This window comes from Crocodylus siamensis, chromosome 2, assembly GCF_052110815.1.
Source record: "Crocodylus siamensis isolate JL-2025a chromosome 2, ASM5211081v1, whole genome shotgun sequence".
Lineage (NCBI taxonomy): Eukaryota > Metazoa > Chordata > Crocodylia > Crocodylidae > Crocodylus > Crocodylus siamensis.
Genome location: NC_143396.1, coordinates 19546247 through 19690425, shown reverse-complemented (window position 1 = coordinate 19690425; position 144179 = coordinate 19546247). Strand labels below are relative to the sequence as shown.

The 144179-nt window shown below is 45.7% G+C and overlaps 2 protein-coding genes and 1 long non-coding RNA gene across 23 annotated transcripts in view; 1 reads left to right on the top strand and 2 right to left on the bottom strand.

Annotated features, from left to right (window-relative positions):
• Positions 1-311, bottom strand: part of ADD1 (adducin 1) — a 117673-nt gene extending 117362 nt beyond the window's left edge. For 17 of the 18 annotated variants that reach the window (XM_090035448.1, XM_090035460.1, XM_090035455.1 and 14 more), the window contains exon 1: positions 150-311. The gene's annotated coding sequence lies outside the window, so the exon portion shown is untranslated. The remainder of the gene's footprint in view (positions 1-149) is intronic. The other variant, XM_090035449.1, reaches the window with a different exon arrangement.
• A 23351-nt stretch (positions 312-23662) lies between these two features.
• SH3BP2 (SH3 domain binding protein 2) lies at positions 23663-135704 on the bottom strand. Of its 4 annotated transcripts, none has more exons than XM_090035446.1 (14): positions 135681-135704; positions 59391-59447; positions 38009-38148; positions 36799-36901; positions 34356-34473; positions 33750-33820; positions 33249-33337; positions 32082-32150; positions 30842-31505; positions 29191-29296; positions 28256-28311; positions 26992-27073; positions 26644-26703; positions 23663-26179 (listed from the first exon to the last, which is right to left on the bottom strand). In XM_090035446.1, the coding sequence occupies exons 3-14, from the start codon at positions 38142-38144 to the stop codon at positions 26042-26044; spliced, it is 1692 nt and encodes a 563-aa protein (XP_089891572.1). In that variant the 5' UTR covers positions 38145-38148; positions 59391-59447; positions 135681-135704; the 3' UTR covers positions 23663-26041. The 4 variants fall into 4 exon arrangements, with proteins under 4 accessions (XP_089891572.1, XP_089891571.1, XP_089891573.1 ...); XM_090035445.1 differs by lacking the exon at positions 135681-135704 and adding an exon at positions 78681-78758; XM_090035447.1 differs by lacking the exons at positions 59391-59447; positions 135681-135704 and adding an exon at positions 78681-78760.
• On the top strand, positions 85611-105124 carry LOC149870034 (uncharacterized). The gene is made up of 4 exons (XR_016440417.1): positions 85611-85826; positions 89156-89299; positions 92777-93002; positions 105035-105124. It is a non-coding gene; the product is annotated as an uncharacterized LOC149870034 (long non-coding RNA).
• Positions 135705-144179: the final 8475 nt, after the last annotated feature.

Here is a 144179-nt window from a genome sequence, read left to right as displayed (position 1 = left end):
TCCCCCCTCGGCCCCCCAGATTTCCCACCCTCCTCCTCGCCTCAGCGCCGCCGAGGGCACAACGACGACCTTGTTCTAGAAACCGCCCCCCTCCCTCGCCCGGCCCCCCGGAGCCGGCCTGAGGGAAGACCCGCCCGCGCAGCGCTCACCGCGGCAGCGAGAAAGCGGCTGCAACCCGGGCGCTGGTGCTGGTGCTGGTGCAGGGCCGCTGCAGTGTCCCCGGCCGTGCGCGTCGCTCCCCACCGCTGCCCCCGCCCCGCCGCGGCGGCCCTCCCCTGCAGGGTGCGGCTTCCACAGGCCGCAGCCCAACAAGCGCGCCGCCCATTGGAGGGCGCAGGCCTCGCCACTACGGCGGGCGCGTATTGGCTGCGGGCGGAAGGGGCGGGGCCGGCTGGAGGGGGGAGACTTCACCCCGTAGTGCCTCCCGCAGTTGCAGGCTGGGCTTGTTGGGGTGGGGAAACGTGGGCAGCCTGGGCAGGGGCCGTAGCCTTCGACTCGGCTTCCTCGGGGTGGGAGCAGCAGACCTGGTCCTTTGTCCGCCTGCGTCCTCGGATCAACACCCGCTCGTGCCGAGCCCAGCCCCTTTCTGCATCTCCCCACGTGACCCGTGTATTGCCAACTGCATTCGAAGCCGATTTGGTACCAAATCCCCATATTTCGACTCGCCAATTCAATGGGCAAATAATAATAGACAGCCCTTCCGAGCACTGAATGTCAGGTCTAGGTTCCCAATTAAAATGCCAAATCATCACAGAAAATCAGGGCTGGGAAGGGACTCCGGGTCTTGACCAGAGGCTCCCAAGGTTTTTCTTTGGTGCATCCCCCATTCTAGATTGACCAGCTCCCTACCAGCATATGTGTTATACTTGAACCCCTAAAATGCCAATGATTATAATGAACATTAAATCCACCATTACACAGTTTCTCCTGCACACCCACCAGAGACGTCTTGCCTATCCCAGACTTAAAAGCCTCAGTCAGTAATAACTTATCATATTCATTTGTCATCAGGTGAACTCTGCAATATGTAGTTGGTAATTAATATCCATGTCTTAGCAGGCAATCATAGAGATGCCCCCAAGAGCTTTTCCCTGGTCAGGGTATCACCAATCCCCTGCCAGGTAAGAAAGGTTGCGGAAACATAAATTTGAGGCTAAAAGGCTTGGGCAAGCCTGGGCAAGATGGACCTATGGTCTGACCCAGTCAGTGGCAATTCCTACATTCTTATAAAGCAATGGCCATTGAAAAGGAGCATTTCACATCCTGGAGCAAGATGCTGCTAAGGGTAGGTATGCACGGAGGAACCCTGCCACCTGTCCAACTGTGGTCATAAATTAAGGTGGAAGACAGATAGTTTTAGTTTTTACCAGCAGTTTTTAGTGATTTGACTATGTGCTGCAAGGTCTGTACAATGCAAACAACCTAGGCTGAAAGTCTGCCTAGTTGCAAAAAAGGAGCCACCAAGAACTGAGAATTGAGTAGATGCTGCAACCCTACAACAGAAAACAAAATTACTTCAGTTATCCAAATAATGCTCAACACTTCAGCAGAAGTTCTAGGTATCAGACAGCTTCCTTCTAGCTGCTTTCAGGTTGTGTTAGCAGGTGCTCAGCACTCAAGAGGATCAGCCATCTGTCTTCCACCTTTCCTTCATTCATGTCACCACTTGTCAACAACTCCCCCTCTTGGTCCTGGGTACCTTATTTAACTGTAAAAGGAGAAAGACAATAAAAACTCTGCTCCCCCACTTCTTATTCAGTCAGAGATACCAATTTAAGTTTGCAGGTATTTTGCCTGAATAAGGAATGCTGGAAAAGGCCTTTTATGCTTTAAAATCTATATATTTCTTGCTCCTACAATGCTCCTGTCCAGTTCTAAGCAGTGTTGGCATGCCTATGCTGTAGTAATGCTCCATGCTGAGGAGGGAAGTACGTTGCTTTCTAAAGTGCTGATTTATTGCAGTAGCAGAGAAGCCTCCCTTCAGCTGCAGTCATGCACATTCAAACCAGAGTGGAAAATCACAGATTGCAGGGAGGCCATAGAAGCAACAACTTCCAGTGTCCCAAATAATGGAATATTTTTCCTTTCCAATTGCCAGAAATAGGTCAAAAACCAATATCTGCCTCCTTCACTAATGGAAAAGCTATCTCTGGAGACAGCTGCTTGCTATTTAAACTGTTCTCCCTATCTCAAATTTGCAGTTGTGTGTAGATGCCAGACCCAACAGCCAGCAGCATAACTTACATTTTGTCTACTCCCCTGCTCAGGAAAAGGACTCCCATCAAGCCTCCTCATTTAAATCCCTTCTCCCAATTAATTTCTCCCACCATACCCAACCAAGCCATACATTCAGCATCTTCTACCTTTATTTTTCTTATTTTTAGATAAATGCAAGAAACAAAAATCCTAGGACACAGCCCTCGAGTCAGATGACAATGCACAGGCTGACCAGAGGTTTTACAGCAAAAAAGATTACTTATTCCTCTTGTTGCCTCCTTCCCCCCTCCCTCCCCATATCGGAAGAGCACCAGATACACACTGTAACATGACACAGTAGTGATAACATTATATAATACACTGTCATGGCACAAGGTAACCTGCATCTCTAACCTTTCCTCTTAGTTTCTCTTCAAACTCACCCCACCCTGATGATGGTCTGAGGCCTAAAACCTCAGAGAGAGGTAATTCTACTATTCCCCCTTGTCACTGGGTTCCTTACTACACTCTGTGCCAACTGTTAGCACTTAGGAAGATGGCAGGCAGTGTCCTCAAACTTACCATCAGGAGCTATAACCAAAGTATGACTAGTAAATGAAAAAAAAGAGCAGTAGCAGCCATGTGAGTGAAGGGAAAAGGGCTTTAAGTACAAACAATCTACATTCATGTCTAACCAAAGAGCTTATTCAGGGGTGGGCAAGATGCAGCCCATAAGGCCATTCTATCTGGCTCGTGGGGCCTCTACAAAATTTAGAAAATTAATATTAATCTGCCCTGGGCTTCCTGTCATGTGGCCCTCAATGGCTTGCCAAAACTCAGTAAGCAGCCTTCTGCCCAAAATAATTACCTGTCCCTGGCTTATATGGTCCTGAGGCTACCGGTACACCCCCACTTCTGTGAATTGAGGCCCAATCTGCTTCCCTACAGCCCTTATTTCTTCTCCATAGTAGCTGAGTTTTTCTATCTACTCTGAATTTCTTCATTTGGTTACAAGGTTGGGAAGTATCTCAGGTAGATCTAGACAACCACATGCTTTGGGTAGGGTCTCAAGTGAACTTCAGAAGGAAATGGTACCTGCCCTTTCCATTTAAGTTTCAGTGCATGAGACAATCTGAAGCTATTACCCCCTTTCCTGAAGATGTGACTCCCAGTGATTATATAAGCAAATATAGTAGCAAGCAAACAAGCAGACATATACTCAATAAATTGCAGCCACCTCCGATATCTTTTATAGATGCTTCATAGTACTAGAAAATGCAGTATGTCTGTGTTATAAAATAATAAAGCAGTGTCCCCAACTAAGGACTTCAGTACTGTTGAGCTGGTAAAGGAGTGACACTTGCATCATGCTGGGGTTTATTTAAAGGTACCAACCAGCCTGCACCTTAGTTTATACACAAAGTAGACCAAAGTAGTGATGTTCACCTTTTCAATGGATAGGAAATCAGTATGATCATTTCATACAGTTTCTACCTCACTCTTCTTTCACTCATCTTGTCAGACTCTGGAGCACTGTTTCTCAACCTGCTTGAACAAGGCACCCCTCCATAACATTTGTGAATTGAGTAGCACTCCATTTTATAAACTAATTTACAGATTACCAGCAATCTGGGTTTTTCATTTCCCATGAAAAACTGTGGCAAAATGCAGACTTTCTCCTTTAAAGGAAAAAAACCAGGAAACCTTGGGTCTCCCCTTGCAGACTAGCAGAGTTTCAGCCTGCAAGCAGCAGCATATCAGCACTGCTCAGCATCACAAAGCAATAGGGGGACAGCCAGCGCTGGACCCATGTTTTAGTGAGTGAAGGTGGAAGCTCTGATTTTCCATGATAAACAAAACAAAATGAAGTGCCAAAAATATAGAAGTGTTCATAATTAATTATTATAACAATTGACGCACTGGTAGACATCCAAATTGCTTTAAAATTGTAAATATATCAATAAAACATTGTGTTCAACTGAGAGATAGAGCGAGCACGAAAGCACACTTTTCTTTTAAATCATGGAAAAACATGAATTTGGGGATTAAAAAAAAGATAATTTTGGATTTTTTTTTTTTAACAGGAAAAAACAGAATCCCTGAAGATTACAATGCACACTTCCTTGGAGGGGTCTGGCAGTGGGGATGGAGGATTGTACAGGCAAAGACAAGCTTGAGCCTGCATTTATCTGCTCGTCTCCTAACACCTCACTTATTTCCTCACACCATCCTTTATAGTTCTGGTGGCACACCCGGGTGCCCTGATATCTTGGTTGAGAACCACTTCTCTCAGGTTACTTTTTAGATCTGTTTATCAAAAATAAAAACCAGAATGGTGCCTTGTGTCCAAGGGACCTGGGCAGTTTGCATGGCCAGACTGCCATCTTTCTCTCCCAGTCTCTCCAGGCCCTCCACCCTCTGGGGCCATCAGTCTCTTAGACATTTGTGGATGCAATACAGTTCCATGCTGTGGTTGCTGCTGGCCTTTTAGGCAGCAATTCTGAAGGTGGTCTCTGGTATGCCAGACTAACAGGTTTTCCACAATAACTCTGACAGATTTTCCACAGAACTTAAATGGAAAGAGCCACCCCTGCACACTTTGCTGTAAATTTGCAAAGAGAATATTCTCCTTGCAGGTAATACTTCTGCATGATCTGGGTCAGGACTTTAGATATCTAAGGCTCAGAGGTGGGTGAAAACCACTGATAAACGTATAGCACAATGAACATCTAGGCTAGTGATTTTCAACCCGTATGATGCAAGATCCTTTTAAGTATGGTGCAGTGTACACACCTAACAGTATGAATATTGTGTAGCAAACACCTACACCTATATGATTTGCAATAGAAACCCAGAGATTTCAAATAAAAATCATCAAAAACATTGACCTACTGTGGACCAGGCACTTTAAATGGTAATTGTAACTTAATGAAGTGTGCTGTATAGTATTGCCAAACTTGTTCTAAATAGGTTTATATTGTAGTATGAACGTAGATGGAAAGTTCTTACTCTGCATTTCTGGATCTGAGTTGCATCCGCCTCTGCACATTTGCCCATCACACCTTGATGGAAAAGGAAAGGGAAGCTGGTTGTTGGCAACAAGATAACAAGGACTGCAAACTCTTCCCACAGATGGATCCTCTTCACAGGGCTCCAACCTCCCCTATGCCCTGTCCTTGCCACCCCATATGGTAAAACTAGGATCTTCTACATCCTGGCCTCTAAGTAACACTTAGAGCCAGTGCTGGCTGTCTGGCTGCATGCACTTCTGGGCTTTCCACTTTTTCCTCAATCACTATTTCAGTTTATTATTCAAGTGCAACTCTCCTGGTTGATGCCTTAGCATTTCCCGGGGCCAACTGAGAGAAAGTTTCTCCTGGACTTCCCAAGTCAGATCCCAAAAACTTACCCCGAGTATGGGGCTGAAACCCAGGTCTAAGGATCAACACTCCTTATGATCAACCATCTTCCATCAGCTGGCTGGAATCTCAATCCCAATGTCTCTTCAGCCTGACATATTTCTCTGACAGGCCTCAGTCATCAAGTCTCATTGTTCCATGGTCCCAACTCCCCTCTGCAAAGCCTCTCTATGTGCCTCTGCATGAGTCTGTACTACTCCTGCCTAGGAGATAGTGCTCTCAAATCCCTCTCTGGGAAAAAATGGGCCTCTACCCTCTTATTTTTAAACTGGCTGGCTCTGGTGAGGGCCAATCACCTGTGACTCCTTTCTCCTGTGACCACTTGCAGCTGGAGGATAATCAGAGCCTGGAGCTCTAATCACTTCTGATGATTCACCCTGACCACCTATCAGAGCAGGGGCCACAGACATGAGCCAGGCTGGATGGGGGCTCAACCAGCTCCAGGGAACTCGCTTGTCTTCAAGAAAGGGTCTCACTCCCCACTGCATAAGTCTCCCAGTGTGGAGGATGGGACAGGACTTTAGTACAGTTCCCTGCCCTGGGAAGTAGTGAGCTTGGTTAATCACCAGGATCCTGAGCATAACAGGGGCTGAGAAATGGCTCCCAGTTTCATGTAGTTAGAAGCGTGCCTAGAGTTCAATTGCTAAGCTTTACCTGGTCCCAGATGAATTCCAGCTTTCCATAGGAAGTGGTTACCCCTAGAAAATGTAATGATGTATGAAAGATTTTTTTCCCTAGAAATTTAAAACAAAGTCTCACGGCCCTTTCCATCTCTGGGAAGCTTTTTTTGTGAAGGTTAATTTCATGCAGAAAACATGTTTAGCTTTCCTGTCATCAAGTTGGAACCTGTCTCTAGGTCTTGTGTTATCTCACTCCATGTGCATACACACACAAACATCTGGTACTTATCTGACCTGAAAAAGACAATAAAAAAATGAAAACAGTAGGTGGGAAAAGGCAGAGCAGTTAAATTAGACTGATTAGGTGATGCTGCCAGACTTTCATCTGGTCTGTTAGCTGATAGATCACTTTGGCTTTAACCTTGAAAAATATTGACTTTGTGCCTGCAGTAAAAGACACAGGAAAAGCAGTAAACAATGCAATGAGATTAAACATAAAATCTAAAATAGTAGATCAAACTGAGCAATCAAAGTGAAACCCACCAGCCTTTGGGGGATAGTTGCCCCAGTACCTCTTTTCAACCTGTTAAAACAACTGTCTCTACAAAACCCTTTTCAAAATTCAAGTGAAACTTTGAATTTTCTAGTTGTTCTGTTGTGTTACCTCTCAGCTCCATGTTCTTGGGGAACCCTGGCGCAGGACACGGCCCCCAGCAAGAACTGGATTACAAAAGACAATGAAGATGCAGTGGGAGACGCACCTAAAGCCCCCCAGATAAGGGAGCAACTGCCCTAGGTCTCATTGGCATCCAAGATGGAACCAGATGATGGAGAACAGAAAGCCCAAAGCAAAGACCGCAGTGAATTCTGGGATCAGAGAAGCAGGGGAGCACTGCATGATGGGGAATCAGTTCTCCAAATGCTAGTTAACCCATATTTACACATACCCAGCTCAGCATTTATCAGACCAATTCAAATCTGGATTTACAAAGGACTTTCCACCCCCAACACACCTCATCTACCCAGAACTAAGCAGAAGTACAGTTTACTAGGCATCTTGGGCCGTGCATTCCCCAGTCTCATTATGGGAAGCCTATTTAAACTTGATTGACTAAAACTCAGTTGCCAGGTTAGGGAATGGTGAGGCAAGAGATCGAGTCAGAGCGGGTATGGGCAACATTTGAACAATGGTTAAGAGTTCATCCCAGCATCCAGCCCATTGGAGCCCTGACCACAAATGCGGTCATACTTTTCCCAGGATGACTGGTGGAAGTCCTCCACACAAAGTTTATGAACAGTTCAATAGTTCCTTTAAGTCTGTTAAAAGACTATAGTAAGATCTGGAAATGTCATGCTAAGATGAGGCTTATTCACAACAGGTCAAAATACAAAACCCTGACGCTGCAAGCTATCTATTGTTTCTGAAGAAACAATGAGGTATCCCATCCAGTATATCTGCTATCCATAAGGATTTCAAGCTGACTCCTAAGTGTCTGGTTACTCCTTAAAAACTTAGGTTTTTCCTGGTTGTTAATCAGTTTCTTGAAATGTTCCAAACCAGATAACCCCTTGTCAATAGAAAAGACAATTATTTACACTATTAAAAGAATGCTTTGAAGAGGCTGAACTGAGGGTATAAAAATCTGTAAAAAAGCAGCAAAGTGGAGGAGGAGGAAGCAGATTCACGAGGAGGAATCTGACACCATCCACTGTTGTTCCCGAGAGGCTGGAAGAAACAAATCATCTCCCTTCAAGGATTGCGCTAAGAACATTACCTGTCAGCATTGCAACCCGAGTGCCTTGGACTGGTGAGATTCCACTTCTCACTCTTTCTCTCTTCTCTCTAGGCATAGATTTCTGAATCTGAACTGTATTAGTTAAGCTCGAGCTAAGTTTCCCCAAATACTTAATGACACCAGGGTAATATTGTAATTGTTTGTGTTTGTTTTCCTTTGCATGTCTATTACTACTAGTACCATGACATATTTCATATATTTAGCAACTGGTAGTAACTGGGTGTGTTTCCTTCTCTACTTTCCTTCCCCACTTGCTCTGCAGCAATGCTTCTTTTACCTAAGCTAAAGATCCCTGTGAAGCCCAGAAATACTGGGGGTCTGCTCATCAAGAGGCTACCCCTACTAGGACAGTTAGGACAAAAGATTGGGACATGCTGAGTTTGAAACACATAAGGAGATAAGCTTGTACAGGCTGATTGACCCAGTTTGGCTCAGATGTGCCCTAATGAACTGAATGCTAGCCCATGAGGGTGTCAGCTAGACACCCAGCTTGATTCAGAGGTATTCTGTTTACCTGCATGCTTGTCTGACTGCAGTTTATTGTTGCTCTGATGAACTGCTTCTTGGCATATGAGGGTGTCAGCCTGGACATGCTGATCAACCCAGCTGGGGTAGGCATGTCATGTTAATCTGTGTGTTTGGGTGTATGACTGATTGAAACTGAGTCCTGCAAAGTAGCTCCATTGGGGGTGAGGACTTGCAGGAGGGAGATATACAGCTCCATACAGAAACACAAGTAACACAAGCAGCACATTGATAGAATTACAAAGACCCTAGAAACAGATCCCTAATAAATGAGCACACCTCAAAGTGATGGGCAAATCTGGTAGCAGTTGTCAGCCTTTAAAATCCTCTAAACATCTTGCACCTGGCAGGTTTATGGTGCAGTTCTCTAAATGAATGGCCTCTATGGTACCTGTGGTGTTTCTAGACATTTTTTATTAAGCGTCCTGATAAAGGATCTTTCTTATTCTTTCTTAAACTTTTATCCCATTTAAATTTAAAATAAATGTTTCAGCCTTCCTCCATAATTAGACTTTCCCCCTGTTGGTAGTAGGCTCATTACTGTGGCTGTCAGCTTTTGCTGAAATGTGTCATAAAATGGTAATGGTAACTTGGGGCACCTCTGCCCTAAAAACAGCTGTTCAAAGCACTGTTTATTCCCTTCAAATTTTAAACATGCTCAGATTTAACAAGTCATTCATTGTCAGTTTTGGAAAGCTAAAGATGCAGTATCTCTCTTGCTTTGTATTGTACAGACAAGCTACCATATTTCTTTGCATACAATGCACCACAGAACTGAACACACACCTAGATTTTGAACAGCAATGCAGGAAAAAGAAGATTTGGCTAAAGTTATGGCTGCTTAGAATGGGCAGAGCCTAATTTTCAGCTGACTTGCCCTCTCTTTTCTGCATAGCCAAAGCTGAAAGAGGAGGGGAGAGACCAGGAGCAGCTAGCAGACAGCAAAATTGCTCTGAGAAAGTGGAACATCAAAACCAGTATAAGGGGTATAGGTTGCAGGACTGTGTTGGTCTAAGGACATAGGCAGATGAGGGTAAATTGGGTAAATCCAATATCTCTTATTAGACCAACTCAAATAGTTGGAAAAATTCTTAGCAAGCTTTCAGCCACAAACACCCTTCGTCAGGCTAAGAAAGCGTTGCGCCCAAAAGCTGGCTAAGAAAGACCAGCATAAAGAAGAGGTGATAATTTAACCCTTTGACCCCAGTATTATTTCCTGCCATGGCGGGGGGTTGGACTAGATGATCTACTCAGGTCCCTTCCGACCCTAGAAACTATGAAACTATGAAAACTATGAAACTAAATATTAAAGAAAGGAACACTGCCAATAGCAAACTTCTAAAAAATTCTTTACAGCCCAATCAGAACTGAAAAAAGAATGAAACGGATGTCCATAAATCCAAATCTAGGAAGCAGCTCAAATAATCAGGAGATGTACAAAATAAAGTAATGAGAAGACTGAAAAATGGCCAAAGGAAATTACAAGCTAAAGGGGTGAAAAATACCTGCTAAACATCATTCAGGGAAAGCTCTGACAACACCAAACATAGCATAAGTCATGTTGTGTTTAGGATGTGTTAGCTGTACTTAAAACATAAGCATCCATGTATTTGAGCAGTAAAACACATGCTAAGTACAGCTGTATCATAGCAAAGTTACAACTTTTCAGGGGAGTAGTATCTTCAGATTGTGCTAAGTAATGCTTGTTGAACTGTTGTTGGACTGATCTATGGACATAATGCGAGTTCAAAACTCTTGTGTGGTGCTGGGACCAGCAATTGGCTGACTGTTGGTCCCAGCCCCAGCACTGCACTGGAGCCAATTCAGAACTGCCAGTGGCAGAGACCCACCTCACTCCACAGATCCAGCAGCCCAGGTGCACCTCCAGCAACAGGAACGCACCCTCTCCCAGGGTCAGCGCTCCACGCCTCGCCACACGCCTCTCCTCTGCCTACTGCCAGTGGCGGAGACCCAGCTTGCCCCAGCCTGCCAGGGCAGAGACTCCTGAGCTGGGGAGTGCTGGAGTAGTCACACAGCGTGGAAGCCATGGGGGACTGTGGGCATGTGGGTTGCATGTCCTCATGGGCAGACACATGAGCTACAACACCCAGTGCCTAAGTCGGTGCCTGGGGGTAGAGGCACAGCAAGCTCCAGCCCTGTCTAGAGCAGGCTGAGATCATTATTAAGCATTAACAGGCAACTGCTCAGAACACATTCTAGCTTTTAATATGGTGCAGTAAGACTTACTACAATCTCAGATAAAACACATGCTAAGTGTCCCATGTGACAAGGCCCATGAAATTGTTAAAATCCCTTAAGTATCCTAAGTATACCAAGTCAGGGGTCAGCAACCTTTTAGCTAATGGTAGTCTAAGTTAATGCACCTCAGTTTCCCTCCCACCACTGAATGCTGCCGTCAACTGCCACCAATTCCCTCACCACCAAATTGCTATTGCCAGCCCTGCTATGTGGGCCAGATTCTGCCTGTGGACCATAGCTGCTGACTCCTGAAAATGATTACACTGTGCTTAGCAACCATTGCAAAGGCAAGCCAGTAAAATTCAGCAAATTAGGTCTCAATCCTTTGATCAGTGCCCTCTTTACCTTTGCATGGAGTCCCAGGAAGTTCTGCATGGATATGGGGATCCACCCAGAACAGAACCAATTCTATTACAAGTTCTTTCCAGAGAGGATCAATGTGAAGTAGATGGCAGAAGAGAAACTGTAACCTGGAGCAAAAAAAGAATTAACCAAGCACTTTAAAGAATTATACAAATGAAAAAGGAATGGTTATGTGACTTTCTGAAAGCATGCAGCTCTCTAATCTTATTGGCTTATTTTGTCGCACTCAATTATATCCAACCCAGTGCCTAATTCTATAGTTACATATTACTGCAATTATCTTATTTTAAACAGTAAGGGCATGTCCAGATGAGCACACACATTGGGTCTGCAGTGCTGCAGACCCATCGCTGTGCTGCAAACCACATCTGCAAACCACAAGTGCTGCACTTCTAAGTATTCACTGCGCTAATTTGCAGCATGGTGTGGGGTGGGGTCTTGACACCAGGAGATCACCCAAAACTGGAGCCTGGACAGTTAGAGCTATGCTCCAACTGCCAGCCAGGCTCTTCACCTGGATCACCCAGGACCCCAGGTAAAGCTGCTGGGGCCAGCCCAGGTGCTGACCTCAGCCTCCCCTAACCCACCCGCAACTTGCTATGCGCCAGAGCACGTGTGCACAGGCGTTTCCAGGGGGCAAGTAGCAGAGACACAACTATGTGCTGCTGTTATTTGTTCCTGGGGAAAACACAAGCGTGCACTCATCTGGACGTGCCCCAAGAGTATATATAGAAGCAAAGTTATACATGGAAACATTTATTTGCAATACCTCCATTACTGATGAAGCCCATTAAGGAATGAAACAGTCATAGGAAGCAGCTACCCAAGCTCATAACAAAAAGTAATTATTAATTGTTAAAAGAAGAGGATAGAAGTGATAGACCACAATGGCAAGTTTAATGTTTAAGCCAGAGTCAGGAGAACCAGAGTATGCCAGACTTCTGATGCATTCAACTCACTGAAATCGCAATGTTTCAGCATCCCCAGCTATAAAATGGATGCAATTGTTACTCACTGCCAGTTGATATTGATTGATGTTGAGCGTTAAGGATCAATTTCTCTAAGAAATTTTCACAAGGTCATGTAGCAAAGGTTTCTCTTTGCACAATCACCCAGCCTTTTGTTGGCTGCATTTGGAAATGGTTCTACCACTTAACCAGCAGAGGTCACTACATTCAGCACATCTGCCTCAGAGGCTCAAGGAACCTGAGAAAGCAGGAGGCAGCAGAGACCACATGCGTTCTTCCAGTCCTGTCCAAGCCTGTAGGTGAACTTGAACTCACCTGTTTAAGTTATACAGCTATGAATAACCAAGGATAAAGTACTTCATATAGCACTTCTGTAGCAAAGGAATGGTGTACAGTGCCTCTGCTGTCAAAACCAAAAATTAAAAATCTACCTGAAAATATTTGTTAAAGATATTAAACGTCCTTCCAATTACAGCTTCCTTACAACAGTGTTTGAGACTAGGAGCGAATACAGTCTTGGATTACAATGCAAAAGATTTATAGTTTCAGCACACAAACTGCTTAATCATGCTGATCAGCAATGTTACCTTCTACGTGTCTGTATCCACGTACCTCCAGTCTTTAAATTTTGAACACATTGGACAAGGAGAAACCTGTTACAGAGCCCTGTTCAGTGCCTAGCACAAGAATGCCTGGGTCCACAAGTGGGCTCATCTTATGGCCGAGACAGTATATAATAATAAAATCAAATGTTCTTTCCTTCTTTCAGTACCCTATCCTGTCTTAACTACTGACAGCTGTGACTGAAATTAGCTTTGCTTTATAAGCTTCATCTTCCAAAAATTGCCAACTTTCCCTAACAGGGCCCATTTCCCTGGAACGTTATATCCAAGCTGCCTTACTCCAGGCTGGATTCTTCTTCAGAGAAATCAGAAAAGGAGTTTTAAAGTTGCAGTGTTTCTAGTGTCTTATCATCACTGGCTTTCTGAAGCATACGAGACTTCTGGCTCAGATCTACCTCATTTACTTGTTCCACAAACCTTCATTTTTATTTCATTGCCCTTGCTGAGCAGCAGCTTTTGTTTTTTGTGGGAAAGTTACAAAGATAAAGAGCCTGTGATCTGATGTATATCTTGGACTAAGAGAGGGAGGGAGCGATTCATAGAATCATAGTGATATAAAAATCGTGGTTCGTTTCTCGGGAGGAGGAAAAAAACCTTCACAGACACACTCTATTAGCAACACAAAAGATATATATTTGCAAATAGGGTCAGAGGGAGAAGACAAAAGATCAAATCCCTCTGCCCCCGAGCACAATCATTAGCAGGCTTTTATCCCCCCTCTCCTGACCACGTGTGTAGAAGGAGGAATTTTTACAACTCATTTCCGGTTCATACAAACATATATGTAAACATGTCGCTTCATACATCCCATGTGCATTATAATTAACTACTTAAGTATGCGGGGCAGGTAGGCTTAATATGCATTAGGCTATCACGCGTGCGTGGATGGAACCCAAGGTTACTCAAGGTTCAACCTGAAGGCAAAAATGGCATTTGCTCTTATCTTAGCCTTAGGAATGTGGGGTCATGAAAGAAAGTGTGATTTAGTGTAACAAAGAGATAGTAAATTTGCAGGACAGAGAGGGAGTGATACCTTAGTACAAAGGGCTTTTGGTGGTTTTTCCCATCAATTTCCAACCCCCCCCTTCCCTCTCCCATTAAGGAGACAAGGAGGGGTAGCAGCTGTGTTTTTTTTTTTCCTAAATCTGCTATTGATAATGCATTTTTAATAATATTTCTAACAATATCCCCCCTCGAGATGCTTTCTGATCTTTACTTCATTCGGGCATATCAAGATAATTACGAGGAATTTTTCTGAGGACCATGACCTTTGCAGCAGTCTGTGCTTTTAGAGGGACTGCTGCAACCTGCATTCCTTCCACTGTGGTGGTTATCAATCTAGTGAGACAAGGAATAAGGCAAGGGATAAAAATCAAACCAGTTAGAGCACACAAAAGCACAAACCCTACCTTTTTCCACCAGGGTCCTCCAAATAATTGAAACCACCAGTCCTTATTCCATGTGGTTTCCCACGTTTGTATTGGTACATGGGCTATTTTTCTAATCTCTTTGGCAATCTCTAAGACTGCTTTCCCGTTGTCATCTATTTGGAGGCAACAGTTAGAAAGGTTGAGCTTTCCGCAGACTCCGCCTTCCTCTGCAAGTAAATAGTCTAAGGCCATCCGATTTTGGTATATGGCTGCTCTCATCTGAGAACTTTGTTGGGCCAATAACTCGAGAGCAGTGGCGGTCTGGTTAGTAATTACTTCCAAGACTGCCTGCAACCGGATGATTCTATTCAGCATATATATTGGTGTCCGGTATCCCCAACTCCCATCATTAGCCCATGTAGCTGGTCCATAATACTCAATAATCCTCTGAGGGGGCCACTCATCCTTCTTCCACTTTTGGGAGCTACCCTGTGTCAAACTTACATCAATACTTCTCTTGGCCCTTTTCCAATCATCATACAAAGAGACTCCTAGCTTATTTCCAACCTCAGACGGTAACAAAAAGAAAGCTGGTACAATTACTCCCATATAGCAAGTTCCCGTCCACCCCTGTGGTAGTATTGTATAGGCCCGTCGTCCGCAAATCCAATAGTATCCTCTTAAGGCCCTATTTTCTCTATTGGTGGCATTTGGAGGGGCCCAACCATAGGGCATCTCGGGAAACCCCAAGCCTCCTTCTGGACCCAAAGGACCAGCAACTGCGTGGCCTCCTTTCATGGAACATTCCCATAGCCCATCCTGGTTCTTGTCTGTACAATCTGTCCGATCATCACTTTGATTTGTGGCACTCCAATATTTATTAAACCACACAATTGTTCCATTGGGATGCTGCCACACTAGCCGATTATACCCTGGGCTATTAGGATAATAAAGCCGTTCTAATCTTGTAAGGTTCATCCATCTTACTTTTAAAGTCCATATGCAATGGCTGTGTCCCAACCTTTTTCCTGTACCATTATTACTGATGCAATACTCTCCTAACGCCACTTGGGAAAGTTCCCAACTGTGGTTCTCATCCCATTTTTGACTAGTACTTTTAACATCTGCCTTACTACTTACTAGCCATTTCGGGGCCAAAGGAAAAGCCCTCCAAGGCCACTGGCCTCTGGCCTCCCGAAGCCCCCCACAGGCCCAGCAGTTGGTAAGATTAAAAGTACCTGCAATTCTTTCCATCATATCAACATACAAATTTGTCCCTGGGGGAGCAATTTGGGAAAGCGAGGGTGTGAGCCAGCGGTTAAGGCTGCTCAATTCTGCTTCTTTCATTATGCAGATAACAACAAGGCACATTAAGATTCCCACCATATTTTCCCTTTTACTTTCTTGTCTAATTTTCTGAGCTTTGATTAAGCCGTCTCAGGCGCACTTGGAGATCACCAGTAGGTTCACAGCTCCACTTGCTGGCTTCTTGTTCCGAAGACGACTCAGCTTCCGGAGTGAGTTCGTCTTGGGAGTTGTTGTCCTCTGACGCTTGTGGATGTCGTTTCACACGGGTATGGTGTATCCAACGATCATGGCCAGTAATCTTTACAGCGGTGTGGGTTGTTAGAAGTACCTGGAAAGGGCCACTCCACCTCTCAGTCAAAGGCTCCTTTTTCCACCGCTGCACCAAGACCCAGTCTCCCGGGGAGAAGTCATGTACCGGTACATCTAAAGGCAGACGCTGAAAGGAGGCTGCATACCTGTGAAGAGAAAACAAGACAGACTGCAAGGCAATAACATATGTATGAAGTTCACTATTACCTAATTCAAAAGTTATATTCTCTCGCATCCCAGGAGGTAAGACTCGAGGCGGCTTGCCAAACATAATTTCATATGGGGTCAATTTGAGGCCCCGTCGGGGAGTGTTTCGAATACAAGTAAGAGCTAGCGGCAATGCTTGAGGCCACTTAAGGCGTGTTTCAATACAGATTTTGGTGAGCAAAGTCTTTAAAGTTCTATTCATACGTTCCACTTGTCCTGAACTCTGTGGTCTCCATGGTGTGTGTAGTTTCCAAGTAACCTTGAGAGCTTGTGCGACTTCTTGAACCACTCTTCCCACAAAGTGTTGTCCTTGATCCGACTCGATGGACTCAGGCAGGGAATACCGGGGAATGATCTCCACTGCACATCCTGTTCGTCTTTTTCCATCGATGACAGAGCTGGAGCCGTCCACAAAGTATTCAACATCTGGGTCTTCAATTGGGTCCTCAGCAAGATCAGGTCGCACCTGCGTGGTCTGATTCAGGACCTCAAGGCAGTCATGCGTCGGTTGCCCTGGCTCTGGCAGCAAGGTTGCAGGGTTTAAGGCTGTAGTATGTTTGAAAGTAAGTCCTGGATTAGAGAGCAAAAATATCTCATACCGTGATTGTCTGGAGGGGTTAAGAAATTTCCCTCCCTCAGTCCCTAGGATCTGGGGAACTCCATGAGGAGTGAGTATTTCCATATCCGCACCCATGACTATCTTCTGGGCTTCTTCAACAACCACTGCTGTGGCTGCCACAGCCCGAAGACAGGCTGGCCACCCGAGTGCAACTGGATCTAGAACCTTTGAATAATATCCCACGGGTCTCCAGGTCGGGCCCGATGGCTGTGTCAGCACCCCTGATGCAACCCCTCGATTCTCATGAACATACAGTCGATATGGCTTTTTACTGTTTGGGATGGCTAAGGCTGGGGGCTGGGTTAATGCTGCCTTCAGCAGATCAAAAGCATGCTGCATTTCTTTATTCCATTTCCATTTAGTGAGACTCTCCTTAGTCAGGGAGTCATACAGTGGTCTAGCCTTCCCACCGTAATCTGGTATCCATAGTCGACAGAACCCAGTTAGCCCTAGGAATGCTCGCAGCTCCTTGGGTGACTTAGGTGGGGTTAGACCTTGAATCGCCTGTATGCGATCCGCACTCAGGGCTCTGACTCCTTTTGAGAGCTTATATCCCAAAAATGTGACTTCAGGCTGACATATTTGGGCTTTTTCTCTAGAGACTTTATATCCTTTTTTTCCCAGAGTGTTTAGGAGTGACCTGGTGGCTTCCTTGCAGAGCTGCAAGTTTGGGCTTGCAACTAGCAGGTCATCCACATACTGGAGGAGAGTCACTGCGGGGTGTGATCCCTTCCATTCCCCCAAGTCCTTCTGAAGGGCAAGTCCGAAAATATGGGGGGCTGCTATAAATCCTTGTGGAAGAACTGTCCACATGAGTTGGGCTTTATGGAAAGTATCTGGATCCTCCCATTCAAAAGCAAACAATTTTTGACTCTCTCGGTGAAGAGGAATAGAGAAGAAAGCATCTTTCAAATCTAGCACTGAAAATATTTCAGCTTCCCCCGGTACTTGTGTCAAAATCGTGTGAGGGTTCGGGACTACAGGATGGTCTGAAAGGACCTTCTTATTTACTGCCCGTAAGTCTTGGACCAGTCTGTATGAGACCCCATCTGCCTTTGGCACTCCAAGAATGGGGGTGTTATAGGGTGAAGACCCTTCCACTAGCCATCCGTACCTCTTGTATTTCTCTATTAACGGCTTGAGTCCAGCTCTGGCCGCTCGGCTGAGTGGGTACTGCTTTACCCGAACGGGCCCCTCCCCATCCTTGAGTACGATCCTTACCGGGGAGACGAACTTAGCTCGCGCAGGGGTTCCATCAGCCCATACTGAGGGGTCTACTCCGGTCATGTGATCTTCTGGACTTACTGCAGGGCGTCGGTCCTCCAGGAGAGCCATCTGATAGTTCGAGCTCTGCTTGACAGGTAGCTGGACCACCATCTGATCGTCTCTGAAAAAGATTTCAGCTTGCAATTTTGTGAGTAAGTCCCGCCCAAGGAGTGCAACCAGGCAACTTGGAGAATACACAAAGGAGTGCTCGAGCAAATGGTCTCCCACCTTGGTGAGGAGTGGTTTACAAACAGGGAGTCGAGTTTGCATTCCCTCAATCCCTTCTACAAGTACATGCTGTTCACTAGTTCCTGCACAGGGGTTTTTTTCTGGAATCATTGAAAATGTAGCCCCAGTATCCACCAAGGCTTCAAAGTTTTTGCCACCAACCCTAATAGTTACCATGGGATCTTCTCGGGCTCCAACCCGAAGGGTAGTGGTCTTAGATCCCTGTCCCCTTCATTCTGAATCCTTACCCTTGTCTTCTGCCCGCATGAGGTGACCTCTCGGTTCCCCCTCTCTCTTCTCCTTCAACTTCGGGCATTCCCTCTTCCAGTGTCCTTTCTCCTTGCAATAAGCACAAACATCTGCTCCCACTCTTTCTCCCTTCCTCTTCTGTATCCCAGCCTTTCCAGGGTTCCCTCCAGTTATAGCAGCTGCTAGTGCTGCCATCTGTCGCTGAGCCTTTTTATCCTCCTTGCGCTCCTGCACTTGCTCACGATTCCCATACACCTTATATGCAATTTCCACCAGCTCTGAAATCGGTTTCCCAGCACCTCCCTCAGTTTTCTGTAACTTCTTACGGATATCAGCAGCAGATTGACCAATAAACATAAGATTTACCATGCGCTGGTTATCTGGGACTTCTGGATCCAGATCCGAAAACCTGCGAAACGCCTCATACAGCCTCCCAAGGAAAGCTGAGGGATCCTCCTCTCTTCCCTGTCTCACCTCATGCAATTTAGACAGATTGGTAATCCGAGGCACTGCCTTTCCCATTGCTTCCACTATAATTCCCAAATACCGTGCACTCAGCTCTCTGCCCTCTGCAGTATGATTGTCCCATCTCGGCTCTTCTACAGGGTAGGTATCACGCAGAGTACGACCAGCAGCACCCTCTGACTCAACTCTGGCTGCCGCAATACGCTCTGCTGTACCTAACACTAATCTCCTCTCCTCCGGGGTTAGGAGGGTCTGGAGCATCATCTGGACATCAGCCCAAGTGGGTCGATGAGTCTGCCCAATAGATCGAAACAAATCCCTCATCTTTTCAGGGTCTTCACGAAAAGAGGGGCTCTGATTTTTCCAGTTAAATAAATCTGAAGTGCTAAATGGGGTGTAGACAAAAGTTGCAGTGCCTCCTTCCCCAATAACCTCTCGCATCGGACAGTTCAACACCGGCTGTGACTCTACAGGCTTGCGCAAATAATAACCCTTATTTCCTGATTCAGATGAGGCACTTGGCTGAGGCTCACGCTCTACCTCATTAGGTATGCATTGGTACGTCGGTGGTGGTCTCTCTGAGGGAGGGGGCGGTGGTGCAGAAGGACTGGATGCCGAGGAGGCGTCTGACTCATCTTCGCTACCCGACAGGGCAACCGGAGCACGGGTCCGGTACTCAGCCAATTCAGAATTCCCCCCCTCATTAGACTCAGGAAGTACAGGCGGCCCCCCCCGAGCCTTTTTCTTAACAAGCATCACATGAGACTTTGCTAAGTAATTCTTAATCCAAGGTGGCTGATTTTGAACCACCCACAACCAACAATCAATATAAGGAAACTGATTCCAATACCCATTTTGCATAACAATTTCATGGATAGCTATCACTTCTTTTAGCACAAAGGATCCTTTCGGGGTCCAGTGGACCCCAAATGTTGGCCACTCGAGTTGACAAAACTTAGTTAAATCACCTTTTTTCATTTTTATTCCATAATCGGCCGGCCTTGCAAATTTATTAAAATAACGTAATAAGACTTTTAGAGGGGTATCAATATTGTTTTCTACACGAGAGCTATTCGTACCCATTTGCCCACAAAAATGCGCCCAATGCACACCAAATACCAAAAAGATCTCAACAACAGATGATTTACAATGAGAGCTAAGCCTAGAATTTCTCAGCAAACTTACACATCCTTTGTTTTAGATCCGTACACCAGATTGGGCAAAGGGAATTCGTATACTCACTCAGATACCCCAGAGATCTCGATCCAAATTCCAAAGTGTGTCTGCCTCTCCAGAAACTCAGAATTTACATAGGATACTTCCTTTAACTTCCCGGATATTTGGACTTAAACCTCAAATACCAGGGTGAGTCCAAAGTCGGCTCGGTGTGCACAAATCCCTGGTACCGGAGGTGCTCCGTCACTGAATTCCGGGGTAGTCCTCGAGAAGCCCCATGTTGGGCGCCAATTTTGATATAAAAATCGTGGTTCGTTTCTCGGGAGGAGGAAAAAAACCTTCACAGACACACTCTATTAGCAACACAAAAGATATATATTTGCAAATAGGGTCAGAGGGAGAAGACAAAAGATCAAATCCCTCTGCCCCCGAGCACAATCATTAGCAGGCTTTTATCCCCCCTCTCCTGACCACGTGTGTAGAAGGAGGAATTTTTACAACTCATTTCCGGTTCATACAAACATATATGTAAACATGTCGCTTCATACATCCCATGTGCATTATAATTAACTACTTAAGTATGCGGGGCGGGTAGGCTTAATATGCATTAGGCTATCACGCATGCGTGGATGGAACCCAAGGTTACTCAAGGTTCAACCTGAAGGCAAAAATGGCATTTGCTCTTATCTTAGCCTTAGGAATGTGGGGTCATGAAAGAAAGTGTGATTTAGTGTAACAAAGAGATAGTAAATTTGCAGGACAGAGAGGGAGTGATACCTTAGTACAAAGGGCTTTTGGTGGTTTTTCCCATCAATTTCCAACCCCCCCCTCCCTCTCCCATTAAGGAGACAAGGAGGGGTAGCAGCTGTGTTTTTTTTTTTTCCTAAATCTGCTATTGATAATGCATTTTTAATAATATTTCTAACAATAGAAAGATAGGACCAGAAGGGACCCCAGAAGTCAAAGTCCAACTTCCACCCAAGGCTATTCAAATCATCCTAGACAAGCATTTGTCTGACCTGTGTGGCAGCTGAAAAGCATGTCTGTGCAATAAAAATGCTTGCTGAAGGCTCTGTTAAGATTAGACCAAGTGTTTTTCTGTATTTGTTTAGATATTAAGCCATATGTTGTTGCTAAAAGCCTAATTATAGTTTAAGATGTAGTGAGGCCTTGCATAAAGTGAGGCCTAGAAAATTTAGCAAAGCCTAGAAGTAGTAAGGCACTATGGCGCAGTTAAAATTACCTTATCAAAGGAATGCAAGGCTTGTATTGCTATTGGTCAGTCTATGGACAGTTGAAGAAAAAGGAATCTGAGTGGTCATACGTTACCAGTGTCCGTCAAAAGCTATAAATTAGCTGAAAGATCTAGAAACCATTCAGAAGGAAGATGAAGCTCTGTGAAAAGGATTAGGTAGCTGTTGCTTGGATCAATGGGCCTGAGGACCTCAAGGAGCCCAAGAACTGTATTCTAGGGTCCTTCCCGGCACCCCTCCACCAGCGTTGTTCGGGGACACTTGACCTCGCTGAACTTTGTGCAGAAAGAAGCTTGCTATGTATCGGGCATCAGAGGGACTGCCAATAAGTTGCCGACACAAATTACTTTTGTCTGTCATCGTTTGTCTTGTTACTACGTGTAGTTGTGGGTTTTTTTAAGTCAACAAATCTTTCTTACTTTTCTACCCCCGACCACACCTCTCAATCTAAACCCTCCGCAGGTGGCTAGGACAACCTGTTCTTAAAAACAGGTCATATGGCATCTGGTGAAGAGGCTTTATTCCGCCACTTGCCCTGGCACGGAGCAAGTGGCAGCAGCGACAGTGTTTGGGGGGGGGCAGACCTTGCTATGGTGCCCTGGGAGTCGAGGGGGGAATAACCCCACTCCCTGGCCCCTACCTAAAAGGGCACAGCTGGCCAGAGTCTGGCCCCACCTGTACTCAGCTGCTGGAGCAGTGAGGGGGGAGCAACCATGACGGGACAGCAAGCCTGCCAGTTTCCCCAAGCGTGAGCCCCTTCCTGACAGGGGCGGTGGGGGTCGGGGAGGCGGCATGCTGTGTGGCAAGGAAAGCTGTACAGAGGATGGCAGTGCTGGCGGAGGTTCTGGCCCTCTCCAAGCCCTGGTGCTACCATGCAGTCTGCCACTGCTCTGCCCACCCCACAGCACAGTGCCCCCCACCCCCCTGAGAAAGGGCTCATGCTCCCCAACACTACGATGGGGGCTGCTGCCCCTATCAAGAGCCTTGCCCCCTTGCTGCTGCAGCCGTCAGGCAGGGGTGCAGCTAGACACCGGCCGGCAGGGCCCCGGGACAGGGGTTACCCCTGCACCCTCTGGCATCCAGGGTTTTATTCTACTGCTTGCCTCAAGCAGGGAGTGAGCAGTGGCGGTCGGGGTGGGTAGACCTAGCTGCAGTCCCTGGCGGACAGTGGAGAAAATAACCCCTTTCCCTGCCCACTCTCCCTCAGGAGCCATGGTGACCTGCTGCTGCATCACTGAGGGGTGAGGGCTCAACAGACCCAGCTTGGGTCCCTTCCAGTGGGACGGGGGGGTGGGTGGGAATTAAACCTCTCTGTTGCCAGTTCAGCCAAGGCTACTGCCCAGGCTGCCCCCCCCCTCCCAACTTCCCTGCAGCTAAAGGCGCGCTGTAGTACCCCCCCGGCTCCTGGCCTGAACAGCTACAGGCATGTGTCGGCATTTCCTCAGTCCACAAGGAATATCAGTGCTGTTAAAGAAAACAACAACCAAAGACGTTCAACCTAGGCAGGTTAGACTAACCTGCAAAGATGGAATCAATTCAGGCTCTTTCTGAATGTCTGTCCCTAGCCAAAGAGAAGGTTTTAAGTGAAGGTAAACTGGGGCAAGACCGCTCTCAACTTGGTTTTTGAACTCAGGTTCTCACTCCTTTTCTCTCATTTTGTGGATACAGACTGGCTTGTTGGCTGTCTCTGCTCTTTGGAAATCTTTAAACATAGAAAGGTTCCTTGGTACTTACAAGTAGGCAAGCACATCACCCCTGTGCAAATCCACTGGTTTAGAGTCCTTGCTGGAAGGTATATTTCTTCTAACTCCTGTGCCCACCAGCCTTTTTTTTGAAAAAGGTTAAAGTTGTACCCAAGTGACACGAGTGTTTTCTCTTAGTTCTGCATGCAAAAAGAAAACTTCTAACAAGTGGGGATGGCCAGGACTGACACACAGTTACTGGTACATTGTAACTGATGGCAGCACCAAGTACTGAGTGACAAGTTCTAGGCAAAGTCTTACCTGCCCAGGATCACCTTGCTTTAGAGAGATACTCCCAGATAGAGATTCCATTCAAACAAACCACCAGCCTCCTGGGAAATGCAGAATGGGCTACATAATAGGACTCTAGCCAGGACACAAAGAACTTATCCATCCCAGTTCCATTATATTCTTGGAGTCCTGGGTCTTATTTACAGTAAGGCTACTCCATGTTCAGTGATATTCTTTTTTTATTTATGGATTCATCTCCATAAATAAAATTATGCAGGTGCATAATTCATATTTGTTTGCTGAAATGGTAAGCTTCTGAAAGAGCTTCCCATGAACACCACTATTCCTCAATGGTGTTGAAAAAAATAAATCAGAATTCTAGGAGCACGTGCATTTAAACGTAGCCCAACAAGACGACAAGGTCTTCCTTTTAAGTATATTACAGGTCAGTGATAATGCACAGGTTTCATAGGAACTGGCCTTAAAATTTATTCACCTCATAGACATACATGTTCAAAGGTTTATCACAAGGAAATTAAGGGATAGAAAAATGAATATTTACGTATTTGCAAATCTCATACTATACACAAAGACAGTGTTATGTTTTATTATATTTGATTACATGTTACTTTTCTAGTTTAAGGGATTTAGATTAATAATATTCATTATAAGGGCCTAAACAAAATGCTACCAAAATTATATATTTGAACTCACGGCTCCCTGCAACACAGCAAGTCTGTAAGTGTGAGTGAATGGCCTTTTATGGCAACATCATATTTTTCCACAGGGGGCAAAATTAATTTGATTAACCTCTGAAGGGGGAAAAATCTAAGTGATATCTGGGCAATCCTCTCTCTTCTAAGGTTGGCTCTCTGCACTCACCATAGAACCGCTCTGACTAGTTTTTACAGGCACTTGATTGGTTGAATGTTCACAGTCAGAGAAGAAAATCCAGAGAATACCCACACAGGAAAAGAAAAGCTTTTAGCCAATTAAAATCACAATCCAATGCTTGTAGCACTGTGGTTTTCCAAGGTAGTGTTAGCTTACATTTATAAACACACTTTAAGGGTAAGCAGAGATAAATATAAATTACAGATAAGTCAGTTCAAAAGCATCAAAGCAGCAATCTGAAGCTAGGAATTGTGGCTCCAAACATCTCTCTCAAGGAGAATTCACCAGAGGCAATACCTCTGGTAAATTAAAAAACCAAACCAAACCATATTTAATTCATTTTTTATAAACAGAAGACTCGCACATTGTAACCATCTTGTTCAATGCATATAATTTAAATAAGCAAAAGTTAGTGTCAGAGATTAAAGCCGGTGTGCAGAAAGTCAACAAAAAGAAAGACCGTTCCCCAATCTCAAGAAGAAAGGCCATTCCCCAATCTGGAATCAGAAGCCTCGCCATATAAAGCTGGATTAGTTCCATTTCAGGTTCAGAAAGATTAAACTTGTTTCCAAGGGCATAATTACAGAACTTTTGATATCTGTGAAATGCAGGACATTTAATAACGTGCACTAGAAAAAGTTAGTGATGTTAAAGTGATTCTATTAACACCTTGGCTGTAAGACTCTTCTACACAAACTTGGCAAGAAGAACTATAAGCACCTTGTATTGATAGGGATTTTTTAAATTCCACATTTTGTTCTTAGTCAACCAAAAATGAATTCATATATAAACCAGTGAGAGACACATGATCCCAAAGTTATTGGATGCCAAACCAAGTAGCCAATTAAAAAAAAAAATGGCAGAGAATAAATTTCAGATTCCCAGAAGGTGCAATGAGAACAATGCATTTTACACGTACAGAATTTGAGACATTGACAATTTAGTCCAAGCGTTTTAATAAGATGTTATAAATTATTTATTAGTGATTCAAATATTAGGCCCATCTTTCTTGTTCCTTCCTTCTGTAGGGGCCTTCTGAGGAGAATCTGGGGTACGCTCCAGAGTTTTCTCCACTTCAGCTCTCATGTTCTTTTTCTCCTTTCCCATACACTCAGGAAGAGAAAAAAAGTGGCACCACTCTCCCTGCTGAGAACTAGTTAACAGAGCTTTCCTTAGAGTAAAATCAATACTATTCCACAACTGTCCTGAGTGGCTAACACTGAGCATCATAGAGAACTGAGATGAGATCCAAGATGAGCAGTCCCCTGGGGAGGCACTTGTGGTACAGCCTGGAAGTCAGATACAGTGATCAGAGGATGTTTTTTTTGCAAGGTCTGACTTAGAAAGGGCCACCTCTGATTTCCTCTGGCCACACAGAATCCAATTTTTGCCAGAAATACTCTAGTTATTTATTTACAAATTAATGATAAATTACTACAAAACCTCAGTCAAGCACCAATATTGACTCAAAGCGTGAATGTCAGTCAGACAGTTAGTATTCCTGAGCACAAGTAGCTTGTGCTTTACTTTCAGAAGTTCCTTATTCCTATTGGTTTTGTTCACAACACTGCTTTGGCCATGTCCGTCCTCCAGCTTCACATCCACATGCCCGGGACAGTAGTAGCAGCAGTTCTACAAAAGGCACGAATCTTGCAAACACTTCTCACAGCACAGCCAAACTGCCCTTCTTTGGAGAAAGGCCCAACAAAGTCCAGTGATCAGGATTGGAAAATTTTACCAAAGAGATCATTAGATGAAGTCTGTATGCAATCCATACTCCGTGGGACAGGTGGTTGAAACAAACTCAGTCTCCATGTGTGCAAAGAATGAACCCAGTCAAGCCCAACAGCGTGGCTACTCTGTTCACTTTATAGGCTCGTAGGAACTACCATTCCTCTAAGAGCCCATCTTTCCACAGTGCCTTTTACCTCAGTCAGTGAATTATACAGGGTGCGTCACCTTGGTCCAGAGTAGCCATAAGGACATCCGAGAGTGAGGCTGTCATGGCTGGGTAAGACATGGGTGGAGTAGTACTCAATCAAACTTCCAAGGTTCAGAAACATGCTGTCTGAGTCCAGGTAAAACTTTGTATCCTGTTAAAGGGAAGCAAACATTTCTGTAATCTCTGACACGTAGAAATGCTACTATTTCCAAGGGCAAAACACCCACCCATCCTCAGAACTATGAAGTACTTTCAAACAAACCACAACTTAGTACATTCTTATATGCAACAACATACATGAATGACCAACCCCGACTAAACTCAGAGATCCAAAAACCCACTGGCCTCAGTTTTACTGATTTTCAGATTTGGATCAGAATATTACAGGTGGTTCCTCATCTTCATAATTCATTAACTGGAAAGCCCAAATCAAAAGTATTTAGGCTCTGGATCCAGATTTGTTTTTTGTTTTTTTTTTTTTAAGTTCAGGCTTTTCTACATTTCCAGGGTGAGGGAACTGGGGTTTAGACCATCTTATTTATATATCTAGGAATAAACACCAGAGAGAATCTTCCTATATATATATATATATATATATATAGCATTGATACCAACCTTTTCAAAGATTCTGTAGTTCCTCACTTTCTCTGTAGACTCATCCCATACAACCAATACCTTGAGAAACAATAATGTGTGTTATATTTAAAATTTAAGCAAAGAAAACATTATCTTACTGTTCCATTTATTAGTAAGTTGGAGAAAATCAGTTACATTTCCTCAACTGGCCAAGTATCTTAGCTCCTCAGAGTTCTGCAAGCAGGTTAGAACAGCTGCTGCTTATATATTTACTTTTGTTTAAAAAAGGCATTTTCAGGTTGCTAAAACCTTTAGCCATCTTCCACTTTAATTGCAATAATTCAGCAATTGAAATTTCATTAACCTGAGGATTCTCCTATGAGTTACCTTTCCAGGCTTGGTAGATGAATTCCGAATACAATATAATCCATTTTGGGGCTGTCCTCTTGGGCTGGTGGTTTTGAACAGCCTAAAATAACAGGGTAACAATAAATATCCATTCTATTTCAAATCTCTTACAAATATTTTCTTACAAATAAGTGTGATATGTTAGTCTTCATTGCAGCAATTATTGTGATTGCCTAGAACTGGTTAAAGAGGGGGTAGGAAATCAGAAGAATCAATAAAATAACCTCTGGTAATGGACATGTAATAGAACCTCATTATTCTAACAAGTTCCCTTAGAATCCTTGAACAGTTAACATATTGGGATGTAATAGTATTATAGAGACATTATTCAGAAAGCTGAAAAACAAGAAAAATCTCTGATCTCTCTCTGTCTTGCTGTACGGCCTTGAAAACATCAAAAATTCTGTCTCCATTTCCCAGTCTGCATCTCCCAACCTGTCATGGGTGCTGTAAGGAACATTCACAAATATCTGACCGTAATTGAGGACTTAAAGACCGAATTCAGTAGTCATATAGGTGCTGACTGGTAGAAAATTGTAGGTTTTTGTTACAAAACATTGAAGCAAGTTATCTGCAAGTCAAATCACCTATTATTCCTCTCCCACTTGTAATTAAAACTGCGAACTTCTCCGAACACGGAACATTGCCCCACAAGAGAGATTCAAAGTCAGTAAGTGGATACTACTGAAAATAAATCACAAGTGCAGTTTCTTAAAAATGTTCCCTACAGGTTGGACTTCGCAGAACCAAGAAATATAATTCAGCTTTTACTCACTAGCAGCAGTCTCTCCAAAGATCACCCGCAGAATTAGGGTGATGTCTATTATTTGGACTTCTGTCTGTTGGGGTCTAACACCATCAAAATCATGTGAGATGGTCATTTGGCAATGGCAAGTGGGGGGCTGTGGTTCAAACAGTGACCTAAATATTAAAAAGCTCTCTAGCTTCTACTAGATATCTACCACGTCTAGCAGCCTGGCAAGGCACCTCTGATAGCCCAATTATTCTACATAGGTCAATTTGTTATTGAATAGTTTTTATAGTAGAACATAATTAGCTTTCTTGAAGGTAACAGTTTTCAGTTTAAAAGAACTGTTGTATTATCTATAACTAGTGAAAAGTGACTTTTAGTAGAAATCTCAACCTTATTTGCTCATCTTCTCCCTCACTAAATGAACTCCCTGGACTGTAGGTTCTGTTTACTGAGCATTAGTAACATTTCTAAACAAACAGTTAAATTTACCTTTCAACATCAGTGGATTCAGAAGTATTAACAAATACTGAATTAGGCAGCTCAACCTGTTAAGAAAAAATGGGGTAAAAAATAAAAAGCATAAGTGTGTGTAAAGAAAGAAAAACTAAAATTATCTACATTTCTCAAAAAACCCAAAAGACTGGATTATCTGCATCTGCAGGTTTTGTTTTTTTTCATTTTGCCATACTCCAGCTACAGTTCTCAAACTCACACCAACATTTTACAAGTACAAGAAGGCAACAGATTTGTTACTGCATCTTTTAAGGGAGGGGAAAGAAAGCCACGAAGTGAGGTGAAAAACACTTCTGCAACATTTCTTAGGCTATCAGAGAGGCTCACAGTGTGATTTTAGTGATATAAGTTCTGTTATCCACAACCCAGAATCCGACACATGTAGAAATTATAAAATGTAATATAATAGGTGATGGGATGTTTTATCATATCAGGTGAAAGCATGACAATTCCAGGAACCATGCTTTGAGAAAGAGACCCTGCCCCCTCTCCCCCATCAAATGTTGTTAAAGTTGGCTTGATGAAGTGCAATGAACCATGGATGTGCCAATGCAGGAGAAAAGGTGGAGGAAGTGGCAAGGAGACTGGCAGGCGGTGAAGAGTGCACAGGCTAGATCTGTCCAGTTTCTTAGAAGATGATGATGTATAAAGAAATCTACTTGAATAAAATGGAGCAAGAAAAAGGGGCTCTTTGCTAGTGAGTCAACCTGTTGCAGCTAGCCAGCCAGCATGGAATAGCTAGTCTAGGTGTAAGATTGCACTGTCTCTCTCAAATCCAGCCACTGCAGAAACAGTACACTTAGGCAAAGCCATCCACTTTCTTATCAGAGATCTGGCTCGAGGCTAAAATATACAACTCCACAAACAGAAGAAAATGTTCTCTTCGGGAATGACCGTCTACTTGAACTTACTTTTTCATAGTCTTCATCAGAATCTTCAGAGTGGTTTTGCTTTGAAGATATGGCTGGTTTTTCAAATGAGAAGCTACGGAAACTTTGTCCATCTGGTGGTGATCTCCTAGTAGAAACAGATCAAAAACTGAAGGATTTTTCTACAGGAAAGTCATAAAGAGGGCAACAGAAATAGATCCCAAATACTAATTTCAGTAGTAACCTATTTGTCCTTTAACAAATCTTGATTATTCGCTCCTCAGAGCTGTTGAGCAACGTGATGGATGGATTTCATCTCCCCAAGCACCATTGTGTGTCTTACAAAGAAGGTCCTTGTGTTGAAGTATACATTCCATGACTCAGAGCCTAAAGCTTACCTTAAATTCTTAAATGAAACCTAAGGCTCTATTGTGTCTTCAAAGACAGCCCAAACAGATGCACACAATTTTATTTTAGGTGGCCTAGTTCTTATTCTTTAAAACATTTCCAATAACCATAGTTTCTTGCAAAGTTTTAAAATACTGGACAATTCACATTATAAGCAAAATTACTGATTCTTAACAGATGCATTCATCCCCTGAAGACATTAGAAAAATATTGTAAAACTGCCAGCCATGTTGTTTAGTGAAGTAATGTTTAAATCATGATCCATGTCTACACAAAAGTGATTTTTATCTGCTTCATATGCACACTCCCAGATTAACATAAACTGAGAAACTAAGAGTTGCTTAACACAGCAAAAAACCGTAACTCGAAGGAGAGCAGAAATAACAGATGACTTGGATGCTACGAACCAGTTGTCAGACATTATTCAGGATTATAGGAAAGTAGGGCTGGAAGGATTTCAAGGGGTAATCTAGTTCAGCCCCCTGCTCAGGGCAGGATTATCTTTGACTAAAACATCCTAGTCAAACATCTGTCCAATTCAAAGGTACCCAACCTTTCAGCCTTATGGACCAGTTAAGTGGCATGGGGTCAGTCTGCAGGTGAGATCCCACAGAGTGTTGGCATGTGGGGTCAGTCCATGGCTGTGATCCCACACACCCGGATCCAGCTGCAGAGCAACCTGCATGCCTGCCGGCATGATTTAGCATGCAGGAACACGTTATTTGGCCTACAAGACTCCCTGTAGGTTCAGAAATTTGGCAGCAAGGTAGCAGCAATTAATGCTGCCACTGGTCTCCTACTACCAAATTTCTGGACCTGTGGAATGGATCTGGCCTGCAGACTGGCAGCTAAGCACCACTCAATAGTCTAACTTTCTCTTGAAAATTTCCAAGGATGGACATTCCACAATGTCTCTAGGTATCCTGGTCCAATGCTTAATCAGTTTCTCAGTCAGAAAGTTCCTTCTAATCACTAATCTAAATTTCTTCTGCTGCATCTTGGAAGCCTTTGCTCCTAGTCCTGTCCCCTACAGCCACAAAGAAAAAGTCTCTCTCTAAACTCTTTAGAAATCACACTTCAGGTACATGAAGACTATTTTCTAACCTCTCCCTCAGTCTTCTAGGTCTTTCAACCTTTCCTCATAAGGCAAGTGTCCCAGGCCTCTAATCATTTTTGTCACTCTTTCTAATTTGCCCATATCTTTCTTCAAATACAGGGCCCAAAACTGAACACAGTACTCCAGGTGAGGTAGGAAACATGCAGTAGGAAACTGGACAATACTTACTGTAACTGAGGAAGCACAGCCTTCTCTGGTTTAGGTTTGATTCCAGGTATGGGTGGCGGATGGCTGGGCACAGGCAGCTGGTGGCCAAATAGGGACGGAGGGTGGCCAGGCAGAGGTGGTGGATGGCTGGGTAAAGGCGGCTTAGGCAGCACTTGTGGCACAAACAGTCCAGGCTTGCCAAGTTCTTTGGGCACTTTGATCTCAACTGGCTTCTCAGACAAATGCGCTATTTTGGGTTTGTTGCCTGGCAATGGAGGCGGGGTCCATTGGGAAAGGCTTAAATTTTTTAGTTTCTCACATCCTTCTGGACTGGCAAAAACATGGCCAATAGACAGAGGTTCTGGTGATGGTGAGCAGCTGTCTTTGTTGAAGGCACCCTTTTTGAAATGAGGTATGGGGGGAAGAGGAGGTGGCACATCGCTCATCCTCCTGTTTGATGGCTGCATCTTAAGATTAGGTTCAGCTCTGCAGTGCAGCTGGGATTCCCTCATGTGCAAGAATTCCTCAGATTTTATATCGGGCAAGCTTCTTTTAGGTGGAGGAGGAGGAAGTTGGGGCCCAGTGGATTTGCTCGGAAAAGAGCGTGTCCTTGATTCTGCGTAAGCAGCTTTTCTGATGTGAGGAACTGGTGGTGGCGGGTAGGCTGGTGGGAGGACCATGTTATCTAGTGAAGAAAAGCCCCGCAACACAGAAAATTAAACTGAATGAAATCAATGAGATTTTTTTCCCCCCCTCAGTTAAGTAGAAATTTCCTGTAAGGTATTTCTAGGGCATAAATCTTCATCTGTTATGTCACTGCTACCAACTCTGAACTGTCACACCCAATTCTGGACTTTATCAGTGCTGAATCTTACAGTGTTTACTCAGACAAGTCACACTTAATGCTACCAAGAGCTCTGCCGTTGTTAAAACAGAAGGAATGGACTCTATGTAAAAGCCAGGACTATGGTTAAAGGAACCCATTTTTTTGAGAGATCTACAGAGAAAGAGACTTTGCACCTTGTGGATCATGACTAACCACCACGTTTCTTTGAGGATTTAAAACATCCTCCGTTGCTACTAATTTTAATAGGAAATTAACTGCGAATTATAAATCAACGCATTATGACGCCAGTTCTTCTTACTTGTTCATTACTTTATTTGCCTACAGGGCTCTTTGTGCCGTCAAGTTGAAATACCTGTCTATAGATATTTCTCTCACGGATGTCACCTTTATTCAAGATCTTTGAATATCACTTACCATCTGGTTTCAATGAGTCTGGAGTATCTGGTTGCAAGTAAGATTCTTCATCCTCTTCCTGGTCATAGTCTGCAAGTAAAAATAAGTATGTTAAATACTAAGCAGCGCTCATGGGGACCAAGTCACAGCAACACGCATTTGGTGCTTCCTGTTAAAAAAAGGAAATATTTTTTTATTATGAACCTGGGTTAGGAAGGCAGAAGCTCACTCTCTCTCCTTAATCTAGCTAGCTCACAGAAGTACCACACATCCCTTCCAGTCCCTTGAATGAAAGAAAGCAAAAAAGAATAAAATGCCAAAACTGGCGTCAAAATGAATCCCGAGGATCCTGGTAATGTTGGATTGAAAGCGTTGTTTTCTAACATTTTTTGGCCAGGTAATCAGCCACTGACATGTGTAAGATATCCCAAGCAGCCCACAGGATTTCAATAGGTCTACCTTTTTAATGTGAACCAACTACAGCAAAGGCAGCCATGGACCTTGGGGACTACACAGAAGGCAGGGAAGTTTCAAAAGTCTCCATGTGTCATTTTCAAGTCCAAGTCCCACTGAATTCCACACAGAGGCACTATTAAAAACATTTCCCTCTCTTTACTGTAGCTGGTGTACAGGACCCTAAGAATAACTTGTTCCTTTCTTAGCTGTGAGAAGATAACACCAAAAGTCATTACATTGTTATTTAAAGATTTTCAGAACAAACATTTAAGCAATTAAAGCTTTATGTAAATAAAGAGACTTGATACGATAGTCAAATATAATAGAGATCATTAGCATTCCTGTGCCACAAAGGGAGACAAGCCTCAAATGTTTGTCACCCAACCTTTTGCTAGATTGATTGACCAGGCATAAACAAATGACTAAGTATGAGCCTAATCCTAAAGTATTCAGTACATTTCTGAGCTTCTTCAGCTGCTGCCACTTTCACAAAGGGTTTACAGTGCTGGCCTCATATGCATTCCCTAGTCTACATTTACTGGAGCCAACCACACATCGTGATAGCAGGCGTTAATACATTACTGCTGCAAACATGGCCAAATGATTCTTATGCTACGTGAGCTTTCTGCTACAAATCTAGAGTGCCATGGGAAGAGGGAGAAATCAAAAAGTTTCACTTATTGACAGGGAAAGGGATAGAGGAGGGGCACTTATACAAGATTAAATCCTTACCTTCATTTTCTGTGGAATGATGGGAGTATTTGATATCAACAGGACGTTCGACTGAGCCATAGAAACTGTCTGCATCAGAACCAGAATCGCTATAAAATGAAAAGCGAATAAGTATCAGCTGAGTATGCACCAGTGCCTTATGGGTATTCTACAATGAGAGATACAGGTTAGTAGCACTTAAGCAACTGCTGGGGTAGACCCCTGAAAGGAGCCAAGAAAAAAAATAACCATATTCATTTTCCAATTAAAAAATGAAATAAATTGTTTTACACTTAAAAATTCTTGTGAAGTTGATATTTTAAATCCTCTTCACAAAGGATTATTTTTTGTGTGATGTCCCGAGTCAGCTGTTGCTGGCAATCACTACACCTGTTATTATTTGCTGCTAAACAATGAGTTTTATTTTAACAGCTGCAAACCCAGCCTCCCCCCCACAAGCAACCTTATCAAGGGCAAACGTAAGAATGAGCAAAGTAATGGTATGATTAAACAGATGCATACCTGAAATCTACTACTGTTTCCTTCTTCTCATGATAATGATCTATTTCCCTCCTCAGTGAGAGCATCCAGCTCTGAAAAAGTAACACACACAAAAATCAGCTGCCTTCTGCAAGGTTAGAGGTGCCAGCAGTTGTGGGTCTGCAGCATACCAGTACTTACCCGCCTGCCTCAAGGGGATGCTGTGAAGTTTTACCCGTTAATGTGCTTTGAACAAAGGTCTATAATACAGTCTCAAAATACCTCTAATTACGGAACTTAATGTAACATCCTCTCAAATACCTATTTAAAAGCTAGGTCACTTATGTTATACATGGGGCAGAAATTCCATACAGTGACGCTATTGTTTATGAAAGTTTTTACAGAATTTATCTCTTGACCGCCCCTAAAGACATCCAGGACATTTAGAACAGCAGTTCTAGCTATTCTCTGAATTAGGTGCCAATACCTGGATAAGCACAATCATGAGAATGGGCTTCTCTGAAAATCATGGCCCACAAGAGCTAAGCACCCAAACCTCTTTGCTGTTGGAGTATCTCATTCTCTTCAGATCCTTTAAAAATTGCAAATTAATTCCCCCATTCCTCATCTCCTCTAACAGGAATTTACCTTTCTTTCCTCTTCAGAGGAGGCAGAAAATAACCAGGTTCTGTGCTTCTTGCTAATGTGAACCAACTTGAAAGGGAACACATTGCTTGATGTTGTCTCCTCAGCTGCCCGCATAACCCTGGGCACCAGAAAGCAGGGTAAAAAACTGAGTCAATGAAGTTAGCTTTATTAGGCAGGTAAAAAGACGCGTACTGTTCAAATGGCCTTTTGGCCAAGTTTGCCCAAAGTAAAAATAAGTCAAATACACAGGAATGTTTATACCAGGAAAACAGGAAAGGGTAGAGCCCACAGAGAGGCCCTTCACTAACCAAATCACACAAAGCATGGCCCTGTCAGTGGGTAAACATGTTGCCTTAAACATGTTTATTATAGCATTTTACCAAAGTAAGTTATTGCTTCAGCTTCATAGCATGAAGGTATCTGTGCAGCCATGCTCCTCATTTCAGGAGTCCACACTAATAGACAACATGGAACAATCTCAACGGCTTTTCCATGAACAGAAAGGGGCAACCAAAGTTAACATCACCCTTTGTTTTGCTTCTTCACTTACTTCAGTGGGCAACCATGCTTTTAAAGCAATGCACCTACTGCAGCTTGATGCATATAATCCAGTCTTTCAGCAACTGGGTTAAATTCAGTTGCTGTCCTTCCTCTCCCTTCCAGGTATATCCTCACTCTCAAGTGAGAGAGACCCCTAAGGAAATTATTTACAGATTTACAATACAGGAGTTTGGGAGTTAAAAAACAACAGATTGGAGCTTTAAGTGGTAAGACTTTTTTCCAGAGTATCCAAAGTTGCTTATTCAGCATAAGCCACAGGGAACTTTGATTAGGGTTTCCCCCTCTCCCTTTTTTAAATGCCAGTTTCCTTCTCCAGGAACGACTCACTTGGTAGAAACCTTTAGGCACAGTGGATTTTGAACCTTGGAGACAGACTGCCAGAAATGCCTGGCTCTCTATGCTGGCACCTAACCAAGCTGAACATTTCTGATGCTCCACAAACAAATAGCTGCTGCTGAGGGGACTGTGGGATACCGAAAGTCTAGCCATAGATCTTTCTTGAGTCCCCATCTTAATTCTGATCTCTAAGCTATAGCTGGATGAGAGTCTGCATAATCGCCAATTCAAGTGGCAAAAGCAGGATGTCATTGTCTCATTTCATGGCATGAGGAAGTTTATGTAGGAAATACCCAAGATCTGTCAGCACTGGTGTTTGTAATGAGTAATTCAGCAGACAGCACTCTTTCTTCTGAGTCACTACTAAACCCAACGCCCCTTGTACTCTTATACCTGAGGAAACCAAAAGATCCACTGGGGCCTGGGGCCTGTTTTCAGTCATCAGCATTGAAATGACAGTTGTGCACACATTTTCTTAGGTTCTAAATTCTTGTGCGGCACTAGCCACAACTTGACACTAATTCCCCATTAGGGCTTTTGTGGATCACCATAATACAAATGTATAAATCAATAAAAAACCCCAGCAGATGCAATAAATAAGGGTATTAAATCACTTCCAAATTTCAAGTTAGGTAACTTAATTCTGCTTACATAAATTCTGTCTCTCAAGAGAGCAGGGATGAGTTTTTCTACTTCTGCCCTTCAAGTCATCTGCAAACGCTATGCTCTGTTAAGCTGTCACATTACCTTGGGCAAAACCATCTCCCATAGATAAATCTATTAGAAAAGGAGTGCATTTCAGATTCTCTATCTATGAGATCTTTCGCCGGTAGCTACTAGAGCACTATTTGTCTAAATCAACCAACTTATCTAGAAGTTGTAAACATGTGTTATGCAATGCATTTAGCAATTAAAATCCAACAGTACTGGATAACTTGAAAAAAAACAAAAACAAAAAAAACTAGCGCCAATAAAAGATTTATTGTCACCAATTTAAAAAGCAAACATTTAAACTGTTTTGTTTAGTGCCTTCTTGAAAGTAAAAAAACCCACAAGATCCAGCACTATTGCTACAAACATTTATGGAGACTATGCATTTATAAAAGCATGTGACAAAATCATTTATTCATATAATATACTGTTAACAATTTCCAGCTTTCAATAAACACTTGGGTGCCTATCTTGGTGGGATCATTTGATCCTCGCTAACTTCCCACCCGTTGGGCAGAGGGCTGGACCCAATGATCTTGTGAGGTTCCTTCCACCCCTCATATCTATTAAATCTATGAAAGACAACCCCAAAATTCCTTTGTAAACTGCTTTATCACCTTCAGAGTCCTATCCAAGGTAAGAGAAGCGACTAGATAGCAGGATCTTTAGTGAAATGCAACTGACTGTTTAATATCTCTGAGGTAAGGCATAACTGAGAAACTCTGAACATCCATATTTAGTTTTCTCCAAGTTAAAGTTGACTTAGATTGAAGTAAAAACTTTGGTTCCACTGCTAAATGAAAGGAATCTGTGTCAAGCAAACATTGCTACTCACCTGTTGTACCCATTTAGAGAGAAAGCACCCTGTGGAGATGCAGATGTGCTGCTCTTAAAGTAGTAAATACATCCCTCATGGATAATCACAAACCTCAGTGGCCCTTAAAAGGAAAGAGAGGAAAAGTCAATTGGTTATTAAGTACTTTAATGACAAATCTGGTCAGAACCTCTTAACTCAGGCTGTTAAAACTGACTTCAAGTAGTCGAGTGATAGCTGACTAACAAGCCATATGGCATCACAGTCATTTTGTGTCTACAGTTCAGTAGGGTGTCAGGCCTCTTAAATGAAGACAGCATTCTTCTGAGAAAAGCAAGAGGCAATATAGAGGATGCAAGACTTTGCTAGTGAGGAAAGCACCAGTAGGAGACTGCAATACAAAAACACATCTGAAGCAGAAAGCGATGTCAACACCAGCTTTTCCTTGGAAAAAAATCCACCCTCTAGACACTGCCTAAATTACAAGATGTTGGCACCAACTCCAAAAATTAAAATACACTTCCTGCTTTAACTGAAGCATTTTCAGAACTGACAATAAAACTCATCCATTTAATAGTTTAAAGAACAAATTTGAGCATTCATCCCCTCCTTGTCTGAAAGAATGTCATTCTTTCTGTTGCAATCAAATTATGTTTCTATGGGAAACATGAAGTGAAAAGAATGTAAATAAAAGTCACAGCCATTACTTTCTTTATTTAAAGCTTTGCTCCAAAAGCAATTCCTGTTATTAACCATACCCTATTCTTTAGGATGAGAATGTCCATGTTACAGACAGTGGTAAGAGGCCTGGGTTGGGGAAAGGTATAGTTTCAGTATAGAACGACAGATTTGATACATTCCAATCTAAACAGGTAGATAGTTATGGCTCCCTTCTGAAAAGAAAGGCGGAAAAGGTTGACATAAATGGGGAGAGATCATAGATACATTTTTTTCAATGTTCTTTTCGGAAGTTTTGACAAAAGAACCGAATTAGTGGAAAGAAAAAAGTGTGCCTACTGCTCCCACCATGTGGTTTAATCTTTTGAAGCAACCCCTCCCACACAAATTGATGTATTTAAATATTATTTCAGTAAAATGAAGTCCACTACAGACAATCCAAAGGAAAAAAGGGTGTTATTATATACTCATTTAACTAAATGCCTAATATATATCACAGCCCACAAGCACAACCAACGAGTTTTAGCCCCATTAATATCCACTCCAAACTTACATTTCATAATTGGCAGCTGCGTGCCTCCTTTCTTGTGTAGGTATCCAGACTTGGAAACCCCTCCAGGCATTGTCAGTAGATTCTGGGCTCCAATCGCCTTCATTGGGACTGGCCAATACTGTTCTTCTGAGGCCATTATTCTGCAGTTTAGAAAGAAAAGAAATAGTTTGTTCTGTGTAGCTTGCTTTAAGGAAGCAGTCTGGAAAACATGTTTAAGGAAATAACTAATATGATCTACCAGCCACAAATAAGTACCCATCTCACAGATTCCAGGAAGCTTGCAGTGCATTAAAACAAATAATGCAAAAAGTCCCAGTTTATTTTTCTCTGTGTCATGTAAGTGACAGCGAGTTGCCAGAAATTAAAGTAACTAACTTTATATTATGGCAACAGGCATCATAAAAGCATGTACATAACCCTTCCCCAACCATATATTTTTATAAAATTTACCACCAAATCAACTACATAAAATGACAATAGCATGCCACCTTAACGGTATGATTCTTTGCACCAAAGAAGGGTTAAAATCCGCCCCCATAGAGAAAAATGACATTGTGACTGAAGTATGTCTTCCTCCTTTCCCACTTATCACAGTCAGTTGTGCTGTTATGAACGGGAATGTGCTTATGTAGCACTGTTTTCAGCGGCAAGCACCATGGTAAGGATATGCTCAAACATGGGTTCATTCCCTTTTGATACTTACACGTTGATGATTGATGCCAAGCAGCACCAGGTACCTTAGCAATTATAGCTATTTCTACTCTCTCATTTAATGCATTTTACAAGCTACACTGAATATTAGGATTTAAAGGACTAATTTTATCAGTCTGGTATGTCACAAAGAGACCCTTCTTTCTTCAAATACCAATAAGAGGCATTAAAGGCAAGGTTAAAGCCCGTAATTATGCTGTTCAAAGAAAATTCCTCCATGAACTGAACAAAAACTCTGACAGTCACATACAATGCTCTATTATGCTCAGGTCACTACTGAGGACCTCTGCTGGCAAGAGCAGGACTAATCATTCCTCCGTACTGAAGCCTACAGACAGGAACAACATTGCTCTAGAACAGGAGTGGGCAATTATTTGGGCCCAAGGGACACGTAGGGAGTTTAGATGAGCTGGTGAGCCGAGCCAACACTCCCTTCCTCACTGTGCAACAACTCACCAAGACACTGTATGGGACTCTGAGTGGGCGAGGAGCAGTGTTTGGGAGTGAGCCAGGCATCATCAACTCCCAGCATGCCCTGCCCGGTGGGGAAGCAAAGAGGGCGAGTGCATGCGTGTCAGGGGAAGAGAGGCTGCCTGGGAGCCAGCCGGGGGTGAGGGGAGGAAGTGAGAGAGGAGGCAGAGGGTGCATGCAGCAGAGCTTGCCTGCTCAGCAGCTGTCCCTGCAGCACCCCACATGGGGCTGAGCCCCGCGGGGGGGAACAGGGGCCATGCTCCTGCCCACACCTGCTGGTGCCAACCACTGTGCAGCTTCTGGTGGGGCTGTTCCCAGTGCAGCTGCAGGTAGCCAAGCTCGCGCGGTCACTGGGAGGCAGTGGAAGCAGAGCAGCACCCAGCCGGCTGCAGCCACCTCAGGAACAGCTCCACCAGGAGCTCGGTGAGCTGCCTGGGGTTGTCCTGCTCTCCTTGCCTCCAGCTTCAGCTGATGCTCCTGTCCCTGCTGTGCCGTGCTGTTCCAGGTGGGAAGCTTCAGCTGGGTGGCCCTTGACCAGTGCAAGGAGTTTTGGCTCCAGATCCCAGCTGCCCCCCCTGCTCTGCCTGGCCACAGGTGGCCACTCATTGCACTGCCTGGGTGAAGCAGGGGGGATCTGGAGCCAGAGCTCCACATGCTGGGCAGGAGCTGCCCGGCTGAAGCTTCCCGCCTGCCCGCAGCAGTGCAGCACAGCAGTGATGGGGCAGGAGGCCAGGGGAGCAGAGCAGCTTCTGGTGGGGCTGTTCCTAGCGTGGCTGCAGTCAGTTGGAGTTGCTCTGTTCCCCTTGCCTTCAGCAGCAGCTCCTCCTCCTGCTCCTGGACCAGTGCTCCAGGCAGGTTGGGGGCAGCAATGCTTCAGCTGGGTGGCTCCCACTGGAGGTGAGAGCAGCGGAGCAGCATCCAGCTGGCTACAGTCATACTCGCAATAGTCCCACCAGAAGCTGTGCGCTGGCTGGATCCAGAACACTACAGGGGCAGCTGTGGGCCAGATCCAGGCTGTGGGCTGTATTTTGCTGACCCCTGCTCTAGAAGAAGAGAAAAGGAACCAAAATGTATATTCTCACATTTGCCACCCTCTTCCCCCCCAAAAAATACCAGTATAGATAGTTTATAAATACTGGAGTCCAAGAACCTGCTACACACAAGGCACCCATGTCATTTCCCTAAGACATTAGATTCCTTCAGCCTATGGTGACTCAAAACTTCCCTTATGAAAAGAGCAAGTAGCAGAGTTTTTCTCAATGACTCATTGCTGTAGTATAGTATATATTCACAGGAGATACAATAGGAAAACACAGAATAAGTTCCTTTCCATACTGGTTTCCTGATCAAACCAAGCCATTAAATGTGCTTTCCATGCCTGTTACATAAAATCCTAATTGATAAGTTAGTGAAATTTTACTCTTTCATGACTGTTTTAATTTCTTTCTGATGAGAATTCTGCATTCATGCATATTTTAGTTGTCTAGTGTTACTTGCCCATGGAGGCTAGATAAATCAACCAAAATTTTAGGCCTTTTTTTTTTTTGTTTTTGGTTAGGAAGGGAAGATAAAATAGGGGAAGTGGGTACAATATTTTTAACACTCAAACCAAATACAACAAAAAAGGTTAACCTATTCTGACTCTGTAACCTGCGCTAAGTTCCACCAGTACAGAGGGGGTTTCTCTGGTGTTTCCCATTCACTGAAATAGTTCTTTGGCACATAAATGTATCCTCTCCTGCTCCAGCTATAAAACCCTCTCTTCTCACCCAACTGATCTGGATGGCTCACAAGCAAATTTGGCCACCTCACTCATACAGGAGGCTCTAATAAAACCAGTGTATAACCAGAACACAGATACAAACTTTAAATTTTACCAAGTTTCTTAGTTTTGATTTGCAAGAATAACTTAAGTTACATGGCTTTGCTTTCCATACTGCAGAAGCTAAAAGATGGATCTGCAGGAAATAGCATACACTATTCAATTGGCAGCAGACATCTGTGATAACACTGCAAATATTTCGACATTCTGGGAGTTAGTTCCTTTAAAATTAATGATGGTAAAAGGAATTAGTGGACAGAACTTTTCTTTTAAAAACCCCGCAAAACCCCACACATTTCCTTATTCACAATCAAACAGATTAAATGTCTTGACATCTGCTTAGGTTAGAAAAGGCTACAATCTGAGTTATACAAGAGTAATTCAAGAGTAAACCCACAGGACTTCAGTGAAGTCTCATGAGTACAACTGATCAGACTTCACATACATTTCCAGGTCAGCTGCCTGAGAATTTTTTTTTCCTATTACTATTCCTAATACAGCAGATCCAACAGGAAGACAGCACATTAGATCCTCACTTTTCATGGATACTATCAAAAAAAAGTTCTGAAAGCAGGGTCTTTATTATTGCCAACACCACAGATGAGAACAGCAGCTTGACTTCCAAATACCAGCTAAATCAGCAGTGCAAGCAGTAGGCAGTCTCTGTAAAAACTGAAAGTGTAAGTGCACTTGTTTTAAGATCACTGAAAACAGACAGGTCTCCTCCACCTTGTGGATTTTATATATTGTCCCACTTCCAAGAAATGCTTGAGTCTACACACCAAGGCAAAAAACCGTGACCAGGTTCTGATCTTACTCTCCCTCCAATAAAGCCAACACAACTATTCAACCAAACCAGTTCAAATCTGTAACACAACAGAAGTTCAGTGCACATGCAGTGCTTTCAAAATGGCTGAAATTAGTTTAAGATAAACTTGGGTGGATTTAAGAAGATTTAACTGATTTAGGTTAAATCAGTTGACTGACCTCTGTCTCAGATTCCCTCCAGATTCAAGTTAACTCACAGCCCGCAGCATCTAAGGATGCTTTGCAGCTCTGCAAACCCCGCTTGCAGGCTAGTCTTGGTCCATGCTGTTCGCTCCAGCTGATCAGGGAGGCATGCTCTAGTGCCCCTCAGCTTCTGGGCTGGGCCACTGCAGGCACATAGCTGCATTTCCAGAATCAAAAGTGAATGTCTGTTCACTTGCTTATCAATTCAATTTATGCATTTTATACTAATCTGTGAAGATTGAATCAATTTAGCCTCAGAGACTTTTTGACTGTCTGTACTTTCGCCTGAACCAGGACTAGAACATGACCACTTGCAGAGGCTACTTCACTATAAGATACAAAAAGAATTTCCTTCAGCTCACCCTACCAATTTCTCACAGAAACAACAAGCTTCTCCCCCCCAGCCTTGAAATAAAACGATATATTTATAACTTAAATCTAGTTGTTCTCACCAAGGACAAAAAACCATCCACAACAGAAAGTGGCAACTAAAGATATTCATCCTGACAGTACAGGACGAGAGCTTCCAAACACACCTGAGACCTTGTTCCTTGCTCCCTTCTTCCAATGAAGTCCCTGTGACAATGCCATGTAAAATAAGAAGATTATGCTGAGCCTTGGTAGTATAGTGGGGAGAAAGATAAGAACAGCATTTACAGGATTTTATTCAGCATTCAGAAGTTCACTTTAAAAGAGCATAGTATGACCTCCAGGGCCTAAGCCAACTCTATCTATGGCAAAGGGCACAACACATTTGGAAAGCTCCTTTATTTGAAAGGCTAGAAATCAGAAAGTGAGTTTGCAACATTCTTCAAGAAATTAACCAAGCATTGGTGCATTGGGTAGGCCCCAGTCTATAGTACTCATCATTTGATCATGACTATAATCATAATGAGTTACTGGGGACAACAGTATTGCAACAGTGTGTCTGCATCAAAAGCTTGTCAAAACCATAACAGCAAACAGCTGAAGAAGGATAAATGCCATTGACATCATGTTGGCCTCTTGGTTACTGACTAGGGTGAGATTTCTTCAATCCTGTTATAATGGCCTTTAGTTACTGAACAAATATGCACAGGGTTGTAAATTTCTGCAGCTGGTATGGCACTCAAATCAATGACCTAAATCCCATCTAGAAAACAAAACCCATTTTTATCCCTTCCTCTGTTATTCTCTAAAATTCAAAGTATAGGCACACAGCAGCTGAATTCAATCAAGGGCAGGCAGATTTACACAGTGGGGAAAAAAATCCAAAATACAACACTGCCCTTGAATAAAATTTGGAACATATTGCAGAAAAACAAAATGATCACTTCTGGCCTTAAAACTCTATTATGTTGCAAAGATATTTGCTCTAAATTAAAAACATATGTAAACTGATTAGCAGCTTAATGCCTTGCAGAATGAAGTCTTAAGTGCCCCGATTTCCTGCTGAAATCTGCTGGAAGAGAGGGCACTTGGCACCACGTATGGGCTGTTTAATATCTCTCAGAATTTAGGCATAACACAAGTTTCTCTTATCACTCAGTCTTCGGCAACCAAATGATTTATTGTGATAGCTTATCCCTGGAGGAAAAAAAATGTTATCCATAACAGAGTATTACCCACTGCTCTCTCTGAAAGACCACTTATGGATATGAGAAAGTATTATGGGAAAGGAGACCTGCAACTGGAAAACAAGTACAAACAAACTTGCCAAGAACACGATTCTTGCTTTTTCTTTCACGGAGCGTCACAATGCCTGCTGACCCTCCCCTGTGCCGCACACACTTCTTATTTTTTAAACAAAGTCTATTGGATCCAATTTTTTCTTAATCCAAATAAGAAACTCAAAGACAAAGGAGGATTCTTTACAGGACATAGCATCCAGTTAATCTACTCCTTCTTGTAGTTAGGAGGAAAAGAAGAGCCAAAACACGCCATGAGTATACACTAACCTGATGACAAGGTCTGGCCGACACATATTTTTTCTCCTGAATGTTGCACCAAATGAATGTTTCCTTTGTACCAAATGTGCCATTAGCAACTTAGGGTTTCTCTTAGGTAAAAAATAATCATCCTTCTGCTTCTTGCCTGCATGTGCATCTAAAGGTTCAGTATCTGCGGTGGCTGCTGCTGTAGCTTGAGGTCTCATACACAGAAAAGAAAAAGAAACCCAGCCTTAACTGCTTTTGCTTCCACACCATGCAGTGTGGTCAAATGAGACATCTCAGCAATGACTTGCTTCCGTTTTTGCTTCCTGTTTCCTCTGGGGTCAGTGGGCAGTGTTATCTTTGTCACAGATTTCCTAATTTCCCATAGAAGGTAGCAAACTGAAAGTTAAGTCACAACCTGTGTCTAGCAGCCCAAATAGGAGAGACTATTTCATTACAATGGCTGTTTTGATTCTTTTAATCATCCACTTTTCCCATGGAAAAAAAAATGGGATTATGTTTTGTATTTGGTATGCTTGAGCGCTAACTCTACTTGAGGACCTGCTTGGGGCTTATGCTTCAGATGCTGCTAGTTTAACTGCTTCAGTAGAAATGGCTACACACATTTATTGTTTTTATAAAAGCAACTCAAGGCTGCCCTTCTATCTCAGGGGAAGAGTTTAAAAACAGAATCTTAGAAAAAACAGGGCTGAGGGGGCTGCAAGAGGTCACCTAGTCCAACCCTCGGATCACAGAAGCACCACCCATACTTAACTTCCCCGCCCCCCCCCAGACAGCTATTTAACCAAAACTCAGAAACTTCCTGAAAACAAACAGCCATCATTGAAAACCCCTTGCAGTCAAGGATGATTGTTTTCCATGACTGTCTCATCTGTGGATCTGAAGATGGCTGACAAGGTCAATCTGGGAGCACCAGACTCTGTTGCAGGCTCAGGAACACGTTTCTGTGCGAGATGGGCAACTCTGGGTTCTTGATTTGGTCTACGACATGCTGTTTCTGCCACTCCTGCTGTCATGAGGTTTCAAAGTACTGAGATCATTGCAGCAGACTCTTCCCTCCACCTGGGGCAGGCCTGGGCGACAGTTTTCCACGAGTTTATGTTGCATTTTTTTTTTCAAGTTGGCCTTGAGAACAACCTTGAAGTGCTTTCTCTGCCCTCCTCTTGGGGGCCTTGACTGAGTTGGGAGAATAAAATTTGCTTTGGGAATCTGGAGTCACTCATCCAGATGATATGGTTGACTTGGCAAAGCTGATGTTGGATGATCATCGCCTTGAAGCTTGGGGTGTTTGCTTGCAAGAGGATGCTAATGTTGGCATGTCTGTATTCCTACTCAGGTCGGGCAATCTTCTGCAGAAAGCATTGATGGTACTTCCCCAGTTGCTTGAGATATCTCCTATACACTGTCCATGTCTCGGCTCTGTACAGTAAGGTGGGAATTGCAACTGCTTGATAAACCATGAGCTTGGTTTTGGATCTGATGTCACAATCTTTGAAAACCTGTTTACTCAGGCATCCAAAGGCTGCACTTGCAGATTTGAGGTGATGCTCTATTTCTTTATCCATGTCAGCCTTCTGCGACAGATGGCTTCTGAAGTATGGGAATGTTCAACGGTCTCCAGAGTCTCACTGTGAATTTGAATGATTAGAGCTGGGGACTACTCATTAATAGTTTGTTGATGGAGGACTATAGTCTTCTGAATGTTAAGCATCAGTCCTATTTTCTTGTAAGCCTCAGTAAAGATGTCAACGATTGCCTGAAGGTCTGCTTCTGAGTAAATACATGTGACAGCATCATTAGCATACCGGAGCATGATTACCGAGGTCGGGGTGGTTTTGGTTTTGGCTCAGAGTCAGCTGAGATTAAACAGTTTACCATCTATTTGGTGGTTTAGGTCCACTCTGACTGGAAGTTTGCTGGTGGTCAGATGTAGCATCACGGTGAGGCATATCAAAAAGAGTGTTGGAGCAATGACGCAGCTTTTCTTAACTCCTGTCTTAACCTCAAAGGGATCTGCGATAGATCCATTACTGAGAACTACAGCTTGCATACTGTTACGGAGCAGGCAAAGAATGGTAATGAATTCTGACGGGCACCTGTACTTCAGAAGGATTCTTCACAGTGCTTCTCGGTTGACAGTCAAAGGCTTTGGTGAGGTCAAAGAAGGCCATGTAGAGAAGGGGCTGCAAGAGGCCATCTAGTCTAACCCTCAACTAGCAGAAGCACCATCCCTACTTAAGCCCCCCAGCCCCCCACAGATAACTGGTTAACCAAAACTCAACAATTTTCTGAAAATAAATAGCCAGCCAGTGCACCCTGCATTTGTGCAGGATGCTGGACTAAATAACCTCATCTCCCTTCTAACCCCTGTGATTCTAATCACTTAAACTGATTCTGAAACTTCTGGGGCTGGACTCAATGATCCTCCGGGGTCCCTTCCAGCCCAAATGTCTATGAAATCTTATCACCTACAGTAAGAAAATTTTGCTCAACCCTATACAAAACTGAAAACTTCTCCCAGGAATGGGCAATGTAAAGTCAAAATTCAGTATGCTAAGGACTACCAAATGAGAATGATAAATATCATTTTTCCATTACCATGATGTACCTTCATCCAGGGCCCCTAAATTAGAAAAGATACAAAATAACTCACACCCCCTGATGTTGATGGGAATTAACCAGACAGTATTAGGGAATGCCACAAGATGGAAAAAAGCAAGGTTTACTTGGTGATATCTTTTATGGATGAACTTTGTAGTTGGGAAGAGATGTGGACAAGCTTTTCCTGGCCCATCACAGTCACAACACCATTCTGATCTTACTATAGGATAAAGAGAACAGTTAAGACACAACTTGAGAGAAATATTTAGTACATTTCACATTAGTAGAGAAAATGGAATTTTACACGGATGGAAAAACCACGTACAGTTTTCTTCACTTATTCTGTTGGATCAGGTACAAATAGATCACAAAACAGGAGCGAAGAACCTTCATGCACAACCATGACAGATAAGGGAGAAGTGCGCAAAAAGGTCAGGCATAGGGATTTAAAAGACTATAAGCAGCTCTTTGGCAACAAAAGAGGCTATGGTCATATTACTGCACTGAACATATCTCACTCCACCTAGACTCAACAGAATATCCAGGTCATATTCTGAACTATGCTGGAAGGCACAAAAAGGTACCTTCATATATGTGGTACAACTGTTCTGGCATTCAGGGTTTCTGGCTATCTTAAGAAACCCCCCCCCCCCACAAAAAACAAACTATACAATAGCTGCCTTGTGGCTCAATTCACCAACATTTTCCTTCCTGGCATATACCCTAAGCTTCCAACCAAAGAGATCTCTATGCATCCACCTCACGTCAGCAGCTGTCATTGCGGATAGTCAGAACACGGAAATGGGAACCCAACCAAACACGGGAAAATGGACAGAGAGAACATATTTATGGTACGTGTTTATCATGGTAAAGTTATCTGCTTCAGAAAAAAAAAAGATACAAGTATGTGGATTTTTATGCTATCCATCTGCCAAGCAACAATTATCTAATACAAGTGGACCATAAAAGAAAAGCAACATGGAAATATGTCTACTCAGAAATGAAGAGACAACATGGAACTTAGTTCTGTTCTCCTTCTGAGCAAAACGGTAACTTTGAGGAAGGTCACCAAAACTTTTGTGATCATGGCTTGGACTGCAAGATGGGCTTTCATGTATTTCATTGTATTACTCTACATGTTTCTGATATGATTATATACTGTATTAACAAAAAAAAAACTAACACAGGCACTGGGGAGGAGGTGGGGGAAGCAGAGATTGTGCTAGGTAGAAACACATTTCTCAACTTCTCCTTGCCAGGAAGAAGAAGTGGTGAGTGACAGCGAGCCCTGCACACCTGTTCACAACAGAGGCTGACAAAATGTAAGGTGCAGTAAAAGATGGATTAAATGCTTCAGCACTTCTCTGTTAAAAACATTAACAAGCCATCACACTGGGTGATAAGTAAGCAGTCCCATTCCTCAGGTTCCTGATCTGCGAAATGGAAGCCATTATTTCAAAGCTGCAGCTGAAGTAAGTTGTACAGTTCCCCACAGGATTCGCAAATTAAGTTACTTGCTCTAAGCACTATACCTAGTAGGCCTGTGCGAAGCAGCAAGCATTTGCTTCAGATTCAGCCCATTCGGAGGGATAGTGATTCAATTTGGTGATTCGAATAACTGTCCTGATTCAATTCAGCCAATTTGGATTTGGAGATCTGGCCACACACTATAATGGGGAATCACTAAAATACCTAAAATACCTATAACTTTGTCCTTTTTTTTTTTTTTTTTGCAGATTCAGATGAAAACAGAAGGGATGGTAGCCCCTTCTGAGGGCGTGAAGCCTGCCAAGTTTCAAGGAGATAGGTGCAGGGGTTTCTGTGAAAGTGCATCTCAAACTGTTGAAAGCAAAACTCATATCACTTGTGTGTGTTAAGGCAGAGTGGGATGAATGCAGCAGGGATGGTAGCCCCTTATGTGGGCGTAAGGCCTGTCAGGTTTCGGGCGGAGTGGTGCAGGGGTTTCTGTGAAAGTGCACCTCAAGGTTCTGAAAGCAAATATAAAAAGTAAATAGGTGCAGAGTGTGAACTCTGTGAACAAGGAGCTTGGGGAATCCCAGCAGTGGGAGGTTTACCTTCAGGAACACCAGTGCCTCCATCAAACCAGGATCCAAGGAAGTGCGGTGGGGTATCACAGCATCCCCAGCAATGCTGAACACCCTCTCGCTTGGAACACTGGTCGGTGGACAGAACAGGGCAGCCGTGGCCAGATCCTGCCACACCTGGATGCAGGTTGCCCCATAGGCCAAGAGGTTGCAGTGCAGCAGCTCCATGTCCTCAGAAAGATTGGTAGCCACCGAAGCCTCTGTGCTGCCTGCCTTACGGTGGGGTCTGGTGCCTCTGGACCCCAACACTGAAGCCATGCCCCTAGCCCACATTGGCAGTGGCTGTGGTGGAGGAGATTGGCTTGTGACTGGAGTAATACTAGTATTACTAGCACAGGAAAGTGGATCCCCCTCTTCCACATTCCCCCGCCTCTGCCCTTCTGCCTCCCCGCCTCTGTTCACCAGCACCTCCACCCAGTGATCAAGGGTTTTGCGTTTTGCTAATGCAGACGCTTCCCTTCACCCTCGGATCACACATGACTGTCACCACCTGGGCTGTACTGGACTGCAACAGATGCAACCATTTTTTGATGCCCTCCTTCAGCTGCTTCACCAGTGCCTGCACCTCTGGCGACTGTTCCTGGCTGGGGCAAGCTGCTTCGATCCCCTGGAACTTTTCCATTTCATTCTCAAGCTCCTTCACTACGGGGATCACCTGGCTAAGGAGGGCATCGCCAGCGCTGAGGCTCTCGGTGGCTTCAAGGAACAGCTTGAGAACTACCAAGATCTGGGAGAGGGTATCCCACTCCATTTTGCTGATCCCAATCTCCCTGACCACACCATTTCATAGATGGCCTTCTGTTGCTCAACCAGCCTTTCCAGCATCAGGTGCATGGAGTTCCACCAAGCCTCCACATCCTGCATGTTTTTGTGCTGTGGGATGTTCAGCTCCGCCCATTTGTCCCACAGCATCTTGCCCCCTTGATGCTCCAGTAGAAGTAGCCTGCCGCCTTCCTGCATTTTGAAATCAGCTGGCTGGTAGCAACAGTGCAGTCACTGGGAGCCCTGTCCCCCTCCAAGGTGTCCCTGACTACAAGGTAGAATTTGTGTGCGACACAGCAGAGGCCAAAGTTGGCATCACAGACTACCATGCCCATATTGGCCCTGTTGTCGGTGACTATGAACCCGTGGGTGAGCTCGTTCTGCCCAACGAGCCACTCCTGCACCACGTGGGTCATGGCTATCACGATCTTCTTTGCTGTGTGGGACCCATCCATCACCTCGGCTTGAAGGAGAGCCCACCGACGCCCTGACTGATTGCACCAGTGCTCGTAAGGGAGAGTAGGTGTGATTTCCACCACAGCTGCTCCAGATGTCTGAGGTGAAGTGCAAGGCTACCTGCAGACCTGCCTTGCACAGCTCCTCCCTCAAGTACTCCCTGTATTCCTTATTCAGGGAGGCACCACCACCCTGCTAAAGGTGGTGCATGCAGGCACTTGGTATGATGGGGCCATGAGTGCCATGAGCCGCTGAACCCTGGACACTCAAAGAAGGGCTGGCCATCCAGAGCAAGCATCTCTGGGTGACCTCGCTCACCTTCAGAACGTACCCCGCTTTGTCTCCACCTTTCTCCCACCACTCCAGGGTGGCCGGCCTCTGCTTCTTGGGGATGGGGGCTTTGGAGCGAGGGGGACTTCTTTCTGGGCATACTCCCACTAGTGCCAGGCTGAGGAGGATCAAGGACAAAGGGGTGCTGCCTCCTGAGATGCAGCAGCATCACTGTAGTGGCGAAGTGTTTCACGTTCTTGCCCCGGCTGATCTGCCTTCGGCAGTGCTGGCAGGTAGGATACCTGGGATCATCTGCCACCTCAAAGTGATCCCATACTATACTACCCACCTGCTGCTGGGTTGAGGGTGGGGATCCTGCCTTATCCCCCTCCTCACCAGGCAGAGGCACAACACCAGGAGGAGCTGAGCCACCTGCCCCCACAACCTCCTCCGAAGTGCCTTTCAGAGAAGATGACCTGCTTCTAGGGGAACTCTGAGCGGTGTAGAGCACAAACCTGGATTTCTGCTCCTTCCCCAGCATTTTCTTTGCTATGGCCATCAGCTCCTCTGCTTCCAGATCCAGCTCCTCTTCTCTGGCAAGGGAAGGCTCATGCTGGGAACTGAAATTGGGGTGGAGAATGTCATGCTGCTGCTGGTTAGTGGTGGTGGTGCAGGTGCAGGCACTGCTACCACTTCCTTGCTTCCACTAGCAGCAAAGGACTCATCACTGCCAAGAAAGAGGGTGAGTGCATGTGTGGGGCAGGGGGGAATTTGCAGCTCTCCTTCTGCCCCCTATCCTTCCCCTGCCAGAAGACCTGGCATCTGCCTTTCCAGCACACTTCATAATGTTTGGTGTGCTGCAAAGTGTGTGTGTAATATATGTTGTGCTTTCCTGCACAGTGATGACACACTGTCAGGGAAAACAGAGTTTTTTGTGGGGGAAAGAATCAAGACAGACTAACAAGAACAAATTAGAGGATTCTGGGGGAAGAATAAGTTGAAAGGAATGGATAGGGATAACAACAGGGATTGTAGGCAAGGGTAGAGTAGGAAAGTTTTGGATACAACTTACAAGAAGAGAGACCAGATAGCAAGAGACTAGATAGCAAGCCAAACCCTTTAGAGGCTGCTGCTCCAAGAGGAGACACAGCTCACAAAAGGCACAGATCGCTTCAGACACAGCTGTATATGTTGTTTCTGCATCCCTCCTCCAGAGCACTGCGATTGGAAGGGAACTCGGAGAAAGATCACAGTCACTGGACGGCTACTGAAGACAATATCAGAGCAGTTCCCCCCCACCCCTTTCCATACATGGAAGATCACCCCATACCCCTCCCTCTTCTCAGTTTCTGTTTCCTGCGAGCCTTCCAAATCGATTCGGAGGCTTCCGATTTGATTTGGACCTTTTAATGGGCCTTCCAATTTGATTCAGAGTTCGAGATTCAGCCACTGAATCGGGATGAATCTCCTCCAAATCGAATCGGCTACTGAAGCTTTGCACAGCTCTAATACCTAGGCCTTATTTCACAATATCAGCCAGATCCCATCTTAAACAAGATGATGGAGTTAAAGACAATCTCTGCTTCTACAACAGCTAACTAAGAATGGCTTTAAGTGACCTCTTTCAAGGTCAAACGGTCACAAACTCCTCCAAGATCATTTCAGGCTGGACATAAGAAAGAACATCTTTACTGTCCGAGCCCCCAGGGCCAGGAACAGACTGCCGCTGGAGGTGGTGCGAGCACCTACTCTGGATTCCTTTAAGAGTCAATCAGACATTTATCTTGCTGGGATCCTGTGACCCCAGCTAACTTCCTGCCCCTGGGGCAGGGGGCTAGACTCAATTTTTCAAGGTCCTTTCCAGCCTTAATGTCTATGAAATCTTTCCTAGCAGTCCCTTCTATCGCTAGCTGGTCAACAACACCATGCTCCATTAAAAGTACCCTCTCCCTGCTGGCCAACATCCAGGAAACCCAAACCTGCCCTTGCATTTTCTACATTATATCAAAAAAGCAAAGCAGACATGTCCCCCATCTTTTTGGCTAACACTTCCCTTCAATTTACTCTCCCTGCTTTTACAACTGAACACTTTGCTCTTTGGTCCACCCCTTCTTCCTTTAAGCCCCTTCTCACCAATCCAAAATGCATTTGCTTACAGAGGTGTAGGTTGCAGCCATGTTGGTCTAAGGACATAGAGTGACAAGGTTCTTTGGGTGAATCTGATATCTATCTGAGTTTAATAAAAGATATCAGATTCACCCAAAGAAATGTGTTTGCTTACAGAGTGAACTTACTGAAACAAAAGCTTTTTAGTTGGTGACGGAAATCATGGTTTTGAAATCACCCTTTTCATTTGCCTTTCACTTATTTTACAAAGTTAGGTGCACATTCACTGGCTGATATAAAAAGTTTAAAGCATGTAGGTTTCCAGCTAAATAGAGCCTTTACAGATTTTTGCTACATCAGTGGGCACAGGAACACTAAATACATTTGTCTGAGCAATTAAATATTTTTCTTAATTGTACATTTTACATTTCAGAGGCATTAATTTCTCCTTTCAAGATGTTACAATATGGTAAATGCTTTATTGCTAGCCTGAGAGATATGCAACTCTTTGGTCATGATTTATATCAAGGAGCTGCCAATCACTTGCACCCAGCCGCACAACCAATGGGTCCCCCCATGGGACTGAGCTCTTATATGACCTACTGTGCCCTATTTTCAAACTTGAGCTTGAAAGTGAGATGCCTCCTGAAAGCGAAATCAGCACAAGTTAAGAGATTACAAGAACTTTAGGCCATAACATATGTTGCATTAAATTCAGATTTCATTTTAAAATATGTATTTAAGAGAAAATAAATTATGAAATTAAAAAAAAAGAAATTGGTGTTTATCAACTCTACTACCTCAGCTCTTAGAACTATTTTCCTTTCCATTTCTCTGCAGACCTCTACCTCTTTTCTGCCTTGAAGTGCACAACAATAAAAAGGACTTCTCTTTCCCCATGGGTGATTTCCAATTTTGTCAACATGCTTGCTGGGAAACAGAAAGGCAGCAAAAAACAGAAACAAAGCTGTGGGGGAGGAGGCAGAATTAAAAACTAGATAAAACATATACACAGTTCCTGATTGTGGAGAAGATTCAGCTTGAAACGTATGCAGCTTCCTAGCGCCGAATCCTGCATCAGAATCCTTTTACTTTAAGCACCATAAATGGAAAAGTTGGTATGTTAAACTTTTTGAAATACATTAATCAGGTATGAATCGTTCCTTATGACTTTGGGCCTGTGTCAGTGGCTTAGGGAAGTGGATGGGGAATAATTTTACATAGCATCTTCTCAGAAAACAGTGAGATTCTCCCCTCATGAAAAAGTCTGCCAGGGGCCCTGCATACCACCAAAATTCACTTCTTTCAGCACAGTACTCAAGTGGCATTTTACTGACTTTGCACAGAGATAAATTTCACCCTAAAAATAACTAAAATTTTATTTCCTTAAAACAGGCAGAACATCACAAGCCAAGTGACATGTGAATTTCTTGCCACTAGGAATAAGACGAGATTAAGCTAGCCAACCATATCTTTCATTAAGTACTCTTCCGGAGCTTTCACTCTCTACATGCTTTTACATGTTCTCCAGTCAAAACAGCAGTCCTTTCTTCAGGGGTGGAAAAGGGCAATAAAATATATCCCCTAGCATTGAGCTTCTGTCCCCACTAGCATTTGTTCACTACTCCAGCTGTAGTATAGTGCTGAATGCACGCTGCTGTGTGCGCGCTTCCTCTTGCTGACCAATGTACAAGAAACTCTGTAAGAGTGGTCCAAGAGCAGCCCACACAGCCCAGAGAGAGGCCACACACACAGAACAAAGCATGAAGAAATGAAAATAATGTTTTAAAGAAACTGCATTTCTCCAGGCCACAAGAAAAATGTCAGCTACTTGCATGAATGTGATGTAGCATACCTTATACAACTGCGTGAAATACTTCTGCTAGCACGTCATGACTGAAGGTAACTCTGCCATGCAAGCAATAGGCTGGATTCCCTTTGGCTGTAACTCTCAGAAGGGACTGGCTCATTAAAGCACAATCTTACAAAAACCTCAGTGAGATATCTGAAACTACCACAACACTAGAATTTCTGAGTCAAAACTCCCATCTTCTGCCAAGGCTCCTTCACAGTATCTGATGAAGTAAGCCACTACTTAGGAACGCTTATGCATTTCTGATGCAGTTAGTCTGTAAGGTACAAATCTACCCTACCTTCTGCTTAAGTCTGGACCAACTTCATAGTTGGGATAATAAAGGATATCACCCATAAAAAAATAAAATAAAATAAAATCTGTGTCCATCTCTTAAAACTACTATGGTTATACAACTACAAATTCTTATGTTAATATTTCTGGTACGATGGTTTTTTCAGTTAAGCATATGACACCTTGGAGGGAGTTAAGCTAAGCTAAATCAGAATAAATCAGCCTTATTCTAGTACAAGAGCATCCACACTGAGAACCCAGGCAGTTCTCGAAGTCTAGCTAACTACTCTGATACAACTATATTAGTCCTTAAAGGTACAGATATTTTGGAAGGTTTGCTTTTCAGCCACCAGTGGTCAGAGGGGAGGTAATGCTGGGAAAGGCAAATAGAAAAACCCACAAGGATAAAGGGTAATGAGATAAGAATCTGTAGTCCCCATTTAGACTCCAGGCAACTCTGACCTATACTCTGCCAGTCTTCTGGGCATGGGGAAACCTGCTCTGAGTTTATGGTACAAGTGGATATTCATTCTATCTGGCAGCAGGGGGAGTATTTCATTGTGTTCTGGTTAAAAGGCCAAGTGATCCTTCAGAAGTTAGAACAAAAATCCCTAAGTGACATGAATATTCCTCTACCTAAAAGATATTTCATTTAGGTGCAAGACCTTAAAGAATTTATGGCTGGCTTATTAAACTAGAGGTGTTTAAATTAGGGCAAGGGAAGTTCTTACCCCAAACAGCTTAGCTCTTTAGCTTAGAACAGGGGTGTCAACTCACCCATGCCAGATCTGGTACATGGGGGCTCCTCGGTGGGCCAGATCCATGAGGCCCGATGGTGGCAGTGGGGCAAGTGGCCATGGGTCAGGCAGCCATTTTTGCCATGGCAATGGCAGCACAAGTAGTGTTGGGCTAAGCAGCCATGAAGTAAACAGGAGCTTTGCTCCCTCCCCACTCTGCTGCTGACTGCCACATCCCCTGGGGTCCTGGATTCTGCTAAAGGTCCTGCCAATTGCTAGCTATGTCTCTAAATCCCCTGGCCCACCAGTGGCTCAGTGGGCTGGATGCAGCAGCTCTATGAGCTGCATGTTTGACACTCCTGGCTTAGAACATCATCTTTTTAAAAACTTTAAGATGCACTGGGCAAGCCAGATGCTCTCCTTCCCTGATACCTTAAGCTGGCACAAAGAGGACCCAGCTTTTGCCCTTGCCCCTATCTATCACTCACTGGAAACATGACTGTAAATTGTAGGTAGTGGCTAAGGATAGTGTAAGATAATGTAAATACAATCAGCAAACAAAGGCACATTTAAATCTAGGTAGGTGAGTGGAAGTTCAGTTTCAAATCTTCAAAGCCTTCACAGCCTGCAGGCAGCTGCCAAGGGAGTTTCCTCTAATACACGCAAGCAAAGACACATGGGAGTTTCCTCCCACAGTGCTTTCTTGGCAGTACCTCATACACGTAAGTGAAACAATCTAACCACTGGCCTGGTCTGCCTGTAATTAGAAGCTGAGGACAGCACAAATTATATCCAGGAACTGATCGTAGACCATAGGTCAGTTTAGATGTGAGCACATAATTTAGCCCTCAAGTGAAGAGGCTGGTGAACTGTCAGATGATTTGAGATTTTCTGTTTACGTAAAGTGAATTGATCAATTTGGAAATAAACTACAAGTTTAAAAGCAACAGAAAGGAGGAAAACAGCAAACTAGCTTTTTCTGGCTTTCAGACTGTTATATTAACTAACTTTTTTGTATAAGTTTGCAACACATGGAAAAAAATTAGGAGTGCCTTTTTGCTTCCTAATGACTGTTTCTGAATCTCCATATTATAAAGGGAAATGGTAGTTTCTTCATTTTACCAACACATCACCGAATCATCCTCCTGTATTGCATCTTAATGATTAAGCCAGGGTAGATGTACACCTTATAGACTAACTAAATCAGAAGGATCTCTCATAAGCTTTTGTGAGTCCAAGCTCATTTCATTAGATGCTGCAAAAGGACCTGTACAGAGCGGCACACCAAATGTAGAAAGCAATTTGAATACAGAAGACTGGGAGGGAAGGAGGGGGGCGAAGGGGAGAGGAGGCAGTGCTGGGAGAGGCAAACAGATAATAAACCCATAGGGTGAAAGTGCAATGGGATAAGAATCTGTAGTTCCCATTTAGACCACACTTAACGGAACCTAGCCTGTGAATTTCTTGTTTTGCAGTTTCCCATTCAAGTTTGTTTTCAAAGTTTTGCTCTTTAAGAAAAGCTACCCAGAGGTCAGCAATAGCATGTTCAGGGAAGTCAAAAGCACTCTGCCACAAAGTTGCACGCCTTTCTGGAGCTGACGTCAGATTGATGCCAATTCATTCTTACATGCAGGGATGGCCCCATCTGTCCAACTGATGGCATAAATAATACTGGTAGAGTTGCAGGTGAATGAACCTCAGATGTTATAATCCATGTTATTTGGTCCAATGATGACATGGCCTGTATTTGGGCAGGGGGAACGACACAGACACAGCTAGCATCTGGGTCCATTGCAGAGCCTGGTCACTCAGTAAGAATGGAAAGCAGCTGTTGCTTGAGAGATGCTATTTGAGGGGCCTACCTGTAAACCAGAACAGGTTTGTCCCCCGTGACTACCTTGAGATGGATGTCCAGCTCCAGAAGGGGCAGGAGGTTATTAATAGGGATCCAGGGTTTGTGTTTAAAAATCGCAAATTCTCCAATAAAAATTCACAAATCCGTTTATAAAAACATCCAAATCCATGATTAAAATGAAACGCCACTATACATAAGTATCAATTGAACACAAATGTTTTATTGCTATATTTACAATTTTAAAGCCATTTGGAAACCTACCAGTGCCTCAATCACTATAATAAAATAAATTCTACATACCTATAAAATTTGGTATTTAGTTTCAGGATTTCTTTTGTGGAAAAAATTAGAGCTTCCCCTACCCCTTTGCTCACCAGGATGTGGGTCCAGGTCCCTCACTCCCAAGCCACAGCCCCCCAGCCCTGCTGGTGCCCCTCACACCCCACCCACAGGCCCCTGAACCCCCTCCCTGCATCTGCCAGAGGGGGCCCCAAACTTCCAGGGCTATGGGGCCAGTGACCTGGGCCTGCAGCCCCCTGCCCCCCAGCTGCTGCCCACAGGAAGCGGTGCCTGCTGCAGCCCAAGCAAGGAGCAGAGAGCAGAGCCCAGCTCTGCCTCCCCCACAGGTGGCATGGTTAGAGCAGAGCCTGTCGGGGTGCAGATGCAGGCTGCCTCCTGAGGGCTCAGGACTCCCTGCCCTGGTGCCCTGCCCCTGGGGTCTCCACAGCCCAGCAAGCGGGACCTGGCACTGAAAGGCAGAGCAGGGCTGGGGGGAAGCTTCTTGCTGCTGCAAGATCTGTGTGGCCCTGGCAAAACGCCCCTGCCTCCCTGGCAGCAGCAACAGGCACAACTCTGCACCGCTGCTGCTGGGCAGGCAAGGGGCGCTTTGCCAAGGTGGTGTGGAGCTTGCAGCAGCAAGGAGTTTCCCTGCCTGGTCCCACTCTGCCCTGGTGTGCACGTCCCACCTACTGGACTGCAGAGGCCCCAAGGGGAAGGCAGCGGGACAGGGAGCCCTGAGCCCACAGCAGGCAGCCCGCTGCCTGTCTCCACCTCGCACACAGATCTAGGGGGCACTTGCCCACCCTCTCCCATGAGTGCACGCAGTGGCAGGGAGCCAGCCCCGCCTCCCTCCTCAGACAAGCCACCCACAGCCCCTTCCTGCTCCTCAGGGGAGCTGCTCTTCAGGCTGCCTGGCAGCCCCCTGCCTGACTGCCCTCCTCCTGTTTCCCCCCAGGACCTTACAGGTTGGAACCACCAGCCTGCAGAGCTCTTCGCAAAAGTGGAAAATCTGCATATTTCTCAATTAAAATGAGAAATCCACATTTTTCTCAGCTAAAAGGGAAAATCCGCAATGTTTTTCCATTTTTCTATGGGAAACAGAAAACCCGGATCCTTGGTCATTAACTACGCGTCCAAGCTGGGTGCTGGGGTTGACAACGAAAGAGATTCTGTTCTTGTCTCAGGGATGGTACTGTAGCAGGTCAGAGTGAGGGCTGAGGAAAACCTCTCTACCCTAATCAGAAATACTGTACATTTCCTCACCACTACTACTTCTACCTTTCCCTTCCTTGCTTAATGCAATATCAAGGTTGCACAAGGAGTTGGGAAATGCAGAAGTAAAGTTTCTTTCAGATCATTAACTTAGCTGCACTACACATGCTGTTTGTTAATACTTGTGAAAGGATGTATTTAAGCAAAAAGGGAATACCAGCTATTTCAACCAGTAACATTTAAAAACAGCTGACTGAATCTATTTTATATACAATGATTTTTTTTAAAGAAACTTATGAATGAACATAAAAGTAGAGTGCAGGAAAAACTGTAAAGCCAACCAAAAACCAGAGAGATTTTCTCCCCGCCCCTTTTCTATTCTTTTTGCCAAGGCATTTTGGAAAGAAATCATATATACATGTCTCATTGAAAGCTACATTCATGCAAACCATGTGCAAGACCTGAGCAGCAACAGCCACAGACCGCTTAAGGAGAATGTGCAGATAAGGCAGGGGGATGAGAAGTGGGAACACGGCTTAATTAGGTTCCACTAAAATCATGGGGAATACTTTGATGTTGTTCAAAAAGGTTTTGAATTAAGTGTAAAAGTTACTGAATAATAATAAAAGATCTTTGCAGCATAAATTTTAAAAGAAATACATATTATACTAATCAATGTATAAGTAGACTGTCTTTTCAAATATTTATTAGCAAATACTTGCAACAAGAAAATTTACAAGCACTAGTACTGTTCCACGTAACAATTATTTAACTAAATGCTAAATAAATCCATCCAATGAAGCTTTTTGTACAGGGAATACTTGATCTTGTCACATAAGCAGAAGAGGTGGCGGCTAGAGCCCCTTCTGGTAGAGACCAGTAATACAATACTTAGCAAATTTACCTCTGCCGATGAAAGCTGCAACCAGCACCACGATGGAAGTTCAACCTCTGTCAGACACTGAGAAGGAAAACAAGACAAATATTTTTCTGCTCCCACAGACATTTTGCAGTACAATTTGATGAGCAAAAAAAGCTAATAAGGACAATCTTCCATTGTGCATTTACTGCTGCACAACAGAGTAGCTGGAGTGAAATAGCAGCATAGTAAGGCATCTCTACAAAGCTTACATTAGGATCAAGGCAATCCACAAGTAGGTTATCTGCCTACATTACATGAGTGCCTGGGGACAAACTGGAGTAGGCACTGTCCAGACACCTTGCTAGAGAATAGTCCCCACCCACCCTGAGTTTCAGTATACAAATAATGAGAAGAAGAAAAAAAAAGCACAGAAAGGTGAAACCACTTTGCCCAAGGTCAGACAGTAAGTGAGCAGCAGAACCAGAAACAGAACCTAGGACACTTGACCGAGTCCTGTGCCATTTCCACAGCACCATACCTCCCACAAAACAACTCCAGAAAACCGACAGATGGGCTAATCTTAAAACTTGGAGGGAGAATGGACTGTAATAACTTCAATTTAAAAGGTTATAAATATAATGCAACAACACTTAAAGTATAAGCTTGGGACGGGCAGACTGCCATTTTCCTGTATTTATACAGCACCTAGCACACAGGTGTATACACATGATGGGAACTGCTAAGCACTGACAGGAAAGACACACAAGAAGAGTGGGGAGGATTTAGGAAAAAAAAGCTACACTCCTACATCAAAGCCCTGAGGTAAGTGGGGAAGCAGGAGACCTGGAGGAAGAGCAAGTAGGAAAGGGCAACAGGAGAGGTGCTCTCATGCTTCCTGAGAAAATCACGGCAATCAACTAGTTACCTCGGGTGTCTGTATATAAATGCACAGAGCCTGGGAAACGAGCAGGAAGAACTGGAAGTCCTTGCAGAGTCACGGCACTACGACATGACTGGGATAACAGAGACGTGGTGGGAGCTCACAGGACTGGAGCACGGTCGTGGATGGGTACAAACTGCGCAGGAAGGACAGGCAGGGGAGAAGAGGAGGAGGAATTGCACTGTATGTAAAAGAGCCATAAGATTGCTCAGAGCTCCAGTAGGAAACTGGAGATAACCCAAAGACTCTCAGACCTAAGGTCAGAGGGGAGAGCAACAAGGGTGTTGTGGTGGGGGTTTGCTATAGACCCCCAGACCAGAAGGAACTGGTGGATGAGGCTTTCTCCAAACAGCTAGCGGAAGTTTCCCCAGTCACAGGCCCTGGTTCTCAAGGGGACATCTATCACCCTGACATCTGTTGGAAGGGCAACACAGCAAAGTGCAGGCAACCCAGCAAGTTTTTGGAGAGTGAAGGAGACAACTTCCTGGTGCAAGTGCTGGAGCAGCCAACTAGAGGCCATGCTCTTCTTGACCTGTGGTTCAAACAGTGAAGAATTGGCAGGGAATATAGCAGTGGATGGCAACTTGGGCAGCAGTGACCACAAGATGATTGAGTTCATAATCAATCATCCTGGCTGTACTGGTGAAAGAACAGATTAGGGACTGGTTAGAAAAGTTGGACATGTACAAGTCCACAGGGCCAGATAGGATGCACCCAGGAGTGCTGAGGAAGTTGGCTAAGATTGTAGAGCCACTTGCCATTATCCCTGAAAACTCATGGCAATCAGGAGAGCTCCCAGACGATTGGAAAAGGACAAACATAGTGCCCATATTTAAGAAAGGGAAAAAGGAAGATCCAGGGAACTACAGATGAGTCAGTCTCACCTCAGTCCCTGGAAAAATCATGGAGCAAATCCTCAAGGAATCCATTTCTAAGCACTTGGTGGAGAAGAAGGTGACTGACTAGGAACAGTAAGCATAAATTCACCAAGGGCAAGTCATGCCTGATCAACCTGATTGACTTCTATGATGACGTGACTGGCTCAGTGGATGTCGGGAGATCAGTGGATGCAGTATACCTTGATTTTTAGCAAGGCTTTTGATACAGTCTCCCACTAAATTCTGGCAGGCAAGCTAAAGAAATATGAGCTGGATGAATGGACTGTCAAGTGGACAGAAAGCTGGCTAGTGCATTAGGCTCTGATAATCAATGGCTCAATGCCTAGTTGGCAGCCAGTATCAAGTGGAGTTCCCCAGGGGTTGGTTCTGGGGTCAGTTTTGTTCAATGTCTTCATCAATGACCTGGAAGATGGTGTAGAGTGCATCCTCAACAAGTCTGCAGATGACACAAAGCTGTGGAGAGTGGTAGATATGCTGGAGGGTAGGGCCAGGATTCAAAGTGACCTAGACAAAGTGGAGGACTGGGCCAAAAGGAATCCCATGAGGTTCAGCAAGGACAAGTGCAAAGTCCTGTACTTCGGATGGGACAATACTATGCATGAGTACAGGCTGGGGCAGTGGTGGGCAAAATATGGCCCCTGGGCCACCTGGCCACAGAGCGTCCTGCCACCCCTGGGCACATAGCTGGGCTGGGTTGGGTTGGCTCGGCTCCACAGCAGGACTGCCTTTCTAGGCAGCCTGGGTAGGGTCGGCTCCTTCTGCTGCTGCCACCGCTGCCCCCAGCCATACAGTACCAGCTGGGACCTGCACCATGCTGCCCTGACAGTGTGCCCTGTGCCTGTTCTGGACTCTCCTGTCTGGGCTAAACAGCAGCAGTGGCACTGGGCAGAAACTGCTGCTCGGCACAGGGGGAGAGTAGTCCCTCCACCTTGCTGCTGCTGGGTGGTTCTTGGTGCAGCCACCCAGAGCCCGCATTGTACCAGACTGCCCTGCATCTCTGCCACACTGGGCAGCCCAGAGGTGGTGCTGATGCAAAGCAGCCCAGAGGCAGTGGGGACAGAGATGTAGGGAAGCCCAGCCCAGGCAACCCCAATGAGAAGTGCCCAGTGGCGGTGAGGGGGCGGGGCTGCTTTCCATCGACACCAAACAACAGCTTCTACCTGGCACTGCCCTGTTGGTGCTACTCAGCCCAGACGGGCGAGTCCAGAGCAGGTGCAGGGAGCACCAGGTCGAAGTTGTGCGGCGCAGGTCCCAGCCAGCATCGTGGGGCTGGGGCAGCGGTGCCAGCAGCCAGAAGAAGCCTCCACCACCTGGGCTGTCTAGAAAGGCAGTCCTGCCATGAAGCTGCCCCAGCCCCGCTGTGCGCCCAGGGGGCAGCTGGATGCACCACACCTGGGCGGTACAGAGCAGGCGCAGGGCAGGGCTGGGGCCACTGGTGGTGGCAGGGAGACACCGCAGGGCACACAGGCTCCAGGCTGTTGTGGGGTGAATGCTAACCTCAGGCGGGGGTGCATAGGGGACTCCCATACACACCTCACCATACCCTCAAACCCTCCCCTGAAAACCCCACAACCACACCCTCCCCACACAATCATACACCCTATAAACACCGCACCCACGCACACTCACAACTGCGTGCCTCGGGGGGGAGGAGCCTTGCTCACTGCTACATGCACACACGCCATCACATGCACAAATACACCACTAGCCACCCTCCCCCTCTATGTATCCCACACAGACTTCATACCCACACACACACACCCCTACACATCCCCACAAACCCCCTATACTCACCCACATCTACACATGCCCCCACAACCTTCCCTACATCCCATATACATTGACACACCCACAGCCCCCAACAAACACCAGACTCACTCACCCCCATATGCCCCCACACCCACCTACCCCCCAACATACAAGAGTAAGACTTCGTTTTGAGCTATTATACAATCACCTTTATATACAACATGCAAACACACACACACACACCAGGACAATTTTTTTTTTTTAAATAAAATTAAAATGTTATTGTGGAGGTTTGATTTTAAGTATATTATTTGAGGTTTTCTTTTGGTTCCAAGACAGAAACCCCCCTTCTCAAAAGCAGTACTTCCAGGGTCAAAGGGAGGGACTTATAGTAGCAAAGGTCAGGGGTTATGGGGCAAGATCTCTGATCCCAAGATGGTAACTAGGGGTGGGGTGCTTGTTAAGGGATGGGGCCCTTGACAGCTTGCTAAAACACATTAAGTGACCCCCCAGCCAAAATAATTGCCTGCATCTGAGCTGGGGGCTGACTGGCTGGGCAGCAGCTCTGCAGAGAAGGACCTGGGGGTTACAGTGGCTCATTCCGCCTATTGTCCAGTGTGCCCTTGTTGCCAAGAAGGCTAATGGCATACTGGGCTGCATTGGTAGGAGTGTTGCCAGCAGGTCAAGGGAAGTGATTATGTTCCTGTATTCAGCATTGGTGAGGCCACATCTGCAATACTGTGTTCAGTTTTGGGCCCCCAATACAGAACGGATGTAGCCATATTGGAAAGAGTCCAGCAGCAGGCAACAAAAATGGTGAGGGGGCTGGGGCACATGCCTTATGAGGAAAGCCTGAGGGAACTGGGCTTGTTCAGCCTGGAGAAGAGAAGACAGAAAGGATTTAATAGCAGCCTTCAACTACCTAAAGGAGGGTTTAAAAGAGCTAGACTGTTCTTAGTGATGGCAGATGACAGAACAAGGAGCAATGGTCTCAAGTTGCAGCAAGGGAAGTTTAGGTTAGATATTAGGAAGAATTTTCTCACTAGAAGGGTAGTAAACACTGAAACAGGTTACCCAGAGAGGTGGTAGAAACTCCATCCTTGGAGGCTTTTAAGACCTGGCTAGACAAAGGTTTGGCTGGGATGATCTAGTTGGGGCTGGTCCAGGAGGTTGGACTAGATGGCCTCCCAAGGTCCTTTCCAGCCCTCATTTTCTATACGTCTATGATCCACAGAAATGAGGTCCCAGTAGGTATCCAAAAAGTAGAGGTATCAGAAGCCTGAGCTTACAAATTTTGTATAGAAACAGTTTGATGGCATCTATTACACATCATATAGCCTTGTCAAAATTTGGACAACTGGGTTTTTATTAAAATCACATTAATTTGTATATTCAGGTAAGAGACATTTCAGGAGTAATCCACTGAAGGACCAATAAAAAAAGTATTTTGCAGGAAGGATGTCATTTCCTTCCCATGTTTAAAAAAACTCTACAGAAAGTCAGAATTCTGTAAATCAGCTTGCTCCATTGTACATTTATAACCATGCAAAAGACATTATCTGCATGCCAAGGAACCAACTGTGGGTACAATTTTCAGTGACATCACAGTTTATTTTAGAGGTTGGAAGTCCCTGACAGGAAGTTTGTAACATCTGCATCTGAGCATTGTTAAGCTCCAGGAGCCAACTTTGGCACGACACGGACCTATTCCTTACAAATACTTCGTTATATGGTTTGAGATTGCTACAACAACAGGCCTATATCCAATCGAAGCAGCCATACATGTACAATCCTGCAGTACATGCAACTGTCTAAAAAGAAAAATGAATTTTGAAACTTGATGAAATCTGGCCACAATACTTTAGCTCAAATATGTAATGATAATTATTGGCATAGTCCCAACAGCACATTTTACAGAAGCTCTGAAATGTATTTACAACATATAACTGGAAGAGGGCTAATGAGGTCCCCATCTTTAAAAAAGGGAACAGGGAGGACCCAGGCAACTATAGGCCCATCAGTCTTACTTCAATCCTGGGGAAGCTCTTTGAGAAGGTTATCAAGGAGCATATCTGTGATGGGCCAGCAGTGGGGATGATGCTCAAGGGCAACCAGCATGGTTTCATTATGGGCAGATCCTCTCAGACCAACCTGATTGCCTTCTATGATCAGGTCACAAAATCATTGTGGACGCAGGTGTCGTGGTGGATGTAGTCTTTCTGGACTTCAGGAAGGCCTTTGACACCGTCTCCCACCCCATTCTCATTAAAAAGCTAGGTGACTGTGGCATTGATGCCTACACAGTCAGATGGATTGCAAATTGGCTGAGGGGTCATACTCAGAAAGTGGTGGTGGATGGGTCATTTTTGACCTGGAGGGGAGTGGGCAGTGGGGTCCCCCAGGGCTCAGTCCTTGGGCCCGCACTGTTCAATTTATTAGTGACTTGGACGACAGGGTGAAGAGCAGCCTGTTGACACCAAGATGTGGGGTGAGGTGGGCACACTAGAAGGGAAAGACAGATTACAGCAGGACCTGGATAGGTTACAGGGGTGGGCAAATGAAAAGAGGATGGGATTTAATACTGACAAGTGCAGGGTGCTGCACTTGGGCAGTAGGAACCACCAGCATACCTATAGGCTGGGGAACTCCTCTCTCAAAAGCACGGTGGCAGAAAGAGATCTTGGAGTCATTACTGACTCCAAGATGAACATGGGCCGACAATGCGAGAACACGGTCAGTAGGGCTAACCTTATCTTGTCCTGCATCCACAGATGCATCACAGGCAGGACCAAGGAGGTGATCCTCCCCCTCTATGCAACACTAGTCAGGCCGCAGTTGGAGTACTGCATCCAGTTCTTGGCACAGCATTTCAGGAGGGATGTGGACAGCATTGAGAAAGCCCAAAGGAGGGCCTTATTACGAAAAGAAGAAAACTATTATTAATTGTGTCACATGGAGACCAAATGTAAAATTCAGCTCTGGAATTCAGTTTTCCTTCAGTAGGTACATGTGCGTACTCAAAAATACTAACCCCCACCCCCTAATCAAGATACCTTTATCTTACAAATTTGAAACATTTTGGCAATGCCGAGATACTCCAAATGCAAAAGCCACATACAAAGATTTCTGTCTGCTTATGATCTAATGTATGCAGCACAAAGCGCTCTATAAACACTAAGGGGAACCATGAGTGCTGTTCAGGGAACTACAGTGCTGCCAATTTCTTCACCTTGGAGGCAGTGCCACTATGCCATGAATTCAAGATCCAAGATTAGCAAAACTTACGTTTAGGTTAGATATTAGGAAGAACTACTTCACTGTAAGGGTGGCCAGAGCCTGGAATAGGCTTCCCAGAGAGGTGGTGCTCTCACCTTCCCTGGAGATCTTCAAGAGGAGACTGGATAGGCACCTGGCTGGGGTCTTATGACCCCTGCCACCCCCAGTGCTCCTTCCTGCCCATGGCAGGGGGTCAGACTAGATGATCTAAGTCCCTACTGACTCACTGATTCTATGAAAACCACATGTGCGTTAGATAGATAAGCATGCCAAACAGTGGCTTGTAACAACATGCATCCTATGCCTTGCTTCTATATACAACACATGGCCTAGGCATCATGGAAGTGTAGTCAGTACCAGATGACTGCCACACCCATAATGAAAGTGTCAGATCTGACTGCACTTGCAGTAGTGCAAGTCGGAATCTCTATTCAAATCAAGGGAGTTAGCCCAGTGTAAAGCTTGTGAATGAATTCCCAAGGTCTGTCTCAGATCTGCCCGAACTGTTGTGGTCTATACTTCTGTATAGAATGAGTGAGTCAGGGGGAGTGTTAAAAAAAAAAAAAAAAAGTGTGAAACAGTCTTCTCTTTCTAAGTATGCTCCACCTCTTAAAAAATTTCACTGAAATCTTTATATTCGGTACCTTGCAAAAAACTGTTCAGACTTGGTTTAACAAATGTTTTGGCAAATTGTATTTATCCATGTGAAGACATAACTCATAAAACTTGCATGCAACAGGTTCGTGCCTGCATATTTAAAAAAACAAAAACTAAAAAAAAACTCTAAAATCCAAAGTGAACTTCAGAAGACTAATACAGAAACTAAGACTCTAACACTCCTATATAGAGCGATTACCCTCTTAGAGCAAAGCAGCTTTTTCCCCTACAAACAGAACAGTCTTTACTGCATTCCAGTGAGTTTATCCCAGAAGTCAGAATTCATTTGATGAAAGACAAGATGTTTCCTGGCATTATACTGGCATGTAGCTCATTGTAAATTCTTGTCTTGTTTCCTCCAGATAGAAATCAAACTGCCCCGAAACTTAAAGATTCTCCCTTTGCGTTGTTATATTTCCCCAATATTACGTAGAAAACTTTGCAAGCTTGTTTTTTATCTGATATTCTCAGAGTTTAGCAAGAGCACAACTGCAGCATAGAGCATATCAACACAATACAGCTCATCTGATTAGCAATGGAAATATACAAAAGACACATTAACATTCAGGCTTCCAAATACATCTTTTGTTTTAAAGTTACAGAAAGCAAAAAACCCCATCTGACTCAGAATTCTAATTTCCCTTTGCTGCACCAGAGCAACAGAACCTGATCATTATGGTTTGTCAGCAGCAAATACACCCACTGAAAGAGCCTGTTGAATACTAAAGTCCAAAACTCTTTCCTTCCCACATTCTCTCAAGCAACACTATTTTAAAATATACCTAAAAGGATCTCATCTTTGGGGATGAAGGAAGGGGGTTATTTAAAAATTAAAGCACCACATTAATGGAGCTATTTTAAATCATGGTGGTCAAACATGTGGCCCATGACTGGATCCATCCCACAGAGCTCCACAATCTGGCCCCCGTATCTAATCAGACCCACATAGCACACAGGTCTGTGGAACAGGGCAAGTCCATAGGCTGGACTGGGCTTACAGACCCTCTCCACTTCCCCCTCCTCCAGGATGCCTGATCCAGAAACTGCTCTTGTTGGTCTGGGACCCATGATGTACAGTGAAGATCCTTGAGCAGCCAGGACAAGCGCTGCATGCAGTGGCTGCCCTGGGCCATACTGCACTACACATAGCACCCACCCTAGCGACTGCACTGCATGTAGTGCCTGTTTCAGTCAGTCCAGGCTGTGTACAATGTGGGTCCCAGACCAGCTGGAGCATGGACTAGCCCTGCACCATTTACCTCACCTGTGGAGCTGGTTGAGTTTGACATTCCTCTTAAATGCTGGGTTGGTCCAGATGCCTGTTTTTTGAAGCCATCACCAAATGATGGCCTGGCTGGTCCAGGGGTAAGCAGGTGCCAATATACTCTAAACTTGGAAAACATTCTTGCCTTGGGTTAAGATTTGCACAGGACACATTACATAAAGAAGAGGACTTGAAGACAAGTCATGGGTCACTGAGTCCTACTCCCTGTTACACAGGTAACCAAATAATACAGCTTCATTCATAAATGTATTATGTTCCACTGTAAAACTAACTAGATTGTTTGCCCCCAGTAGTAACACCAGTTCTCAATGGATAGGAAAATATGCAAAACATCTGTTCATTTCCAAGATGATGATTACTTTCTGTACGTACTGTAGCTGAAGTTAAAAATAGATCAGAGGAAACAAAAGGTTCACTCCAAACCACATTACTTTTTAAATTTTGGTCTAATGAGACATGCTTCACTAGATAGAAAGCTATTCATGTCATAATCCACTTCCTCCTCCTTTTGCTATTAGCTAGCTGTTGAACTAACTTTGCAAGTAAACAGATCATTTTAATTTACTCAATCTTTCACTAAGTTTAGGATTGCTAAACTGAGGCACTGGAATTGTATCACTTTTTCTTTTTTTTTGCAAGGAAGATTATGCATCTGGTTGAGACTTAAATACAGAGAGAGAGCAAGAGAGAGAGATTGATGAGTTTGGTAATCACTTCCATTTTTCTTGTGCATCTCTCCATATGCAAACTCTGTTGTTAATACAACACAAAGGTGGAGAACCATTTTAATCACCCCAAAGTAAAGATGGTTTAAGAATAATGTTTCCTCTTGTGCATGCATTGTTAAATTGCCAGTTATTAAATAATCACAAAGCATGAGACTGCCTAACTTATGAACTGTGGGTGGCTTCAGTTTAATGACTTAGCTGAGACAACTAGATCAGTCCCACAATGTAAATGCAGGATAACATACAGTTACTCAGATTGTCTGACTGAGTCCTAGCCCAGCTAAAATAAACACCAAGAAGCCAGTTTGTCCATATGATGCAGGAAACGGTGGCTACAAAGTCAGGCTTAGTTTTAGCATGTTAGCAAAGGCCAGCTTGAACTCAACCACATCCTCCAGCCGATACATACCCCAATGCGAGATGATACAAAGACTGTATCATCCCACAAAACTGCCTATCATTTTGATAGTCTACATATAGGACTAGCACTCCTGATACAGTGATCAAATACTGAAATCCTTCTACACTTGAAAGGACTGTTTTCCCATTTCCTTCTAGTTCCTATCTATGTTTTGCCCTCACCTCAAGCTCCTGAAAACAACTTAGCTTTTAGTTACAGCCCCATTACTTTTGAAAACTCTTTCACAATGGGTCTTATACCACACCTCCCACCCTTCCTCCCCATTTCAAATACATAGTTTAAATACACAGAAAAATTCTGAAGCAGCAGCACGAGTCAGGCATATACACTGGTGCCCCAAACTCACCCATCCTGGCCTCTCCAGGGACTGTTGGCTATACATTAACCATATTTGCTGAACTAGAGGCTTGCTGAGTTTAATACAAGTTAATAATAGAAGTTCTGGTCAGGCTGTGCGGCTGTTGCTACTTAACTTAGTACGTGAGCTTTAACACCGAGAACTCGTCCCTACTGCTGCTGAAACAAGTTGCAGATCGCTAAAGATCGAGCTGCTCTTTTCATTCAGCAGTGCGGTTTAAAAATGTGGCAGTTGTAACGAGCTCCAATTTTTGTGTCTAAAGAACAAATGATTCTTCTCCCTTTTCCCATTACGCTGTCAACTTTAACAACATTTCTAAATGTGGTAAATGGAAAATTATTAGAGTATAAAAAAAGTGTACAATTAAAGAACAACAACAGACTGAGCATATAGCAGTACATGGGGACCCTAAGCATGGCCCAACTTCCATCACAAGGCACGGGAAAAAAAAGATGGAAAACAAAAAGATGACCCTTCTCTGAGAAATTCAATCCAACTCTAAGACAGGGGACAAAAGATGAATACAACATGAAAGCCAACTTTAAAGACTGGACCCCTTGATGTCTTTCAGGCAGACTCTCTGGAGAAGGCTTGCTTCCTCCATAACAAAGGGGATAGATGACTGGCTGGCCAGATTCCTGTGCAACTTTTCAGTGCAGCTCAAGTTTACTTCAACTGTATTTATTGTCTGGTTAATATCTGGTTAATTGTTACTTTTCTTAAAAGCCAGAATAAGTCTATATTGCCATTTCCCACAATTTTAAGACTCTCACAATATTCGGTATTTCTCTCAAAAGTTTCAGCTGTTAGAATCAAGAGATTGCATGAGATGCTTATATTTAATTTAAATTTTAAAAAAATGTTTCTACCCCTCGTGGCTTTGAAGGACAAAAATTAAGTGTGGAGTAAGTGCACCCTGAGGTTCAGAAACCAGCAAGCAGATAAATGGAACCAACATAAAAAAAAATCTTCATAATTTTTAAGTCAAACTCACTATTTTTAGAGGCCTGACTTGTGATTTTTGAGCATTTGGCATTTGCAACGGGATCTGTACTGCTGTTAAAAAAGGAAGAATTTTAAAAGACATTTTTATTTTTCACTGCCCATCTTGATTCTTTACACGTCACTCAGGCTCAAACCACCCAAACATTTGTTTCTAGTAAGTACTACTGATTTTTCACCTGCTTCTTGCAAATATCTATTCACAGGACCCATACTGTTGGGGAATAACAGCAGCCCATACCCTCAAAGCATACAAAATTCAGCTTGGAAACTGTAACCTTCTCTATTCTTTTAAGGTTCTGTTCCTTTTGAAGGAGACATCAAAGCCACCGCTACTACCAAATGGAGAAATCAGTAGAAGTCAGTTTCTGTAAGAGCTCTCACTTACTGCAAACCACTGGAAACATGAAGGAGCAATGGAACAAAGCTATAGTTAAATCAGAAAATATTTTTCTTCTCATTTTTATATTTAGGTCTATAAGATATCCCTGAACCCTAGCCACCGTTAGCTAGGAAACACATTTACTGCAAAAATGAGGCAATTGCAAAGTATGTGTACTCTACATGCAGAGTCAGAACAAGACACAATTCTGTAAACTGTAGTTAAAATATCTGTTTTATCATGATACCAGTACTGAAGGCTTGATCAAACATTGATAATATGTGCTTTGAATGCTCTCAAAAGGTATTTGACATTAAATCACCTGTGGTACTTCCACAAGACACCCCTGAGGGAAATTAATAGCCAGGTCCACTCTGCACAGGAGGAAAGAATCACATAACAAAGGGCACAAAAACCCAGATCTTCAAAAGCTGCCTAAATCCTCTTAATCTCAATGGGAATTAGGTGCCTAAAGCTCAGATCTTTAATGATATACATAAATTACCCATAATCACTCCTACACACCGAGTATGGCATGTGGAATATTTTAGATTAGATAGAGAGAGTCAGTGACCGTGCAGAGAGTAAAATCCAATACTTCTGTCTTCCAGCTACATAACTATTAGCTGTTATTTTTTCAGAAAAAGGAGATTTGGTTTTGTCATTCCTATAAGCGATATCAGACTTATTAGAATGCTAATAAAAGATAATAGTCTTACTGCATCCAGCTACTTAAAAGGGTAGAGACTTTTAGATGAAGGGACACAAAACAACCTTTGATTGTCCTGCAAGTGTAAAGATGCTCACATTTAAAGAAGAGATTCAAGTGAAGAAAAAGGTTCTGAACAGAGAACTATTGCTTCATTTCCCCAAATATGGAAACACAAATCTTGTTTTAATTATGCATTGTACTGCTGGGACGGAAGGACTTCTGCATATCACAGGTGGTCCGTGGTCCACAACTTGATAGCTGATACAACATTACAACAGAAGCTTTTGAATTTTTATTTAAATATATTACAAGGCTGAGCAGGAATTCAAGAAAGGCCAGTACAGCTGGCTTTTAATGCTTTTAAGAATGTCCTTTCATTTGAGGTCTGCCTCTCTCACCCTTAAGCTATCCTCAGCTTCACAAAGATTCATTCAGTGACATGGTCTAACAGATGACTGAGCTAAGTAGTGGCTGATGGAACCAACATAAAAAGTATCAATATAATTACTGACTCCAGGTTTTTAACATGCTTTAGATTTGCCAGAACCTGAAGATTCCAGTTTCTTTTCCCCAGGGTAAGACTGATAGGAAAGAAAACGTTCTTGAGATTGAGGCTTCTCTTTAAGTTACTACCATAAAATCATTCACCACAGGAATTCAGGCTTTTCTTTCCCACCCTTCAGTGCCTCAAGCAAGAGCTTCATAAAACTAAGATGCAAGTGTCGCTAGAAGTAAGTTTTGGTCTCTGAATGGAAAGTTTCATTTAATTGTTTTACTCTGACACTTTGTGGCAATGGTGAATGATCTTTAACTTTTTTCTACCCAGAATACAAGAAAACCCCTTCTGAAAATCACTTTTTTCTACCCAGAATACAAGAAAAACTGCTTTATCAAAGTACTTATGGGGTGAATCTCAGACATGATGAGCCCCTTCAGTGACCACTCAAAACATCTCAAACTCAGGCCACTACTGTTGAAGGGAAAAACATCTGGCACCTAACTAAGATACAGCCGAAGAAATATATTTGCTGGCCTATATAACTTTTTAAAAGGGCAAGGATAAAAAAGAAGAGCTATATTAGGTAGCTTCCATAAAAGAAGGATCTCTGGATTCTCTGTTAATTGTGATTTTTCTCTATTGAAAGTTAATTTCTTGCCTGGGAAAAATACCATATTTTCTTACATACTACACGCACACCTTTTTTACAAAAAAACCCCAGCAGCTGGAAATTGGAGTGCATACTGCATGTGCAAAATACGGTAAGAGCAGTTTTGTTTTGTTTTTGCTTACAAAAGTGAAAGTAAAGTCTGCAAGCACTCCACAAGGAGCAGAGATGCTGCTACTCACTTATTTACTGCAAGAAAAAAATATTTCCCCCCTGCATTCTGTCTTTCAAAAACAAGGTCATTCATTCCTGCCCAGGGCAGGGGGGTCAGACTTGATGATCTACTTAAGTCCCTTCTGACCCTACATCTATGAAACTATCTGTAAGGTCCATATCTTATTCTGAAATCCAGCAGATATGAGGAAAATCCTGTATTTCCCATAAATAAAATCCATCCCTACAACCTCATCATCTTAACAGAAGAACCTGAACACCCCGCACTGCTTGCACAGTTCTCCTACTATAAGAAGAATAATATTTCATGCTGAAATTTTAACATTTTATAAGCTACATACAGTAGTTTTGGAGGCCCACAAGAAAAAATGCAACAAAACTGGGCATCACGAAATGGTACAGACTAGAGACAATGGACCACCTCCAGAGTTGCCAGGCAATACAAACTGAATACCATGGTTGGTGTTAGTTTGACCTCCCACTAACTTTTTGTCTAGACAAGCTATTTGGATTCAGATGCATGCATAACGTTGGCTAGAAGAGAAGTTATTGTCGGAAAGTTTCATAAAGCTAGGAAACAATTTTCACACTTGTTAAAAGTGATCACTGAAAGAGTACTTTGCTATGTCCTCTTTTCAGCACAGGGTGCACCACGGAATTTCCAGTTGATACATCTATAAACTTCACCTAGACACAAAAATCGGATAGGTAGCCGAAACAATGAGTAATAAAAGAGAGAAAGCAACAAGTAATGTTTGTCATTAAAAGCAAATCCTTAAATCTAATATCATTAAATCTTTAAAAATAAGACCGTTTAGTCTTGGGACTAAACATGGTCTCGGGAGAGAAGGTCAGTATCCCTCCGCGCTTGTCTCAAAAGCCACCTTCACAATATCCATGTATATTATGCCAGCTTTTCTGTTCACCTCCATTCAATCTCCAGCATCATTCAGTCCCTCCCAGGACTCCTGCAAAACTCAATCATACCCCACACCACCACAATTTTCAGAGGCAATACTGAAGTGACTAACTTAAGGAATAATTGGAAAAAAACAGTTTGAAAGAAAGCTACTGACACTGCTGACTACTTCAAGTCTCTGGAATAATCTATGGCAGGGGTGTCAACCATATGACCCATGAGCCATACCTACTTGCAACCAGCCAAGGCCCTGCCACAGAGCCTGAGCCCTTCGGACATGACAATCAGTGGCAGGAGGACAAACAAGGGCTGGCACAGCCTCTGTCATGCTCCAACCACAAAGTGACCCCAGCTACTGGGTCCACTACCACCCAGAGATAGAGCTGTTGTTGCTGTGTGCTCGGTGCGCAAGCCAGAGCTGCCACCAGGGCATGACATGTGGGCAGAAGCAGCTCCAGCTCTGGCACGGTATATGAAACATGCAGCAGGAGCTGGAGCTACTGCTGAGTGCACTGGGCAGGAGCCTAAGTGGCCATCACCTGCACCAGGCTGCCACCACCACAAGAGCCATCCCATGCCATGGGGGAATCTAGCCCACCAGGAGTCCTGCAGGCCACATCTGGCGTGGGGCAGAAGGCAAGTCTGACACTCCTGATCTATGGACACATGAGAGCTGATAAAAGTCTCTCCTACCTACCCCACCCCCTCTTAAAAAAAAGGGATCTAATAGGCCACTTCATCTAGCTAGGAAAGGGCTCATGGAGCTGATAACTCCTAATCCTTCACTGTTATTTACAATTTAGCAGAGGCAAAGCTACAAAGATCTACCAGTCAGTTATTCTGGCAAAGTCTGAGGATTTTTAAAACCTTGAACATTTCTTAAAAAGACTTGCAGAAGTAGCAAGTCAGGACTCCTGATCTTGCAAAACATGTATGCACATGGGCAACTTTATTTACAATGGTACTATTTACAACTGTAGGCATTTGCAGGATCAGGGCATAAACCAGCAACAATGAATTGATCTGATGGTCACCGGATTATGTATTTCAAACAATTTAGGAATCTGCTAGTTAGCCAAGCTAAGGTACAATTTATGTTTTTGTCAGAACAAGAAGACCTCACAGACATGCCAACACCAACATAGTGTTGTCATTATTGTACAAGTACAAACATACCTCTTCATAGGAATGTAGGAATGAAAGAGACCTCACAAGATCTAGTTCAGCCCTCTGCTCAAGGAAGGATCATCCATGACTAAACCATCCCAGCCAAATGTCTGTCTAACCTGCTCTTGAAGACTCCCAGAGATGGAGATTCCACATTTTCCCTAGCTAGTCTGTACCAATGCTTGACCACCCTTATAGGTCAGAAAGATCTCCTCCTCTCCAACCTAAATTTCCTCCTAGTCTTGTCCCCTACAGCCAGAAGCCCATCACCATCCTCTTTATCAAGGGTTCACAACATACAGACAGTGGGCTGGATCTGGCCTGTAGAGCCGCTGGATCCAGCCTGTGGAGGCTGTGGGGCCAGGCCATGAGCAGCTGTGCTAGAGGAGACGAGGCGACAGTGCTGGAAGTTTGCAGATGCCTGGAAGCAGCACTGGCATCACAGCCAGGGAGTAAGGGGTTGGGAGAAGTGGTGGTCACAGGCACAGCTCCCATCTGCCTGGATCTGGTGCAGGCACTGGCAAAACCCCCTACTCCTCAAGGCCAGGCAGTCAGCACTGGACTGGAGCCAGGCTGTGGCCTGTACAAGTTTGCTGGCCCCTGCTCTTTATAATCACCATTCAGGTATTTGAAGACCATTCAGTAGGTCCCCTTCAGCTTTCTCTTTTCCAGACTAACCTTAGTTCTTTCGGTCTTCACTCCTAAGTCTTGTTTCTGAGGCCCCTAATAATTTTTGTTGCTTTCCACTGGACTCTCTCCAATCCGTCAGTATTTTTCTTGGAGTGTGGGCCCAGAACTGGACACAGTACTGCTGGTGAGGCCTCAGCAGTGCCAAACAGAGCAGAAGAATCACTTCCCTTGATTTGCAAGCAACACTCCTGTTGCTACAACCAAATAAGCCAGTGGTGCTCAATATCTCGAAATGTTTTCTAGGCTGTCCATGTATTGCATGAGCAGTGAAAAATACAATGCAGATCAATAATAACTTTCTAAATCTATTTCAATTCCCGGATAGCATATATAAGCAAAATAACTGCAGTACTTGTAGCTAGTGGAAGAGAGTATTACCAGTAGATTTCTTTTAAAAATAAACAATTACCATTGAAATACATATCTCTACATTAATGAGAACACTTCTTTGGTCATTTGATATCAAAAGCATTTCTTTAGAAAACTTAAGTTGCCCTGACAACACTCCCTTTGGTATTTAATCTCTTACAACAAAACTGAAATCTAAGGCCTTGATCTTGCCAGGTCACATGCGCATGTGTGTGCATGTGGGAGCTTGCAGGATCAGGGCCCAAAGTAAAGGAAAAAAATGCTCCAAATCTTCACAAAGGACCAACATTTAAGTCTACCTGACACATCTGCAACTTAACTTTCCAAACACACACGCACACACAAAACAAACACTTCTTTTCTGGCTTCTAACAGCATGATGGACTTAAAACTAAGGAGTTTATGGAAAGTTTGGAAATATTAAATAAAAAAAAAACAAACAACCCACATAGACAGGAAACAGCCTATGCTGGAACCCACCACTGTGCTGGCTCATTAGTTACTGTATTTGCAGAACATTGGCAAGAGGTTTCTATTAATCTGCTTTCTTGCAACAGAGGGATGGTACTTTTCTTACTCAAAGAGAGAGAAAGCAGGCAGAAGGGAAAGAAACATCTTATTCCTTTTGGCAATAAGGCAGCCAATCATAGAACAATTATTCTCTACGATATCGAAAGGATAAAAGTCATCATGTACATATTTCTGTTAAAAAAATATTAGAAATAAGGAAGGAGGTACATAGCTAGTATTTCAGTCTGTGGTCTATAACGCTCCAAGAGTGAAAAGGACACCACCCTCCCCTACAGCAAGTCTATCCAATAGCTGTCCTTAAAATAAGCTAGCTAAATAGAATACAAGCACTCAGAGAAAGTGAGGGACTAACGGCACTCTAGACAGAAGTCCGATTTACCAAGCACAATGCAGACAGCAGCACTAGAGGCTTTGCTACCTTCTGGAGATTCAAGCCTGGCTCAGTCCCATGCCCTTTTATTCCTGAAAGCTTCTGCAGAATTAAGACTGCCAGTAACAACAGTGTGAACATCTGCCTTGACAATCACAGGATTGGAAGGGACCTCCAGGGCCATCTAGTCCAGCCCCTTGCAGAGATGCTGGATTTGTTGTTCTAAGAGGTGGGCCAAGACACTCCCTCCATTCATTCTGGATGGCAGCAGTTGTCAAGATCTACTGACCTAGGCTGTATTCAGCTGATTACAGAAGAGATTAGAGATGCCAGAGGGCCTTACAAGCTACCCAAAGCAGCTTCCCCAGGAGTTGAGTTGAGGAATGCTTAGAAGCCCACTGGCTCTGCCAAATTCGGCAGATGAGTGGCAGCTGCAACCCTTAAGAGAGGGCTGGTGGCACCCCTTAACCACTGCGCCTCTGGTAAGCTTTAGGAACTCCAGAAATACCTTAGCTACAGAAACACTTTCCTTTGGGCATCTCAGGGGTGCTGGGTGTAGCCATGTTGGTGTAAGGACACAGGCAGATGAAGTTCTTTGGGTAAATCTGATCTCTTTTATTAGACCAACTAAACAGTTGGAATTTTTTTCTTCAACTATCTAGTTCAGGGAGCCCTCCAGTCCTTACCTCCTTTTGGCTCATTCTTTAATACTGAATTAAAGATATTACCATAAAAAAGTGCCAGAGAGCAATTTTGATACTTTTGGAACATACCATCACCCGAGGCTCAGAAATCAGGTTTTGAAGCAAAAAGCACCCACATAAGTTTTTCCCTTACATTTTTTCCCCTTCACCCTGCTGAACTGCCCCAGCCCCAGCCAGGGCACACAACCCAGAAACAGACCAGAGCGCCGAGGGGAGGCAACGTGGTGGGCCCTGAGGACGGGCACAAGGGGCCCCACTTCCTGGGATGCTCCGATGCCCGTCGGACGGGACAGGGACTTAACAGGATTTTCAAGTGCCCGGGACAGGGACTTAACAGGATTTTCAAGTGCCCGGGCAGGTTAGTCACTTCCTTTCCACTGCAGTTGATGGAAATTAATGTAACACCCAAACTGCTGGAGTGTTTTTGGAAACCACACCAGGCCCCGAACCGCACGTACACAGCACCTGTGCGGAGCTCGACACCGGCTCTGTGCGCCTCCCCCGGCCCTCAGGGGCAAGGAGCAGCAGCAGACCGGGCTGCAGGGGACCGGGGATCTTTGCCAAACTTTGCACCTTGGCCCCTGGTGCCCCGTGACAAGCCGCCCCCCCGCTCCGTGCCTCAGTTCCCCCGTCTGTAAAATGGGGATAAGGGCGCCGGCCTCCTTGGTAGACCCCTCGGGGACGGCTCCCTGCCGGGCCGGGCCGCCGGCGAGCGGCTGACACAGGCACCGCCCTCCAGCGCGGCCCGCGAGCCCCGGCTCCGCCACGTGCCAGGGGCAGGGGCAGGGACAGGGCCCGGCCGGGGGGCCGCAGCTGACCCGCCCGCCGCTTACCTGAGGGCATGTCCGCCACTCCCGGCTCCTGCTCGCGCCGCTGCTGCCTCCCGCTTCACCTGCAGCCGCCGGCTCCTCCCCCCGCGCCGGCGCCGGCGCCGCCCCCGGCTCCGGCCCGTCCTCGCAGCGCCGGGGCGACGCCGCCTCCGGGGCCGGCTTGGGCCGCTGTGCCCGGCGCGGCGCTACGCGCGGCCGCTCGGGCTCAGGCCGAGCTCCTGGGGGCCCGCCGGGGCCGGGTGTGGGCGATGTAGGCCGCGCCCGCCCCGCTTTGTGCTCCCCGGCCCGGGGGTGGCCGGGGGCTCTGCCTGGGCCGGGCCCGCGCGGCTGCTGGGGGTCTCGTTGCTCGGCTCGGGGTCAGACCGGTGGCCGGACTCGGGCCAGGGTGGATTTGTAACCCTGCGGCCAGATGGGGCTGGGTGGGCGGCTGAGTCCGTGTTGGCAGCATGTGGCAGAAGCAGGGCGCTGGCGGCGCGGTTCTCCTGCTTGACCGCTGTGAGGGCTGAAGGCCCTCTTGGGTTGATCCTGCTGCCGGCAGGGGTTGGACTAGATGAGCTCTGGAGGTCTCTTCCAGCTCAAACTCTCTGTGGTTCTGGAGCTACTGTCAACTCGGACACAACACGAGACAGAGCACCCAAACCTGCCAGGGGTAAAGCAGGGAAACCACGGCAGACGATGCCCTGCTTCTGTCAATGGTTCACGGATTTCATGGACATTGGGGCTGGAAGGGATCTCGGAAGATCATCCAGTCCAGCCCCAAAATATTAATATTTGTTAATAGATGCTGGAGAAATCGCAGGTAGAGGGCCGTGCCCTCCCCTCCAGAGGAGGGTAAACACCCCCACAGTCCGTACCAGTCCGACCATGGGGTAAATTTTTTCTGACCCCAAATCTGGCAATCGTTATGATGCTGAGCAGAGGGGCAAGACCCTCTAACCAGGCTTAGGTCCCAGCAGAGTACTGACACACCCCATTCAACAAGCCACAAGAATAGGTCTTTTTTTTTCCCCCACCAAAAGCAGAAAAATAGGGTTTTATTTCCTTTTGAAGCCTCTCCCCCTTCCTCCTTCAGTTACTTTTTTCTATTGGCAAAGTAGAAGACCCCAGATGCCATGTTGGTAAATGAAATGGGGGCAGCAGCGGCTTCTGCTGGAAAAAATTTCTGCCGGTTTTCAGTAGGAAAAAAAACTCCAGAACGCACTTGTGGTAAAAAGCGTAGGTAAGTGCAAAGTGCTGACATTACTAATCATTGCTTCTCCCTTGAATTTCATTGATCTTTGTAATAAGAATGGTAATGGAAAAAAAACAGCACAACACAGTCATATCTAAAGCATGAATCTACATTGTACTGCAAATGGATTCAGATTGGGAGAAGAGCTGATTTCTTTGCTCAGATAATACGCTCATTGAGTTTGGACGCCATTAATGTTTATCTCTTTGGGTTGGTTCTGTGGTCAGAAAATATGCTGTTATATGCTGATACTTCCTACAAATACCATTTGTTGGTATTGCTCTTCCTCTTCCATGTAAACACAAAGCATGATATATCGAAGAGGATCACTCTCTTAAAGACTAAGAGCTAACTACTGTCCTGGTTTACAGCTGAACAACTGAAACTTAAGTTTAAACTCAAAAGAGATTGGCAGAAGTTGGGAAATGTACACATTAAGGAGAAAACTGAATTATGCTCTTAGGCTTTGTTAGGCGATATCATGAGCATAATGCTGTTTACATCCAGGTGTCTATGGAGAACAATATATAAATAAAATTGTTGCTCATGAAAATAAAGGAGTAATTGCATTGGTAAGAGCCAGGATTATGCAGGTACTTTTCTGTCGTGCTTTGCTGTAACATTCTCCTGACCCAAAGCACTTCAGCTGCAAACTGCACCAGCGATCCTTGTTCCGGGCCTCTTCTGAGCAGAGAGCCAGCTGTGCACAACTGTAGGCTGTTTTATAACATGGACAAGCCCCACTTAACAGACGTGGAGTGCCAGCTGGCAAACCCTCAGCGTGCTGAGCTTCCACAGATTTCAGTTTGAGTTCTGTGTGAGAAGCACTTATCAGATCGGGCTTTTGCTTTCATCTAGATTTGAATGTCTCTGGAGGTGTATGGCTGGTGCGCCAAAGGCATTCAACTACAGACTAAGTAAATTAGGGCACAGATATTTATACTTTCTTTTTCCAAAGAAAAAGAAAGAGAAAGAATATAGGCATTCAAGCAAAAGAAGCTTAAAGGGTATAGGTGAAAATGCTTGTTTATATCACTTTCAAACATTAACTGCTTTCTTGTATTCCAAGGCTGTTTATGGCTTATATCCATCTGCTTATCATCTTTCATTCACTAGCAGGATATTACAGTAATTCTCATCTCTGGTCAGCTAGTGATGCCAGCCTTTGTTGTCCACTTGTTATATTTTCAAACAAGTACCTCTGTGTTTTCCCCCTATGCTGATCCTCATGCTTATGAGGAGGACTTCTAATCATCCACGTGGACTTCTAATCATCCACGGCTACTTTTGTCCTCCTTCAGACAAGTTCTCTCTCCTTTCCTTTGACATGAGGCCTACAAAAAAGCCCCACAGCAGCTCAGCAGTTGGTGTATGGAGAAGACTGCCTATCAAGGTGGCTAGAATTGTCTCATTGTTTTTTTCTGCCCAGGCAGCTGTTCTGCATCCACCAGCTCTTTCATGTCCTATACTTGGATTGTGAACTGGTCAAGGCAGGGACTGCTTTTGTACAGTCCTAGTCTAAAAGGGTCTTGGTCTATGATTACAGATCCTGTGCGCAAATAATAAATAGTACCAACAAATGCATTTGGTAAGGTTAGTAGCATTTGCATTGTCTTACACCTTAGGAGAAGTGTTTTACAAACATCTTATTCTTACATCATCTGTGGGAAATCCAAAATAGAGAAATACAGGTTTTGCTCCTGCAGCATCACTTGAGTGCTGACCTGAAAGTTTATGTAGCTTAAGGGTAATGTTGTCCAAAGTACCTAAATGAGGCTAGGCATGCAAGGCACTCTAGCATTTCTGAGCATAAGTATTTCTGAAGCAGAAAACTATCACCATGCGGTGGCACTGCATCATTTTGTAAACATGGGATGACCAGCAATGGCTGCAGAACTTCCACATGATAAAGCACACCTTTATGGGCATGTGGTGACTGCCCAAACCCTTCAGCACTACAGTACACGATTGAGTGTCATGGGGCCCTTACCTCATTAGTAGGGAGCCTGGGTGTCTTAGGGTCTGTTCTCACCCTTACATTTACCACCCCCACCTAGCAACCTTCATTCTCCACCCCCACCCTGGCCAGTGTGGGCTTGGCCCTTCCTGTTTGTTTCCCTGGATTGACACTTCCCCTGCCCTTTCTCAATTCCCCTCTGTCTCTCTGCCTCTACAACTATACACACACGCTACTTCACTTTGCCTTTATCATGGGGTCTGAGTTGGTGGGCTTCCAGGTACTGCCACAGTTTTCAGGCAGGCTGAGGATGTGAAACAAGGTAGCCAACAGAGCTGCCACAATCCAGGTGCTGACAAAGCTGGATGACCCAAGGAGTGGAAGTGAAGGGGCAGGTGACCCACAGCCTGCTACATAAGCCCAAGCGTTAGACCAGAAAGGGGCAGTCTGGCTGAGGAAGCTGCTGGAGGGAGAGCCTTCCCTGGGAGGCACAAGGACAGATGCACACGCTGTGGCAAGGGGGACTTGGAAAGAAGCCCGAACAAAAATAAGCCGCAGACCTAAATACCCTGTGCGTTTTTCTGTTTCGTTTTCTTTCTACTTGGAGCTTGCCATATAGAGTGAGCTGAACCCCTGTGGGACATTGCTGTGCCTGGAGATTGGCATTGGCATTTTGGGGCTCTTCATCTTGTTCCCTGGAGAACCAGATCATGGCTGGGGGGAGGTGGAGGCCACTGAAAGGGATGAATGGGGACACGCTGAACTTGAAGCTCAGTCAAGTGGGCAGACTATAAGGATTGGATATGATCTGGAATCACTAATGTATGATGTAGATATCACCCACAAAGTGTGACCCAAAGCTGAGCTAAGAGATGGCAGCCCTGAACCGTGGGTCCTAAAGTAAAAGTGGGACAGGGCCAGGAAACTCCAGATCAAGCAAAGGGTTGTTACTTTGCAGCATGCCTTACCCTCCAGGCAGCCTTCCCTATTAAGTTTGCATCAAGATGTAGCAGAGAGAATACTAAAAGGGAAGAGAGGTCAGAGGGTACAAACACAACTGGAGAGCCTCTAAAGTTGGGAGCCCCATAGCAACATCTGTGGGGTGCCTACAGGAAGCCCATACCAGTACAGAAGCAAGTTACTACATATTGCTATCAGAAGTTGGCTATGCCAGACTGCTGTAGGTCCATGGCTAACAAATGTGGTGTTGGCAAGCTAACTGTCAGGCTGCTTGTAACAGGAGTTCACAGTGCCATTGTTTAAATTATTTCCCTCCAGATTATAGGCACGTGGAATAATAGCTGCCTTTTGGAATATGGGGTTTCCAAACTGTTCTCGTTTTCCAGGAATTGGAGGACTACATAGGACTCATGCATTGTACCAGTGTGGGGAAGTAGTGGCAAAAGGACGTGACACCGGGGTTCTGAGCACTTCTGGCATTTACATGTTTGGACAAACTATGACCATACTTTGCCTGACTGATAGGGTGCAGGCATCCACCATTATTTTGGGGTGTCCATCCATCCTTTACTGTCATGACTTTTTAAGTTTTATCAGGATGTGAAAAAACTCAGTTACATTCTTAGTAGGTGCAGATTGGTGGGTTAGACATTTCAAAGGCTGATTCATGCAACTGGAAACCATCCCATAAGCAATGCCAGCTCAGGGTCAGGGAAGCAAAGGAAATTACAGGCATCTCTTTACTCACATCCTGGTCATGCATAATAATGTTGTGCAGAAGTGAATTGTAAAAGCATCTACTGCTTGCTGGATTCATGTGTTACTGTAGGACATCTTATATTGATAGGTAAGGGATTTTAAAAGAACCTGCTGTGCATTTCCCATAGCTCCTGGGGTGAAAGCACTGCTAATCTTTGTAAGGTATATTGTACTTGATTACAGTAATTGTATGGGCCTCATTTGGCTGAGGGCTGAATAAAAAATCAGTTTAAACCCAAGTTTGTGTGATTGCTAGTTTGGGGGCTATATGGTGCTACATAATTAACTTCTGTCGATTGCTTACTGTTTACTGAAACTACAAGAAAACCTTCAAAATGGTTGCATTTGGTTTCCTTACAAGTAAGGAGACAAGTGCTCAATGAAAGCAGAGCTTCATTTAGTTTGGTTACAGTAATAGAAAAAAGAATAATGGTCTCAAACTTACTGAGTGGTAACAGTAACTAACTATTTTTTTTTAAGCAAATAAGGTACAACCTGGAAAACTAAAGCACAGACCAAAATAACCAAGGGCAAACCAAAACCTGCAAAGAACTGCAGGCTGCATCTGTGGTAGTAATATAAACTATGTGACGTGCCCCTCTTATTCTTTTTCCTCTGCTCTGTAGGGTGTGAAGCAGGGGTGGGCAATTATTTCTGCCAGAGGGCCGCTTACTGACTTTTGGCAAGCCATCAAGGGCTGCATGACAGCTAGGGGCAGATAAATATTAATTTTCTAAACTTTTTAGGGGCCCTGTGGGCCAAATAGAATGGCCTGGCAGGCCGCATGTGGCCCATGGGCTGCATTTTGCCTGCCCCTGGTGTGGAGCTATAAGAAGGTCAAGTACATGGAAACCATTTGTCCCTGTAATTGCTTGAACTATCCAACTCCCAGTGAACCACTAACAATTCCAGCTCTTGGATAATCTCCAGGGTGTAGTAATGCAACAGAGAGGTTGAAAGAGATGGGGCTATGGGGGTTCTTTGCACTTGAGGTAACTTAGAGTGTAGCTTGTGTTTCAAGCTACACTCTAAGCTTCAACCTGTTGCTGCATGAGGAGTTGTGCCTGTGGTGGAAACTCCAGAGGGGCATGTCCCCACAGGGAACCTTGTACAAGGACCTAGAAAAGCATAAAAACCATGCCAGAGCCTGGATCTGCACAGGAACAATAAACTATTCTGCTGACCTACCTGTGTGCTGTAAAAACATGGCTTGGCAAAGGCTAGCTGGAACTCTTGAAGCCCACAGGGTGCTACACTACTGTCCAGAATTCCTTGTTCCTGTATTTTCTGCTGCTTCTGCATACCTTCCACTCCAGTCTTTACTCCCCTGAATGTCCAGGCATCTTGCAGCATAGACATATCCTTAGGGATTTTAAAGATATTTAGGCACCTAAAGATGCAGGTCGGGCTCTAACGAGATTTACTATAGCTTGAAAATCTCATTTAGTAACTTTAGGCACCTAAAGTACCTTTAAAAATCTGGTGCTAAGCCAGATTTGAAAAGGAGATGTAGCTTCTTAAGATAACATGTTCAGAAGCACCTTACGTGATTTGCTGAAGAGATGCAGCAAAACAATGTCAGAGTCAGAATTAGTAGGTAAGAGTTCCTAAATCTCAGGCTAAACCAAACTTTTTTTCCTAGTTAAAAAAAGTATGATTCATATCCTTGATACTTTATTTTGACCCTCCAGTTGCAACTGATTTTTTTTATGTACCAAAAAGTGTATGCACTATAGTACATTAAACACGTAAGTTAGTACTCATTTCCATTCCTTGTATAGGTCTTGTGGAGGTGGTGGAAGGTGTAACAGGGAGCCAGAACATTCCTGTTACTTTAAGAAAATGCTGCAGCAGTCTAGGTTTGCTCTGGGGGCTGGCAACTAGGAAGCAGGCTAATTTATTAGAGGGCTAGCTGCCAAAAAGCAGATAGGCCCATAACAATAGGACCCTGGGGGCCAATTCCTCTGGGAACTAGTTGCAAACAGTGAGCTGCTAGGCAAAGAACTACAAAGTTCTAGGCAAAGAACTACAAGCCGCTCAACTAAGCCACGAACCATCAGGCCAAAACAGAAATGGAGTGAGGCTCTGGAGGCACATAAGGCCAGTGCCTAAAGCAGTCTAGCCCTGCAGACGTCTAGGAGAGGAGCTCTGGAGCAAGGTGGCTGCAGAAAGAGACTGGCACCCAAGCTATCCCAGAGAGATGCAAGTATGGAGCTAAAGGGGACTTATAGCCTGTGAGGAGGTTAGTGACCCAATGGGGAAGAGGCTTTTTTTTATTACAGTCTGTGGGTTTGCATTTATGTTCTTACTAAGAATTCTCCAAGGTGGCACACCCTGGCCCAGCTCCATAAAGCCCCTGCCGGCTCCGCCCCCCCGCTCCTCCTGCCCTGCTCTGGGCCCCGCAAGTGCTGGCCCTGTGCTCCTCCGCAGCTCTTGCTGCGCTCCATGTGCCCGCTCACTCCCACTCCCCTTCGCCTGCTGCTGCTTTCAGTGCTTCCCTGCCTGCCTGCCAGCTGCTCCTGCTCCATGTGGCTCCCAGCTGCATGACTGGACCATGGGAGCACAGGGCCTGCGGTGGTACCCTGGGGCCAGAAGTGGGGGAGGCGGATGTGTGCAGTGAGGGAGGGATAGAGTGTGAGCGTGTGTGTGCGCGCGCGCGTGCGTGCATGCACACAGTGAGGGAGGGACAGAGTGAATGTGTGTGTATGTTCATAAAGCAAGTCCCATGTGCACACCCCACCATACACATGCACCCCCACCCTGCCTTGCACTGCCATGCACGCAGACCCAACACCCTCACACACCCCAGCCGCCCTCCACCCCACACACAGCCTCTCACAAACCCCATACCTCCCCCCACACATGCTCCCTCACCCCACCCCAGCACCGGATGGCCAAAGAACAGATGAAGGCTCACTATGGAATCCTGGTGCATCCTCCCTTCTTACAATCAAGTAACTCCATCAAGGCATGGTTGACAGGTTGCAACGGTGGGCGGATGAGAATAGGATGGGGTTTAACACTGATAAGTGCAAGGCGTTGCACATGGGGAGGAAGAACCGGCACCACACTTACAGGTTGGGGAACTCCCCTCTTGCCAGCACGGAGACGGAAAAGGATCTTGGAGTCGTCATTGACTCCACGATGAACATGGGCCGGCAGTGTGGGGAGGCAGTCAAGAAGGCCAATCGTACCCTGTCATGCATCCACAGATGCATCTTGAGCAGGTCCAGGGAGGTGATCCTCCCCCTCTATGCGGCACTGGTCAGGCCGCAGCTGGAGTACTGCGTCCAGTTCTGGGCGCCACACTTCAGGAGGGACGTGGACGATATGGAAAGAGTTCAGAGGAGGGCCACTCGTATGATCAGGGGTCAGCAGGGCAGGCCTTATGAGGAGAGGCTACGGGACCTGAACCTGTTTAGCCTCCACAAGAGAAGGTTAAGGGGGGACCTTGTGGCCTGCTACAAACTGGTCAGGGGGGATCAGCAGGTATTGGGGGAGTCCCTGTTCCCCCGTGCACTGCCAGGAGTGACCAGGAATAACGGTCACAAGCTGGCGGAGGGTAAGTTTAGATTAGATATTAGGAGGCGCTACTTCACAGTCAGGGCGGCTAGGGCCTGGAACCGGCTTCCAGGGGAAGTGGTGCAGGCTCCTAGCCTGGGGATTTTTAAAAGGAAGTTAGATGAGCACCTTGCCAGGGTCATCTGACCCCGGTGCTCTTTCCTGCCAAGGCAGGGGGTCGGACTAGATGATCTACCTAGGTCCCTTCCGACTCTAGCTACTATGAAACTATGAAACTATGGTAGGTGAGAGAAAAGGGAGGGTACCTGAGGAACTGGAGAAGGGCATAAGCTGCGTGGCCACTAGGGGGCATCATGGCTGCCCCAGCCCCATTTCTGTCACACATAGGGCCTTGCAAATTGCCCCCATTACTACCCTGAGAATCGAATCCTGTCCCAATAGGCTCTGAGCCTTCAGTGGAATTCCCTTTTAGACCCTGATCCCACAAACAGTTCTGTACATGCTTAATTAACAAGAAGAGGCAGTCACATTGACACAACTACATTGATTCATAAATGCACTTAAGCCTTTGAAGGGACTGGCCCCAAGTCTAACGCAGGACTGAAATGGTGGGGGTCAAGTCTGCTCACTTCACCCAAAGGACAAAAAAAACTTATTCATTTGTTTATATGCACAACAATTCCATGATTTTCATTGGGAATATATATTTTAAAATATGCTCAGACACTGATACCAACTCATGAATTAAAATTCTAGCTGAAAATAAAATGTGTCAGAGGAGTGCTGACACAGCTGTAACAACACAGAATGTCCTTTTAACAGCTGAGATGATGCAGAACTAGCAAATTCTCAGTTTTTAAACTCTGGGCTGGGTCAGTAATTTAAATCTTTAGGTTCTCTTGGATCTCGAGCATTTTTCAGGTGATGAACAGTCCATTGAGTTGTGTCGGGATCAGAGCCAGTACAACTTCCTGTTGTTTCTGTCACAATCAGGGAATGTGCTGCAATTGAAGTTGCATAAACAAGACTACAGGGACACCAGCATGATGAGGCCCTTAGCGGGGCCTCAGAGTGCTATCATAATACAAGTTAGCAATATTCTCTTTGTGGATTTAAGAAAATTCCAACTGTTTCCCCAAGAAACATAAAGTTTGAAATATTTATTATTTTAAAATGTAAAGATACTGCATATGTGTTGCTTGAAACTCCACAGAGATGGGAAATGCAAGACAGCAAAGATAAAATGAATAACATACAAGCAAGTACTTGCATGTACAGCAGTGGTCTCCAAGCTTTTTAAGTAGGAGATTACCTTTGGCATTTAAAAGCAACCCAAGATCTACTGTGTACATGTGGAGTGGAAGGAATCGGGGAGATGACAAAGCCATGAAATCAATTAACTCAATTCTGCCCAAATAGAAATGCTCCAGTCCCTCTTGGGCATTTGGCTTTAAAATTTGGGTGGAGTAGGGATCAAAGGAACTTACTTTTTTTTAGGGGGGGAGGGAATTTTCCGTATTCCAGGTCAAATTAGCCAAATTGGATGCACATCTTGCAGGGGTTATTTGACCCCAGCAGTCCTCCCTGCCCAGAGTGGCTGGACCTGATGATCTCATGAGGTCCCTTCCAGCCCTAAACTTCTGTGAAACTGTGTGTAAATCAGTTTTGAATCCTATTGAGTGAGCAAAACTCAATAGAACCTACCTTTTTCCTTTAAAAAAATTTCATGTCCCAGGTCAAATTATTCAGATCAGATCAAAATCCATTTGAATCATGCAAAAACCATATGTGGCCCTGCTCCTGGCAAGTATTCTCCACCCCAGCCTAGATCTTCAGATACTTCCAAATCCTTTGGCAGGCATCCTATGTGCAAGCCCAAGCCTGGAGGCTTGGGGTTCAGATGCCCTAGAGTTTTGCTTGCCCTCAGCTGTATGGCTGCAGGAGCAAGCTAGGGAGGAGTCTCCCATTTCCATAAAGTCACATGTAGCCAAGATCTTCCCAGTGGAAATGAAAGTGGGAGGCTAAAGGTAGGTGTGTGTTTTCTTCTAGGTTGGTGGATCTCCTCTGGTGGGCTTTAAACTAGGCTTACTGGGGGAAGGGGAAGATGAGGGCGGAGGAAGCATTGGACTGCCAAACCAAGCAACACCCACAAGTACAGCCCAGCCTAGGCCAATGAGTGGAACATACACACAGGTAAGCGACAGGGGCCAGGGCAATGCTGAAAGTAGGGGGCCAGTGCACACATCCACAGGAGGCCTCAAATGCCTCTGCAAAGGTGCTCGTAGTATGGGAAACAAGCAAGAGGAACTTACCCTCCTGCTAGCTGACACCAACCCAGACATAGTGGGGCTCACTGAAATGGGGTGGGACCCAACACATGACTGGGAGGTGAATATCAAGGGCTATAGGCTGTACAGGAGGGATAGGACAGGGAGGAAAGGTGGGGGCGTGGCGCTCTACATTAAGGAGGAATATACATCCTCGTCAATTAGCAAAGAATCAGAGGAGGGGCACTCTAAAGTACTGTGGGTTAGAATACAAGGCAGTCGCGGGGAAAGAGACTTAATGGTGGGGGTCTACAACAGACCACCCAACCAAGGGGAAAAGCTAGACCAGGAATTCTTAAGTCAGCTCACGGAGGTAGTTAGGTCAAAGGATGTGGTCATCATGGGTGACCTGAACTTTCCAGACATCTGCTGGGAAGAGCAGTCAGCCAGGTCTGACCGCTCACGTAGGTTCCTAGCTGAGATACAGGACCTCCATCTAACCCAGGAGGTGCACAGCCCCACCAGGGGAGATGGCTTGTTGGACCTGGTGCTGGCCATGGGTGACGACCTGGTGAGGGGGCTGTGGGTGCTCGACCATCTGGGCAACAGTGATCATCGTGTGCTGGAATTCACCATCCAGCGCAAGGTGGCAAAGGCCTGCAGCAAGGCAGCAGCCCTAGATTTCAGGAGGGCGGACTTCAATGAGCTAAGGAGAATAGTTGGGGAAGCACTGAGGTCCCAGAGGGGAGGGAAGCAAGGTGTCCAAGAAGAATGGATGATCCTCCAAGCCCAAAGGGAGGTAATCCCAACACAGATCAAAGGGGGCAGGAGGGCGCAAAAGCCCCCATGGCTCACTAAAAGCATCTGGGAATGTCTCCTAGCTAAAAGGGAGGCGCACACCCAATGGCAGGGAGGGGCCATCACCAGGGAGGACTATACTGCAGTTGCTCGGGGATGCAGGGGGCAGTCAGGAAGGCCAAGGCGGAGATGGAACTGGGGCTAGCTTCCTGGATCAAGGACAACAAGAAGTCCTTTTCTAAATACATAGGGGGCAAAAAGAAGGTTCTGGGTAAAGTGGGGCCCCTGCAGGACACGCTAGGAAATTTGGTCGTCACACCAGATGACAAAGCCAACATATTTAATGATTTTTTTGCCTCCATTTTCCTGAGCAGGGACCAGATCAGCCCCCCCTGGGCCCTCCTTAATCCCCAGGGGAGGCGCACCCAGGCCAAGGGTCAGGGAGGATCTAGTCAGGGAACTTTTGGAAGGGCTGGATGTATTTAAATCAGCTCGTCTGGACGATCTCCACCCCAGAGCGCTGAGGGAATTAGCTGAGGTCATTGCGGGACCCCTGGCACGGCTTTACAAGCACTCATGGTGCTCTGGTGTGGTGCCAGAGGACTGGAAGAGGGGCAACGTGGTTCCTGTCTTCAAAAAGGGGAGGAAGGAGGACCCGGGAAACTACAGACCAGTTAGTCTTACCTCGATCCTGGGTAAGCTTTTTGAGAGAATTATTCTGGCACGTGTCCACAAGGGGCCAGCAGGAAAGGTTATGCTTATGGGCAACCAACACGGGTTCATTAGAGGCAGGTCCTCTCAGACCAACTTGGTGGCCTTCTATGACCAGACCACCAAATCCTTAGATGCACGGGTAGCAGTGGACAGAGTCTTCCTGGACTTTTGGAAGGCCTTCGACACTGTCTCTCACCCCATTCTCATTAAAAAACGGGGACTGTGGTGTTGACACCCACACAGTAAATGGGTTGCCAGTGGGCTGGAGGGCCGCACCCAGAGAGTGGTGGTGGATGGGTCATTTTCAACCGGGAGGGATGTGGGCAGTGGGGTCCCCCAGGGCTCGGTCCTCGAGCCTGCACTGTTCAACATCTTCATCATTGACTTGGATGAGGGGGTAAATAGCACCCTGTTCAAATTTGCTGATGACACTAAGATGTGGGGGGATGTGGGCACACTAAAAGGGAGGAATAGGCTGCAATCAGACCTAGACAGGTTACGGGGTGGGCAGATGAGAATAGGATGGGATTCAACACTGATGAGTGCAAAGTGATGCACCTGGGGAGGAAGAACCAGCACCATACCTACAGGCTGGGGAACTCCCTTCTTGTCAGTACAGAGGCAGAAAAGGATCTTGGAGTTATCATTGATGCCAAGATGAACATGGGCCGGCAGTGTGGGGATGCAGTCAGGAAGGCCAACCGCACCTTGTCATGCATCCACAGATGCATCTCGAGCAGGTCCAAGGAGGTGATCCTCCCCCTCTATGTGACACTGGTCAGGCCGCAGCTGGAGTACTGCATCCAGTTCTGGGCGCTGCACTTCAGGAGGGATGTGGACAGCATGGAAAGGGTACAGAGGAGGGCCACTTGGATGATCGGGGGCAGCAGGGCAGGCCCTACGAGGAGAGGCTATGGGACCTGAACCTGTTCAGCCTCCACAAGAGAAGGCTGAGGGGAGATCTAGTGGCCTGTTACAAACAAGTCAGAAGGGACCAGCAGGCATTGGGGGAGTCCTTGTTCCCCCGAGCACTACCAGGAGTGACTAGAAATAACAGTCACAAGCTGGCAGAGGGTAGATTTAGGCTAGATATCAGGAGGTGCTACTTCATGGTCATGGTAGCTAGGATCTGGAACCAACTTCCAAGAGAAGTGGTGCTAGCTCCTACCCTGGGGGTCTTTAAGAGGAGGCTGGATGTACACCTTGCTGGGGTCATTTGACCCCAGTACTCTCTCCTGCCATGGCAGGGGGTTAGACTCGATGATCTGCTCAGGTCCCTTCTGACCCTAGAAACTATGAAACTATGAAATGTACTCGGGGTACTACTCCCTGGTTTTCCCCTGCCAGTAGGAAAACCACCTTAGTGGTCATGGTATTTCCCCTGCCAGGGAAATAGATGAGCTAGATCTGCAAACTGGCAGCTGGAGCAGACTCTAGTACAGCCTGCTTCATGAAGTATTTTGCAGGGCATGTGCTGCAAGACTGGTGAGTGTGCATGCTCCACAGCATGCACCCACGGACTATGGACCTGCCATGGTTCTACAAAGTCCTGGATTGCTTCTGGAACAGATATGAGTTATACAATGAGGCCCCAATGACTGTGACAAACCACGGTAAGGTGATAAGGGCAAAAAACAGACTGTTGGCTTAGCAGTCATCACCAGGTAGTATGTTCACAGGCATGTGGGAAAGAATCTTCCAAAAGTATCTGCAAAGGAGCACAGGGACTTGAACTGACAGATAGCCAGGAGGGAAGTGCTGGGGAGAGTAAGCAAACTCCTCTAGGTGGTGACAAGAGTCACAGGAGTCAGAGAGATGGCACTGTTTAGACACGTGACTAAGCAGCCAGGGACCTGACAGTCCACTTTGACTAGTTCATGTTTCGGTTCAGAAATGCCGTGTGAAAGCTCAGGTCCAGGCACGCAAACCTCCCAGTTGAGGACTGCATCAGAACAGGAACGACTGAGCTTCAGCTATACTATAAGAAAACAGAAAGAAACAACAGGGAGAAGATGGCAAAGATCATGCAGAAGAGGAAAAAATGGCACAGACTGTCCAGTATCCCCAAAGAAGACACTGATGACGTGGAAGAGGATGATGATCATGACAAAGAGGAGGTGAGCAATGAGGATAATGTAACTGTTCTACATTATTAAGCATGTAACTGTTTTATATTATTTCAATTTTATATTATATTTCTTTTCTTTTCTATGTAACTGCCATGCGGCACTCTCACATTTATGTAACCTTGAGGCCTTTGCTGTGAACCAAAGCAAGCGCCTGGTACCGCTTTTTGCTGCCTTGCAATTTTTACTGTTAGTCTAAACAAGTGCCTGGTACTATGCTCTGCTGGCAGTAGGCCACACACCTGTACTCTGTAAATTTTACTTCTTATCTAAAAAGTGTCAGTTTTACAGAAACAAAACTTATGTAGAGAATCTGCCTAGTAACTATTCTGTAAAAGAAATTATCCTATCTCTGTATGCTTAGCTTATATCGTAGTTAGTGTCATAGAGGCAGTCCAACAAACATCTATAAAAGAGGCAAAAAAGCAGGAAGCTGCAGAGATGACGACTGGAAAACTCTGTGGGCCTGATCATCCTACAGACCAGTTCCTAGCCTCCCCACCTGGGCGTACCCCAGCGAAGACAAAGGCCTCGAAAATCCGACAACTGACAACGATTCACCGTGTTACAGTATTGCATTGTATATCCCATTCATGAGCCGTTGACCAGTTCTGGGACTTAAGGAGCCGGCAGCCGCACCTAGCTTTGGACTACTTCCACTGTTGGAACGCAAGGGCTGGCTCTGGAACCTCGTGAACCAACGGACACCCTATAGATTAAGAAACACTAACAACTTACTCTAAGTCGTCTACTTGTGCCAACTCGGTGAACCTCGAGGGCGGCTATAAAGCTACCTCCAATCCCGCCCCACAAGCCGCGCGCTCACACAGCTCCGCAAAGCCCGTGGCTCCCCTAAGCGGTGCCGGAACTGCTAGCCCAGCATTCCACCACAGATAACAGGGAGGAGTATAACAAAGATGACATGGGCTAAGGATTGGGGAAAGAAACAAAGGGGTTGTGGAGCAGGAGGGTGGGAGGTGGGGAGGGGAGAGTAAAGGGCATGGAGGTGGTTTTGCATGTTTGTAATGGTTAAAGGAGATAATGATGGGCACGCAGGTGCAGTTATTGTATGGGAGATGATGGTTAACAGTAGATGTATATTACGAACTGTCAAGTGAGCCATGTTGGTCATGAGATAGAATGGTAATGGGTATGTGTGTGTGTGAGAAATATATTTTTGCAAGAAAGGGAAGTTTGTGCTATATGTAAGTAAGTGCCAAATGATGCTTAAAGGTGTGTTTATGGAGTACCTGTGCTAAAACTTGCAGCAGTTTCAAAAAACTGCAGCATCAGTTCTGGGGGTGAACTAAATTTATGGGCACTACATGGAAATTCCTACACATATGTTTACAAATGTGTTTCTCACGTTCATGTGCTCAGGGGGGGCAGGGCCTGGCAGTAAGGAGCTGAGGAAGGGGCTGCAAGGAAAAGAAGTTTGGGGGGCAAAGCAGGTACCTGCCCCCTGAGATTTATTTTCCTTGCTCTAGCACTGAGAGAGGGACAAATTCAAGACAAATTTCCAATAATTAGAATGTATACCTGGAATATAAAAACAAATGTATAATTTTTCCATACATAGAATCTACTTATTGCAGTGGTTATCTTATATTCAAGTAAGTACAGTAATAACATTTATGGGGAAGCAATCTTTTGTTCTCAGTGATGGCAGATAACAGAACAAAGACCAATGATCTCAAGTTGCAGGTAGAGAATTTCCAGTTAGGTATTAGGAAAAACTCTCTCACTAGGAAGGTAATTAGCCACTGGAATAGGCTACCTAGAGAGGTTATGGAATCTCCATCCTTAGAGGCTTTTAAGACCCAGATAGACAAATCCTTGGCTGGGATGATGTAGTTGGTGATGATCCTGCTGAGGAGGAATCCTGCAGAGGATTGAACTAGATGACCTCCTGAGGTCCCTTCTAGCCCAAGATAGACAGCATTTCTTATGTAAAGCCTTATCCCATTCTTTGACTCAGAAACCCTTTTGTTACAAGCTAATAGATAAAGGTTTTATTTAACAGTCATTTCCTGTTGGAAACTTTGCAGCTCTGAAAGCTTTACGACTTTCACAGTGTAAGAATAATTTACTCATTAGTAGCAGACTAGAATTGTTCTGCTGTTTTCCATTACTATGCAATTTTTTGTAAGAGAATGGAAAAAGTAGAAGGAGATCACAGTGTGATGTGGGACACTCAGATGAAATACCTGTTGGGGTTTATTGGGTGATTATCTGGAATTCTCTGCCCTTGAATATTCTGGTAGAATCTACCCAGATTCAGAGGAGAAAAAAAACAACTATTTACAGACCTGGTTCTTTATGGAGTTATGCATGGGTGTGTATTTAAACATTGTGATTCTTCTTGAAACATTCAGGAGTTAAACGTTCACTGTTTTCTGAGGCTAGGAATATTGGGCCCTGGTATTTTTTACCTGTCTTTGTGGATCAGGTGGTTATGCCCCATGCAATTGCAGTGGGCTTTGGTGGAATCTAGCCCTTCCCATCTGTTCTCATGTGTGGGCTTGCCAGATATGCATAGTGTTTTCCCTTAGTCAGCCAGGCCAAGGGGACACAAAGTTATGCCCCTTTTCCTCTCCCAGCCAGTTCACCACGCTTAGAACGAGGGAGAACTTTATTGGTTACAGGGAGTAGGTTTGGGGTAGGGTACAGGATAGAGCAGTATCACAGAATAACCTTTGAGCAAACAGTGTGGCTAGGTAGCCATTGATTATGCAACTGCTGTACTGCAAGCTATAGATCTCAAGTAACTTACTCACAAATATCATCCAGGGGCTGGTTGCTTTCCTCTGGAGACAGGCAGTTTCTTACGTGTCCAGTTTCAAGAGAGAAGGAAAGGGCTGCAGCATTCAGCTGCTTTTACTTTCTCCATAGCAGCCCTAGGGCTCCAGCATGGAAGCTCTCTCCCTGCTTTCCAGCATGCCTGTCTCCAGCATAGCTTTGTCAAAAATGGCTCTCCTTCTCCTTCCTCATGGGGACTCCTTTTATCCCCTGTTGTGATCTCATCACTAAGGTCCCACCAGCAGCAGCCCCATTGCCTGAAGCCTAGTGCTTTCATATGACCTCACTTTCACGGTCCAACCAGGCAGGTGTTAAACCGATTGGTTGGCATCAAATAAAAAGCAATACTGGTCAAGCCCCTTTCTCCAGACTATGAGGTAAGTGCCCAGCCCATGGGCAACTGGTGTCTCCTGAGTCATGCACTCAGTGAGTGAGGCATGATTGCACACGCTGACTTGGAAGCAGTGTTCCCTCTAAGCTGGCTGTAAGAGGGGATGCTGCTTGGAAGAGCCAGCGGCACACCCAGAAGGGCCAGGGATGTGCCCAGAAGGGCCAGTGGCACTTCTCCTGGCACTCCCACTGCCTGGCCGGCGCTCTCAGGGGGGCACCAGCACTCTCGCTTGCCCCCCCGCCCACTGCCTAAGCAGGGAACGCTGCTGTGAGGGGGTGCACATGCCTCTGGCAGCCCTTTCTGTGGAGTCCTAGAGGTCTCCTCCAGCATTGAATTGATGAAGTCCTCGTGGCAGAGGATGTTTCAGAGCCTTACCACGTCCTCCTGTAGCTCTCTTGCCTGATTCCTGAGGGACATCACTAGGAGGCACTACTTGCATTGTAGCCACTTTCTCCACCTGGGTGTCCTCGGAAGCACAGTCTTCACAGCACCAAACCAGAACCTGGGTGCATGCCTCAATGGTGAGCTGTCCTGCCTGGGCAGATACCACACAGGTGAAAGGAGATGAAGAGCTGGTATAGGCAGTGGCTCTGGCATAGTGATATCCTCCAGCCATTTCTCTAGGTCTCTTAATCTGTTGCCTCTCTCTTCTGTACCCTTTTCAAGCAGAACTTCCCTATCAAATTACCTTGAAAGCTGGCCTATTCACTGCTTCTTGGTTTCAAGAGGTTCCCCTTTCCCTGCTAACCCACTTCCTGCTTACAGTGAAGGAAGGTGAGAGAGAGAGCTTCCAGGTGAACTCTCCCTTGAACTTCCCCTCGCTCTGGGCTCTAGTTAAACAAGGGACTTAAGTATTGGTCTAACGTCTAACTCGGAGCTGGACAATTATTTGGGTTAAAAGACCACTGAATGAGCTTTGGTGACCTGTCGAGGACCATACCCCTCTGTCTGTCTGTCTCTGTCTCTTGCTCCCACCTCCTCTGTCCTGCTCCCTCTCTCTCATCCCTCCCTCCTGGGGTTGGGACCAGTGCAGAAGCCTAAACCTGCCTACAGCTTTAGCATACCCTCCCCCTGACATCCAGAGCCCCAACCTGGAAGCTGCCAGCTGTATTTGGGCAACTGTGGAGGCAGCTGCTGCATCCAGACTATGAGCAGAGTTGGGCTTATTACAACTGTAGGCAGGTTCGTGCTTCTGTTTCTCCACTGGTGGCAGCCCCAGCCCAGAGAGCCAGTGAGTGAGTGTCTGGCACACCAGAAGAAGTCCTGGCCTCCCAGCACCATGCAGCTGCTGGAGCTGAAGTTGCTGCCTGCTTGCAGTCCAGATCCAATTGATTGATGCCTGGATCCAGCCCATGGGCTTGATTTTGTCCACCCCTGGTCTAACTGCTGAGTTTTAGTTACTTACACTAAATATATGTAGGTTAGTTATTCTTAATTAAAGAAATAACTTACCTTAAAAGCTCCCCTTCAAAGAGGGTGCAGCAATCTGAGCTGCAAACTGACTTGCGAACTGCTTGCAAACTGCCCTGTTTGCTGACCCTGGTCATTTGTTCCCTGGTTACTAGGAGAGTATGCTTTTATACTCTCCTGGGCCTGGACTGGGTCTGCCCCCAGGTTGTTTGTTCTTATAAAAGCATGAACATCAGGCAATGTAGCAGCTGAAATTTTCAAAACAAACCAGGGTATTTGGAAACAGAATTTCCATAAAAATAATGGGAATTGGGTATCCAAATCTGTCAGGAGTAGGGGTGTCCTGGTAGAGAATTTTTGGGCTGATACCGGTGGCTGATTTTTAAGGAGCCATATTGGCCCATACCAATCTGATTCTGACATGCAGCCAGGCAGCTTGGAGACCAGTGTCAGGCTGGTAAGTCTGATATGGGGGAAAGGGTGTGGGGAAGGAAGGGGTGTAGGGGGTGCAGATTGAGGTCCCTGCAGTGAGGGAGGGAGTTGGGGCAGGGGCGGGCGATGCACAACCAGGGTGGGGCAGGGTGTGGGACAGAGCCATGAGTAGCTTGTCTGGGGGTGTGTGGAGTGGCTCCCAGCACTGTGCACACCCTGGGAGGGCATGGTGGGTGTGTGACCCTGAATCTGCATGTGGGACAAAGATGGGCTGCCACTGTGGGCTAGGGCCACAGCTGCTCTTCCCAGGGGTGGGAGCACTAGGCTGGGCTCCACTCAGGGTGGGCAGCGGTGGTGCTGGAAGGGGATTATGTGGGGGGCTGCAGCTACTCCAAAATTCACTGTAGCCCGCTCAACCCCACCTCCCATTGTCATTACCACTGCCCATCCCAAGTGCAGCACAGCCCAACACCCCTGCCAGGAAGAGCCCTATGCAGCCCCCTGCCCCAGCCCGCAGCAGCACCCTGCCCCACTCCACACACAAATCAGGGGGCACACCTCCCCATGCCCTCCTGAGGTGTACACAGTGGCAGGAACTGTGCCCCCGGACGAGCCGCTCATGGCTCCATCCTGTGCCCACCCTGCCCTGGCTGTGCAGTGCATGCCCCTGCCCCACTCCCTCTCTGGCCATGGGGGCCTCAAACTGTGCCCCCCATGCCTATTCCCTTCCCCCACCCTTCACCCACAACAGACTTACCAGTCCGATGTTGGTCTCCAAGCTGCCAGGCTGCACCCCTGGCCCCATGCATGCTGGGAATCCAAACAGCATACAAAGGATATGCAAGGTAAAGTTTAGTTTTGACAATATTCTAATATAGAAGGGAGCAGAGAAAACCAGGAAAGCCAAGGCTGCAGCTGAACTCCAACTAGCTTAGAGCATCAAGGACAATAAAAAGTCCTTTTTCATATATGTGGGGAGCTGGAGGAAAAACAAGGGCAACATTGGACCCCTGCTGAACAAGATGGGACAACAGACAACTGGCACCCAGGAAAAAGCCAACCTATTAAATAGGTACTTTGCATCAGTCTTTCATCAGTCCCATGGGACGCCCATGCCTGCTACAGAACAGGGAGGTCTGAATGTGAGAGATCCCCTGCCCTCCATCAATGCTGACCTCGTGATAGATCACCTTGAGAGGCTGGACACATTCAAGTCAGCCGGCCCTGACAGTCTACACCCCAGGGTACTCAAGGAGCTGGCGAGCATCATAGCCCAGCTCCTGGCATGGATCTTTGAGACCTTGTGGCGCTCTCGTGTAGTGCCCAAAGACTGGAAGAAGGCCATTGTGGTGCGTATCTTCAAGAAAGGGAGGAAAGTGGATCCGGCTAATTATAGGCCCATCAGCCTGACTTCTATCCCAGGGAAGGTCTTAGAAAAGTTTATTAAAGAGGCCATCCTTAATGGATTGGCCAATGCTAACTTCCTGAGTGATAGCCAGCACGGGTTTGTTGCGGGTAGGTCTGGCTTGACCAATCTCATTTCCTTCTATGACCACGTGACCTATCACCTGGACAAGGGAGAAGAGATTGATGTCATATATCTTGACTTCAAAAAAGCCTTCGATCTGGTATCCCATGATCACCTCTTGGCAAAACTGGCCAATTGTGGCCTTGGGCTCACCATGATCCGCTGTCTGGGAAATTGGCTCCATGGCCAGACCAGAGGGTAGTAATTGATGGAAGTCAATCATCATGGTACCCTGTGACCAGTGGGGTCCCCCAAGGCTCTGTCCTTGGACCCATATTGTTCAACATCTTCATTAATGATGTGGACATTGGAGTCAGGAGCAGACTGGCCAAGTTCGCCAATGACACCAAACTTTGGGGCAAAGCATCCACGCCAGAAGACAGGCGGGTGATCCAGGCTGACCTGGACAAGCTCAGCAAATGGGCAGATGAGAACCTGATGGTGTTTAACACCGAAAAATGCAAGGTTCTCCACCTTGGGAAGAAAAACCTGCAGCATCCTTATAGGCTCGGCAGTGCTACGCTGGCTAGCACTACGGAAGAAGGAGACTTGGGGGTCATCATTGACCACAAGATGAACATGAGCTTGCAATGCGATGCTGCAGCTAGTAAAGTGACCAAAACGCTGGCTTGCATCCATAGATGCTTCTCAAGCAAATCCCGGGATGTCATTCTCCCCTTGTACTCGGCCTTGGTGAGGCCGCAGCTGGAGTAGTGCGTCCAGTTTTAGGCTCCACAATTCAAAAAGGATGTGGAGAAGCTTGAGGGAGTCCAGAGGAGAGCCATGCGAATGATCAGAGGTCAGGAAAGCAGACCTTGTGATGACAGGCTGAGAGCCATGGGGCTCTTTAGCTTGGAAAAGTGCAGGCTCAGGGGTGATCTGATGGCCACCTATATGCTTATCAGGGGTGACCACCAGTACCTGGGGGAATGTCTGTTCACCAGAGCGCCCCAAGGGATGACGAGGTCAAACGGTTATAAACTACTGCGAGACCGTTTCAGGCTGGACATAAGGAAGAATTTCTTTACTGTCTGAGCTCCCAAGGTCTGGAACAGCCTGCCATCGGAGGTGGTTCAAGCGCCTACATTGAACACCTTCAAGAGTAAATTGGATGCTTATCTTGCTGGGATCCTATGACCCTAGCTGACTTCTTGCTCTTTGGGTGGGGGGCTAGACTCAATAATTTTCCGAGGTCCCTTCCAGCCCTAATGTCTATGAAATCTATGAAATAATATACAGGTAGATTTTTTTAAATAAAAAACAATTTGTCATTAATCCCTTGGCTGTCCTTTATCCTAATTAGCTGATTGCTGGTAGCATCAACTAGCAAGAAGTTGGAGGAGAAAAGGGTAACCACACTTCAGATCTGTTCAGGATAGTAATTCCCTGGGTAGAAGAGGGGAAAAGAAAGTAGAAGAACAACAAAGAGATGCTGAGGCAGAAATAGTAAATCAATTCTGTGACTAGTGTATACTGAAGTGCAGCAAAAGTCTGAGCTGGAAGAAATGAAGTTAGAAGCAGAGGATGGAGGAAATAATTCTATTTGGAGTAGGAAGCTGGATTAATAGAGAAGAAATCCAAGGATTAAAACTAGAGAGACAACTTGAAGCTGCTGGCACAACTCAGAAATAGTTTCCTTATAGTCTAAAGTGCTTGGGCTGTTTTCTCTGTAGCTACCTCATAAGTTCTGCCTGCAGCTTTAGTTGGGTCATAGTGCCTCAGCCCTGGTGCAGATGCAAGCCACTCCTTCACCGAAAGATTAAAACCTTGCCTGAGAAGGGCAGCAGCATTTTTGTTCAGGCAGTGCTGAAGGAGTCAAATGACTTTCTGGTTTATTATAATCTCTCTCCTTCCTGCTAATTTCTCTCCGCTGCCTAGGTGTTAATGACCCTCTATCCTTTTAATAGTATTGATGTTCCACTATTCAAATTATCCTTCTGCAATTTAGCTGCCTGTTAGCAAAATTGCAGAAGGATTCCTGGTAATGTGTATCTCAGCTATTTCACAGCCCTGCTGACTGTTTTTAGCTCTAACTAAAAACTTTATCTCAGTTGTGGTCATATGAACTCAGGAGTAGAAGTGACTGACAGTGAAACACTGGAGGCACTGTCAAGATGCTCAAGAAGGCTAGATTTTGTTTTCTGAATCTGAATAAGAAACATTTAACTATAAAGACTACAGGACTAAAGAGACAATATATTTTGACTATTTTGACTATATTTTGCGATGAAGGGGCTGGGGCACATAACTTATGAAGAGAAGCTGAGGGAACTGGGCTTATTTAGTCTGGAGAAGAGAAGACTGAGAGGGGATTTAATAGCAGTCTTCAACTACCTCAAGGCAGGTTTGAAAGAAGATGGAGCTAGATTGTTCTCAGTGGTGACAGATGACAGAACAAAGAGCAATGGTCTCAACTTGCAGCAAGGGAAGTTTAGGTTAGATATTAAGAAGAATTTTGTCACTAGGAAGGTAGTAAAACACTGAAACAGGTTACCCAGGGAGGTTGTGGATTCGCCATCCTTGGAATTTTTTAAGACCTGGCTACCCCTGGCTGGGATTATCTGTCTCTGGGCTCAGACCACCCACCTTCCTTCATCCCTGCCACACCTTGATGTCTCTGGGCTCCCTAATAATTCTGAGAGATGTCACTAAGGCAAGAGGCTGCCCATTGCTCACCCTGGTGACAAGGGCATTACACACGACTCCGTCCCTTTTGTGTCCCATGCTTCGCAGATGACAACCTAAGTTGATGAATAGCTCCAGCCTAAGGCTGGGCCAAATTCTGCCCCTTGTAGGCCTCTAACATTCAGCGCACACAGTCTGTCCTCCCACCGGGCCTCTTTCACACCACCCTCTCTCACAGGGCCTCTTGTACTCTGCCTGCTCTCACCAGGCCTCTCACAAACTGCCACTTCACTGAGGCCACGCTCAACCTGCTTATTCCACACAGCCCACTCTGGATTCCCCTCGGGCCCTACTCTACTCAGCACTTCTGGGCACATTCCCTACTCACTCTCCAGCCAGGGTGCATTCAGTCACTTCAGGCCATCCTCTCACAGACCTTACTCTACGTGACCCACAGCCTTATGCTGTACTCCAGGCTGAACTCAGCTGTTGGCCCCTCTCATGCACAGCACTTTGGGCCACTGTTGCACCCCTACTCTATGCAGGCCTCTACATACTTCTGTCCCTCCCCACACTTTCACTGGGGCCACCAGGGTCTTTCACCCTGTGGGTTTCAGGTGCTTCTCTTAAGCATGCCCAGCCCCCGCTAACACTAGGGTCTTTCCCATATGGGTTCAGGTGTCTCTTCCTAGGTATGCCTGGCCTCATGCCATTAGGGTCTTTCACCCTATGGGCTCAGGTGCCTCTCTCTAGTTTGTGCCTGCCCCATGCCTGTCCCTACCTCGGGCTAACCCACCAGGATGTGAGGGGCTGGGGTTTTAAGGCACCCCTACCTGCCTTTCACCAGGGAGGTAACTGGCCTGGCATTTCTGGGGGACTGTTTCTACCACAGACATGCCCCACGAGACCACCCTTCCCTGGCAGGGTGCAGTTTTCAGTCATACCCAGGACCAGGAGCCTCCTGCCATCCCCATAGCTCCTGCCCTTACCTCCAAGATGTTCTCAGCAGCTCAGCCAGATATTGCCTCCTCAGCTGCTAGCAGCAACCTGCTGCCCCAGCTCTGAGGGTCCTGGGTTAAAATGGAGGCTGTTCCACCCCGAGAGCCCTCCTAGGGTCATGTGACTCCTGATTAAGGCTAGCCCACACCTGCAGGCTGCACTTGCTGCCTGCTTCTCAAAAACTTCCTTGCCCTTGATCCTTAAAGTGGCAGGCACCAAAGGTACTCTGTCCGACAGTTGCTTATGAAGTAACACAGAAGTCAGATGAGGAGGAATGCCAACCACCTGCTTCTTGCCAGGCAGTATGACAGAGCACTGTGCACCAACAAATGCTAGAACATTATAACAATCAACAAAAGCGTTATTAACCAGCAGTCAGAATGCCTACACTTTCTATAACAAGCAGAAAGGCTAGAGTAAGATAATTCTGTAGAAAGTTTAAGTTACTGAAGCATTGCTAAGGTATCAACCTTACACAGTATAGCGCACAAGCTATAGTGAACAGTGCCATAGCAAGTGGGGGTGAGCAGGTTTAACCGTCTCAGAGTGCCAAAGCAAAGGGGCACCAACAGGTGCTGCCTAGCCAGGGTAGGGCATGGGATGGAGCCACGAGCAACTCATATGGGGGGGGTAGGGATGGGGGAAGGGCAGCTCCCACCATTGCGTGCACTCCTGGGCAAGCATGTGAGGGCATGTACCCCCTCTCCCCCTCAATCTGTACGCAGGGCGAGGGTGGGCTGCCACTGCAGGCTTTGCCCCAGGGACCAAACTTCGCTGCTACAGCACTGTTAGTGAAGCTTCCCCTGCAATGCTTCACATCCTGCCCCAGTTTGATTTGAGCAGTCATTTTGTTTCTCAGTAGGCCTTTTCCTTTCTACTAATTCTGAGGCACAACCATGCTTGTCCTAGAACATTTTATTTTCCCAAACAGAAAGCAACAGCCACACACTCTCAGCCTAATATAATATTTTTTTCTTTACCTTACTTTACCTCACATAGCTGTTGAAAGGCTTAATTTGTTGTTGTGTGAAGTACTTTGAGATTGTCTAATGAAAGGCATAAAGAATACAGCATGTTAAGATAAATGCTGCAATGCTCAAGTAAGAACTAAATCCTTTCCCCTATATGGCTTATGCCAAGGAAAAGTAGCCAGACTTAGCAAATAGCCAGGCATAAAGAATAAAGAAGCTGAAAAGTTAATTTTCAGTAAAAGAAGGAATCTTACAGCACTGAAAGTTTCCTATTTGCAGAAAGGTTGTCTCCCCTCATTTTGGGAACATGTCCCAGCTAGAGCTGAGCCCATATATTCTTCTTTCCTTTCCCTCTAATATTGATGAAATACCATGCAACAAGTGCAGTTGCTAATACCACAGAGAGAAAAATACGGAAACTCTATGTCTAAATAAATAAGTAAAGTATTTTAAGAAACTCCCTGTAGCATATTTATTTATTTAAATGATATGCAAATGATTTCCCACAGAATTTGAAACTTGATTTCATTTATACACTATAAAAACAGTTAGTTCTACTTTTCAAAACAAACTACAACATGTCATTACTTTTATAAACTATAGTAGTTTTGCCCAGAATTAAGTTTATGGTCAGGTATTTCCTCCCACTATATTCATGGTATTTTAGCTCCCTGTCAATATAGAGCTAAGTCTGTAACATGTTGCCAAGGTAGATTCTGAGCTAGGTGAACAGGAACATTGAGTGGGTGAATTATGGAGGGACTCTAGGGAGAAAGTATCATTATTTCTATATAGGTATGGTTCTACACAACAGAGTGGAAAAATAGCTAAGAGAGAACAATTCACATGTACTATGTTCTTTTTTCAGCAGAAGACAGAAGAGACTGCTTTGGCATGAAGTACAGGCTTATTGGGCACACTGAAGAAAACATATGGTCTAGAAATGGAGATTTAAAATATGTACAACATGAAAAAAATGAATTGAAAATATCTTGGATAAGAAGATTATAAAAGGGTTGACAGGCACCACAAGAGGGAGAATCAACAGCAAGGAAAATTAAGAGTTAAAATAAAAGAAGAATTTCAAGAAGAGAAAAAGAACTAGGATGCATTCAAACTGGCCCACAAGTCAGTTAATAAGAACTAACTATCTCTGGAGGCATGGAAGAGAAAGTTGCAGGAGATGTACTTAATGGGTGACCTGGAATAATAAAGCAAGCAGATATTAAGAGACATTTTTCAGCCATCCCACAGAGCTAAGAAATTGTCATCAGTGACTTAATGTTAGGAAGGGTGGACAGAACAAATGTCAGAGACAGGATTACATACAAAAAACTAAAACACTCAATTTCAAAATGATACTTTTTATTAGACCAACTGGAAAATGGCAAGAAAACTGTCCTTTTTTGCAAGCTTTCAGGATCAAAGTCCCTTTGTCAGGCTCTGGGACAAGTGTAGATGGTACAAGATGGTAAAAAGTCCCCATAGGTAGGAAATAAACTTTGTTTTTGCACAGAGGGAGCTGAAGATGGAAGGCTGTCCCTCTGGGTCCATGAGAGTGTCTTTGTGATCTGTGTTGAGTAGCTCTTTGATGTGCTGATCAAGTAGGATTCCTTCCCTGGAGGTGTCAGATGGCAGGCAGGGAGGCAAAAAAACTTCCTTGTTGTTCTGCAATCAAGTTTAAAATCCAAAATCGGCTGAAATTTGGCATCTTCCATGTTTCAGGAGTGTACTTGGGAGCCGTGTTGGTCTGAGACAAAAAGACATATAAAAAACTAGAACTCTTGGTTCCAAAATGATACCTTTTATTAGACCAACTGGAAAATGGCAAGAAAATTGTCCTTTTCTGCAAGCTTTCGGGATCAAAGTCCCTTCGTCAGGCCCCGGTGAAAAGTGTAGATGGTACAAGTTGGTAAAAAGTCCCCATAGTTATGAAATAAGCTTCGTTTTTGCACAGAGGGAGCTGAAGATGGATTGTGCATTATCTCTCTGGAGCAACAACCAAGTATATAAGATAAAATGGCAAGATTGAACAAATGTATGATGCCATTAGAAAGCCTTCATTGACAATTAAAAATGAGCAACGTGGAACTACATAGACTATAAAAGATTTCAAGAGTCTTGGAAGACTGAAGTCTTGGAAGTCTTGAAACTGAAGAGAATTAAAATTGTCAAGCACCAGGACATGGGCAACAAGGCTTGGGGGTGGTCAAGGATTGGGGTTACCAGGCTGGATGGCTGCAGGTTAGAGCCAGGGTCCCAGAGCCGTGCAGCCAAAGCTGAGGTAAGGTTGGCAAACAGAGACCCAGAGCAGGCTAGGTCAGGACTGAACCACTTGCAAGGCCACAATCCAAACCAACTCCACACAAAACAACAACTGAAATGTGTGAGAAGATAAGATCTATTGATGTTGAAGGACTTCAACTTGGGGGAGATATGCTGGAGATCTCATACATCTCATAAGCATCAACAGGCGTTTGTATGAGTAAGTGAGGTTTAGTCCTTACGGTTGCAAGCTATGTCCCCGACATTGACATGGTGGGTTTTAATTGAAACCCACCATTTCAATTTAGGGGTTTCCATCACTATTACAGTGAGGGGGCCATTCCTCTTTTTCAGGAGAGCCTGCCTGTGGCTGGAGGGGGTGAGCTGCTAGCAGGCCGAGCGACCCCTGAGCTGTGGAGGGGCTCTGGTTCTTCCCTCCATGATGGCTGCATCCCTGGGAAACCCCAGCTCAGAGGCAGCACCTGGCCCAACCCAACTCATCCCCGACTCCAAGCTGAGGTAGCACCCAGCCCACTAGCAGCCCACCTGGGCAACCCCACAGGGCACTGCCACCACAGAGGGAACAACTGGGGCTCTCTGCAGCTCAGGGGCTGCTTGGCCCACTAGCAGCTTGCTCCTGGCTATGGGAGAGGTGGGCAGACTTGCTGAAAATAAAGAAAGCAGAAGTGGCAAGGGGCTTGATCTTTTCTTTACTGCAGAACCAAACTGCCTCTCCCATGGCTGGAGGGTGAGCTGACTAATAGCCCCCAAAACTCCTGCATGTATACAGCATGCCATTAAGCCACACCAAGTGACATGTTCACTGTGTGTGCAGGGTAATGGTGTCATGTGTGCAACCACCCAACAGTTCTAAAAAATGCAGATGATATTATGAACACAACATTACAGATGGTATTCTATGAAGACAACTCTGGTTTGGACTGGAAGCTGTTGGTTTTTGAGGGACCTGGTTGTTTTCAGTATTAATAAAGAGAGGGCAATCCAAATTAGCTAACCGTGTGTGTGTGTGTGTGTGTGTGTGTGTGTGTGTGTAGTTATATATAGTTTTATATATAGTTGTATATGTATACATAGAACAATATTCCATAATGAAGAAAGATGAGAATTTTAGTTAAAGCTCATCCTGATTCAACAGCAAAGTGAAGCAATACACCATATTTTCTTACATATACATGCCCCCAAATCTAATTTGCACCTCGTTTTTGAAAGACATTACAAAGAGGATTTTTTCCCCCCTGAGTTATAGCTGCAGACAGCAGGGACAAAGCCTAATCTTCAGCTAACTTACCCTCCCTTTCCTGCTTAACTAAAACCCTAGGGGCTGCTGAAGACTGACCTTTATGGGTGGATTTATTATCTTGAAAAGGAAAAAAGACCAGATGCCCTGATAGATAGCAAAATTTCCCTAAGAAAGGTTAGCTTGATTAGTGGTATATTAAAGGGCACAGACAGAAGTGACAATTTTTGCCTGATCTGGCCCCAGAAAATAGTTTATAGCTATTTGACCAAATGCAAGTTCATGGCTGCAGACAGTTTATAAATGGCCAGTCAAGTACAAATGTGACCCCTGATTGTAAGAGGGGTCAGATGAAGACGTTTCAAAACAAAGCATCTTCTGTAACTTCTGTCTGCACTGCCTGCCACCCTCAAGCTGTTTTCAGAATGGGAGGGGGGAAAGGGAGCAGAGGGAGTTTGGTCTTGGAGTTTTTCGGCCCATGCTGGCGGGGGGTGTATAGGAACCCCTCTGAGGTTGGAGGCTCCAATTCACTCACCCCATCCTCCAGTGCCGGCTGGGGAACCCCTAGAATGAACTCCCTCTCCCCCTTTTACCCCCTCCCATTCTGAAACAGGAACAGGCTGGGAGACAAGAGCAGCCATTGCTATGGGGAAACTGCCTGCAAGCTCACAGCCAGCAGCTAGATTCCCTTCTTCCTCCTGGAACCAACAGGAGATCCTTGTAACTCGGTTAATAACCTATGTGAGCAGTTGGATTTGGCTGACTGCTCCTCTCAGGGAGCAGATGTCAGGGTACTTTAGGTCCCCCATGACAACCACGTCCCTAAACTGTACAGCCTCTGAAAGCTGCCTCAAGAATTTCAAGTCTAGCTTTTCCTCTTGGTGTGGTGGTCTGTAGCAGACCCCCACCACCAAGTCCCTTTCCCCATGACCTCCATGTATCCTAATACACAATGCCTCAACTTTCTCCTCCTCTGATCCCATTTTAATTAAGGTAGATGTATAATGAATGCTCCTTTACATAGAAAGCAACTCCACCCCCTTTCCTCCCTATTCTGTCCCTTCTGTACAACCTGTAGCCCTCAATGTGTACCACCCAGTCATGGGTAGGGTCCCACCAGGTTATTGTTAGCCCCACTAAATTGAAGTTATTATCTGCAAGCAGAAGTGCGAGTTCTTCCTGCTTGTTCCCCATGCTCCTAGCATTAGTATAGAGGCACTTGAGCCCTGCGAATGGTTCCTGTGATGCCCCCCCATTCTGATGACCAAAGGGCCCCTTGGTACTTACCTGGGATGTACTGCTGCATATCTCGCAGTTTGTAGGTTCCAGACTCTCTCCATCTGCTGCCTCCTAGTCCCCCATTATACTTAGTTTAAAGCCCAACATAGGAGGTCAGCCAAACTGTAAGACAAGAGACTCATACCTTTTGTGGAGAGATGAAGCCCATTGCATCCCAGGAGGTCCCTTGCATGGAAGTGCATTTCATTTTATGACAGGGTCACAAAATGCTTAGATGCAGGAGTAGAGGTGGGTGTTGTTTTCTTGGACTTTAGCAAGGACTTTGATATAGTATCTCATCCGATTCTCATAAATAAATTAAGAAGCTGTGACATAGATGTTTACACGGTCTGGTGGGTGGCAAATTGGCTTAATGGTCACACTCAGAGAGTGATAGTAGATGGGTTGGTATTGACCCGGAAGGATGTGGATAGTGGGGTCCCGCAGGGTTTGGTCCTTGGACCTGTACTCTTCAATATGTTCATCAGTGACTTGGATGTGGGTCTGAAGTGTACTCTGTCCAAGTTTGTGGACAATACTAAATTGTGGGGTGCACACTCTGGAGGGTAGGGAACAACTGCAGGCAGACCTGAACAGGTTAGAAAAGTGGGCAGTACACAATAGGATGCAGTACAACAAGGACAAATGTAGAGTGCTGCACCTAGGGCACAAAAGTATCCAGGACACCTACTGGCTGGGAAGTGACTCAGCAGCACGGAAGTGGAAAGCAATCTTGGAGTCATAGTGGACTCCAAGATGAACATGAGTCATCAGTGTGACAAAGTCATCAGCAAAGCTAACTGCCTTTATCATGCATCAGCAGATGCTGACAGATCCAAGAAGGTGATACGTTCCCTCTATGTGGCAATGGTCAGACCGCAGTTGGAGTACTGCATCCAGTTTTGGGCACCATCAAGAAGGATGTTGATAGACTTGAGAGGGTCCAGAGGAGGGCCACTCATATGCTTAGGGGCTTACAGGACAAGCCCTATGAGGAGAGACTGAGGGACCTGAATTTGTTTAGCTTCTGCAAGAGAAGGCTGAGAGGTGATCTTATGGCCACCTACAAATTCATTAGGGGGGACGCAGCAAAGGATCAGAGATGCTCTTTTCACCAGGGTGCCTCTTGGGGTAACAAGGAACAATGGTCACAAACTGGCAGAGAGAAGATTTAGGCTAGATATCAGGAAAAACTGCTTCACGGTAAGGGTGGCCAAAATGTAGAATGAGCTTCTAAAGGAGGTGGGGAAGGGAATCGGATGTCAAAGGTGAGTGGTTGCTCCTTAAGGAGACGATCCTCCATGCCCAAAGGGAGGTAATCCCAACAAGGGTCAAAGGGAGCAGGAGGGCACATAAACCCCCATGGCTCACTAAGAGCATCCGGGAATGTCTCCTTGCTAAAAGGGAGGCATATACCCAATGGAGAGATGGGGTCATCGCCAAGAAGGACTATGTTACAGTCGCCCGAGGATGTAGGGGGGCAGTCAGGAGGGCCAAGGCAGAGTTGGAGATAGGACTAGCTTCCCGGATTAAGGACAATAAGAAGTCCTTCTTCAAATACATAGGGGGTAAAAAGAGGGTCCCGGGTAATGTGGGGCCCCTGCAGGACACGATGGGCAACTTAGTCATCACACCAGATGATAAAGCTAACATATTTAACGATTTCTTTGCCTCTGTCTTCCTAAGTAGGGACCAGTTCAGCCACCTCCCTGCTGGGCCCCCCTCGGGCCCCGAGAGAGACACGCCTGGGCCAAGGGTTAGCGAGGAGTTAGTTAGGGTACTTCTGGAGAGGCTGGACGTGTTCAAGTCCGCTGGTCCGGACGATCTTCACCCTAGGGTTCTACAGAAACTGGCCGAGGTCATTGCGGGACCCCTGGCGCGGCTCTATGAGCACTCGTGGTGCTCTGGCGAGGTGCCGGAGGACTGGAAGAGGGCCAATGTGGTCCCTATCTTCAAAAAGGGAAAAAAAGAGGACCCGGGAAATTACAGGCCAGTTAGTCTGACCTCAATCCCGAGTAAGCTCTTTGAAAAAATTATCCTGGCACACATCCAGGAGGGCCTTGCAGGGGAATGCATGCTCAGGGGCAACCAACATGGGTTCATCAGTGGCAGGTCTTGTCAGACCAACCTGGTGGCCTTTTACGATCAGGTCACCAAATCATTAGACGCAGGGGTTGCTGTGGATGTAGTCTTTTTGGACTTCCGGAAGGCTTTCGACACTGTCTCTCACCCTGTCCTCATCAAAAAGCTGGGAGACTGTGGTGTCGATGCCCACACGGTCAAATGGGTCGCCAACTGGTTGGAGGGCCGCACCCAGAGGGTGGTAGTGGATGGGTTCTTCTCGACCTGGAAGGATGTGGGCAGTGGGGTTCCGCAGGGCTCGGTCCTCGGGCCCGCACTGTTCAACATCTTCATCAGTGACTTGGATGAGGGGGTAGAAAGCACCCTGTTCAAGTTTGCTGATGACACTAAGATGTGGGGGGATGTGGGCGCACTAGAAGGGTGCAATAGGCTACAAGCTGACCTTGACAGGTTGCAACGGTGGGCGGATGAGAATAGGATGGGGTTTAACACTGATAAGTGCAAGGTGTTGCACATGGGGAGGAAGAACCGGCACCACACTTACAGGTTGGGGAACTCCCCTCTTGCCAGCACGGAGACGGAAAAGGATCTTGGAGTCGTCATTGACTCCACGATGAACATGGGCCGGCAGTGTGGGGAGGCAGTCAAGAAGGCCAATCGTACCCTGTCATGCATCCACAGATGCATCTCGAGCAGGTCCAGGGAGGTGATCCTCCCCCTCTATGCGGCACTGGTCAGGCCGCAGCTGGAGTACTGCGTCCAGTTCTGGGCGCCACACTTCAAGAGGGACGTGGACAATATGGAAAGAGTTCAGAGGAGGGCCACTCGTATGATCAGGGGTCAGCAGGGCAGGCCTTATGAGGAGAGGCTACGGGACCTGAACCTGTTTAGCCTCCACAAGAGAAGGTTAAGGGGGGACCTTGTGGCCTGCTACAAACTGGTCAGGGGGGATCAGCAGGTATTGGGGGAGTCCCTGTTCCCCCGTGCGCTGCCAGGAGTGACCAGGAATAACGGTCACAAACTGGCGGAGGGTAAGTTTAGATTAGATATTAGGAGGCGCTACTTCACAGTCAGGGCGGCTAGGGCCTGGAACCAGCTTCCAGGGGAAGTGGTGCAGGCTCCTAGCCTGGGGATTTTTAAAAGGAAGTTAGATGAGCACCTTGCCGGGGTCATCTGACTCCGGTGCTCTTTCCTGCTAAGGCAGGGGGTCGGACTGGATGATCTACCTAGGTCCCTTCCGACTCTAGCTACTATGAAACTATGAAACTATGGTGCTCTCCCCTACCTTGGGGGTCTTTAAGAGAAGGCTGGATAGGCATCTGGCTGGGGTCATCTGACCCCAGCACTCTTTCCTGCCTAGGCAGGGGATTGGACTTGATGATCTGTTGAGGTCCCTTCCAACCCTAGCATCTATGAATCTATGTATGACTCCCTCAGATGTCTGAATAGTAATACCAGAGCTGCTTTACTGTGAAGCAGGAATCACAGCAGGGTGCTTTTATTTCACACAAAAATCAGCTTCTCACTTAACACACAGACCCCAATTTTGGGGGGTGGATGCTGTATGCAAGACAATACAGTACAACAAATAGGAAAACGTAAATAGATAGCTATCAATATAAAACTAAAAGTTATAATGTGTAGAATATTTATAAGGGACATAGATAAAGATAACCTGCTCCTTGGCTAACAGGCCTAAGGACACTAAGAAAGGCATTTTAGGGAATGCCTTTCTTACCAAAAATAGAATTCTTAGTAATGTCATGTCCATTACTCAACTGAGATATGAATAATGGTGCAGAAAAAGCAGAAGTGTTTAGTATATCTGTATTTGGAACAAAGAAGGATGTGTTATACACCTCTCCATGAGGACGATGAACTATATTAGTGACTAAAATGCATGATAAACAATACATATGGGGAATAAATGTTTTAAATAAGCAGGTCCAGAAAATTTGCATGCAAGAATCCTAAAGAATTGTCTGAAATGATTTCTGACATCATGAGGTTAAATTGTAATAAATCTTCTATTACATGGGACAAATTGTAGAAGTCTAAAAAGGAACTTACAGGGTGTCAGTATTCAGAAACAGCAAGCAAAATAGCCCAAGAAAATATAGGCTCATTAGCCTGACATCAGTTCCAGGCAAAATTAAAAATAGAATCAGGGTATGGCGGGGCACTTTTGGCATCTGCCACTTTCATGGGGCTTAAGCAAGCTGAAGAGCAGCCACCAAGTGCAGTTAGACCCAACTAGGTGGTCACATACCTGCAAGAGGGCCTCCAGATTAGAGGAGGGCTGGGCAGCCTCAGTATAAGGCCTAGGAGCTAAGTGGGCAGTTACACCTAGAGAGCCGGAGGAACAACATCTCTCAGCCTGCAGACCGCAGCTCCCAGAACACCTGGAGGTCAGGGTAGGAACTATGGGGATGGAGGAGGTTCCTGGTCCTGGAGCCTGACCTGAAACTACACCCTGCTGGGGTTGGATGGTGTGGTGGGACAGTCTCCAGGAAATGCCACACCTGTGCCTCCCCAGTGAAATGCAAGGATGGGGGCACCAGAAAGCTTCAGCCCCTACTGCCTTGTGGGTACCCTGTGGAGGGGAAAAGGTAGGGGAGTGCATCCTGACAGAAAAGCACAAGGTCCTGAGACAGGGCCAAGGTCCACAAAAATGGGACTTGAGGTCCAAGAGGCCTAAGGCCCAGCAGCCCAGTGAGAGACAGAGAAGTGGCCCCAGTGATGGGTGGAGTAGTGGCCCAGAGATGGGCTAGAGGCCAAGTTCGGTCCGTTCTGGGACAGAAAGCCCACAGAGGCTATGTGGAGTAGGCTCTGTGGGGGCCTGAAGGACTGCACATAGATCAGCCAGAGTAGTGACAGCCAGAGGCCTTGCAGAGTAGGGTCTATGGCGGCCTGAAGGACTGCGCATAGACTGGCTGGAGTAGAGGCCCCAGTGAGGAGGCACGTGGCCAAGGTTTGTCTGAGGACAGCTGAGGCCAAGTTTGGGCCAGAAGCCGAGTGAGCCCCAGCTAAGGGGCTGCGGGATAAATAGTGGATCTGGATGCCCTCTGCAAGGCATGGGACTCAGTGTAGAGGTGGTTTGGAGCCATGCGTTATGCCCTTGCATTGGGGCACTAAATAAGCAGCCTCTCATCTAGGAACAACTGTTTAATTCCAACAAGTCAGGTAGGCAGACTACCCTAGACAGGCGGGCGGGCCAGCATTGTGACTGGTCTTGAGCCAGCCCCCTATCACACAGGGTATAAAGAAAAAATAAAGCTGAATCAGGGTATACACCTCTCCCAGGTAAAGAATTCAAGGCAAATATATAAAAATAAAATTGGTGACAGGACAAGCACTGGATAACTGATTGATCTAAAAAAAGTAGGGATCAAAAGAGAAGCGTCATCTAATGTGATGTTTGTAATGGGTTCTCTAAGGTTCAGTGCTAGGCTTCATATTGTTCAAATTTTCATTAAATATACAATTATTGCTGATAAAATTTGTAGATTTACACTCTAGAAAGAATGGTACAATAGCAAATAATGATGAGAACAGATCGTCATAAAGTGATCCGGACCAGTTGCATGGTAATCTGGGCCCCTTCAGACAAAAAGAATCCTGGAAGTAGCGACTAAGGAAAAGAACGTAAGGAGTTGTTATGGACAAGCAAATGAACATGGGCTCCTGTTAATCCTGTGGTAATCCTTTGGTATATAAATGGGGTAGTGAGTAGGAAAAGGAGCATGGCATTGATGAGTCTGGTGCCAGAATACTGAATCTAGTTATACAATTTTCTTTAAAAAAATAATATTAATATATTGAAGAGGGCATGGAAAAGAGCCACAAAAAGCTTTATAGAGAAACACGAAGCACTCAGTCTGCTTAGGTCTTCCAAAAATAGGCTAAGATATTGCTTGATTACTGTCGATGCCTCTTCCCCGTGATGGTACTAAGAGCTCTTTCATCTAGTGGACAAAGATCTAACAGGATCCAGCAGCTAAAGATAAAATAATCCAAATCCGGTAGCCTGACTGAGGCTGGGTGACTGGGCAGGACTGCCTCAGGCACTGACTGCAAGGAGGCACCAGAACGGAGGCAGGAGAGTGTCAAAGTGGCACCAGGGGGCTGTGCTCAGCAGAGCCTCACCCAGGGGCTGGAGGCTGCTGTCTCACAGACCAGAGGCAGGAGTCTCCTCTCAGCCACACTGCCCCTCCTGTTGCGCAGCTAGCAGCTACTGGGTTAACCCTCTCAGAGATGCTGCTGAATTGAGGCTTTCATGGTGTTGCATACTACTTAGTGGCAGCAGTGAGAGGGTTCATCTCATATCTGTTGCAGCACTGGCCTCTCCCACAGAGGAAGGGGAGTGAGGTTGATGGGGAGACCCTGCCCTTGCTCTCTGCAGTGGGAGACTTCAGCCCCTGGGCTAGCCTTTATTGCAGCAGGTAAAACGGCCCACCCCCTCACCCTGCTTTCCTGTCTCAGCACAACCCCACCCAAGCTCTCCTTAGGACACCAAAATAGCTAGTTATGCCAATGTCTAAATTACGTATAACTTGTTGAGAGACAGCGGGTGTTTAACTACTGCAAGAAACTACCTATGAGAGCATCTCCTTCTCCAGATGTCTTTAAATCTTCCCAGATGATTTGTGTAAGTTAGTGAGAGGGATAGGGGGGTGGGGAAATAGCCCCACTCACACCCTCCCCCATACTGGGATGCAGGTGAGGGTCTGCTTCCCCAGCTGCTAGCACTGCTGGAATGAGGCACCAAGTCAGCTGCTTGTGCCAGGCTGCCTGGAAGCGTGGAGGGAGAGCACCCAGCATCCAGCAGGGGAAGCCTCAAGCGGGGACTCAAATAATTCTGACAGCATGCTGGGACTGGGGGAGCGCTGTGGTACTAAGACCTCCCCCCGACTTAACACCCTTGGACTCACCTGCAGGAAACTCGAGTGCCAGTGGGTCGGAGAACACCGTCCCTGTTGGGCTGGGTTCCCTGAGAGGCAGCGATAAGAGAATGCTGGAAGTGAGCAGAGAAGGCTCCAGCCACCAGACATAAGGACACATACCAGCAGATGGTGAGTGGCAGGCACACTACCCACATTTCCTTTTTTTGTAGAGAACAGATTCTTGGGGATTCCAGGCATGAAGCCTGGAACCTATTGCAGAGGGACACTTCCAGGCCAAAACTGGAGAGCCAGGTGTCTGGTGAATCCTTCTGGCCAAAGCCAGGAGCTCAAGAGACTGGCTATAAATACAGAGGTTTGTGGTGCGAGTGTAGGGGCGGAAGAGCTCCCAGTCGTGTCCCATACATGGTCATGCCAACTGATGTGGAGTAAAGGCCCTCGGTTAGCATTTTCATAGATTTCATAGACATTAGGGCTGGAAGGGACCTTGGAAGATCATCGAGTCCAGCCCCCTGCCCCAGGGGCAGGAAGTACGCTGGGGTCACAGGATCCCGGCAAGATAGACATCCAAATGTTTTTTAAAAGAGTCTGGAGTAGGTGCTTGCACCACCTCTGGAGGCAGTCTATTCTAGGCCTTGGGGGCTTGGACAGTAAAGTTGTTCCTTATGTCCAGCCTGAAACAGTCTTGGAGGAGTTTTGGGATGCCTGTGTGCCACATCCACTTGGTACTGAACCCAGTGGCAATGGGACTAAGACCATGGGGAATCCCATGGACTCTGAAAAGCAAAGATTGACTTAAGACACAAGTCAAGTAAGGCGGAGGCCTCACTGAGCAATTTCTACCATTTCATAACAAGTTGTAAAGGGCAAATCATTTGCAAGGACCAAAAACTCACTTGAAGAAGATAACAGGAGAGCCAGCTGGGCCTCAGCTCCAGCCGTGTTACAATCTGCTTTAGCTAAATACAGGATATGTTTTGTTATAACATGAGTTATACTTTAATTAAACACAAGTTATTGGGCTCAATCCAGAGGCAACTGGGTGAAATTTGATAGCCTGTGATATGCAACAAGATGATTTAATGTTCCCTTCTGGCCTCCATAAAGAGTACTTGAAAGATATCTTCATGCACAGTCCTAAAAATTCAGGCATGCTTGTTTTGTTTACAGCCCTCATATTTCCTGCACTGTGTACAGTTTGGCATAAATATTTTATTGGTATATGTTTAGATCAGAATCTTAAATAGTATTTCAAATTCTTGAAGTGCTGTGTATATTTAATTGCAGGAAGGAAAGTAAAATTCTTGGGCTAACATTTACATAAATATATAAAACTGCACAGGAGCACAACTGTGACCAAAAGCTCAGTGACTTCTCTAGAATGCCTCAAAGAGATCTTCCCAGAACCACCCATCCTAGCCTTCAAACAAGCACCAAACCTCACTAACTTCATCACCAGAAGCAAACTACCTACGGCCCAGAACACGCTGAATGGATCCAGACCATGGTATGACAAGAAATGCAAAACCTGTCAACCTATCTCCACTGCCCTCACAATTACTAAACCCCACAATAGAACCATCAGCATTCCTGGATCTTACAGCTGCATCTCCAGAAATGTTATATATCTTATCCAATGCACCAAATGCCCTGATGGAAAATATGTGGGTGAGACGAAACAGCTGTGCACCAGAATGAACACACACCAAAAATCTATTAAAGACAAGAACACCCAATTGCACGTTTCTCACAAGAAAACCACTCTCTCTCCAATCTCTCAGTTCTAATCCTCAAAGAGAATTTACAAAACACTTTTTACAGATGAGCCTATGAACTTTACTTCATCAACCTCCTGGATACAAAAAATCATGGACTAAATATAGACATTGGATTTATGACACATTATAATCTGCCTGTCATCTGACTACCCAGGTACCTCTCCACTGTTTACCTGCTACATTCATCCCCCATCTCTCCCCCATAGCCTGTCTCTTACCCACTGACTCCTCAATGTACATCTTCACTGACTGCCTTTCTTGCATGCATACCGGCCTCTGGATCCTTTATTATTCATTCCATCCAGGAAGAGCACACACCAACTGCAGATGCTTCCTCAGCCTGCTGAAGGGTTTTGAAACCTGAAAGCTTGCTAAGAAAATGTTTTCCAACTATTTAAGTTGGTTTAATAAAAGATACCATATTCACCCAAAGAACCTTGTCACTACTCACTAACATCTGCAACACCATGTGTGCCATCCAACCACTCAGTTTAACATTTCTTCCAATACCCACTTGTTCAAATCTTGATTCTTAATCTTTAGCACCACTAAAAAGTCCCACTGGTTCATTTAAACTGATGTTAAAACCAACATAAGCAGGATGGACAAGACCTTGTCAGCTGTAATCATTCTACCACTGTTTGACTAAAACAGCAATGAAAATGTCTTTTCCTGCTGGAAGTTTGTCTACAATAGTGCTCCCACCAGTTTTAACACTGGCTCAGAAAAAAAAAATGGGTGGGGGGTGGTAAGGGATTTTCTTTATTGTTTAGACACTGTTGTGGCTACGGTGGTATCAGTCCTAGCTTGACCTATACGGAACCATTAAGTCAAACTTATACTATGTAATTATAGTACTTCTCTCTGGGCAAGAACCTATAAATTAGGATAATTAATAACAAAATGTTTTCAGCCTGGGGGAGACCTTTGGCAAATAAATGATCAGAGAGACAACACTCCCTCTTTCCTGTAGAGACATATTTCCCCTCAGTTCTGTCTGGAAGCCTGACTGCAGCCGACTAAAATGCACCCCTTGTACCAGGTTAGAGCAAATTGTTGGTCTCTTGAGCCTTTATTCCTTTCTTTGAGCTCACCAACATTCATTGTGATTTTTAATACAGATCTCAGCACAGCAGGGTTCATTTTGATTTCTAGCAGCTCCAATGAAATTTTATAGTGTTTCTTTCTTTTCAGTAATCTGATTTTAAATGTACTTTATATTTTAAAGGCAGTTAAAGTGAATAATTCATAACCAATTGCGCTGCTCCAGCTCTTTTATAAAGCCCATGCATAATTGATCATAAGTCTGGATGAAGTGTTTTTCATTTTCCTTTTCTCTGTGGTTTATATTTACTCAGCAGGCAGCCCATCTGGAAATCCCTTTCTTTTAGTATATTTTCTGGTCTGCCATGCAGCTTGCTGTGCCTATTGTTTCAATATTTCATTGGAATGTCTTTATTCATAGGCACCGAGAGCAATAGTAAAGATAATAGTTAAAATCCTTCATTACACAAATGTTTCAAATGACAGGATCTCTTTCAGAGCATCACTGAGGAATATGATTAACACCATATACTGCTTGGGGAGGTGAGATAAAGGACGGTTATGACAATACAAAATCATGGCCAACATATTTCCGTCCTTACTCAGGCAGAAGTACCATTCACTTTTAAAGTGTCTTGAATAATGCTTATCATATGAAGAAATGGTTTGGTGGAAGTGCTACACATAAACTTGTTAGTAGGAAGTTAGGGTATAAACAGATGTCACCAAGTTAAGCAGATCAGCTGTGGCAGGATGTGCCCTGCTGTAGATAATTCACTGGGTGAAACACATTACTCGTTGTCCCATGTCAGGCAGGGAACTGATCATGTAGGTCCATGGGCTATGTATTCACTGCTTACAGAGTCACACCCTGGTGATTACCCAGACAAAAGTGGAACGGGGGCTCACAGCTTGAGGAGTGCAATCCTGTGCAGAAATTCCTGACACATGCAGAATCAGGCCCCTAAAGCCCCAGGAGTGGCTGCGGGGGGGGTGGCTGGAGAGCACAGGCAGCTCTAGTCTGCTTGTGCTCTTGCACCATAAAGCAGGAAGACATTTGCTACAATAAAGTGGTAGAAACTATTACTACCTTTTGTCATAGCCACAAATTTTGGGCATTTGTGGTGTGACAAGGGACGTGGATGTCTGTTTGCTTGGTCTTTGTGCCACCATAACAATTTTTATGGCAACACAAAGGTGATGTCTGTTCCCCCTCTAATGCACAGACTAGTTGCAACCCTCATCTATTTACAGGGAGCTTGGCTGCTATGATGAAAAACAAAGAATAAAAAGCCTAGCTTTCAGTGTTTGGAAAACACTGGCCTGCTACTCAGGGAAAACTTATCTGAAGTCAATTGCTAATGTTTAGGGTAGATCTACATGGCATGGTACAGATCCCAGTTGCTTCTGAAAACTTTGCAATTGAAGGATAAGATAATACTCTCTGATAAAAGCAATCCATGTTGCTACCCTCAACATGCTGAAAGCCTTGTATCAATAATTTGAGGAGATTTAAATCTCCTAACTTTCCCAGTAAGCAAAGACCTGGACTGAGCCAGGGCTATGAAATTGTAATTGAGAAGTGTCTATACTTCTCAAGACATTTACTCTGGAAGCAGCCAAGCAGTGCTTTTACTCCTGCTATGCTTTCTGCAACATGAACTCCTGTTGGGATCTCTTATGGTTGATAGCTGCTGAGGGCAGGCATTTTATCAGCACCCTTTAATCAACGTAAGAAGGTCATCCTTCTAGTTAGAGCTACACTAGTCTTCTGCCTCTTTTACACAGGGAGGTAGCAGCTTAACTCATTCCACTGCAACCTGGCCCTTTACTAGAGACAAAGGATGACTAACTTTTGCAGTTAGAGTACTGGACTCGTCCTCCTGGCCCTGGCCAAGTGGGCCCTATATTTGACCAGGAAGGAAGCTCTGGCCAGGAAGGTGCCTGGAGACTGTGGGGCCACTTTCCACTCACTAGTCCGTGCATGTCTTCAGGCAGAGCACCAGTGGGCAGTGTCCACCAGCTCCTTGGATACCTTTGAGGACTGGTGGGTATGGCCTGGGGGGCTCTGCTCAGTGTCCCCAAAAGTGAAAATAAGGTGCACTTATTTTCACCTTTTGACCCTTTTGACCCACACGACATGCCTATCCTGGTTTTCCCAAGTATTTTGTTGTGTCATCCATCCATTGGCCCCATACAACAGAAGCTATTAGTTAGCTGTGTGGGCCTCAGGGCCCACGATAATTGGGTGATGCAAAGAGTCAGGAGTTCTGGACTAAACCTTCAGTTCTACTACAGCTCTTCCCTGTGACTGTAGGGAAATAATGATCTCTCTCTGCCTTGGTGCTCCATCTGATAATAATGCTTTCTTACCCCACAAGGGAATTGGAGCATAAATGCATGAATGTGTCTGAGAAGGTCATGTCTTGTGGTGATGGAGCCATATAATTACAAGAGAGATACATTACTGTGGTGTAAGTTGCGGATGAATTTAGGTCTTGGTGTTGTTTCTAATTTGCATTCTAATCAAACCAGCAATTCAGAAAGCCATCATAGGGATGTTAACTGGTATACTTGATTCAAAATCCAAGATAAACTTGCCACCTCTCAGAAACCAAATCCAAAGAGTTGGATCTTAAATGATCCAACTAGAACAAAAAAGGGGAGAATTTTTTTGTGGCAGCAAGGAAGAAGTTAGTACAAAAATAAGGCAAGAAATAAATGTGGGATATGGAGTGTGACTAATCTGTCACAACATGAAGCATCATATGATTTCCAGAACATAAAACCACTTGATGGCATCACAGCTTGGGTCTCCAAAGAAAATTGGGGAAATAAAACCATGTGTGGTATTCCATAGACACACAAAGGAGTGGAAGTTGACTGATAGTTAAAAGCTGTTTCAAAGAACAGGTAACCTTATCGGCTGGGGGTTGGAAAAAACCTGACATGGCAAGAGGAAAACAAAGATGGAGGAGCCTGGAAAGTGACTGTATGGATTTTATTTCTGGCTCTATGGATGGTGCTTGGATGGGTTTTGGTTTGGAGACTGAACTGTCATTGAATTCTTAGACATAGTCCCTTGAGGTACTTTGACAAGGCAATGTATGGAAGGTCATACTGCTGCCTCTAATATCGAGTGTGCCCTGTAGCTTTGGTCCTGTAGCTTTCGGCCAGTCAAGTACTTTCCATAGGATATTAAATTCACTAGAAGTTCCACTAGGGAAAAAAATAACAACATCCAAAAAAAAAACACAACAAGAAAATATATGTGGCTTAAAACACACTCCCGTAAATGATTTAGGGCCAAATTTCAACTGTTTTTTTTTGCTGTAAATCCCAACTCCACTGAGTGTAATGGAGTTACTCCAGTTTTACACCAATACAGCTGACATGAGAGTTGGGACTCAGTCTTTTAAGCAGTTAAAGTGCTATCTGGCCAATCTAAAGGAAATCAACAGAAACTCAAACTGCAGGTTTTTGAGTCATGAGGGAAATAAAAAACTGAACAAAGCAAACATCAAAATCATTCTCAAGAGTCAGCATAATCTAAATGAGGCTCTTCCTTTACTAATTCAAGTTTCTTTTGATCATCTCTTTCCTTTAGTTTTATTCCCTGAAGGCTGTGCTGATCAAAGATGGTGAGATAGAAGCACCACCAACTCAGGAGCCGTTTCTTGATTTCATCAGGTTCCTCATTCTGACATGCAACAGCAATAAAACTACCTGTAAATACAGTCAACCATGAAGATGGAAACAAGGACTGGACTGAAGGGACTTCCCAGGGCAGTTCCCCTATGATCTCAGAAAACCACACAGTAAACATTTGTCCAAAAGGATCTACAAGATCCTTCCTACAGGCTAGTTGACCTCCACCAGCGGGCTTTAAACTAAGTTTGTCGGGGGATGGGGATCCACAGGAGCAAGAGAAAACTCAACCAGGTGTAGGACCTGCCCAGGTAAGAACTCAGGTATATACCAAGGGACCAGTTGTCTCTCAGGGGGATTAAGGTGTCTCTACACTAATGCAAGAAGCATGGGGAACAAGCAGGAGGAGCTTGCTCTCTTGCTTGCAAGTAGTAAAATCGACCTGTTTGGCCTAGTGGGGACACGGTGGGATGAAACATTTGACTGGGCATTAGACATAGAGGGCTATAGGTTGTTTAGAAGAGATAGGAAGGGGAAAAAAGGTGGCAGGGTTGCTCTCTATGTTGGGGAACAGTATACGAGTTCTACCTTCCAAATGGGACCAGAGGAAGGCTTAACTGAGACCCTGTGGGTCAAACTTCAAGGAGGGTGGGGGGAGAGGGATCTGGTGGTAGGGGTTTACTACAGGCCACCACATCAGGAGGAAGAGCTGGATCTGGAATTCTCCAGGCAGCTGGGGGAGGCCGTGCGTGCAAAGGATGTTGTGGTCATGGGGGATATGAATTACCCTGACATCAACTGGGAGGAGCAGTTGGCCAGGTCTAGCCACTCACGAAGGTTTCTGATGTGCATACAGGACCTACACCTTGTGCAGGAGGTACATGTCCCCACTAGAGCAAATGCCATACTGGATCTGGTGTTAGCCTCTGGGGATGACCTGGTGGGGGAGGTGCTAGTACAAGGGAGGCTAGGGCACAGTGATCATGAAATGATCCAGTTTGCTATTCAGAGGAAGGTGGGGAGGGTAACTAGCACAGCACAAATGCTTGACTTTAGGAAAGCCAACTTCAATGTGCTCAGGGCAGTAGTCAGGGAGGCACTCCAAGCCCAGGGGGTAGCTAGTATGGGGGTCCAGGAAAGGTGGTCCTTCCTCAAGGAGGCTATCCTTGGGGCGCAGCAGGACGCAATTCCTCTGTGCAGGAAGGTGGGAAAAGGGTCCAAGGAACCTTCATGGCTGAGCACGGATATCCAGGCTGGCCTGAGGGCAAAGAAAAAAGTGTACTGGCTGTGGAAGCAGGGGGCAGGGACAAAGGAGGAGTACACCTCACTGACCCGAGTTTGTAGGGATTTGGTAAAGAAGGCTAAAGCAAGACTGGAGCTTAGATTAGCTTCTGGGATTAAGGATAACAAAAAGTCCTTTTTCAAGTACATAGTTAGCAAGAAGAAGTCTCAGGGTAACATTGGACCCCTACGGGACAGGGCAGGGCAGTTGGTGACGGACGCGCGAGAGAAGGCAGAACTCTTCAACAAGTTCTTTGCCTCCGTGTTCCTGTCCGCTGGCAATGGGGTGCTCTCGGGTGACAGCATAGAGAGACCCGGGAAGGATGCGAGTCCCCTAACTCTTAGTTCAGACCTAGTTAAGGATTACCTGGAGGACTTAGATGTGTCCAAGTCAGCAGGCCCAGATGACCTTCATCCATGGGTGCTGAGGGAATTGACTGGTGTCATTGCGGAGCCATTGGCACAGCTGTTCGAGGACTCCTGGTGCTTGGGCCAAGTCCCTGAGGACTGGAAAAGGGCCAATGTGGTCCCTATTTTCAAGAAGGGGAGGAAGGAAGAGCCTGGCAACTACAGACTCGTCAGCCTCACTTCTGTCCTGGGGAAGGTCTTTGAAAAAATTATCAAGGGCCACATTTGTGAGAGTCCTGCAGGGGAAGTGATGTTGAGGGGTAACCAGCATGGGCTCGTGCAAGGGCGATCCTGCCCGACTAACCTGGTCTCTTTCTATGACCAGGTAACAAAGCGCTTAGATGGGAAGGAGGAAGTTGATGTCATCTTCTTGGACTTCCAGAAGGCCTTCGACACAGTGTCCCACCCAATTCTGGTGGGCAAGCTGAGGGACTGCGGCACTGACGAATGCACGGTCACATGGGTGGCAAACTGGCTCCAGGGGCGAACCCAGAGGGTGGTGGTGGATGGGTCGATGTCGACCTGGGAGGGTGTGGGCAGCGGAGTCCCCCAGGGCTCGGTCCTTGGGCCGGTGCTGTTCAACATCTTCATTAGTGACCTGGATGAGAGTGTGGAGAGCATCTTGTTCAAGTTCGCTGATGACACCAAGCTGTGGGGTAAAGTGAATACACCGGCGGGCGGGGACCGCATCCAGGCAGACCTGGATAGGTTAGAGAAGTGGGCAGATTTGAGCAGGATGTGGTTCAACAAGGACAAGTGCAGGGTGCTGCACCTGGGGAGAGGGAACCAGCATTATGGCTATAGGTTAGGGGCTGACCTTCTCGGCAGCACAGAGGCAGAGAGGGATCTTGGAGTCATGATTGACTCCAGGATGAATATGAGTCACCAATGCGATGAAGCAATAGGCAGAGCCAACCATACCCTGTCCTGCATCTACAGGGGCATCACTAATGGGTCCAGAGAGGTCTTGCTCCCCCTCTATGCAGCGCTGGTCAGGCCGCAGCTGGAGTCCTGTGTCCAGTTCTGGGCGCTGCACTTCAAGAAGGACATGGAGAACCTGGAGAGGGTCCAGAGGAGGCCACTCGTATGGCTGAGGGCCTCTGTGGCCAGCCCTATGAGGAGAGGCTGAGGGACCTGAATCTCTTCAGTCTCCGCAAGAGGAGACTGAGGGGGGATCTTGTGGCTGCTGCCAACCTTATCAGGGGCCACCAGTAGGGACTCGGGGAAAGTCTGTTCACCAGGGCTCCCCTTGGGGTCACCAGGAACAATGGCCACAAGCTGAGGGAGGATAGGTTTAGGTTAGATATTAGGAAGAACTACTTCACTGTAAGGGTGGCCAGAGCCTGGAATAGGCTTCCCAGAGAGGTGGTGCTCTCACCTTCCCTGGAAATCTTCAAGAGGAGACTGGATAGGCACCTGGCTGGGGTCTTATGACCCCTGCCACCCCCAGTGCGCCTTCCTGCCCATGGCAGGGGGTCGGACTAGATGATCTGTCTCGGTCCCTTCCCACTCACTGATTCTGTGATTCTAAGAATATCCAGTCTACTCCCTCACACATACCATAGCCACAAAGCACTTGATGAAAATAAATTAATTTGAAAAAATCTTGCAGTGAGAGGGAATTTGTTAGGATCACATGAACATATTTTATCTAGGAAGTGAACTGAGGAAAGCAAGTCTCTTCTTTCCCTCTCAGCCACTTTAACATTGGGGAAAATTCCTTCCTGACTGCAACCCTGGCAAACAGTTTAACCAAAGTAGCATGACACCAGCTAGGCCCTAAGAGTTTTTCAGTACCATTCTGAACACAAGTTCATCCCACCCAATCTTCCATCAATGGCCAACATCCAAAAGGTCTAAGGAAGCCAAGAAACAAATTGAAAACTCAGAAGCCAAGTACTGCCTTCAAGGGGGAAACATTTCTTCTTGGTATCGAAAAAAATGAGGCAAAAGAATGAACAAGGGAAGGAGAACCTGAATCCAGAAAGAGCTACCACAATTACCAAACACAGCCTTCTTTATCTGCAAAATCCCTTATAATCTGAACTTTAAAAAAACCTCCCTCAAAACACCTGGGTTATTGGAAGCTGAGCATCCACATGCAAACCTGGTTTGACACTCAGTCTCTTCTGAGCTCCAGGAAGCCGTGTCACCAGTGGTCACTTTTTCCACCTTCAGTCTTTGCCTTCCAGATCCTGCTGTCACTGTCCTAAACCTTAAATGCTGGATGCTGCAAATGACAGAGGAACAGTGGAAAAAACCCTGGTCATACCCAGTTCACTCCTTCTTTCAGCATCCACTCTGCCACCTGTGTGACACAGGATACTAGGCAACGTGGACCTATGGTCTGACCAAATACATGGCAATTGCTATATCCTTATGCCTGTGAAGCTAAGAAAACAGCAGAGTAAACTAAGACCCAGCAGCCCATCAGACACCTCCCACATGTGCAGCAACTCACCTAGAGATCAAGTTTCATATTCACCTTCACAGAGTGCCCCCTATTCCCTGCTGGCCCCCCCGATGAATTTGTAGATAGCCACAAGATCACTTCTCAGCCTTCTCTTGTGGAGGCTGAAGAGATCCAGGTCCCTCAGTCTGTCTTCATAGGGTCCTACCTGCAGGCCCTCAACCATACGAATAGCCCTCCTCTGGACCCTCTCAAGGTTATCCACACCCCTCTTGAAGTACGGCGCCTAAAACTGGATGCAGTACTCCAGCTGCAGCCTCACCAATGCTGCATGGAGAGGAATTATCACTTCCCTAGACCTGCTTATGATGCACCTGCTGATGCAAGAAAGAGTGTGGTTAGCCTTGCTTATTACCTCATCACACTGGCAGCTCATGTTCATTTTTGCATCAGCCAGGACTCTGAGATTTCTTTTCACTGTTGTGCTCAGAATGGTAACCCCAGGCTATAGGGGTGTTGGCGATTCTTTCTCCCCAGGTGCAGCACCTTGCATTTATCCTTGTTAAATTGCATCCTATTTTGATCTGCCCACTTCCCCAGTCTGTCCAAATCTGCCTGAATTCACTCCTTGCCTTCAAGTGTGTTAAGTGTAGCCCATAATTTAGTGTCGTCTGTGAAGTTGGACAAGGTGCTTTCAACACCTTTATCCAAATCACTGATGAAGATATTAAACAGTACTGGTCCAAGGACAGAGTGTTGGGGGACACCACTGCCCACATCCCTCCAGGGAGAAACTGACTCATCCACCACCACTCTCTGGGTGCATCCTGAGAGCCAGCTTTTCACCCACCTTACTGTGAAAAAATCCATATCACAGCTTCTCAGTTTGCTCGTAAGAATTGGGTGTGACACTGTGTCAAAAGCCTTTTTAAAATTCAGGTAAATATCTACTTCCATTCCTGCATCTAAGCACTTTGTCACCTAGTCATAAAAGGAGACCAGGTTAGTCAGGCAGGATCTGCTATAAACCCATGCTGGTTGCCCCTTACCATAGTGTGACTCGCTGGCCCCCTGCAAATGTGATCCTTTATGATTTTTTCTAATGTCTTGCCGAGAACAGAGGTGAGGCTAACTGCCCTATAATTACCCCAGTATTCCTTCCTCCCCTTCCTGTAAATAGGGACCATGTTGTCCTTTTTCCAGTCCTCTGGGATCTGTCCCGAGTGCCATGAGCGCTCCAACAGTTGCACCAGTGGTTTTGCTATGACATCACCCAATTCCTTTAGTACCCTTGGGTGAAGATTGTTGGGGCCCACTGACTTAAATACGGCCAGCCCTTCCAAGTGCCCCTTCACTAGCACTACATAAAGCCCCCCTCCCTGCCCCATGGCTGCAGCAGCTATGGGGGGGCAAGAGGGGGAAGAGTCCCCCTCTGGAGCCAGGCAGCACCACACAGAGCCTCCCTCCCTGCCCCACTGCAGTGGGAGAGAGGGAGGAGGAGGAGGAGGGGAAAGAGTCTCTCTCTGGGGCTGGGCAGCAGAGCTGTGTGCCTGGATTGCTCCTGGCTGTCGGGGAGTTGCTGTGGCAGGCAGGGCTCCCCCCCTCCTCCCCCTCTCCCACCATGGGGGTGTGACGCTGAATGCTGCAGGCTAAGGTGGAGGTTTAAACTCCTCCTCAGTCATACTCAGGCCTGCCAGGGCCTTGCCATGACCCCCCTCCTTCAGTTCAGTTTCTCTGTGGAAGCTGGCCTGAGCCACTGCAGGCATGTGCCTGCATTTATGGAATGAAAAGTGGATATCTGTCTGCTTGCAAATCAGTTCAATCTCTGCATGTTAAACTAACCTGTAAAGACTGAATCAGTTCAGTCTTGGGCTTTTTCAATGTTTGTCCCTAGCCTGAATCAATTGGCTTGCTTGAATCTATGTGAGAGGTTTGAATCTAGATAAGTTAGACCCATTTAGGCTGTATCTGTTTCTTTCTCAGTAAGGGCATTTTGTGCCTGAAAGCTTCTCTTATATCTCTCCCAACAGCATAGTCAGTCCAATAAACGCTGTTACCAAACAAAACTCGTTTTACTTAAGGAGTAAGTTATCCTGTCACAGAGTGATATTGAGATGGTTTGACATACTCGTCCCTGGGGAAAAACAGGCTGCATTTTATGACATTCTCCATTTACATCCATGTCCTTAATTATTATTTCTTTCCATGTCTGTTCTGAGGTCTTAGTATTTGAGGCCCAACTAAAAGGCTGGTAGTTCCCTGAGTCTCTTTTTCCCCCTTTTTTGAGTATAGACACAGCATTTGCTACTTTGCAGTCCTAGGATTTCACCCCCAAGAGGCTGGTTCACTGGAGAGCTGTGCTCCAAGAGCTGCTACTTGATGTGCCAGTTCTTTTAATAGTCTGCAAGGGATGCTGTCTAGCCCGCTCTCCCCTGTCTCCAGTTTCATCACAGTTAGAAATCTAAGTTTCGCTGCCACCTCTGAAGTAGTAATTCCCATTACGTTCCCTACTGTTACCCCCATCTACAGCTGGGATTGAGCCCATAATTATACCTTATTATAATTAAGGTAGGCCCTTAAAGCAGTCTTCATGAAGGTACCAGAGTACACACACACCTGTGCAACATTTGGCAGCTCCACCCAGCTCTTGCCAGAACCACAGAGCTCCTTTATAGCAACTGTGCTTGTAGGGCACACAGTACATCCTAGGAGGCCCTGGCTGTTAAACGGGCTGTGGCAGCCAGCAGCAAGCATCAGTAGGTGCCTGTAGACATGCAGGGACACTTCTCCAATGCGCTGTAATTACAGCACATCAGAGCAGACTCAGTTAATTGAGTCTACTGGAGCATACTAATTAGCATGCTCCAGTAGCCTCTGCGCATAGGCAGCAGGAGAAAATATTATTTGGGGGCTGAGCAAATATTACTCCCTGCCCCTCCCTCCCACAGAGCCACTGCAGGGCCAGCACATGCTGGTGCTGTATACGATGGCGGAGGAGCAGCACCATGGTGCCACTGCTGTCACTGGCCACCACAAGATTAATTTGGGCGGGGGGGCTAAGCCCTGTTAGCCCTGGCCTTCTGCCACCTATGTCTCTGCACCTTGTGCGCTCAGGGTCTCCACACTTCAAAATGGCGGCGGGGGCACTTTAACAAAAGCTCGTCGAATGAGCTTTAGTTAAAGCACCTCTGCCACCATTTTGAAGTGCAGGATGCTGAATACATGAGACGCTGTGGGCACTTTAGCTAGAGTGGCTTTCAGAGTTACTCTAATTAAATCGCCCCCTCCTCATCCCAGGTACACACGTAAAGATGCCCAGTGCGTCTACATTTATGTGCATCTTCCCTCAGCTGCTGGGTGGCAACAGACGTTTCCAGTCTCTTGCAGTGCTGCTGTTACTCTACTGGCAGAAGGAATGGCTCTGCTGCCACACAAGACCTCAGAGTATGGCAAACTCCTAGTTTTTAAGTCTTCCAAGAAAACTATGGGGTAGGCCAGGTGTTTAGATGATTGGTGTTTGGGCTAAGAATGCCTGCTCATGCAGTTTGGGGAAGTGAATACAGTATATGATCAAACACAACTAATATAAATATAAAGAAGTATACGAATGAAGTCTAAATGTTGTCCTCTTACACAGATCCTTGCAGTGGGGCACTGGCAAACTCCATTCCATGGGACATACATCCCCTTCCTAAATGCAGATGCCTATTTTCAAAAGCAGTTAGCAATTTTGAGGGTCTTGGCCCTCATAAGTCATTTCATGTTGGACATGCAAAATCATTAGTCACTTTAAGAGTTTAGACTTCTATATTTGAATTTTACTAATATGTTCCATTCTTTTGTTCATTTCCTTTTTTCATAAAAACAACTGTCCCCAACCCATTTCCTTTGATGCTTTCCGTTATTACTTTTTCACTCTCAGAGGTGATTTACAACCCACACATATCCACATTTTTTTTAAAAGGCAACAGCCTGGGTTTGACATCTTCATCTTAATTTTAATATTTGAAGTGACTCTTTTCTATTTTTTGACTGTGGTTTTAAATTTGAAGCTAAATATAGCAGCTCCTCTGTGTGATCTGTATGTGTGGGATGCATGTTTTGTACACAAAACTATCTATTTCTCTTTTCTGTCTTAATCACTCCACCCACATTTATCCTAACCATAAATGATCTTTTGTGAACTTTTGTGAGACATGTGAAGCAGAAGTTCTGTGTTTTGTTAGCAGCATTAGTAAGAGGAAGTTCAATCAAGTATAATAATTTTTGGCTCATGGCCTCAGTTTGCAAGTGATGGGATAATACTTGCAATGTTCAGGCCCAGTCCTACAGAACCATGCATACAGGAATATAAGAAGTGCCAAGACCAGCATGCCATTGTGGCAGTGAGATCACTGAGAGATAAAAGCATGCTGCCATGCCCCTTTCTACCAGGAAAGTCCTGACACAGGCTGTGAGGGACTGCTACGGTACAGTCAGCAAAGGCATCCTTAAAGGGCTGGATCCAGTTATTGGTCCTTAGGGCCAGAGTGCAGTTCAGGATATGCTTCAGAAACTGCTGCTGAGTGACTGACTATTAATCTGATATCATTTACATGGTAAAGGAAAGAACAGGTTGTCTGTCTCAGTATCTTCAACTGTTAGCATGTGGTTCCAAAGGATTTCAAAGCAGAGTAACACTAGGGAATAGTGAGAAAATAAATTTCCTCATCTGTCTGACAGTCATATAGTTTTTGGTTCACTTTGAAAAAACTTTTCTGACTCTATTACACTGTTTTTTCAAGACCCACAGGTCATGTTATGTTCCCTCCTATTTTCTCTAACATTCCCCACTCTAAGATCTCTTGAGGAACTTGGCTTGGCTCCACCTTGTTGGAAGAAAGGAATTGCTGGACTTCACAAGGTGAACAGTTACTTCTGACCAAGGTCATGTGCAAGGTAAGTGGTGTCAGATTATACTCTCCATTTGCCCTGAAGAAAACTACTGCAAACCCAAGAGCAGCCAACATGCAGACAATCATAACTGAGAACAGAGGCATGGAAACTCTATGACAGGGACTGGCACTGCTGGCACTGAGAAATTACTGCTTTGGGCCAAATTTTGAAAGCAATCATCAGAGATGTATCCCAAAAGATACAGCTGCAAGTTCAATAATCAAAAAACCTAACACCACTTACAAACTGCACTTTTTGTGACACTGCAAATAGGACTGAGGATCCTTGTTTCCACTTACAAAACTGTAAGTTTCCACTTCAACTAGAGGAGATTCTCAGCTGTAGAAGTACTAGAGCAGGGGTTTTCAACCTTTTTTAAAGGAATGTACCCCTTCTGTGGGTACCCCTCCTGGACTGTACCCCCTTCTAGCTGGCCAGTGGGGGAGCCCTCTCTCTCCATTCAAGTGTGTCCACCTCGCCCCACATCTTAGTGTCGTCAGCAAACTTGGACAGCGTGCTTTCAACCCCCTCGTCCAAGTCACTGATGAAGATGTTAAACAGTGCAGGCCTGAGGACCGAGCCTGGGAGTACCCCACTGCTCACATCTCGCCAGGTTGAATACAACCCGTTCACCACTACTCTCTGGGTGCACCCCATCAGCCAATTTTTTACCCGTCCAAATGTGTAGGCATCAATGCCACAGTCACTTAATTTATTGATGAGGATGGGGTGAGAGACAGTGTCAACGGCCTTCTTAAAGTCAAGAAAGACTATGTCCATGGCAACACCATCATCCAAGGATTTAGTCACCTGGTCATAAAAGGCAACCAGGTTGGTCAAGTGGGACCTGCCTTTGATGAACCCATGCTGATTGCCCCGAGCATGATCTCGCCTGCAGGGCCCCCACAGACATGCTCCTTGCTGATTCTCTCCAAGATCTTCCTGAGCACCGAGGTGAGGCTTACAGGCCTATAGTTACTTGGGTCCTCCCTTCTCCCTTTCTTGAAAATTGGGACATTAGCCAGTTTCCTATCCCCCAGCACCTGGCCAGATGACCACAAATGCTCATACAGCCAGGCCAAGGGCTCTGCGATGACCCCTGCCAGCTCCCTCAACACCCTTGGGTGGAGAGCATCTGGACCTGCAGATTTAAAAATGTCTAACCCTTCCAGAAGATCCCTAACTGCATCTGTGCTGACTGAAGGCCTGACAGAGCTATCCCCAAGATTGTCCCTACCTCTGGTAGGTGGGATGTCCTAGTCCCTGTTCAAGAAAACAGAGGCAAAGCAACTGTTCAAAATATTAGCTGTCTTGTCTGGCGTAGCCACAAGATTACTGTTTGCATCTTGCAGGGGCCCTACATTGCCTGGTGCCCTCTTTTTGCTCCCAATGTACTTGAAAAAGGACTTTTTTTTGTCCTTAATCTTGGACGCTAGCCTGAGCTCCATCTCTGCCTTGGCCTTCCTAATAGCTCTCCTACACATGTGGGGGGCATGCTGCGCTTGGGATGGGTGTCAGTGGCACTGGGTGTGGGGGTCAGGTAGGCTATGGCAAATCTTGAGGTGGCTGCAGCACCCTGCCAGTGCCACTGCTGCCCTCTCCAGTGTAGTCTAACCCCACTGGGAAGAGCCTGGTGCAGCCCCAGCCCCAGCCCAAGCCCCAGCCAGCAGTGGTAGCCTGCCCTGCTCTGCGCAGTTCTGGGGGCACACTGACAAACAGCCAGACACGAAGCCAGCAGCACTGGAGGCTTGCACACCACCACAGCCATCTATACAATCTGTGTCACTGCCGGGTGCTGGTCATGGCCTTCCCACACCCAAGTATCCCCGCTTCTCTGCACCACTGGTTTCATGTGCAGCTGGCTGTCAGCAACCCATCTCCCCAGCACGCAATGGCGGCACAGGGGCAGCACAGGGAGCTCACATGCAATGGCTGCCCCTGCCGCCACCTATACGCTCAGCACCACTGCCACACGCCAGGGAGGATGGGGTGCTGATGGCCGACCACATGCAACACCGGTGGTGTGGAGAAGCAGGGATACTTGAGCATAGGAAAGCGGCACACGGCACCTGTGGCAGCACAGAGTGATGGATGGCAGCACCCCCACCCCCCTATGCTGCTGCTTCCCAGGTACCCCTGCTTCTCCACACTTCCGGCTCTGCGTCTGGCGGGCTGTCAGCAACCTCCCACCCCTGCCAGCCAGACGCAAAGCCAGTGGTGCAGAGAACTGGCGGTACTTGGGCGCAGGGAAGCAGTGCATGATGGATGGTGGTGGCAGCCCTGTCCTCTGTGCCACTGCTTCCAAGTAGCCCCACTTCTCTACGCTGCCACCGCATACCCCTTGGTGCCTTCCCAAGTACCCCCAGGAGTACGCATACCCCTAGTTGACAACCCCTGTACTACAGCTTTCACCAACTACAAATAGCAGCCACTACGCTGCTGTGTGAGCAGGTCTGATACTCCAGGGGTCACATATCTTTTAGTCATGAAATAACACTAGTTTTGCGAGTTCCACAGTGTCTTCTGGAGTATTTTTATTGTAGAAAACCGTGTGACTGGTATGAAGTTTGTACAGATCTTCCCGTTTTAAGAACCTTTTTTCAGTTGCTTATTATTTTGCCACACTTAAATTGTTTGGGCTGAAATTTTCTATGCTGTTTGTCTGCCTCCAGTTGATTTTTTTAAGCTTCATCAAAAACAGGTCAGCTGTTTCTCAGAATGAGAGAAAGGTGTCATTTCACACACACTAATGTATTTTTATGACAGCTTCGTTGAGTAGCTCTGGCACCTGCATGCTCTAGAGCAGGAACCTGTAATATGGCAGAGGCACTTTCACTTAGTGCATTTACATGTACTATTAAGGTGAAGTGATAAACTTAGGCGCTTATTATTATTGATCCTGGGTGCCACGTTTACAGGTGCATCCGGCACTACAGCATGCTGAACTTGGTTGGAGTAGCCCCAGCTGGCAGACGATCCAGGGGGTCAGTCTGCCAACTTGAGGCTGCTCTGACCTGGCTCAATGTGCTGCAGAGCAGCTGGCTGGGACATGACAGTGCTCCAGTGTTGGGCTAGCTGGCAGGCAGCCCCTGTACTGAAGCACCCTTGTGCCCCAGCCAGCCGTATTAACATCTATATGTGCAGTGCCGGGGAGTAAAAAACTCTGCAGTAGGATAGTACTTGTATTTACAAATATGACCCAATTGTGAAGTTAATTAGTTTCCTGGGCCACACATGTAGATATGAGACACTTTCTGTGGAGCTAATTAGTCTACTCCACAGTAAATATCTCATGTAGGCATATCCTCTGTGCAAGAGATTTTTGCCTTTTGACATTTCTGTGAAAATCTGTCCACCTCTCAAATGTCTAACTATCACAGTTTGCATATGCTTAGTACAGGTTTGTTAGACTTTATTCCTCCTGTATAGAGCCTGATCAAGATCAGAGGGGCTGAATATTTTCTGAGGAGGCTGTGGCATCCAGCATAGAAAATGGAAGCAGGGTGACTATCTCTGTTCTTCATACCCTACTGCCAGCACGCAGGCATTATGGTGGAGGAAGGAGAAGCAACATGACCTGGTGGCAAAGGCATGGGCGACTGGTGCCTCCTGTGTCTGGGGGGGCACTCACAGAAGCCAGCAGTGATGGCAGGGATGGGGCTGGTGAGCACCCACAGAAGCCACTAGCAATGGGCACGGCTCTGTTGCTGGGGCATGTGCCCCACCTACTAGTTGCCTATTGACAAAGGAGTCCTTTTCCTTTTTTTGTCCCTGTGTGACAAGGTATTTAGCAGAATTTTCAGATTCATTTGAGTCTGATAAGGCTGTGGTACAAGTACTTCTGCTACAGTCTCAAATTTGCAGCTTCTGGGCTGTCAACTGTCTGAGTTAGCACCCACGCCACCCCAGCCCCAGCCCCAGCCCCAGCAAAAGAATCAGAAGGGGGAGGTTCTGAGCCAGAGGAAGGAATAGGAGCAAAGAGGGTTTCAGAAGCCAGGCAAGGCTAAGAGATGGGGGCCTAAGAAAGACAAGAGCTTACATGGGTTCAGGGGTCATATGCAGGGACCACTGTAATTTTGGTTTCAGGGATTTCAGGGGAAAGCTCAACATTTAGTGTTTCCCCTGAAGCCCCAGAAAACTGCAGTTTGGCTGGAAATTGCCTGAAACTGTGGGGAAGAGAGAGAGGGCAGGAAAAAAAGACAAAAACAAAAACAAACAAAACTTACCTGAAGTGTGGAGAGGAAAGGCAGCAGAGCCCTGGAAACACTGTTGAAGCCCTATGTGTTTCCAGGGGCAACCTAGTACAGGTTGTTCAACCAATCATTTCCCCACTTTGGCAGGGAGTTTAAAAGCCCTACCCAGAGCAAAGCAGGTAAGTACTCCCTGCCCTAGATGCTGTGGGCATAGGCATGCCAGGTGCCTGCCCCCACAGCCAGGCATGGGGTGCAGGATGCCTCCACCACAGGGGCTTCCCCGCATCTGCCATGGATCCTGAGCTCCACTTTCTTTGCTGCCATGCGGGAGTGGAGGGGAATTTCCTCCCCTTTTCTGTGCGGCGGGCTCGGGAATTCTACGTGGTGAGCTTTACTTTCTTCATACAGCTGAAGAACAGCCTGTGTGTTGCTGTTCAGTGGTAATCAGCTCCATGACAGGCTTCCTCAGCCGATCAGAAGTGTGGGAGAGCCTGCCTTGAAAAATGCCTGAAATTGGTTTTGGTAAGCCTGCAGGGAGCCCATTTTCTCCCCTGCCAGAGCCTGAATGATAGTGGTCCCTCGTCATATATGAGTGTCAGAGGCAAGGCAACTGGAGAATGGTACAGGAAGAAAGCGTGGAAGGGAGGCAGGGGCCCCTGTGTATGGGGCTAAATACAAACAGATGGGGATGACAGCAGGAACTGAGGGCTGGGTATATTAGATGCACAAGAAGATGTGCTGGATGGGAAAGTATGGAGGCAAGGACAAGTGCCACAATGGGGAAAACAGGAATAAAAGGTACAGACAAGCTGGAGGCATATAGGGAGAGGGGTCAAACGTTCAAGAGTGTGTTGAGGAATCATAGAAAAGTAAGGCTGGGGGGGACTTTCAGAAGCCATCTAGTCCAACTGCTGCTCAAGGCAGGATCACCCCTGACTAAACCATCCCAGTCAAGTGCCTCCCTAACCTGCTTTTGAAAACTTCAGAGGATGGTAATTCTGCAGCCTCTCTATGTAATTTGCTCCTGGGTTCAACCAACCTCATATGAGGGTTTTTCCTAATAGCCAATCAAAATCCTTTGTTACAATTCAAGACCATTATTTCTAGTCCTGTCTTCTGTGGATGGAGGGAATAATTGATCACTATCTTCTTTATAACTAGCCTTCAACTATTTGAAAACTGTTATCAAATCTTCAGTCTTCTCTGCTCCAGAATACATAATCCCAGTATTTGTAAATCATGTTTCTCAGATTCATAATCATTTTTGTTAATCTTTCCTGGACTTTTTCTCATCTGTCCATGTCTTGAAGTGCAGGCCCCAAAACTGGACACAGTACTTCATGTGAGGGCTCACCAGTGCTGAATAGAGCAAAGAGATGACTTTCTGTGCTTTGCATGTGAACTGTTAATATAGTCCAGCCTTTTCTGCAACAAGAGCACACTGTTGCCTTATATTCAATGTATGGTCCACTGCAACTCCCAGGTCCTTTTCTGAGACACTTCAGTGGAGCCAATCATTCTCCAGTCTGCATTTGTGCATGCAGTTGTTTCATGCTAAATGCACTTGTCTTTGTCAATGTTCATTCAATTGATTTTAGACCATTTTTTCAGTTTATCGGGTTTATTCTAAATCCTAACTCTAGCCTCCAGAGGGTCTGCAACTCCACCCAAATTCATATCATCTGCAAATTTGCTAAAGGTGCACTTAATCCCATCATCATTAATCATTAATGAAGAAGTTAAACAATACTGGACCCAGGACAAACTCATCGGGAACCGCATTTGATACCTCATTCCAACTGGACAGTGACCATTGAGGACTACTCATTGTGAACTCAGATGATAGAACTGCTGTGTATCCACTTTATAGTACTTCAGTCTGGTTTGTATTTCCCTTTCTACTAATGAGACTGTTGTGGAAGACAGAGTCAAAAGTGTTCATAAAATTGAGGTATATCACATCCATTGCTTTCTCCCCCATTCACAGAACCTGTCACATTACCACAGAAGGAAATCAGGTTGGTCAATGACGACTTGCTCTTCATGAATCCACACTGACTTTTCCTGATCTCTTTGCTCTCCTCCAAGTGATCTTTCCTGGTATCATAGAATCATAGAAAATTAGGGTTAGAAGGGACTTCAGGAGGTCACCTAGTTCAATCCCCTGCTCAAAGCAAAATCATCCCCAAGGATGAAGATTCCACCACCTCTCTAGGTAACCTGTTCCAGTGCTTCACCACCGTCCTAGTAAGAAAGTTTGTCCTGACATCCAATCTAAACTTCCCTTGCTGCAACTTGAAACCATTGCTCCTTGTTATGCCAGGCTGTTCTGTCAAGTTCAGACTGACTACTTTATAACTCCTCCTTCTTACCTGCTTAAAAATGGGGACTATATTTACTCTCTCCCAGTCAGGCAGAACCCCACTTGACCGCTACTAGTTCTCAAAAATGACAACCAGTGGCTCTGTTATTAATTTTATACTGAGGACAAAATTTGGATGATGCATGTGTGTTAAGTAAGACTTGGACTATGCTTGCCTGAAAAATATAAAAAGCAATCCCTACTAATAACCCATTCACTGAATGAGGCAGAGCTCCAGTGAGGCAGAACTCAAGTGGTAAAAAAGCATATAAAAAAGCATATAAAATGATATAAAAATATATGCATGGGGACCAATTACAGTTTCAGGAGCATGCTGGAATTTCCTAACATTATATTTGAGTGCTTCACTTCTCAGTCTTAATCATGGTATTTTAACATAGTAATATATGTGTGTACACCCTTTGGCACACATGCACCCAAGTCTTATTTAATACATCTATATATACAGGGGGCTCTCAACCTTTTAGACTTGACGCATCCCTCGTTAAATTCAAGACACTCCTCAGAAAGTGCCGGTTCTTAGCTTTCTCTCTCTTTACTACAGAAAAATAATAGAGCAACTCTTACATTTCAAAGAGCTCAGAAAGACCACAGCAGGTCAGAAATATTTTAGCACTATGGATTCCTAGTTAAAATCTCTGGGGTTATCTTGGCACCCTTAAAAGGATCTCATGGCACTCCAAGGTGCCACAGCACTATGGTTAAGGATCATTCACACACACACAGAGTTATAGTTATTGATTTATCTGTCTAAACTGCTGTCAGGACCCCTTCATCATAAAGGCACACACTTTTTTCCTTTGAAACAGACCTTTAAACAGGTGTGGCATGTAGAGAACCAAACAGGAGGGAAGGACAGGAACTGGTAATTCAAGTTTAACCAAACAAAAATGTCAAAGCTAAAAATACCACATTGGGACTGTTCATGTGTTTAAAGACAGACACATGCTTATGTTCCATGCTGACCCAGGATGAAAAGGAAATAACAGAAACTGTTGATAGTTCACATGCCTCCTTCAGTGATGTCAGCAGACTTGCTAGTGCAATGCCTCAGTGCACAGCCCTTGTGAACTTCCTTTGGCTCATGGATTCATCATCTATTCCAAGTCAATAATTAAACTCCTGATGAAACCACAATGCATTTTGGTCATGGTCCTTTTCAAGTTTGTTTTCTTTGCCATAGGAGATAACCACCACTTTAGTTTGCTGTGTAAAGATCTCTTACTTAAGAGGAGTGTGATCTTTTAGACATGAAATAACGTTAGTTCTGCAAGTTTCACAGAGTCTTCTGGAGTATTTTTAATGTAGAAAACCATGAGAGCACTATGAAAATCTTCCCATTTTAAGAACCTTTTTTCAGTTGCTTATTATTTTGTCGAACTTAAGTTGTTTGGGCTGAAATTTTCTATGCTGTGTGTTTGCCTCCAGTTGATTCTTTTTAAGCTTTATCAAAAACAGGTCGGCTGTTTCTCAGAATGAGAGAAAGGTCATTTCACACACACTAATGTATTTTTATGACAGCTTTGCTGAGTAGCTCTGGCACCTGCATGCCAGGAACCTGAAATTTGGCAGCAGCACTTTCACTGGGTATATTTACATGTACTATTAAGGTGAAGTGATAAACTCTGGCATTTATTATTGCTTCTGGGTGCCACATTTACAAGGGCACCTGGAACTACAGCATGCTGAACACAGGATAACTGGCGAGGGGGGAGGGTGTGGCAGGACAGCAGGGCGTGTTCCGGCACCAAGCCACCCACCTCACTGCACCCGACCAAAATCTAGCTTAGGATTGGCACTCCCCGGGGTGCCAACTTCTTGTCAACCCCCTTCCTGGAGCACACCCACAAGTGTTGGGGTAACCACTGCCACCACCCAAGCTCCAGTCTCTGTTAGGGCCCTGTCCTGCTCAGGGTACACAGGCCCTGTAGACTAAGGGGTTACTCAGCCTGAGCAGGACATGTCTGAGGGCTGCCTATAGCCTGAAGCAGAGAAAGTAGCCTCCCTTAGTCAGCTGAGCAAAGGGAGCAAATAGGCTTGTCCAATCCCTCTCAAGCATATACAATAAGGTTTGCTATAATAGATAGCTTTATTGGGCAGAGAGGGTAGACATGGGGAGGGGCACACATCAGAGAGGTATCAAAAGAATAATCCTGAGCATACCAAAGTGCCTTGGTAGCTTGATGCGCTTCTAAAATACTCAATCCTACATTACCGGCTAAGTTTCAGGTAGGTTATTCACATGTTCATTTGGAGTCTAAACGAGCACCAGAGGTCATGTGCTTGCTTCATGTTCCCATATATGTCTCCCCCTACTTTCTCATGGAGGAGCTGTTTTATACACCTGTTGTGACCTCATCATTAAGTTCCCACCAGAAGCAGTCCCATTGGCTTCCAAATGACATCAGACTGACCAGGTGAGAGAACTAGTCACATGACCTGAGAGGGCAGGAAACTGAGACAAAGGGAGCAGGATGGCGGAGGGGCTCCTGCTTACAGCAGTGAGGCAGATTGGGGGAGATGGTGATTCTTCCACAGGGGTGGGTAAAAGGGAAGCAATAGAAGCAACCACCCCAGGAGCTAACCAGAGGGATGGGGGTGAAAAAAGCAGCTTCTGTCAGTAGCCATGTGTTTATATTGACAGCAACAACCAGAAGTCACCACTTCTTCTTAGCCCTGGGTTCCTGGCTGTATCCCTACTCTACCAGGAGCCATCAACTTTAGGGTTCTAATTTTGGCTCTGATTCTAAGTCCCCTTATGACATTTAATCAGATTTAGCTTCTCTGACTCTATTTCCTTAACTGTGACATGAGGACAATAGGGCATTTACTGTAATATTCCCAGGTAACAGTGTTCTAAGGATCAAGTAGTATGCCAAGAGATTACTGGCAGAAGGGAGGGAAGGGTGGCACCTTAGAGACTAACTGGTTAGAGATTTCTGCAAAGCACTTAACCAGCTGAACTCCAAAGAGAATTAAGCATGTGCTTTCCACAATCAGGGCCTTAATGAAATAATCATAAAAGGAGGTAATGGTTGAGCATGACAGTAGCCTTGTGGAAGGGGTGATTTCTTAGTCCTGTATGGTACCTAATGGTATGATGTCTTGGGCCTGTAATTTCAAGTTATCAGCAGAAAAGTCAAACTTTGTGTTTTCTGTTTATTCTAAATCACAAGAAAATAATTCCTACCAAGCCAAATATCATCAGAAATGATAAAAACATTTCACACAGTCCAGTAACCATGCAGAAAGGTGTCCTAGATGGAGATACTCCATAATCACCTTCACCATTCCAGTAAGGTTAGTGAGCCAGATTCTTTGGGCCTTAACAAGTTGCTGCAGATGGTCAGTGGGAAATCTCTCAGTGGGCATAAATATCACAGAAGCAGCTTCACTGACTCATGCCACAAATTACTCAGAGCCCCAGCATAAGGACAGGACCGAAGACATGTCAAGAATGGGACAGAGAGGCTTGTGGAGTCTAGTGGAGTGAAGGCCTGTTGTACCTAAGAAAAGGCTGGTGAGGCCTCCTTCTGGGTTGGTTTAGGAACTATGAATCCTACATCTGTATGTGGGATTGGAATAGATCAGCGGTGCCCAACCTTTTCAACTTGCAGGCTGGATGAACGGTGTCAGGCCTGTCCACAGGTCAGATCCAGTCAAGGGGCCTGATCTGGCATGAGGGGAGTAACAAAGAGCCAGAAGGCTTCTGTTGTTTGAGGAGGAAAAAGCAGCAGAAAAAGCTAATTACAAAGAAAACAGTCAGCTATGGGAAAAAACATAGGCTAGGAGGGCATGTTGCAGTGCAGATTATCTTGCAACAGTCCAACAGGGTTGAGTCCGGCTGGGGAGACAAGACACTCCTGCAGAAGCTAGGCAGCAAGCCTAATCAAAAAGCACCTGTGGTTAGCTGGGGAGGTCACCTTACTGCAAAAGGACAGGGTCTGAAACATATAGACCCAGGGCTGAGCCAAAGCAGTTAGTCTGACCCTGCAGGCTGGAAGAGAAAGAGCTACTCAGCTGAGAGGCTGTAGGGGACTGCCTGGAGGTCTCATGAGCTCACAGAGGCCCTGCAAGCAAGGCTGGGATGGCTTGCAGGGGAATATGACCAGAGTGGGGCACTTTGTGTTACAGCAGGAGGGCTTATGCTTTTGCTTATATAGTTTAGACCAGTGGTTTGGATGGGACTAGAAAGTGGTGAGAGGAGGTCCCAGAGTGCCAGGGAAGCATGTGAGGCTCTAGCTTGCCAGAGCAGGATGCAAGCTTCAGCATAGTCCAGGAGGGGCAGAAATAGGACTAGAGTATTAGTTATTTGTATGGAATACAGCAACCGAATGACAGAAGCTATAAACAACCTATAAACAATACCCCTGAGGAATAAGGCTAGAGTGACAGTTTTAGATTTGATGTCATTGCAAGGCATCATCAGTATCCTGGTACAGGTCTTCAATGCAACCATTCAAATGATAAATAGAACATTCCTCCATGATGTGTGCTATAGTTTGGATTTTACCACACTCACACTTGGGGTCTTTAAAAAAATTCCATTTATGTAGTAGGTAGTTCCATCTACCTTGTCCAGTACAAACCCTGTTCAATGTTGTCCAACTCTGCCTTGGTAAACCAAAGCCAGGAGGTTTAGATGTGTGGTCCACGACAAGGAATTTATTAATGATGTCAACTGTGTTCCATTGCTGGATCCATTTTTCCTTAATGTCAAAATTTTTGATATTCAGCTCTTTTCCCACAGTCCAAAATGACTTTCTTAAACCGTGGCCTAGGGGGTGGTCATTAAGTTCCTCAAAAATTGATAGTTTTTGTAGCTTTTTAAAGTAGCCTATTTACACAGAAGATCAGGAGAAGGGACGGAACAGACAACCAAGGAACAGGAGCGGATCTGCAAGTACTTGTTATGAATCTCATTGTTTCATTCAGCTGAGAGTCAATCAGGCTGGTATGGCATTCCTACCCCAAACTGGGGCACAATACTTAGCAGCTGAATAAACAGGTGCTAGCACCGGTATCCTAAGAACTTCAGCATTGCTTCTCCAACTCATACCAGCCAGTTCTGAGATGATGTTATTATGTGTGGCAAGTTTGTTTTTTAGCAGTGTGACCGCTGAGCTTTCAGCACCCTGTCACATGTGGCTTTAGACCAAGCGCAGGGTGGTATACCTCACTGGGTCCTATGACTGGCAGAGTAGCTGTTCCCTCCAGGACTCGTCGTCCCCTATCTCGCCTGCCATGACTTTGAATGTTCCCAGTGAGGGGGTTGACTGTCCTGGGTCCCTCTGTGGTTCACAGTGGGCTCGACGGTCACTCGCAGGGCTCCGCCACCCCTAGACCCTGGCCTCACTCCACTTCAATGGATCCGGTCGCGTTCCTGGCCACATCCCCTCACTCCTACAATTAGGGTGCCTCTCAGGTTTCTTCTTACTGGCATCCCATTCCTGGAGCCTGCTCAACCTACACCCTTCATGGGCCTTCTGTGGTTGGAGGTCCTGATCACGGACCCTATCCTTTACCCTGAGCACTCTGGGCGTCAGGTTCAAATAGTCACCTGACGTCCTATGGGCTATACTATCTAGCCCCCTCTCTCTCAACCCCTTCACTTGGGGAAACCAAAAGAAACGCACAAAAAAACCCATTAAACACTGCCTTTATTGCCTTGCTAGGAATTAGGAGGGTTCCCTTCCTTGCTTCTACATGAGAGAGGCTCCAGCGGCCTAATTCATATGTAATATATTTGGGGAAACCCTCCCCTTTTTAGCAGACTCCTAGTCTATACCCATACAGGTTATTAACTTCTCCTTCCTGGCTCCTAACGTATGCTTAGGCCACCTTTCTTCTTTCTCATTGACGGCGTCCCCTCTCCTGGAGTTCCACCGTTCCCCTTGTGCAGGGTTGGTCACCTTGCTATAGGCGCTGGAGGTGCCCCGCTTGTCCAGTACCCTCCCTGGGCTCTTGCTGGGCTTCTTCTGCTGGGGACTTCTCCTCCTCCTCCTTCTCACCATGCCCGATACGCCCACCTGCGGTATTGAAGATCTTGCCACGCCTTCCTCTCTGGGCTCTGCTGTTGCTGTGGTCGCAGCTTGCTGGAACAGTTCTCAGCCCGCTTCTCACGCTGGTGGCTGGTCTGCTGCTGCTGC

Bases quoted from the DNA above. Each gene is read 5' to 3' on its own strand.
- SH3BP2 (XM_090035444.1), bottom strand. From the start codon at position 44,157: ATGAGACCTCAAGCTACAGCAGCAGCCACCGCAGATACTGAACCTTTA. The intron at 28,312-29,190 runs GTAAGTTCAAGT...TTTTCTTAACAG, and splicing joins CTGATGAAGACTATGAAAAA to GTTGAGCTGCCTAATTCAGT. The intron at 26,180-26,643 runs GTTGGTATCAAT...TCCCTTTAACAG, and splicing joins ACTACAGAATCTTTGAAAAG to GATACAAAGTTTTACCTGGA.